General features: G+C 41.6%; 7 protein-coding genes and 2 long non-coding RNA genes across 13 annotated transcripts in view; 2 read left to right on the top strand and 7 right to left on the bottom strand.

Annotated features, from left to right (window-relative positions):
* Positions 1-2,685, bottom strand: part of LOC147269631 (uncharacterized) — a 20,682-nt gene extending 17,997 nt beyond the window's left edge. For both annotated transcript variants that reach the window (XR_015110468.1, XR_015110469.1), the window contains exons 1-2: positions 2,510-2,685; positions 2,300-2,397 (exon numbers count right to left, since the gene is read on the bottom strand). This is a non-coding gene — a long non-coding RNA (uncharacterized LOC147269631). The remainder of the gene's footprint in view (positions 1-2,299; positions 2,398-2,509) is intronic.
* On the top strand, positions 2,044-6,768 carry bcl2l10 (BCL2 like 10). Of its 2 annotated transcripts, none has more exons than XM_086188143.1 (3): positions 2,044-2,204; positions 3,399-3,845; positions 5,841-6,768. In XM_086188143.1, the coding sequence occupies exons 1-3, from the start codon at positions 2,172-2,174 to the stop codon at positions 5,955-5,957; spliced, it is 597 nt and encodes a 198-aa protein (XP_086044269.1). In that variant the 5' UTR covers positions 2,044-2,171; the 3' UTR covers positions 5,958-6,768. The 2 variants fall into 2 exon arrangements, with proteins under 2 accessions (XP_086044269.1, XP_086044281.1); XM_086188155.1 differs by lacking the exon at positions 2,044-2,204 and adding an exon at positions 2,515-2,764.
* Positions 6,769-9,881: 3,113 nt separating this feature from the next.
* On the bottom strand, positions 9,882-12,731 carry LOC147269629 (uncharacterized). The gene is made up of 4 exons (XR_015111509.1): positions 12,591-12,731; positions 12,028-12,122; positions 11,205-11,281; positions 9,882-11,008 (listed from the first exon to the last, which is right to left on the bottom strand). It is a non-coding gene; the product is annotated as an uncharacterized LOC147269629 (long non-coding RNA).
* Positions 12,732-13,205: 474 nt separating this feature from the next.
* Positions 13,206-50,215, bottom strand: trpm7 (transient receptor potential cation channel, subfamily M, member 7; the record flags this gene model as incomplete). The annotated part of the gene is made up of 40 exons (XM_086196326.1): positions 13,206-14,269; positions 15,076-15,182; positions 15,288-15,339; positions 15,579-15,784; positions 16,168-16,250; positions 16,353-16,636; positions 17,566-17,631; positions 17,802-17,846; positions 18,534-18,584; positions 19,000-19,028; positions 19,835-19,872; positions 19,971-20,047; positions 20,200-20,296; positions 20,957-21,045; positions 22,085-22,887; positions 23,025-23,157; positions 23,310-23,488; positions 23,674-23,806; positions 26,041-26,251; positions 29,651-29,902; positions 30,016-30,144; positions 32,301-32,444; positions 32,871-33,026; positions 33,799-34,027; positions 34,114-34,391; positions 34,614-34,748; positions 35,027-35,167; positions 35,258-35,311; positions 35,406-35,540; positions 36,384-36,484; positions 37,722-37,794; positions 38,083-38,206; positions 39,189-39,363; positions 39,803-39,974; positions 40,142-40,266; positions 41,038-41,251; positions 41,488-41,695; positions 42,423-42,461; positions 43,507-43,586; positions 50,150-50,215. Coding segments are annotated over 40 exons (5,829 nt in total), but the record flags the coding sequence as incomplete, so codon positions are not given.
* A 2,784-nt stretch (positions 50,216-52,999) lies between these two features.
* On the bottom strand, positions 53,000-66,268 carry sppl2a (signal peptide peptidase like 2A). Of its 2 annotated transcripts, XM_086188084.1 has the most exons (17): positions 66,069-66,268; positions 64,745-64,855; positions 64,270-64,452; positions 63,843-63,932; positions 63,517-63,650; positions 62,408-62,562; positions 62,211-62,307; positions 61,053-61,154; positions 60,677-60,758; positions 60,248-60,322; positions 60,021-60,077; positions 58,846-58,899; positions 57,983-58,082; positions 57,723-57,803; positions 56,555-56,715; positions 53,792-53,825; positions 53,000-53,103 (listed from the first exon to the last, which is right to left on the bottom strand). In XM_086188084.1, exons 1-17 carry the CDS (start codon positions 66,117-66,119, stop codon positions 53,063-53,065), a joined length of 1,608 nt encoding a protein of 535 aa, XP_086044210.1. In that variant the 5' UTR covers positions 66,120-66,268; the 3' UTR covers positions 53,000-53,062. The 2 variants fall into 2 exon arrangements, with proteins under 2 accessions (XP_086044210.1, XP_086044219.1); XM_086188093.1 differs by lacking the exon at positions 53,792-53,825.
* Positions 66,269-66,635: 367 nt separating this feature from the next.
* ddias (DNA damage-induced apoptosis suppressor) lies at positions 66,636-73,300 on the bottom strand. The gene is made up of 6 exons (XM_086188072.1): positions 73,225-73,300; positions 72,950-73,133; positions 72,586-72,747; positions 71,787-71,895; positions 71,048-71,346; positions 66,636-70,555 (listed from the first exon to the last, which is right to left on the bottom strand). The coding sequence occupies exons 1-6, from the start codon at positions 73,241-73,243 to the stop codon at positions 68,833-68,835; spliced, it is 2,496 nt and encodes an 831-aa protein (XP_086044198.1). The 5' UTR covers positions 73,244-73,300; the 3' UTR covers positions 66,636-68,832.
* A 7,999-nt stretch (positions 73,301-81,299) lies between these two features.
* Positions 81,300-86,609, top strand: LOC147269625 (putative gonadotropin-releasing hormone II receptor). The gene is made up of 4 exons (XM_086188058.1): positions 81,300-81,397; positions 82,806-83,406; positions 84,799-85,003; positions 85,569-86,609. Exons 2-4 carry the CDS (start codon positions 82,861-82,863, stop codon positions 86,090-86,092), a joined length of 1,275 nt encoding a protein of 424 aa, XP_086044184.1. The 5' UTR covers positions 81,300-81,397; positions 82,806-82,860; the 3' UTR covers positions 86,093-86,609.
* Positions 86,610-87,567: 958 nt separating this feature from the next.
* On the bottom strand, positions 87,568-95,551 carry wdr93 (WD repeat domain 93). Of its 2 annotated transcripts, none has more exons than XM_086188038.1 (15): positions 95,476-95,551; positions 94,276-94,477; positions 92,435-92,499; positions 92,239-92,317; positions 92,062-92,126; positions 91,804-91,882; positions 91,557-91,641; positions 91,413-91,477; positions 91,111-91,200; positions 90,868-90,981; positions 90,164-90,368; positions 89,942-90,002; positions 89,676-89,832; positions 89,370-89,556; positions 87,568-89,174 (listed from the first exon to the last, which is right to left on the bottom strand). In XM_086188038.1, exons 1-15 carry the CDS (start codon positions 95,515-95,517, stop codon positions 89,054-89,056), a joined length of 1,617 nt encoding a protein of 538 aa, XP_086044164.1. In that variant the 5' UTR covers positions 95,518-95,551; the 3' UTR covers positions 87,568-89,053. The 2 variants fall into 2 exon arrangements, with proteins under 2 accessions (XP_086044164.1, XP_086044172.1); XM_086188046.1 differs by having other exon boundaries at positions 91,111-91,197.
* Positions 95,552-96,711: 1,160 nt separating this feature from the next.
* Positions 96,712-127,589, bottom strand: LOC147269623 (RNA polymerase II elongation factor ELL2-like). The gene is made up of 13 exons (XM_086188002.1): positions 126,770-127,589; positions 125,244-125,493; positions 124,679-124,726; positions 112,426-112,553; positions 110,948-111,111; positions 106,758-106,996; positions 103,751-103,875; positions 102,953-103,067; positions 102,317-102,782; positions 101,660-101,711; positions 100,767-100,938; positions 100,599-100,643; positions 96,712-99,399 (listed from the first exon to the last, which is right to left on the bottom strand). The coding sequence occupies exons 2-13, from the start codon at positions 125,379-125,381 to the stop codon at positions 99,289-99,291; spliced, it is 1,803 nt and encodes a 600-aa protein (XP_086044128.1). The 5' UTR covers positions 125,382-125,493; positions 126,770-127,589; the 3' UTR covers positions 96,712-99,288.
* Between the last annotated feature and the right edge of the window lie 486 nt (positions 127,590-128,075).

Here is a 128,075-nt window from a genome sequence, read left to right as displayed (position 1 = left end):
GTCTGACTGACACGTCTTCATTTTCCACAAAGAAGTCAAAGGTCCAATGTTCTCTATGTCATTTCAATCATGAACTTTTCCCTGTTATTGCTGCATTGTGGCAAAAGACCGACTGCAGCAGTAATCAAGTTTCAAGGTATACAGAGGAACTTTATAATACTGTCCGCTGTACCTGGTTGGACTTACATAGGAACTATAGATCAAGCTTGTTGTGTTCAACCATTAAAAACCCTCCTTTTTCATTTCCTTTAGGGGTGATTGTGATTGCTATCATAATCATGATATTCATTTAACCCTTTGATAAAGAAACAGGTTTAATTTTAATTTAATTACACTTGATTTGGGGCTGCCGGGAGGGCTGTTAGCACTGTGGCCTCACAGCAAGAAGGTTCCAGGTTCAAGTCCCGGCTCAGGCACGGGATCTTTCTGTGTGAGTCTCCATGTTCTCCCTGTTCCTGTGTGGGTTCTCTCTGGTACTCCAGCTTCCTCCCACAGTCCAAAGACATCAAGAGGGGACGAGGCTGATTGATACTCTAAATTGACCGTAGGTGTGACTGTGAGTGTGAATGGTTGTCTGTCTCTGTATGTCGGTCCTGCGATGGACTGGTGACCTGTCCAGGGTGAACCCCGCCTCTCGCCTGTTGACGCTGGGATAGGCTCCAGCCCCCCCCCCCCCCCCCCCGCGACCCTTAATGTAGGAATAAGCGGAAGACAATGGATGGACTCTTTTTTTAAAATTTCTTATTACATTTTTTTTCACATTGGTCATTTAAAAATACCCTAATTCCAAACAATTTACTTTTTTACTAATTTCTTGTTTGTCATGGTATGTCCTCCCATGTTTATAAAGAATCCAGGTACGTTTGGCAAAGGAGAAGCGAGTATCTGAGAAGTTCCAAATCACTTTGAAAATTTAAAAAAACAACATAAAATTTACAACACAGTTGTATTTATTACACAGACTTGTTGGCAACAGACGTCTGAACACAAATTAGAATTCTCAATGTGGGCCCCCGGGACATGAAAACATTTGAAAACCCTGACCTACACAGCGAGGCCACAGACTGAACTGAGGGCAGAGAGGGAATCCCCCAAATTTACACCAGATGCGTGGAAGTACCTCATCTTTTACTATAAATGCGTGTTCTCTTCACTTCCTCGTGCTGAAGTTGTGGAGCTGATCGTGAGACTGATGGTGGTGAACGAACCTGTAAACCCTTTGACCCCAGGGCTTCAAGCCAGATCTACGTACATGTAAATAATGAAGGCACGACCGACATTCACACACAAAGCAGTTTCTTTAGCTGAAATGCAAACTGAAGTGATTTCAGCTACTGTTCAGGGAAAATGAACACAAAATAGCCGATAGATGATTCTTTCATCACCCCCCCCCCCCATTCATGCTTCAACTTGGATTAATGTGCGTCCTGTGTTCTTGAATAATTGCTTGTTTCATTCATAAAACGTAGTGAAGCGTCTCCATCAGAGCTTTTTCTGAATTGTCATAAACATTAAATTAGTAAATAAAGTTAAAGGTTTGTTTTCTAGCTGCTTCATAAATATTGAAAAACAAATGTATAAATTTGTTTATTCTTTTAACTTATCAACTTATGACCACTAATATTTTTTTCACTGATTAAACTCAGTATTTTTTCACTAAACAATCTGGACTGTGCACTAAAGAATGACATGACATTTTCAGTGCAATAACCCAGAATTTCTTTTGCAAGAATTAATCTTTTCACTAACTACTGTACATAATAATGTGCAATAATTCAGCTAAAAATTCATAGTGTTACTATTCATATTTAAACTTGTAGATGTATTAACATTGTTTTATGTGTATTTCTAAACATAGCCCTTAATTGTAAAGCACCTATCGTATTTTATTTTTCTATTCCGATTCCATGTTTCTTTCTTACATTGAATCAGAAGGCACTTGTGTTTCCATGCTTCTGGTTCTTTATTACGTCTTTATTATTATTTTTAACTGAATTCATGGGTTTCATTCATTTCCATCGCGATACTTTTCTACTTCTATGCGCATATGAAAATATCCGGGTGTTGACGGGAATCTTGCGGGTTTTTTTACGGGCAGCAGGCGGGGGCGGAGTCAGCAGCTAAATGTTGAGCCAGTCCCAGCGACGGGAGGTTCTCCTTCTGCCTTCCGTATGTGCAGAGAGCAGGCTGATATCGCTGGGAGGGTGAGTCCTTCATTCATATACGCACGGAATACTATAGTACCTGTATGTATTTGTATCTCCAAAATATCTGCGGCCAAGTAGAGAGGTTTCCTTACCGGTTTTAAACGGTGGTAAAGCGCTGACGAGGCCCCGGCAGCAGAGCCGGGAGTCAGCTCAGCCTTGGTGAAGGCAATCCTTTGTGTCCTCCATTGCTCTGGTGACAGAGCAAAGGCAGCCGGTTAGCTAGCTAGCTAGCTAGCAAGGTGTAATTTCAACAATTAAGACAACAAAATATAATAATTGACGTTATGAAAAGCTCGGAATACTCTGGTGCTGCTGTCGGTGTGCTATGTTATTAAATTAGCCGTATTTAGCCTCTCCGGTATCCCTCCCCGGGGTGCTCTGACGGGCGCCAGTTGCAATTTTCGTTCTGAATGCTAAAATTAGCAGAAGCTCCGAACCAGTAACGTTGGCCTCAAACCAGCGTTACCCTTTAAATTAGCAGTTCGGCACCTTGTTTGAAAAAAAACGGCCGAATGTGACCGTTACACCTACCTCCGCAAAAACAGAAGCTGCATATTGTAAGTATTCAATGAATAAATCAACGAAATGATTCTGTGGCGAAAAGGAAGCAGGATATGAACATATTAGATGATCCTCGGAAAATGACTGGTCACACATTAACCAAATAACAGAGTTTTTAGGGTTGCATGATGATGTTGTATTTTTTGACTTTTCTTTTTCTGAATACGGAAAAAAAAACCATGCAAACGTTATTATTGTAAAATTGGCATTTTTTTTTTCATTCCAAAGTATTCGGTAAGACTGGTCGTATGTGTGTTGATTCCTCATCATTGATGATGAACAAAGAAGACTAGAGCGAAACTGGGTTGGTTTAAAATATCAATTAGTAGAGGGATTATATTTTTTTTTTAAATGAAAGACCAATACATGGTGACATGATTGTTCATAGCCGAAAGTAGCATTTTCAAACATGACCCATGTGCAATACATTTGGTGTTTTTGATTCTGGGTATAATGTACTGTTTGAAGATTCTAATACAGATTAATTAGTAGATAAATCTTAAATGAATAGTTAGTTCCTGTCCCCTCCACACTCAATGTCTTCTGTTCTCCACAGCAGCTTTACTCCTACCAGTCAACCAGCCTCTACCGTGTCTATAAATGATTTTCAGTGTTTTTCTCCTCCAATAGAAAATGTCGTGTGGGCTGTGGAAAGACACCCGGGCTCTGGCTAAGGACTACCTGTCCCTGTGTTGCACAAGCCCCCGACCAGCCCCTCCACCTCCCAGCGAGTCAGCTGCTGCCATGAGGCGTCTCGCCCAGGACATGGAGACGCAGCACCAGGCTCGGTTCCACTCTCTTGCTCAGACCTTCCTCAGGCAGTGCGGGGCGGACCCCTGTTCCAGTCTCAGGAAGGTGATGGAAGAGCTGGTGGGAGATGGACACTTGAACTGGGGGAGGGTTGTGTCCCTTTTTACCTTTACTGGGGTGCTGGCCAGACTCCTGATGGAACAGAAAGTGGTGAGGCCGGGGCTGGACCTCGGGCAGGGGCCTGGAAACTGCTGGGGATTGGCAGAGACCATTGCTGATTACCTGGGAGGAGAGAAGAAAGACTGGCTGCTGGCGAATGATGGCTGGGTAGGTGGATATTCTGATCCAGAATTGTTCTGGCGCGACTGCGGAGGTGGTTGACAGACACGCTGACTGAAGATAAGAGAAGAGTTTTGATTGTATCTAAGGTGTCGAGTCAGTTTGAAGTGTTAGAAAAATTCCCAGTCGCATGAAAATGAAAGTGATGTTTTGGAAGCCGCAAGTTGTGGAGGCAGCCTAGTGTAATAGGTTCTGCTCTGGTTTAGGGTCAGATTTATGTGTTTAGCCGCAAATGAACTGCAGATTATGATGTTTGTTCTCTCCGGGGGAAACAAACCTCGTCAGTGTAAATTCAGGGTCTGATAAAATAATCCTGAGATTAGATTATCATGATTGATGTGCGGATTAATGCTGAGTTTAAAAGAAAAACTATCCTTGTGGCTTTTTTAAAACTGGAAATTGTGTGAAGGGTTACTCGCTGAAGTTCCTCCTAAATGAGCAGTTGAACGTCTGCTTCTGTGAATGGCTTTGCCCCGTCCCCCTCCCAAACCCCACACAAACACACACCCCTCCTTTCTTCAGCCGGCAGCTGGTCTCAACACACACGAAAACCAGCTCGGCCAGATGGACTTTGTAGTAACAGTCAAAGCCCCAGTGTATTGAACTTGGCATTGGCCATATTGAAAGTCAGTGTGGTGTGTTGAGAAAAACAAGCAGCTGTAAAGCAGCAAACACCTGGAGCGGAGAGCAGGTGCGCTCACTAGGACAGCGCTTAAAAACGTGATGAAGAATTACAGCCACAGAGGAGGGGGGTCTGACTCCTATCTGGACTCCCCGCAACCGGTAAATAATGGAGGTTCCTGTCAACTAGAAAATTGGCACAAATTTTCAAGTGATTGTTGATTATTGTATGAATCTTTACTTAAAATGTCAAGAAATCTTGAAAATTGCTCATGGTCATTCCTCACTGCCCCAAAAAGATGTTTAATTTGCTTTTGTCCGTCCCAAAGTCAAAAACCCTCAAACGTTTCACCACAATTGACAAAACAAAAACCAGCAAATCTACGGGTTTAATAGTCAGGAACCTGCAAATGTTGGTTTGCATGTAGCTAACGTGAGCAAGTAATCCAATCAGTCCAGTCAATTATTTATTTTCTTAATGAGCAGCGCCTACAACCCTGAGTGACATTTCTTCAGCTTTATCATTCTTTTCTTATTACATTTTTTAGAAACCTGCAGGACAATTGTTGAGCTTCAGGTACTGGCAACACCACCTGACTGAAAAATATTTGTCCCTGGGGAATCCTGAAACCCGAAATGTGCCAAGAATAAAAGATGTTGGTTCCACTCTCAGGATTCTCAAATCCCACGGAGCTGCCATAAACAAGTGGCAGATTAAGCTGCACCATACGCCTTCCACCACACTGACGCAACACTTGATGTGCAAATTCCCTGCAACGTGCCTGTTCCTCGGTCCAAACACAGCATTCCCAGCGTTTTCCCATGAACGCTACCAGGTCTTTAGGTGGGAAATTTTAAGTGTAGGTTTGCCAGAAAATCGACTCTGGTTCTCATTCACACATGACATCTTCCTGGAAAAATGCTGGAACATTCATGGGAAAGACTTCATGTGTGAAATGAGGCTTCATCGCCACCAGCAGGGTTTGGATGATAGCGACATCTTCAGATTTGTTTATTTAATCAAGCAAAAATCTGACTGAACAGTATAATTTTCCTTGTTAGATATTGTAGTTGTCTTTGTCAGCAGCCGCTCAGGAGTTTAAGACAAAAGACTGTGATCGGCACATCTCCAGTCCACTAGATGGCGTCAGACACTTGTTTTTATTCTTCACAATAACATTGTAATAGTCCGGAGCAGCTTTTGGTGACAGTGTCTTTTTTTTTTTAATTATTGTTTTGGCAAACCAGTAAACTCAAGCAAAGCCACGGGTCGCTGGAAGTCATGTGTTTGTATTCTAAACCCTGCAAACTGCATTTTCCTGCTGACAACGCTAACTATTCTACCCCTCTTGTGTTTTGCAGGAGGGCTTCTGTAAGTTCTACAGAACCCGGGAGGTCAGTCGTGACTCGTGTATGAAGACGGCGCTGTTTGCAGTCGCCGGAGTGGGCCTCGCTGGACTCACCTTCCTGCTGCGCTAGTTAGCCTTTTACCTTCTTAAATACGTCCTTATCCAAGTTTTCATTCTCATTGGGCACAATTTAGTTGAGAGTTCGTCCATTCTTACGTCAATGCTGCAAAAACAGGCTTCATCTGTAGTAAATTCAGGGCTGAATGTTTACACACACTCTGGACCCCCACCCCCCTCACACACATACACACACACACACACACACACACACTTGCTCCTTAAGATTGTAAAAATGATCTCAATGCCTTCAGAAATTTTGGAGTAAGTGACACCAGTTTGTGTGACAGGAACGTTACAGAAGCACAGGTCGCGTTTGGAGTTTGTATTTTCAACTGTGCAGCTAAACAAATGATTCATGGCAATTTTTCCCTCCACGTTTGATTTTTGATTTGAAAACTGTCGGCTGCCTTTACTTCACGTGTTTACCTGAGTTGTGTATGTGGTATAGAGCCATTCTAGTGTACAATGTATAAATTAATATATTATATTTATATGAAATGAAACTGTAAGCAGTGGCCCTTTTTTCTAACCGACCCACAGCTACTTCAGTTGAGTCATTGTTTTGGAGTCTGTCCTATTTTCATGTGAAATGTCTGTGACTTACACGGTCGGCAGCGCTGACGACCGACGACGGTGCTATATGTTGTGAAATGTTTCTCTTGTTGATCTACAAACCAGGGACCAATCTAATTTGAAACTTATTAGATCAAACCGTTGCGATGACCCCCCCCCCCCTCCCAGATCTCTTAAAACATTATATTTTTACATTGTTTTGTTCTATTTATTTCACTGTTTTTGTAATAAAAAGATCATATAAGTTGTGAGTCTCGTGTTTGAACGTAACTGGCGAAGCGCCTCTCCCTCCCTGGCGTCATTCAGACATATTGTCATTAATAAGAGATGTTGCGGCGTCTGTCCTGAGGCTCCGCCGACTGTTGCGGTGCTCCGGTTACACAACAAGCTTCTTTAAATGACTTCCTCCGGACCGAAGCTGCTTACAGTAAACATTACCAGTAGAAGCAGTGAGGCTCCTGGAGAAGATTGCATTTTTAACATTGTATTCAGAGGTGAAATCCTCTACGAGTTGCTTCAGAAGGTTGGTAGTAGTTGTGTATCTTACACAGGTAGAAGTACAGACATTGATGGAAAGAACGTGTAGTTTCAGGCTCGGAAATGTACAAAAAGTTGCCCCCTTGAAGGACTGCTCTAACTGCTGTGTCAGTGCCAGGCTAATCAGCCTAAAAGCTTACATGTCAGTAGAGGAGTCATTGTACACGATATGGAACAACATACTGAAAATACCTTGCATCCATATTAGAACTTTGATTCGAATGCAACCTTTAAACGGTGTAGATTGTTCTGTCCCACCACACCCAAATCTGCAATTACTACAAAAACAAAACAACAGATATGTATTACAATATACCGAACTCTGACAACTCTACTTTTAATGAAGTATCTGTACTTTGTCACTCAAGGTTCATTGGAAAAAAGTTAAGGATTCATTTTACATTCAGATACTTATATAGAATAGAATAAACAAAATGCAATGAAAAGTGATCATATTTTTCTATTGTGGTAAATCACCTGGCACTGATTCAGAGTCATTAGGTCACAGTTTTTTGTTTTAAAAAAAAAATGAAAATCTATAGGTCATAACGCAAAGACCGGAGGGGCCGTTAGCTGCTTGAACTGGTTTTAAACTCCATCTGAAGAGTTTAAAGGATGCAAATGTCACAGCCAAACCTAAATTCACTGACTGAATCATATTTGTCCCTCTAAAACATATTTTGATCCTTCAGTTTACTTGGAAAAACAAAAATGAGTACGGTGGTGCAGTGGTCAGTACTGTGGCCTCACAGCAAGAAGGTTCCAGGTTCGAATCCCAGCTCGATCACGGGATCTTTCTGTGTGGAGTCTGCATGTTCTCCCTGTTCCTGTGTGGGTTCTCTCTGGTACTCCAGCTTCCTCCCACAGTCCAAAGACACCAAGAGGGGACGAGGCTGATTGATACTCTAAATTGACCGTAGGTGTGACTGTGAGTGTGAATGGTTGTCTGTCTCTATGTGTTGGCCCTGCGATGGACTGGCGACCTGTCCAGGGTGAACCCCGCCTCTCACCTGAAGGCTGCTGGGATAGGCTCCAGCCCCCCTTTGACCCTTAACAAGATAAGTGGAAGAAAATGGATGTATGTATGTGCATATATTTGTATGTATATGTACGTACATACATATTTGTGTCTATATGTACTAACATATTTTTGTATCTATGTACATAAATATGTGTTTATAGACGTACATATATACATATATTTGTGAATATATATACATACATATTTTGTGTGTATACATGTACATACATATGTACATATTTATTTTTGTGTATATATGTACATACATACATGCATAAATGTTCTGTATGTATGTCAATACATCCATCCTTTTGGGCGAGAGGAGGGGTTCACCCTGGATGGGTTTCCAGGTCATAAATAGATACATTTATACATGTACATATATAAACATATACATAAATACATTTTTGTACATATGTAGATACATATATACATACACATGTATATGTTTATATATGTATGAACAAAAACATAAATACACAAACTTACAATACATTTGTCTCAACATATATATATATATATATATATATGACCGATATATATTACTTTTTTTATATTTTTCACATTAAAAAATAAAAAACACCTGCTTTCGATGGCTTAGTTATAGTTCCAAACACTTGTTAGGAGGAGTTAAATATAAGAGCAATACGCACTATCATCTCAGTAAACATAAAGCAGTCTCTCCGACAGTGCCAACATTTACACAGAAATACATTTATAGAGGTAGAATTCCTTATAGGGTTGTTATTGGTGTTCATTACGCAGCACAGCGTCTAATCAAGAGGTCAGTCAGCATGTCTCTGTCGGTAAGAGGCAGGTGAGTAAGCAGCGTCATAAATCTGATTCGAAACGCGCCTCTCGGATGTCCTCGGGACGTGCGTTCACGTCTTCTTTCCGCCATGAAGTTAAAACTTCGACCAGTAACGCCTTTTCCTCCTCAATGCCGTCAGCTGAAAACACAGTCCGCGCGCTGCTGAACATAGACGCCGCCCTCAACGGTTTTTGCTAAGCGACGAAGCGTTTACCCCAATTTGGCCCGGTCTTATCTCGTCTGCTAGCATGCAGCTGCCTGGGCGACCCTAGCATTACTTTGAGGTACTGTAACGTTACCGTTACTTCATTCATGGTGCCGTGAGTGACTCGGAGAAACAGTTTAGCAAGCTAGCTAATATTTATGCTAGGTTATCCTAACTCTCTTTAGCTTGGTAACATATCATGTCACGCGCCACCAATAATATCAATGAAGCGTGACAGACACAACGAGACACGCCATGGAAAACGTATTAAGTTATTTGTGATTATTATCATAATTATTATAAGTTATATTAATTTCACAAACTATTGAGGCAGACTGCTCGGTTTTAGTACGCATGCGCTGTTGGCATTACGTATTCGATGTGTATATACATAAAACATTTACATTTATTTACATATATACATATATAAGTGTCTTTGTATCATACATATATGCACACACCATCATATAGACATAAATATATACATATACACATACATATGTGTATATATATACACATATACATATAAATATATGCATACCTATATATATCCACACTTATAAACATATATGTATATATACATACACTTATATGTATAGACATATATACATACACACAATATATACATCTATATACATAAATATATACACATATATGTATATATATATACACATACATATGCATATATTCATATATTTATATGTGTACATATATATATATATATACACACACACACACACTAGACATCACATTATAGATAAAAGATCCAAAGTGTTTATGTTCTTTTGAAAGTATTTATTTATGTAGCAGACACAAATATAGAAATACAGACTTGTGGTGCACTGAGCTCCCAGGGCCACCACAGATTCCTGTCTATCACCTGCACTGTAAATATAAAGCTGGCTAATTTAGCTTCTACCATGAAGACTGGAAACAGAGAAGGTAGTTCACCTGAATGAAGCAACAAAACCCCTAATTAAAGTTCATTAATTAACACTTTGGATCTGTTTTTGTTTGTCCATAATTGTCTGAGTTATAATAATTATTTATTTTATTTATTTGTCACGTTCCTTTAAAATTTCACAAAATTATTTCAAATCTCCCTCCTATTTCTGGCTAATTCACTTGGAAAAAAAGTTTCTGATTTAAATAAGGACTTGTCAACAACAACATAAATGTCTGGCAAAAATTTTGTCCAGAACGACTTAGAACGTGTTGATGAATGAATGAACAGGTCCCCAGGATGTGTCTGAGTCCATGGTAAAGAGACAAGCGAGACACAACTCTCACCTCACCAGTAAATACACGTACATTCACCTGTGCACGATGCACACAAACATTTTGGAGACATCTTGAAAAGAAATATACACCATATGTGGGTTAATATAGAGCCCGTTACCCTTTAAATGCAGTTCTATAGTTTTACCACTGTATCTGCATGCGGCAGACAAACATGATGAGAGCAGCCTTCAGGCTCCAAATCAGCTGAAACGCTTCTGGAACTGCATCATGCACACACCTCAGGATTTCAGTGTGTACATTCATGAACAGAAGAACAGATCAGAGCTGGAACCTCCGAGTGGCTCTCATCATCACTTTGTCTGGATTCACAGTGAAGATCATCAAAGGTCCGTCTTCTTCTTCTTCTTCTTCTTCGTCTTCTTCTGCATGCCCCGCGGTGGTCCTTTAGCCTTTGGTTTGGGTTGTCAATCATGTTTCATACTTTAACGTCTGACTTAATTTGGTTTCTAAATAATCGGGCCATTTACTGATCTTTCACTGTGAATGCAGCTCTTAACGGTTACAGGGTCTCCACTGTTGACAGGATCCCCACTGTTGACAGTATCCCTGTTGGTGATAGGGTGTCTGCTGTTGCTGCCCCCCAGGGACAAGCTTCCTCACCTTCTCCATTATCTGTTTACATCAAACACAGTCAGATGCGATGTTTAATATTTCGTTTGGGGGTGTTTTTTTTTTTTTTTAATCTGCGTCTTACTGAGAATCAAGAGTCGATGAGCAAATTATCAGCAGTCCATTAAAATATGGCATCTTAATGCAATATTATGAATGATATGTGACTTCGTAAATACAGCGCGTGTGTTGCACTCACGTTTGCTGCATCAGGAAAATTTCCCTCATTCAACTTGGAGTAGATCACTGTATTACCCGCTTTCACCTCGAAGCTGTCTGTGGGGCGAAAAGGAAAAATTCTAATCAATAGAAGTTGGAAACGGTTTATATTTATTTACACCGTTTGTTTTTTCGTCATCAGTACAAGTCTTTCAGGGAAAAATATGAGTTAAAAGGCCTCGAATTAACTATCATTTTACATCCATTGTAATAAAAATGTTTCTGTATCTTTAAAAAAAAAAAAAAAAAATCAAATTTAGCCATGCAGCAAAAGCAATATTTCAGATGGAAAGAGTAAAAGGCAGCTGTAACCATCACTACCTGCAGAGGGCGCAATTGTTGATGTTGCAACAGCAGTAATACTTTAAGGGGGGGGGGGGGGGTTCTTTTCCAAAACTAACGCCGACACATGACCTCAGCTCACCACCTACTGAGCCAGGAAAGCTGCCGCCAAAGCCCAACAAGTGCCAACATGTCAGACCCATCGTAATCACGGATCCAGACACTGGGTCACAGGTCTGACTCGCAATCTGGTTTCAGAACGTTTACACCGGCCTCAACATGATGACAGCCAGGTTTTATTTCAGACTGTAGGGCGTCTGATAGCTCACAGCCAGCAGGGGTCAAGTAAGGAGATGGTAAACAACTAAATTAAAATGATGAGATGAGATTCATAATTTGCCATAAGAACTTTTTTTTTTTACATTGCTATTGTTGAAGCATTTTTTTTCCTTTTCTATGCTGAAATATAAAAACAAAAAAAAAACAACAAAAAAACTGTACAGTAGGTGAGAGAAACCTACTTGGCCGCCCTTGAAATCCCGATACCTGCACACCAGGAATGGTCATCAGGGCGTTGGCCAGCTGCTGGTAGCGGGCTGCGTAGCCTCATCCTCGGCTGCAGTGAGAGACAAACACCTTCTTTTTTTTTTTTTTTTAATTACGCTCTAAAACCCTGGAACAAGCCTCCAGAGGGTCCAACTGAAAAAGTTGATGTTTTCAAGCAAAACTTCAATTCAACCATCATTTCAATTTTTTGCTGTATTTCATGATTTATTGTAGTTTTTTTTGGTTTTAATTAGTTTTCTTATTCAGGTCATATTCTAATTACATTCTCTCTTCTTTGACTCTTCAGGGTGCGTTCACCTCTCGGTCTTAGTTTCGTTTGCTCAGTTGCTTGTACAGCACTTCTTTCAATTGATTTGTCTGAAATGTGCTTTTTAATTATAAACTGATTGACAGCAGAAAGGGAAAAACACACTCAGCACTGTCATCTTTGAATCCTTTACGTCTGCAGAAATCCTTCGCTTGCATACACATCGATGGCCACCTGAAGCTGAATCGGTTTTAAAAACCACACACTTACCAGTATTCAATGGTGATGTTCGTCATGGTTATGTAGTGGATGTGTCCGGTCCAGGAGACTGTGGAGCTGTAAACATTCACACTGAAGCTGAACCGAATGAAAGATTCGTTGTCATCATGACTTTAATAATGAGAATCAGTCACACCCAGTGGGGGAGGGGGAAGGGGGCACTTACTTGGCTCAGGCATGCTTCCTGCATGTTTCAGCTGGTGGTTATGGGTGCCATTTTGGTTCACCTGTTGTTGTTTGCTAGGAATTTCACTGCAGGCTACAACTGGCAAGAAATGCAGCCAGGTAAGAAATTAAACACATGTATCAAAATGTTGCGGAAAACAGATGTGTCGCCTTCCAGTGGGAGTCATGACGGGCTGATCTGACAGCTGAGTGAAGCGTGTTGCTGAGAGGAGCGGCGATGCCTTTCCAGACTGGTTTAGCTGGACCAGGTCAACGCCAGTCAGTTTCCTTTCACACTCAACTTGTTTCAGTACAGAAGTTAACATGCAAACCACAACCTGACCACTTCCATCAGAAAAATGATTCATCTAAATGTCTGAAAACTGAAATCTGTGACGGAAGGAAGAAGTTAGATACTAAAGTAAAAGTATTTCAGCTTTATTTACGACCCAAAGTAATGAGGAAAAAGTACCATCGGCTCAAAGCTCAGGCATGAGCAGCAGGAAGTGACATCACTTGAACTGAAATCCGGATACAATCACGACACATGCACTGCCTGAGCCATGTTGCTGAAGCTTTTATAACATTTTATTTGTTTAAAATGATACCCAGTACAAAATGTATACAGTAATACCCCCAAGTTTGTCAGTTCCCCTGAATAAAATACTTGAATCTGTTCAGCTCATGCCAGATAACAGTATCTATAAGATACACGAGATTGTAATTTGCTCAAACAATAGTTGATGACAAAGATATAGCAATAGTACCTTTGTAACAATAAAAACTATCAGCAATATTTTGGTGGACACACTTTCAATACAATAAAATTACATACATTGTTCTGTAAAAGTTGCATTGCAATCTGCCCATATTTTACAAGATTTTCAAATTCATGTTTGTCTTTTCATTAACCAAGATAAAAAGTTGTGATACAAGTCTTTACACGTTTATAAAAACCATGTGGTGGCAAACTGTTGCAGTGACTGATGTCAGCAAGCTGTCGGCTCTCAAGCTGCTGTAACAGATATACAATGCACTTAAGAGTTCTCTTTTTTTGTTGATAAAACAAGGCAACTTCTCAAACTTCAAACAATATTAAACCCTCTGCAATAATAATGTACCTTTCCATATATCCAGTTCATATATATATATATATATATATATATATATATCATTAACTTGTACAAAATATGTTTAAAACTCTCACCAGTTATGAAGAAAACAAAAGGTTAAGATGGTTGAATTGTACTAGCCACAGTATTTTGGCAGAAACCAACATGGGGACACAGTCTGCATGCACCGGTTTCCACGGAAACACAAGTGTGATTCTTCCAGTTGATTGGATGCGTCTTATGCTCCTTGGCTTTGACTAAATCCTCCCTTAATGCTTCACAGCATCAGCCTCATTGACTGGCGGGCCTCCTTAGCCCCGCCTCCCCCAGGGTTGGGCGGGTCCTCTTGTGGGAACGTCACCTTGTCAGGTGTGTATTCGTTTCTCTTCAGGTCTGGGCAAAACAAAGAAGGGAACTATAATTATAGCTGGAGAAGATTTAATCAATGGGCAGTAAACACTTCCTTTCATACGTTGGCATAGTTGGAGGATAATTCTGTTCAGGATGAATCAGCCTAATTTTTGAAAAAGGTCAGAAGAGACATCTGACACCGCAAAACTGTTTGTGTGTCCTTAAGATAATGATGAACCCTGTTGTCCTCGTGACGCTTGAAACAGTTCTCTCTTTCTAATGAGCGTAACTGCCCTGCTAATTCCCTTGAAAGGGTGTGAGACTGCAAGGTGTGGGTTCTGTACACACACACACACACACACACACACACACACACACACACACACACACACACACATACTTAAGAACAGATGAGTCACAAAGTCAAATTAAAACCTACAGACTGAGGAGCAGCAGACTCTCTGGAGGACACCTCTGGTGGAGCTGTCAGGTTTCTATGACGACGACATCTTAACAGGTGTGATGGACCAGCGTGACCCTTTTGCTTGTACGTTACTGCTGATCATGTGACCCGAGGGAGAAGCTGGTTGGGGTGCTTATTAGAAAAACTTTTCTGGGACTCAGACCTGGACCTCGAGTCAATTATTGTAACCTTCATCTGACAAGTCCATGATTGCTTTGTAAAAACATGAATGAGGAAAATATCCTAACTTCATACAACTGCAGAATGGAGGGCAACAAGATAGACTTATTTGGGTGTATGGAGATCCTGTTACTGAGTGTCAAGAGTTTTCAGAACTCCAATATCAAGATACTATTTGACCAGCAGCTGAAGAAAAATCTCTCACCAGGAAGTTTAAGTTTCCGACAGCAGGAGTTGCAGTGGTGTTTAGCACGGAAGTTCCTGATGGCGTCATCTCCCAGGTTGGCCGGTCCGAATATCATATCATAAGACCTGCAGGAGGCAGGCACAAGTCCCTCAGTGCAAGATCGCTTTGATAGCAGGGTGTGAGTGATGAAGCATGTCAGAGACAGAGGATGTGTGATGAAGTGCTCTTACCCCTTCTCACCGCTCTTTATCACGGATGGATCTGTCAGAATCTCTCCGACCCCTAAAGACAAACACACCAACTTCATGATCAATACACAACACCTTACAATGCAGTTTAATGGTTTAGCATCAATTTAACTGTGTAGCGGAAGCAAAGAAGAAGAGACGTGGAGCTACTTCTCACTTGCATCTCATAAATACAACAATAAAAAAGTCTTTTGTTTGGCTTTGACCATCCCTCTGCTGACAGTGAAGGTGTGGAGACAAACGGGCGGCTAGCGGCGTGTGTGTCGGTGTTACCCTGCAGGTCCAGCACTAGTAGCTCTCCGCGGGTGTACTCGTAGGTCCAGTGGCTGAAGGCCAGCATGGTTTCCTCCAGGAGGTTGGTGGGAATGATTTCATCCCCGTTGTTATTGTTGAACTTCCTGAACTCTCCTGTGATGCACTCCTCTATAGCGAACCACTGCCCCGCAGAGTGACAGTAGAGCAGAAACACCTCCAGAAACCTGCGAACGCAGGGTGACAGGGGCAGTGAAGACCTCGGCTGTGAGGTTACACGTTACAAACAAAGAGCAAAATCCGCTCTAAAAATGCCTAAATTTGGAAAAAACACATGATTGTAAACTTGACACATATCAGCTCTTAATTTTTACAAGGTAAAAGGTGCTTGATCCCCCAACTCTTCAGGAACAGTCGAATATTTTAGGGTTATTTGGCCTATTATCTGACCAGGGTTAGGCTGCGCTGTGTGCTGTTAATTGTGTCTGTAAATATTAGCTGTTATCATCCTGCAGTTGCGTCAGCCAGGATTCTGCTGCCAGGATTCTGCTGCCCGGAGCTGAGCTGGGTGTGTAAATAGACATGCGAGCTCTCCTGCAGGTGCTCTTACCTCGGTGAATAAGGAATCGTCTTGGGCCTGATTTGGTTGAAAGCAAATGTCAGCTTCTGAGCAGCTCGCTGTTGTTGGATTTCCTGGATCATCACAGGGGAAATAGCACTTTGATGTTTCACTCCTGTTTAACCAGTTTGTACATTTGCATCAAGTCAGCTGTGCGGCATGTCGGCCTTCCTCACCCTGAGACAAAGATGCAGCACAGTCTCCTCCTTGTAGATGGTCTGCCAGGTCTGAACCACCTCAGGAAGGAAGGACTTGACTATATACAGGTGTCCTGGTTTCAGGATGTCGTACTCAGACCAGGTGCAGAGAACTTTGAGGGCCCGTCTCAAGCCTCCGCCCATCTCCTCCTTGCTGAGAAACTCTATTTTGGCACAGAGGCCACGCTGGGCCCAGGAAGACATGCTGTTGTTGATGGTGTTGGGGGAGCTCTCCTCCAGCCGGTACACCGTCACTGGTTCCCCTGAAATAACGCAAGGCCGCAGGTGACACCGAGATCACAGCAGTGGTGCGTTTCATAAAAATTAACTCCACGATTGACATGGTTCTTCTGCTTCCTTCTTTGTCTCAGAACAGAATCACAAATAAAGTTAGACTGCAGTTAAAAAAAACTTCCCAGTGGGAGTTAAAGGAAGATTCCAAAGAGGAACACTGATATACTTGTGCTTGTTTCAGGGTGACAGCAAATATTTTGTACACCTGAAATGTAACTAGTGTTCCAGTAAAGATGGCAATGCTCAGACTTTAAAGTCCTCCGATCGTCTTCTCTCCTGATGGACATCAGAGCTTTCGCCTGAGCAGTGAGGACTGAGCGGTAGATGATATGGAACCCGGATGTGTTGAAAGTTGGGTTTGAGGAATGTGTGGGGCTTGGTGACATGAGGAAAAACTCATTTTCTTTTTGTATTTGTCCATTTGTCAAAAGTGACCTAAACATTGTTCAAGACTTAAGTTTAAAAACAGTAAGAGGAGTATGCAGGACCAAATGGAGGTCATGTTAGCTGTGAGTATACAACCACGCCTAACTGCACTATGATGAAATGGCCAGAAATTCAAAATGAATTGAAAGATTCACAACCGTTTCTGCTGAAAGGTGTTCAGCTGGTTAAGTTTCTTTTCCATCAGTGGTTTATTCATGACAAAGACACATCTGAATTGTAAAGACCTTACAATTTGCAGCTCTCACATAAAAGACGACCCTGCGCTTTGTCTTCTGGTAGCTTTGGGGCGACTGAAACAGCTGCAGGTGTGGGAGGAGGGCCCATGTACAAACACTCTTATCTGGTTTCATTCTTCCTCATTCTCTAACTGCCTGCTCTCCAGCATTTTAATCATCTGCTGAGTTTTGACCTCACCTGACTTGTCAGGGAATGTGCAGTAATCCCCTCTTACCTCTGGGGGGCACAGGTGTGAAGGGGATACTCTGAGACAGCCTCATCAAGTTGTTGCGCTCAACAGCTGCAGGAGGGAAGTGAACTCAGGTTAAGACAAATGTGGCAGAAATACTAATCAGGAATAAAACTGCAGTCATTCACACTTCAACACTCTGAGACAGACTTGTTACTTAAATGGAGTGAAAATATAAGATTTGAACTTAACAAACTCTCAAAAATACAACGATATCCTACCTGAGTACTGGTAGTTCTCAATGGGCTTGAAAGGTGAACCAATAGCTACAGAGACAAAAGGGAAGTTGAATATTATTCTTACTGGGAACAAGAATCCAACAAAAAAAAAACCACAACTTGAGCAGTTCACGCACACCACTAGATGTCTCTGTAGTGGCACAGAAACAAACCTGCTGTCCAAGCTTCTGGATCAAGTCACACGTTTATCATTTTATTATTTTCATTATCCTTAGTAGTAGTAGTAACCTGGGTTGTGTCACTTGCATGTCATTCCTATATAATTTTAAGTCAGAGGATCACATCATCGATAAATCACAGAAACAATCAATTGAGACTGAAAATACTTTAAGCATAAACGCAATCATACCAGTACATAACTAATGACTTGTTCTGTTCTTAGGATGAAGATGTTTAATGTCTGCAAGCACATGTTGTCTCGTTTAGTCACTTGATGGCAACAAACTTCTAACAGACACATAAGTGCTTTGAAATTCCCAGGTTTGGTGTGCTCTGGTGGATTCCATGCCATGGAACAAATCATTCAAGTATCTTCAGCTTTTCTTCCCTGCTGTCCCCACTGAGGCAATGATTGTGAACCCGTTGAAAACCCTTGTGGCGAGGGAACTGAATGTTCAACAACGTTAACTTATTTCTGGGTTGAAGGACTCATTCCTTTTTCTTTTTTGGGTGTAAAACATTGTGCTGATCATTCTGCCAGAGCAGGTAACTCACAGTCTTTTCTGGCTCCGAGGGTGTGGCGAGGTGGGTAGAAAGGAACGGCAGCTAGAGCCACAAAATGAGAAAGGCAAGTTGAAGCTTTCCTTTGTGAAACATGAATAAAACTACGTCAAGAATATCATGTCCTTCAGCACGACTCAAGCACACCAGAGGACTCTTGTACGATCCTCCATCAACGCCGCCAGGATCAGAGTGGGTGACGTCACTCTATATGTAATAGAGTTGTAATAAAGCTTAACCACACTTTCACTAACACCTCTCCTCTACTTCATCTTGGATTGGTTGGGATGCATCTAACTTACAACATACAAAATACACTCAACGTTTAAGGGGAGAAGTCAAGGGTCAGTTAAATCATCTTTTCCATGTAATGCTGCTGAACTGGCCGATCGAGACAGAACCAGCCTGATCCTATTGAGCTATTCAGAGGGGGGCAGAGCAGTGAAGCCACAGATCTTACCTGTTAGCGTATCTTCCCCGGGGGTTTGGCTGACAGGAGAGAAAACAAAACAGAGATGACGTGCATAGCCGCCGACAAATTTACATGCAGGAGTCTCATGCATTTACATGTGTGTACATCCTTATGTGCCAGCTTTAACGAAGACAAAAAGAAACTTCAATGAGACGTAAACTGGTCTGATTTTCACTTTTTATGTGTGTATTAATACATTTAAGTATCCACAACAGCAAAAATCAGGAGTTTGTAGGCTTTCTCTTGCTGTGCCAGACGAATGGTTTTTTTTCTTCCTAATTATGCAGTCCCTGTCAAAACGTATCAATTAGTTTGTCACTCTATACAAAGTTAAAGCTTTCATTTTTCTGAGCAGTGGTTTTGCCCTCATAATTAGATACAGCAGTTTTGTCTCCTTATGGTCAGAATAAAGATCATCGCATGTCCGTCTGAGAGTGTCTTCAGGTGAAGGTTTCCCATAAGGCCCGCGACTCTCATGAAAAAGGCAAATACATGAATGGAGTCATTGCTTGTATGTGTTCAGGGAGATATTTACCTCTGGTTATGTTTTTCCTAACAGGATTTAGGGTTGTATTAGTAGTAAAATATCTTCAATTTCAATTGCGTGGATGATGATGGTGGCAGATTTTATTTGTCGAGCTCAGAAGAAAACAGAATATTGTGTTTAAGAGCAAGCTGTAAAACGACGTGTAATTTTGTAATAAAATTAAACAATTAAGTGTCTGACCCCTGTACTTACTACTTACATCTGTACTACATCTGCGAGAGTTGTGCACGACAAGAAAAGTAAACTAATAAGCAGAGAAACAAAAGGGATACTCACAGGCTGCTTGCTTGGGCTGATTTGACCTGAACTCTTTCCTGGTAGAGAAATAACGACAGTTTGATAAAGTTAACAAGAATGGATCTATACAGGATTTGTGTTTTTCATACTTTGGCATGTTGTGCACACATCTTACCAGCACTGCAGCCCTGGGATCCTCATGGATGAGGATGTCCTCAGCTGACACTCTGTTCCTGTCCCTCTTTGTCAGAGCTACAGAGGCACAATGAGCAATCTTGTGTTAACAGGAATTCTGAGTATTTCACAATCACGTCAATCATAAAACTTTTAATCACAAAATTGTCTAGAGTTTCTCGGCTGACTGGATCTTGTCAGTGTTTGTAATTCATCCATTATAAGCTCACTGGAGTCAGGATGGAGAAAAGCTGGATTCCGATCGAACTCGGTGAAGCCAGCGTAGGAGTTGACTGCTCTGATGTTACCGTGGCCTTCAAGATGACCCTGTGAACATAAAACCAAATAGAGAAAAAAGAAATGAAAGACTGCGGCATTACAGGGATTTTCTGGTCATCAAACTTTATGCTCAACTATCAGCCTGAGCAAAAATACAACTGCACACAAAATAGTGACGGAAGAGAGCAAAAATGGTCAACGCCTATCAAAATAAATGTAGTATTGATATTATTTCTTATGTTGTTCAGCTAGTTTGAGCTGATGTTTCTAAAAGAAGCACAATTCTTCAAATGACAAACACCCATCACCCGTCTTTCAAGCTGAATGATAGAATTTGGCTGTAATAGACGAGACTGTACAAAGCTAACATACGCTCAACTTCACCCTTCATTCACATCTGACAAGAGCAACCGAAAAGCCCGGCGGCTTGAGGCAAATTGATACCTGAACATCAAAAAAAAAAAAAATCTACTTTCAGGACCTTTGAACAAGAATGCTCTCAAGCATACCATCCTTTTTTATCCACATCTTCTTTATCCAGCTGTATGCTTAAAATTCCACAAACGTTTGATTTACACTAAACCTTTCCAATTGGCTGCTACAGCGAGTGCAAACAAGCTTGTGGAATCAGCTGCAATCATTCACACTTGTTTATAGACCTAAAATCTGAACTGGTAGTGTTCCAGTTTGTTTGTCTCTAGCACACACCTGTAGTCTGGTCTGCGTGGCTGGGCTGGGCTGTGTGCTGGAGGTCTCTTTGGGTGTCGAGTGCTGGAGGTCAAAGCTGTCTTTATGCCCTGGAAACAAGAAAAATAAGTGAGCTCACCAGAGAGAGAGCCTGTGCCAAAATAATAAAAACTATTATGGGTAGAAAGGTAAAAATAGCAAGTGAGGATGAAATTTAAGAAAAATTACAACTAAAAAGTGAAAAAGTACAGTTCTGTGTTGTCGTAATCTTTGCCTATTCCAATAAAATTTAGTAAAATAATGTACTGCAAATGCATTGCTACCACAACTGTGGTATCTGCAGGATTGTTGTGTAACATTCAGAGCGAGGAAGGCAAACACTTGATCTGCTGGCATCGACACCCCGGTGTTTGACAAATCAATAGAAAGAAAAACCTCCCACACCTTCACCTGACAAATGTGTCCTTCATTAGTGCAGAAAACCTCAACCTGTTGACCAATCATTCATGCTTCAGTCACATCACACTTGAAAAGCCTTAGAACCACCCAGGAGAGAGGAAACAAGGACCACACAGAGCAGAGCAAGGAGAGCCAAAGCAGCAGAAGGTCAACTGGGATTCCAATCTGGAGTTGGACAGGCCCGAATACCCGGCAGATGGAGTCCTGGATTCAAACCTCTCATTGGCACGTTGCCCTCATCTGGAGGCACCTGGGACACACTTTGACACTCATAGCAGAGGAGAAGACGAGCTGGTGGTCCAGTAACATTCCATTCTTTGTGGGGTCTCCTGGTTGCCACTTCAGAGGAACAAGCACAACATGGCAGGCTGCTGTGTTGGCAGGTGTCAGTCGCTGGTGATGATGTCATCTGTCTCGCAGCATCAGGACTCAGTGGAGCTTGAGAGTCTGTTTCTTGTCTACTCAGACAGCCCTCGTCATCGCAAAAAGCTTTGTTCACGTACCCACAATGCACCTCCCCCTCTCTCACTGCCCTGCCTAACCCCGCAGTGAAAGCAGGCAAGCAAGCAGGCTGAGCAGAGCCCGAAGTCTTAGATACTATGACAACAGTAGGATACACACACACAAAGTTTTCATCCTCCTCTCTGATAATCTGACTGACTTCAGAGTCACCCTCATTCTCATACTCACCAACAAACGCTCCAAACTCTACAGTGGTGCTGTCTGGCTGGAGCGGCTGCTGGTAAGGCCCAACCAGGGAGAGCTCAGGGTGGCTGGAGCCACTAGGATGGGAAGGGGTGCTGCTGATGTGGAACAGAGCCCCACGGGAGGGCACATTCGGCAGGCTGGAAGGGGAGTCGGAGTAGCCCGGCTCATGTGGACGGGTCAGTTTACTCTGGGTGAGAGAGTGGCCTCGGAGACGCAGCTCCGGAGGGGAAATGGCCACAGCACTTTGGACAAAGGCACTGGAGGTGGCACTGCCAGAGGAGCCAGCCTCTGCAGCAAGGTGCCCTAGCCCAAACAACCCCCTCCTCTCTGGACTCAATGCTGGGCTCAGGTTGGGGTCCAGCCCCAGACCTGATCCGGGGCTGGGCCCACCTCTCCGGCTATTTTCAGCCCCAGCCCCTCCCACCACACCACTCCCAAAAAGAGAATCTGCTATGTTGACTCCTGCCTGTGGGAAAGCAGAGCCAAAGTAGGCCCCCACACTACGTTTGCCTATCACAGAGGATTTGGACTGCGGGCCAGTGTCTGTCGCCACAGGCGCGATGCTGGGGACCACGTTCTTCGAGAGGCTGAGCTCCCTCGTGATCTGGTTGTGGACCTTGCTGGCCTCCGACGCCCTCTGCGCTGCCAGGGTCTTCAGAGTGTCCACAGTGAGAGCTGAGAGGTCTTGGAGGTGGCCGATCTGAGAGTCCAGTGTATGCAAAGAGCGTTTTATGAAGGTGACCTTGTTTCCGACTTCCTTCAGCTGCATACACATGGTCTCAACCCTAGAAGGGACAAGAAGTTAATTTTTGTAATCGTATCTACTAGGTCATGTTACCCTTTTTTTTTATCCGCTGCATCTTTTTTGAACCTTTTGAAACCTTTATATCTTGCATCTGCAAAGGCAAAAAAGAAGCTGCACCTTTCTGAGGTCAGACGTATGCGCTCCTCGCTCCCCGAGTGAAACTGGTCATCCTTCTCATGAAAGTACGTCTCAACACACTGCTCCTCAAAATCATGTAGCTTTTTTTGGTCTTCCTCAGTGAGAAACAGCTCTTTAAAGAGGGAGAATCCATTATGAGTTGCAAATACAAAATACAAAACATCTTCATGGGGGGCAAGAATTCATACTGACCCTTTCAATTCAATGGAAATTGATTTTGATCATTAAAAACATCATGTAAAGAGCAACAACTGTGGCACGTACTTGGTCCATAGGTGTTCTCCTTCTTTCTCTTTCTGCACATACAGAAGAGTGAGTAGATATGGCACAGGAGGATGAAGGGGGGCGGGAGGACAGGCTTTTCGTGGTAAGCCATAATGAAATGGTAGCGCTGGTACTTCCACACCAGATTCGAGATCGACTTCACTTGGAGATACACGTTGCTGAAAAACAGTACAGATATGGAAATGAGGATGATGTTGGGAGGAAGGCCACGTAAAAGGCCAACCAGAAGAGATGCTGATAAAACATTTGATCCTTTGTGTTTTCTTGGTATTTTTCCAATATTACCATCATAACTAATGTGAAAGTGCTGTGACGGCTGGCTGTGAAGTAGTTCGGCACTTACTTGAAGAAGGCGATGAGGAGGTTGACCATGAGTATATACTGTACAAAGAGGTAGACTGCTTGGAGGAGAGGAGTCAGCCACACTCCTGCTGCACACAGGTTCTTTACATATGTTTCACTGTTATTGGCACAAACTGCGAAGAGAAGTAAGTTGGTATAAAAAAAAATACAACACACAATCTCAAAAAAATGTAAGTGATCTCCTCCCCCCTCCCCCCAGCACAGCGACGTCAAAGTTTCTTTCAAAAATACAACTAAAGATAAAAATGAAAAAATAAAATAAAATACTGTGTTCAGCAGAGACGGCCATTGTCTAGTCTTTTCAAATGTTATCTACCATAGAAAAAGTGACTGTAAAAAGTTGTATTTAAAAATGAATGGCATATTTCTAAAATAGTTATATAAGATATCTATATTTATGTATATAGGATTTTACTTTATGTATCTATTAGGATTTTAACCCATTAATGACCAAAACTATATTTAGCATGTAAAATAAAAATGCTACATTTGTTATGACTGACGATGACATTTGGTATGGACTTCCAAAAACAACGATCCCATCTTTTGAAGAGGGGCAATAATTAGATTTGATTTTGGTTCAAGGGGTACATACATGTACATACAAACTATGAAATGGGTAGGTTATTAAAAAATTAGTGATTTATGATCTTTCACTTCTTTTCAAAAGTGTTCAACAAGTTGTGTTTCACAATTTCCTTTGCTTCATGCATTCCAGTGTAAATAGTATTACTTATTATTATTCATTTAGTTACTGTCATTATGATTTTATCATTTCCTGTCCTGCCTTTTCTTGCGGTTTACATATGCAAATAAACATTTTCATCGATGGGAAATTCATTTCAATTAGTAAAACGTCAAGATTGTGTTAACTGCATGTCCTTCATACGAGTATTCTCACATAACTAGTGTTAATCCCAAAATATACGAAAGACTTGAATGTGCTGCTTGTAGATCTGGAGTTAAAGCCATTTTGTACAACACGCTATAGTCAGTCGTTGATGACAGAGTTGTTGATTTTGATGGTAGAAAATGGCCTAGAATAAGCACTACAAATTAAGTTATTCATAAAGTTTCAGTACACACAGGTCCAACAAAACCTTTAATCCTGACGTACTCTACATATGGACAGCCAAGAGATTCTACGGTTCATAGATCGTTGAAAGCAGGTGAAAAACTGAGTTATTCCCCTGTACTTTCAACATATTTTAGAACATTTGTCTTTCTGCCTCTGTCAAACATTAGAAGTGATTTTTTTTTTTTTGAGAAACCGTGTGACTCTCTGAAGGCTTTTCCACACAGGACTTGAATTTTTGCTCCACTCACTGTGGGAAACGGTGCATCATGCTACACCCAAGGTAAACATTTATCAACTTTGTAAATCTAGAAGGTATTTGAATGTTGTGCCATTATTCTACATGCATGGTCATTTATATAACCGGACCGCTCACAACTTGAAGGCTCGATAGCTCAGCTCGTCTCATCATGCTCTCCGCCACAACACGGACATCATCAACTTAAAAACAAAATCCTTTCATGACTGATGGCTGTGATGGAATGATGGATAAACACAATCACTAAATATAACCGATGTCTGCCAACACGTATTGGACGGAGCCCTCGCTGTAGCTACAAAGAAAATCACAAAAATCCCATGTTTCACTACTTTTTCAGAGTATTTCCTACTATCCCTTCTGTGCCCAAAGACTATAGCACGCTAAGAAATGCTTTCTTCCCCTGGAAAAACCAACGATGAATTTGTCTTTGTACCCCGGTGATCCCGGAGGTCACTTCAAAAGACATAAAAAAAAAAAAACGTGGCCATTAATGGGTTAAACTGGCTATTTTAAAATTTTGTACAGATTAAAGCTGGATCATTCCATCATTTTTGGTCTCATTTTCTAACTAGTCCAACATTAATAAAAGCTTCCATCTATTCACCGCATCCTGCCTTAAAAAGGGTTGTAATCACTGAAATACACCAAGTGATAGATTTTGACTGTGTGTGAAACCTTGGGATGCCAACTCAGGTTGTGGAGCACAGCCAGGTGTTTTGTTCCACCAAAGCTTCAAATGCACCCAGCTCAAGTGATGATCACTTAATTGTTGCCTTTTATCCCGACCATTCACCGCTGAGGCGAGGCAGTCAATGCTGTGGTGAAGCAAAAAGCCCTGCCCTCCCCAAAGAGGCCGGCGTTGGCTGCTTCTTCGTGTGAACCATGTTGTGTGAACGAGGCCGTGATGGGAGCAATGATTACGCCTTGGTGGGTTTGATTTCTAGTGCTTGTTTTTGTGACAAATCAGCCATCATGCTGTGGTGAGAAGCTTTAAAAAAAACTATTCTTACCCTCATAGTCTCCCCTACCAGCCTCATCGTCCTTACCATCGATTTCATAGGCATACACTTCTCCGTACATCATCCAGTACGGTTGGAACACCACATCTTTGGCCAGCGTCCAGCTTGGCTCTTCATGTGGGTACAGAATGGCTTTCCTGGGGACACCATAGCTCAGCAGAACTATAGCCATTATTACCACAATGTAAAACATGTTGGCCACCTGGAAGAAAGTCACACATGCTGAATGGAACATATGACTGGAGTGCTAATAAAGTTGTTTGTATGTTTCAGTGGAGATATTTTTATACATACGTTTGTTCAAGGAACCCCAACCAGCAATACTTAAAAAGTTAAATTCACTTTATATTGAACAACTTCTTTTATACAAAGCAATGTCATTTTTCTTTATTTGTAGATATTTTTTTCTAAATTCCTGCTTCTGGGAATAAACAGTATTTTTGCTGTTCTGATATCCCCAGGACAGATTCCATAATGGGGGCCTTTCAACTACTTAACAGCTACAGTATTAAGTTCCAGTCATCCTGGTTCTCCAAACATCCGGCCAGCTCATCGGTGCTTTGCGTTCCCAAGTCCTTCTTGAGTACATCCACGTATGTTAATGTTGGACAGCCGGGTGACCGGCGCCCATGTGTTGGGTCCCACAGTACCAATTTGTCGGCTGGCAGTTCTTGATGTCTTTGACAGTGCCCTGCTAGTCTCATTCTCCTGACTGCTATTTTCTCACTCACCCTTGGTGTTCCTTCGTACAGAGTCTTGTTGGGAACATGTTCCTCTTGCTGATGTTAAGTACACTATGCAACATCCTGGTGTAGCACCCATCTAGAGACTTCGGTAAGGTTGTTTTCAGGCTACAGCATTCGCTGCCATATAGGAGAACAGACTCTATAATTGCATAGAAAAAGCTGAGTTATATTTGTCTGGGGAGGTTGGTGTTCCATACACCGGCCACGCTTTCCATACTTTAAGATCTAGCTCATTTGAGTAGACCCGTGAGCCCAGGTGCTTGAAGTCCTTGACTTCCTTCAGAGCAGCACCTCCTGTTGCTGTGAGAGGTGGATGTTCTGATGGGATGTCATAGGTGATAACCTTGGTTTTCTTGGCATTTAGCCAAAGGCCAACTTTGGCACACTCTGACGCCACTCTGTTCAGGAGCACCTGTGCTTCTTCCACATGGTCACAGAGCAGGCACATGTTGCCAGCAAAGTCCAGGTCTGTCAGGACTACTTTAGGGAATCTGCTCAACCTCCTTGGTGTTAGGGTGAGGCCAAGATCCAGCCTGTCCACTGATGGCCTTCCTGAATGCATAGTCCAGGACTATGATGAAGACGAAGGGGGCCAGGGTGTCACCTTGCATTATCCCAGCCAGGACGTCCAACTCCTCACTGTTGCCATCTGGGATCACCACTCTGGCCCTTGTGCTTGTGTACATGGTCTCTATTGCTTTTCTCTATTGCTAAGTTGGGAGGGACACCATAGAACCTATCTACTATTATTTATTTGCTTCCTTGCCATGAATTAGATGAGAAAATTGATACCTGTTATGTCTGTACAGAAAATATTAAAATACAAACAGCAGGTGTTTAGCTCAGCTTAGCATAAATAACAAAAATGGAGCGGTTCACTATTTAGGTACCAGTAATTAAAAAAAAAAAGCCTTCACAATATCCCTTGTAAACATAAATTACTGATTTTAAGTAGCTGCTTGATTTAATAAACAAGATCAGAGGCGTTACTTAAGTTTCAAATTCAAAGTTGCTAGCAGGTGCTATTTTCATTGTTTCACAGCAGCAAGCTAGCTGTTCTCAGTACTTTTGAAAAGCTTAGTATACTGGGTAGCATCAGTTTTCTCATCCAACTGATTTTACAAGCACTATAAGGATTAATCTATCTAGTGTGTTATTAGAATTCAGCAATCACTTCACAGTTTATAGACATACTTTGTTAAAGCCACACTGTGAAGCACAGAACAAACAGTGTCCTAGTGGGATGGGTAAGGATCTGCTCTAAAACCGATGCTCGGGATTACACTGTACATTAAAATACCTGTTAACATCACGTAGATGAATGATGAGGTCTAAATTTTTAAATTGAACAGACAAAAACACGATTATTGATAGGAGATATTCTATATTCTTTACAAAAGTTTAGACTGTTAGCGAGCTAGAGCAAGTTGTCTAGAAAATATTGTCAATATTGACCCTATGTGCCATAAATATTACTATGAAGCATTAGGTTTTATTTCTTACTGACTGTATGCTGACAATGTAGAGTTTCAACTGCATCGGGATACTAAATGGTGCAGTACAGTGGTCTTAGGAGCCAAACAATCAAACACTGATCTATAAAAGAAAAAAAGTCATCAAACAATGCCAATTAATGAATTAAAGGGTTTGTCTCCCAATAATAATAATCATAATTATAATACTAATAATTATAATATTAATTATTATATATTTTTTTTACAATGGGCATGATTTGGAACAATATGGCCGAAACAGCACAGCTCTAGTGTCTGAGGTGCGCTACAAAGTACCATATTGTTCCTCTATTATTGCGGTGTGTGACCATGAAGCAGGAGGCGTTTAATTGGACATCCACACCAGGCGGTGCAGGTCCAGGGCAAATCAGATCATTAAGTACATTCACCAACCCGACCACAAACTGTTTGAGCGGCTGCCCTCTGGCAAGCGACTCCGCACCATCATGGCCAGGACTGAGAGGCTGAGAAGGAGCTTCTTCCCTCAGGCCATACGGACCATAAACACTAAATGACACTCAAATCACATACATCACATTCTGCATCTTTTGCACTCTGCATCTTGCAGCCCAGCACCTTATTACTCACCTGTTGTATCTGTTTTTTTTGCCTGCGGTCCCCCTACACACTGCAAATTGTTTATAACTTGCCACTTATTTTGAACAGTTCTTCTTCTTCTTATTATATTATTTTCTCTCTCTTTACCTTTCTATTATGTACATATAGATTTTCGTGAATATGTTTGCATTTCTTTTTTTTTATTATTATATTTTTGAGGTTGGTCAGCTCTTGAATCCCAGTTCCGGGCGTCAGGGGCTGCCAGATGTTTATTTAGTTTTAAATAATTTTAATAATTGCAATTAGCTGTTTGCTACTTGCACAGTTGCCGGAGTGTTGCAATTGTCATTTCACTGCTGTTGTACATGTACAATTATGCACATCACGAATAAATCTCTTGAATCTAATAGATTCATTATGTTAGTATGAGAGCGCCCTCAGAAACTAGTGAGATAGTAGTGAGAGCTTTTACAAGGTGTAGGAAAACGATTGAACATCTGCCTACATCACATTACGGTGGGACTTTTAGCAAGTGGTTGTGTGTCTTGGGCTTCTTTCAGTAAATGAGCTGCTCTTCAGTCAGGTTCAAGACTAAAATGAAATATGAAACTGACCTGAAAAGCACTCCACATGTCTGTTATATATTCCAAGAAAGCAGAAGTACTGATTGCATTATTACTGGAGCACTGAAATTAAGTGGAAGCTTTTTCACCAAGTCCACAAATACAGGCCTCGTTACCACAAAGATACACTCCTTTGATAATTCAGACCACATGGACTTACCATTTTAGCAATCATCATGACGTAGGGTCCAGCCTGCTGGTTGACAGCCAGGATATCTAGGAGTCGCACGTACCAGAAGATGATATTGAGACAGTAGACTGTCCTGCCAGGGACAAAGGTATCTTCTCCACCCAACCTCAAGCCAAAGCCGATAAAGAAGGTCACAATGGCCAGAAAGTCGGACACATTGAAATAGTCACTGAACCACACCTTTATCTTCTGGCTTATTTTGCCTGCTTCAGACATAAACATCTGGGGGGGGTGGAGGAAATATGTCGGTCATTTCACAGACTTTGGAAAAAGGAGTGATACCAGTTAGTAACTCTTATCATGCATCTGGAAAAATGACTGAAACCTCCACGTACTTCTCGAATCTTCTCAATGGCAGAGGTGAAGATGTAAAGGATGACAACCCACTCTTGAGGAGAAGGCCAGTCAGGCATTTTCACCAGGACCACGTATGAGTAGAACATCAAGAAACCCAAATAGAAGAGCTGATCACAAAAGAAAAAGACAAGAATACACCGATCACAACCAATAAAACATGAGACATGAGAAGAAAACACTTTATCACATGTAAGTAAAGTTCCACATCTTAAGAATACAACTGTGTTAACAAAAAGCCTCTAAATTTGGTTTTGGAGAGAAACTTCCTCTCTGAAATATTTTAAGATGAAGTCATCAGAGGCCCTCTGAAGGGTTGCAACCACATCATGGCATCGAAGGTCTGGAGCAAATAGTTGTCACTGGGCTTCTGAGGCCTGAGCACTCAGCTGGCAGTAACTGCTGGGATGAAGGCTGTGTGAGAGAAACTCTCTTCTGTCTGAAGCAAATTAACTGTAAATAATCAAGTCTGTCCTTACAGGGAAAGGATGCAAGGTGTATCAGATACAAACAACCTATTATAACCTTTGTGACCTTGCGGAACTGAAAAATTATGGTTTTTGCATGTGGAAAATGAACCTAGGGTTGTGTATTGACAGTCCAGTCTAACATCCCTCAGACGGTGTGAACTCTTTCATTTGTTTCCACACAAATCACAGGTTGGTCTCCAATATGAAACTGCTGCTGGTGCATGAAACTCCAGTGTAAGTTAGTACTTGAGATGTTCATTACACGCTGTTCAAAGTGCGGGGATTGCATACTACTGACTGTGGGAAAGTAAGAAAATTACCATACAAGTAGGTAAGCTGTGTACTTGAGTCCAGCTCACGGATGCGACTTGGATTAAGTCAACCGTTTTAAGAAACTGAACCATGACGTTAAACGAGTCAAGTGTTGGAAAATCAGACATTAAGACAACAATCTGACGGGTAAGTCACTGACGTCAGGATGGAGGCAGGTACAACAGATGTAGATAAGCTCAGGTGCCAGCTATATTACATTAATTAGCATGTCCTGTGATGGTATCAGCACGTTTAAGACTTGAGCAGCCTGAAAAAACTCTGACTACTCCTACGTTCCTGAGAACCAGCCTCAGGCTAGCCCAAGTGAGATGACTGATAGTCCTGTACACGAGTGGAAAGGTGACAGTGTAATGTGTACTCCAAAGGATGTTTTGAAGCCTAAAGTACTACCATCACTGTGATCGAGATCTATATCATATTATTATATGTTGCGCTATCTGCAGAAGGATTCCTCAGGCTGAAGACATTGGCAGCGTCAGAGTCACTCCATCCTACGCATGAAACATAATTAAGCCATTGTGCCGGTGCCACATGCAGGCACGCCGGCCGTCTATTGTCTGATTGTATCTTAAACACTGCTAATACACATGCATTGTGTTCACTTACTTGTTTTCTGTTTCACAAGCAAAAGGTTTATGGTGGAACTCAAGGGAATTTACACTTCCTGTCAATGCTGATGAGTGAAGACAGAAGGTAATTGGATATTTTCAGTAAATTATCATTTAGCAGCCAACTATTAAATGGATCGTATTATTTCAATGACATTATATTGTGATAAATCTGATTTTTGCGCATATATGTAATGTTTAAATAGAGGAGGAGAGAAGGAGAGCAGACGGTCTGACAGAGTCTTGACCTTACAAGGGGAGGCACATATGCAGTCATTAGAATAAAACAAACACAATCCACAAGCAGATAAGAGGCCGTGTTCCCTCAGCTTTCCTGTGGGGGGTGCTGTGACAATATTGGGCCACCATGGAAATGATCACGTGGCTATTCACACACCACTAGAACTCAGTTTCCATGAATAGTAGCACTGCTATTTTCTTTGTGGGTGACTGATAAGACAAGGTGACAGTTTGTCCCTTCCCCTGCTGATGGTATTCATGGACGGATTATCAAGTGCAGCCAAGCTGTAAAGTGTCGAGTTTGGTGACATTCATTTGGCATCTCATGAGCATCTGAGAGCCTCATTTGTAGTTAGGTCTGAGACTGATCAAACACTAATTACTGCTGCAGTGAAGGAGGATTTGTATCAAAGAAATTCAGTGAAGAGAAACCTGAGACATTAAGAATATCTCTTGGTTTTCCTCTAAGAAAATATCAGTATTCCCTACAGAGAAGTTGATGTGAAAGTTCTTTACAGAGCAAAATATTAATCAATCTGGCTGGATCTTTATGGGTCCTGTTAACCAAAGTCCTGCTAAGTTAAACCATCAATGATTGTGTGCTGTTCTGCCTACCGTGTTGGCCCAGAATTTGACAATGGGAGCATGGTAGAAGGCATATATTTTCCTTGTTAAGGGCAGCTTCCTGGAACGAACGTGCGTCTCCATTTCAGTCTTCGCCTCCACATGGTCGTGGGATCTGGCCTCCTTGAACACATCCTGTAGAAAGGATAAAAGCACCAAATTAGACAATAAGATAAATTACATAGAGAGAAAGCGAAGAAGGGAAAGTAAAACAAACAAGAGAAAAAGGGCTTTAAGAGACTTAAATTGTAAAAAAAAAAAAAAAAAAAAAAGCATAGTAAATGTGCCAACACTGTATTGAGGCCTTTTTTTCAAACCACCAGTGATGCAACAGTTGGCAGCTCACTGACACTGCTAGAATGGTAACGAAGTGACGACTGATGATGATGTGATATTATATAAGGAATATCTGGACTGCTGTGTTGTTTTGATGGAAAAGAAAGTAGTATATATCAAAAGGTCTCCTTAGAACAAATTAAAAAAAAGATGAGGAAAACTAAAAAAAAAAGAAAGAGGATTGATCAACTGATCAGAAATTTTGAAGAAAAAGAGAAATCCAACCATTTGAATGTCCTCAGCAATATTCTGGAAGTTGTGTTCGCTGTCCTCCATTGTCATCTGGTGGTCATCCTGGCTCTGAGGAATATGAGCCATCTCAGCCTTGGATTTGTACTCCAACAGTAGGATGGCAGGAGGCACCAAGATACTGAGAATCACCTGGAGAGAAACGCACACACGCCCATGTGACTATGTGCTGTCGTTAGAATTGAAATATAATTGTTGTCATGCCTAACAGAAATGAAATTTGAAACCGTTTTCAAGCATTCATATAGACTCTTGTGGTATTATGAGTAAGTTCAGGGAACAACGCTGTACCCTTCAGTCAGATCATCTAATAGTGGTCACCAACCTGCCCATCACCATGATGAATTCAGCTCAATGCACCTCCATATACTGTAGGTAGATACGTGTTTTTTTGAGTTTCTTACAGTCATCAAACATGACTGCAACACCTGTATTCCTGCCCTGTACCAGCGGAAGTCCTGCCTTACTAAATATTGTTGTGTCCTTATCTGTAACACCGTCAGCAGGAAGTTCAAATGATGAAAGTGAAGGGAAGTGAGCAGCAGTGAAGATGACGAGAGGCACACGCATCCCTGAAGGACCAACGATTTAATCTTGGATTTTGCTCCGAATGAATTCCCATGAACAAAATCAAAATAATCCAGATGTTATGACATGGTAATGCTAATTTCACATAAGTATGAGCTCGTTAATTTTTACATCTTTCCACAAGCTGACAGGCAAACAACTTTAAAAAGTGCTTGTTTTCTAAATGGAGTTCTGATTGGATTAATTAAAGTAAGTCTGACAGGTTGAGTTACATCTTGATCTAAGAGTCAGACGATACGAAAGCACAGTAGTGAACATCTGAGCGCCTTTGCACAGCCTCTTTGTTACAAAAAAATATTATAAAGGGAACATGAACCTTGTACCAGGAGTTCTTGCGCATGTTTAGCCGTCCCATCCACATGTCTGACAGCAGCATCTGGGTGCAGGTGTGAGCCACAAAGGGCCGTAGATGAGAGGAGACGGCCAACTTTAAACATGTGGAGTTGCTCCAGTTCTTCAGCTCGTACGTCAGCAGCTTCATGGCCATGGTCTCATCCTGCCTGAACGACTGTTCCAGGAGGTCCACTGCCAACGTCCCAAACTCACTAAAAAAAACATCAACACTGTTCTTGAGGAATTTCAGAAATATTAAACATTTCTGTTTTTAAGGATCAAAAGAAAAAAAACATACTTTGAGTACTCCTTCAGCTCCTCGGATGTGTCGTCCACCACGTCGCTCTTCTTGGCCTCGTAGCCCATAGACCGACACAGCTTACAGGCCACTAGAGCCTTAGCCATGTTTTCCTCTCCATGCTGCCAGAAAAACAATGACATCTTCTGTCTCTTCATTAACACAGCCCACACCAGCAGCTCATTGAAAGGGTAGGGAAACCGCCGTGTCTCTGGGTCATCTATGTCCACAATCTCTTCTTTGCTTCGCTTTTTGTTCTGCTCAGCGGAAGACTCCAGCTGGGATGAGAAGCCAGACACAGTAAGAGGGTTAGAGCTCAGCAGATGTCGTTTTTGGCATCATCTTTATTTTACACATTTATAATTACCTCCTTAGATGTAAAATCTAATTTATCTCAAGATGTTTTCAGTGAACAACACAGAACCATGAGAGCAAATACACTAAACAATATAACACACAACATTTCAAGGGTACTCCCGTCAAAATAACATTTTCTTTACCTTGGGTTTGTATGGCTGTGCTGTTTTGATGAAATGGTTGTGCCGGGTCTTCTCCTTTTTGTCCGCCTGCATGCTGAAAGACTCATGACTTTTCCTCAGATGAGAACCAGGACCTGTTGTGTGGCGTCCGGACCTCTGTGCAGGACATGAAAACATTCATATTCACCTCATTTGCCTTCAGTTATTTTACACTGCATTTCATAACACAGGACACCGCATACAGAATTTTTTTTTTTTCCTGTTTACAGTTGTATCACCAAATATCAGTGCTGACTTAACATCATGATGTCTATCAGCAGTAGTAAAGACATTGTCCCACAGTCCAACTGTACATCTCATGAGCGTGAGACACAAGCACCTCCTTGAGCCACCAATAAAAAAATACTCTGGACAATTGAAAATCTTCCACTCACCCTGCTGTTGCCATGGAGATTGTTGTAAATGATTCGAAAACGCTTCCTGGTGTAGTTGCACCTGTAAGTCCCGCCCATCAGGTACTCAATAACCAGGCCTACATCAATCAAAGTGATCTTATAGTTCGGAGGCAGATGACTCTGTAAAAAGCAGCAACAACAAAATGTTCTTCAGACTTAATAGACTCTGGTTAACATCACAGGATGAGAACAATCAGTTCTGACACTTACCTGTTTCACATCTCTGACCAGGTGGAGGAGAGTAGGATTGTTGGGAGGTTGTTTCTGGAAGGATACAAAAAGTTTTAACTTATTTACTCTTTTTTTTTTGTTTACACCAAACATCCTGTCTCTTTAGTTTATTGTGGTGTGATCTTACCATGTTGTAAAGCTCCTCAAGCCTACTGATTGTCAGGAAACGGTGCATGCTCACACCATTTTCTATGAGCAGCTTCACAAAGTCCACCCTGTCCATCACAAGAGCATCGAGCATCGCTTGCTCCAAAGAGCTAACCTACATACATAGAAAGATGTTAGAGCCATTTTGTTTGTGTATTTTTGTGTTAATCATGTTCTTGCAATTTACAAATATTTTGGATATGATGGATATGATGTAAAGACCTTTCTTTATCATATGAACTCATATCAATTTTGTTTCAGGTCAAATCACCAATGCAATGCAGCTGTTCATCCCATCCTTCTCATGAAGGATGGGATGGGACTGTTTGCCGTTTGCCTCTTCAGCTGTTGTGCAGTCTTTCACCACGTGAGATGTTTGTTTCATACTACCGAGAATGAAATCCGCTAAATGTATCTGCAACTTAAATGTTAGGATTCTGGAGCGTCTAATGTGTGCGTCAAGAAGCTCTGTTACACATGGCACAGTTTAAACCAATTAAAAGACCAGGGCAGCTTGAGACCAATGCTGTTATGGAGAATATTTTTATAGCAAATCCCAATTTATAAACACAAACATGAATAAGGGAGTAGACCAAAAATATGGCCAAATTACTAAAAGCCCCCAAGAAAACAAAATAAATAAAAAAATTAAATAAATATAATCTGTCCTCGCTGACACAGGCCAGAAGTCCCCAAGTTTGAAAATAAACAAAACCAATGGGAGCAGCTTATGATGACAACTGTAATATGATTCAAGTTACAGTCAAGGCAAGCTGCTCGGGGCAGCCTGACTGACTCCAGTCCCCTGGCTCTTCAGGCTGCTGATTGTGGTCAGCACATTTGGGACCATTTTGACCAAGTCCAAATGTTTAAAGATAATGCTGAGCTAAGCAAACATCCCTGTAAGCTGTGGCTCTTACACACAAACACATACACACACACACACACACCAACATACCAAGAGCTGCTGTCCGTACACAAACACATGATTCTTGGCAATGTCCACACGGTCCCAGGCCAGAGTCAGGACCAGCTGATCGAAGGCGGATGCATTTGTGCCTGAAATATGGAGGTACAGTCACTTGTAAACACACTTAAAACAGATATTAACCGCCAGGTAACTAAAGCCTTAATAACTATGCACTTCCTGTTAGCCAGCCAGCAGGATTAGAGGGGTTAGTAGAGCAGGACTAGGGCTGTAACACAGTCAATTACACCCCAATGCAGCAGCAGAGCAGCTTAAACTACAAAGTAAATCTCAGTTGAGTGTACTTCTCCCTTCCACAGCAGTTCACCTTATTGACCTCAAGGAGCTGTGCATGCCATATAAAATACATAAATGATCATCCATATGTCAAAACAGCAATCCCAGAAGAATTTTAGAAACAAGTGATTCCAGTCATGTGTCATGCAGTTTGATCCTTCCAAATAAATATGAAAATGTTAATATGCTCTATATTCTGGTTTTAACAGTGATGTCATTTTAGCTTCTTCAAACTTCCCGCACACTGAATGGTGAAATACATACTGCTTTCCAAGTGATGGATGGATTTAATCGAAGTGGAAAAGAGATAGCAGCTCTCCACCTATCAAGCAGCAGCCACTATTCTTTCAAAATGCCTGAGAGCCTTTGAATCCCAGAGTCCTTTAGAGGATGAGTTACTGTTTCACCAAGATGAACACACCTTAGTCTGACAAATATTTGTCTGAGTGGGCATTTCAGTCAAAATCATTCTAACAGTTGAATGCTAGAATGCATTTCTCAATAGAATCAATCATGTGCAGTCGCCTACAAATTCTTGTCTAAATAAACTGTGGGTGAACCACCAGTCACCTACCAGGACTATCACCCTTCTTTCAGGTGAAAGGTTAAATCCGTACATTATATCAAAAACAGCCGTGTGTAACCAACAGCCTATCAACCAAATCATTTAGAGCAACAGTCTTCTTTCTAAAATTCTTTCCAGATTGTTCCACATGCAGACTGCAGCAGAGAGGAAGAGTTAAGATGAAGAAATACAGCTCAGCGAGTGACAGCGATAGAATGAGGAGGCCCTGTGAACGCAAGCAACCTGATCTCCTCAGAAACACAAAGAGAAGGGCAAACAGGGCGAACTGTTCTCAAAGCATATCTATGACAGAATGAAAACATCACAAAGTCTTGAAATCTTACAGCCCTCCCAATGCCAACAACCTCATCATATGAACGGACCGAATCAACTTTTGACTCTCAGACAAATGTTGCTTTATTAAAGTTGCTGTATAACTTTGCTGATGTGACTTAACATTTACCAACCTTGGAGTAAAGCCCTCAGAATGGCGACATCAATGTCCTGGTGCTCCTCGGAGCTGATGTGAAACACAGTGATCTGTTTTCCAAGAAATAAGATCGCTCTTATTATCATATTCCCACGGACATTTGCCAGATGTATAATGAGTTTGTTATGTGGCAACAATCTAAGAAAACTAACAGTGGAACCCTTAGTTGAAGTTTCTGATTTGCAAAAAAAACCCCAAAAAACAACCCAGACAACAGATAACAATTGTCTGTGTGGTAACAAGGACCTCTTATTGCATCTATTAAATTATTAAAGGTTTCATTTGCAACTTTACTCCCCTGTTGCAACGTGTCAAGAAATGAACGTGTGCAGGTTTACCAGTTCTTTACTCTTCATACACTCCATTAGAGTCTGGAACAGATGGATGGCATCACTCTGGCTGAAGTTGAAGGTTTTCTTGATGGTTGCAATGATGTCAGCCTCCACTCCATCAGGGAGTCCGCTGTAAAAGAATTACAATAAAACAGTCTTATTCCCTTTACTGTCCGAGGAGGGAGATTCGGTTTAATTCCATGTTTCCATTTCCGTATGATCCAAGAGCTCTGGCTCAACAGCACATGCATTCAGTTCTATAGAGTCAATGGCATCAGGCTACTTTGTGTCACAGTGTCTTTATGGGCAAACACCGCTCACTGTGTTTGTCACTACAGTTCAGCTTGAACTCAGCCACCATGTTTCATGAAGAGCAAGCTTCACACTGAGGCTCAACCAGGACATGTTGATATTTGGGTCGGCAAGAGAACACACACACACACACACACACACACACACACACACACACACACACACACACACACACACACACACAGATGTTATGTGATGCTCATTAATCTGCTATTCTTTAAACATCTTTTAAAAAAGGATTAAACACTCATGAACCTATTAGGTATGCTAGAAAAAAACTAATGCAGTATAATCCTGAAATACACACTCCCTTCATGAGGACTGTTAAATTCATGTCAATTTTGAGGCAGTAATGAGTGTGTCTGAAAAAACTAAACCAGCACTGCCAGCTGAGGCTGTCTGACAATAAGTTGAGATCATATTTTACATTTACTGACATAACAACATTAGACACACACCTTTTTTTTTTTTTTGTAAAACTGTCTCACATTTAACAGAAGTTAATAAAAATTGAATTTGCTGAATGAGCCTATCATCAGATTATTTCAGTAAACAAGTTCAGCTATTTTAAACTCTGGACTGTGGTCGGGACAGAAATAGATCAGAGACACCCTTATCCTCATACAACCACTTGCTGAAACTTTCAAATTGCTCCATTGTTTTCAAATCTCTCTGGGATATCTCTTGCTTGATGATTTAAATTAATCTCATTACATTAGTTCTTTCTTTTGCTTTTGGCCATGGCACACACAAAACAGACATAATCTTCTGTTCCCTGTCCATGCTTGTTTTTGTCCTACCCTCCCTCCTCGGTCTGCTTGTGGACGTAGGCCAGTATGTCAGCAGCTCGGCCAGTCCCCTCACACACCACCACTGGGACAGGAGGGCTCTCCTGGAGGTACTCCAGCACGTTTAAGATCACATTGGGACCTCCTTCAAAGACCAGGGCCACAACAGGAACACCCTGACCAATACCTACAAGACAGACACAATAACTAGCTCGTTCAGATTATATCCTGTTACCTTTGGCTGCCCAATACCTCTCCACCCAAGTAACACTTTGTAAGAGGTTGAGATGATTATGGAATACGTGAATGACTCAGATGGTTCAGTTGGACACAAGAACATTTATAGAATAAAAACCAGAATCAAGGAATTTCTCTGTGGATCAATGTTTTGTTTTTGTTTTTTTTAATTCTGTTCTGAGTAACTAGTTGAGGAAAGTCAGAGAAATATGATCATGTGAATGACTGCTGGCCACCGTCGGCTCTCCTAAGGGAGGGGAAAGGTGAGGGTTAGGAGTCTGCAACTTCACTACATCTTACACAGTTACTCACGTTTCTCCGGGAAAAAAAAAATCCCCAAAAAACAGCTGTTGTAGTGAAAGATAACGTTACATTGCTGGTTTCCTTACGTGCGTGTATTCTTTGGAGGTTGATGTGCTTCTCCAGGTCCCGGCGCAGTTGGACCTCAGCACCGTACTTGCCCACGGTCCCATCATCCACCAGGAGGAAATGGGAATGGAGATTATTGAGAACGTTTAGTTTGCTGAGAGGGTTCAGTAGGGTCTGATATGGAGCAATGATCTGTAGTGGGAAAAGACAGATAATACAGGGGAAAAATTACTTTTGTATCTTAAATTAAGATAAACTTAAGAGTCAAATGTGAATAGTTATGCCATCTGGCTTAAGACGTTTGGTGATGTTTTGTGATATTCATGAAATACTGACAAGAGCAGCTTGAAATGTCTTACGTCTCTGCCGATAAGATCATTCCTGTTTTCGATGACTCCCCAGGGTGCGATACCAATAGTGCAAATTTTCTTTGATGATCTGGAACAGTGCTCTTTCAGAGCATCACCTACATGCTTTGCCACACCTTTGGGAAGAATACAAGAATGAATCTATTTGCTGGTAAGCTATTTGGTGTTGCGGTCAGGGTACAGGTCTGTGCATGTCCCCATGGACCTGGGTTTCAGATTCCGGTTGGGGTAACTACACCTCCAGACTTGCATATAATGGTACAAGCCCTGAAATCTGCTAACAGTGTACTAAAACTGTAGAGGCTCCTTAACACACCAGAGATTCTGCAACCAAAAAAATACTCCAGTTGGACAAGTTCACAACAAGCCCATTAGTCGTGGGGTTGTTTGTGAACCACAATGGGTCTGCTAATTGTCCTCCTGGATTCAGCAGTAATTTGTGAGCCAGAGGACCTCCTCAGCTGAGTCGGGCGGCACACAGGCATTAAAAGTAATCACTGGTCTCAGTAATTGACCCCGTGAGTAACAATTTAAACACTATCATCAGACCACACCATTTTAAGAACGTGGAGTGAATGCAGACACACAGTCAAATGACATGCTCAAAGCCCAGCATTACAACTTCTGCGACATCAGCGGACCACATGGATGGTGGTTGCGCAGGTTGTGTATAGTAAATGTGTGTGGGCCAGTTCTGAATTTTCAAATGATATCAGCAAAAGAGTGCAAATTAACTGAAACAAAATTTGATTGCAGTTTTCTCATAGGCTCTGTAAACTACATTCCTGTCAAAAAAACATCTTTGAACTGAAGGAATATCAGGAGACTTTACAAAACATTTTTGTGGCCACAGAAATAAAACAACCAGTGGAATGATTTTCCTTTACCTGTGTTGACCCCTCCAGTGAGAATCCAGGCCCCTGTGGTAACTGCAGCTTTGATAAGGCCTTTGCCCAGCACCTGCTTGATGCGTGGGTGCAGCTCAAAGTTCTGAACTCCTCCATGGACAGAGATGAGGATCTTGGGTAGCTCCATATGCCATTCCTTCATCATCAGCCGCAGGATGCTCTCTGGTCGGGAGTCGTATGACAAACGCACATACTGCCCACGTTTGCACAGATACAAGAAAAAGCCCACACATTGATAGAGGATTTAGAGTTTGGGATCATTAATGACGTTCATATTATATTGCCTTTTTGCATTCACCAAATCAAGGTTGAAGAGTTTGTCTGGTTTCTATGTTTTTGGCAAAGAATATTTCATCATGCACGGAATAAAGCATCACTCCATGTCACATTTACAAGCCATCATTTAAATAGAGGAATGTACTTCCCTACCTTGGCCCTGTACGAGTGAGACCCTCCCTGGAAGTTAACAACACCGTAGGCGTCAGTGGGGCTCGCCTCTGTGTGTTTTTCCACCGACCACTCCTCTAGCTCGGGCAGGGATAGGTTGGGGTTTTCACCCAGCTTCACATCCGAGTACTTGGTGGCCAAGCTGGCTGTGAAGCCAACATGCTGCCGCACCAGTCGCCCACAGCAGCACCTTCATAATCACAACACTCACTTTATTGGCAAGCCCTCAACGCTATTCATCATATGATTTATCTTAAGTAACTTTGCACAACCCCAGAACAATGCAGATGATACAACAGTGGCGGTGTAAATTATAACAGAGTTGAAAGGCAGGATTATGATATGGACAGAAGGGTGTGGAACAGGAATCTAAGCCACACCTGAGGAAATGCTTTTGTATGATTTGGGTCACTTGAGGGAACTTTTCCATAATGATGTCAGTTAGTGAACTTTTATTTGGCAAAACATCAACCCACCCCCCACCCCCCAAGACTGATGAAACAAATGCTACTGGTTCATCCCTGCCGATTGAACATGAACAGTATTTTCTAAAACAGACGGAATGGAAAGAATATAAAATATAATTCAAATTTCATTGCTTCCGTACTGTGTAACTGAGCAACAGGGAATAAAATGATAAAACTAACCTCAATAAGCCATGATGACAAGGCCAATGCAATTTAATTACCATAAGAATTAACCACCAGCTTGAGCTTGCCATTTTTTCTTGCTTCAGTCAATTATCTCATATGAGATTGTGTATCCTGACACACAAAGCCTGGAAGTTAATTGTTTCCTGTGGAGGGTCACTGCTCAGTGAATTCACACTGCAACAGAATTTGCCTGCAGGCCATTTCTCTCAGGTTGGTCCTATCTGCTAATAGAAAGAAGAGAACAAAAACCAAACAAATACTCACCGGACTAGCTGTTGGCAAATCTGGCATCCTGGAAGGCATCTGGATGGACATCAACATATTCAATCATTCATTTAAGTTAAACACAGGCCACCAAAATGTAAAGTAGACTTGCAGGAACATTTAAAGCACAGCCCCAGTGTAAGGGCCGTTCTCTCCTTGCTAGCAGTTAGAGGACTTCAAGTAAGTTTATCTGTCAAGTGGGCAGGAAGCCCAGTTAGTCTGCCCTCAAACAAAGACAGAGTTATGAAGCCTGCCAAGGAGGCTCATGCAGGCTTTTAACTGCATGTTTGATTGGTTCACCAACACCTCCCTGTCATGCGGTAGCAGCTGGTTCGGTAGTTAGTGAAGAAAAGACAAAGGCAAATAATTGATGTAAAAGAAAACAGAAGGAAAACAGTAACTCTGCATAACTGTTTGTTTACAGAGAGCAAGGAATGCCTGCTCTCTGGCTTGAACACAAATAATGGCGTTACACAGTAAATGTGTTTAATTGTCGGGAAACTACTGCAAATAAAATTCCACAGAACTTTGAAAGTGTTTTTTTCCCCATTTTTTTCACAACTGGACACATTGTTTATTCTAAATGCTGTACCTTTAATAAAGCCTGACAACAACCTGGTACAGAGACTGAGAAGCTCGCATGCAAAGCCAGCTAACGCTGCCTTGTCTGATTCCAGTAAATCTACAGAAGAACCTGCCTGCACAACAGAAGAACACCAACACACAAGCTTCCTACACAGTCAAAAACAACATTACAAATAAAAACAGCACTATTGGGAAAGTCAAGTGATTTACGGAATTCTGACTTATTTAATCAACTGTACAAAACATAAAACTGATAAAGTGAAATCAGAAATCTTGAACACAGGAAGATAATGACACACATCACTGGCCCTCCCTCTCACTTAACACTGTAATTACAGTGACAGACGCAGACATTAGAATTATGTGGAAACAGACTCATTTACCCACTGGAGAGTAGTGGTTAAGGTTTGGGCCTTCCATGACACACACACACACCATACAATTACACCGTTTCCATGGTTATCACCACAAGGTTCACCAGTGGAGCATAAGCACATACCTGTGGGGGTCCTTTGACACTGGTAGTATGTACACACATTCCCTCTTGGTGAAAGTGCTTTCTATCCAGGGTTTCTGGGACTGGGGAGAAAACAAACACCAGATTTAAACTGTGAGCAGGTGAAGGCAGCTGATGATCCACATATTTGAGTATGTGACTTTGAATACGTTCAAGCTGCTGCCCAAATTATCCTCTGGGGAAGTTCAACAACAGTGCTGGTTCAGTAATGGTGTTTACAATCATCGTACTTCCACAAAGAAAGGTTCAACAAGTGAGACCAAAGCAGGTTTTACCCCAGAAACTGCAATAATGAACCTCCAAACATCCAAAAAGGGTGCTTGGAACCACTTAATCCCAGATTTAGTCAATGGAAATCAAAAGGAATTAGAAGGACTATAAATAAAATAATAAAAATTAAACCAGGAACCGTATTACTGTAGCTGGCCGTTTCTGCAAGTGACTATGAGCTAAAACAAAAAACTCATATTATTTTTCACAAGGATTTATGTGAGAGGAATTTTCAATTAATGCGTCATGCTTTACTTTGATTCCAGTAAAGCCCCCCTGAGTGACTAGCCCTGTTAATCCTTCTCAGCATAAAGAAGCAAACCTGTCACCTGCTTTAAACCAAAGCACTTCAACTATTCCTAAAACTCAAAACAATGGAATTACAACTAACAGGGATGAAATGTCGTGAGCCAGGCTGGTACCAACTAGTTGTTTTCTGTTAGAAGCTGCGAACGATCTGAAATGCATGAAGAACATCTCTAATTTTCATGTTCTGTGTTTCTTAAAGCACCAGTGGAGCAGCACTCTTAGGAGCATTATAGGTGATGTATAAAGATAATAAAGCTTTCTCTTCCATTCCATCAATGTGGTGACGATGCAGATTCCCATCTCTGATTTCAACAACTGGTGCAGGTTCAATCCTACATATAACAAGATGGCTGTTTGGAAACAGGTAAAAACAAACTAACTAAAAAAACAACACACTAACACTCACACACACTCGCACACAAATACACAGGTCATCCCACCACTTGACCAGTGACATCGAACCACTGTTTGTACCTGAACGTCCTCCTCTTCATCTCTGTGTTTAAGGGCTTTGTACAGGAACATGCCAGTGCTCCCTCATGCATCTCCTGGATAAACCACAGTCGCCTCAGACTCCCTTCAGCACTGGATCACCAGCAACAAATTACTATACTCTCTTGGTCTCTGAAGATGCGCATGCAATTTGCATACAGGTCTCAAAGTCTACGGTGATGCTGTGACTATACAGATCCGGCCTGAGTTAAAAGCTGAGCGATCAGCGAGAGGTTGCAGCCTCCTGACTCCATCTACAGTTAATCTGTAAGAAGCCACTCAGGGGGCAGATGAATGTGTCTGAGACAAACTAGATATTACACTTAAGCAAGGGAGAAAGAGACGAGGGAGGCGGGGGTGTGGGAGAGGATTAGCGGATGGGCAGAGGCCTCAATGATATATACCTGTGTCTACCGAAGACACGGCACCAACTGTGATTCATGCAGTACACACACACGCACACACGCACGCACAAACAACCTCCCAACAATTCAAGCACCACACTCATCACACACTTCTAGAGGCCTCTATCTTTTTAAAACTCCCTGTCATGTTATAATGAGGCTGACTTTAGTTACACTGGTGGTGCGGTTATAAGACAGAGGAGTGACAGCAGAGCCTGGTGATAACAAATTGGAAGTCGCTTTAAAAGCTACAGTCTGATCCCAGCTAGTACAATTTTTTCTTGGTACAAAATGTTTAAGAAAATTGTGTGGTATACAAGCAATACAGTTGGAGATCACGATAACAACATCACTGAAGAAGGATGAAATATCCATTAAAAAGCAGGAAATGTGTTTTTATTCACTTGCTGCATTGACGTATCAGTGTCACAGAATTTGACAGCTGAGTTAAAACAATGTAACAAAGTCATAGTTTTGTCAAAATGGCAACAGAGCATTGGTTAATAACACCAACAGTGTACATAAAAACATCAATACTTGGTACCAAGTGTATCAATAATGCATTGCGAGAGGAAGTACAGAAAAATAAGGTAGTATCAATATTGCTTTTAACATCCCAACAAGTAACAGATGTGAATCAGATGTGCTGCATAGTTGAGGATCACCGTCAACTAAACGCTGGTGTCATTTTGATGAAACGAGGCTATACACAGTGTTAATAAGGCAGATAAAACAGGATTGTGCTTTGCTAACCTGTTACCATGGCACCTGAGAATGTCAGCCAACAAAAGACCTGAGCTCTTAAGAGACCCTGCCAAACACACACACACACACACACACACACACACACACACACACACACACGCACGCACGCACGCACACTTTCTCGCGCTTCCATTTCCTCACTCCCTCCCTCTTCCTCTTTGGCTTCGTTTTCCGAGCTCCCACTTGCCAGTTTTATGATCCTTTAGTTACTGTAGGAAATATAACAGCATCTTTCCCTCTCTCTCTCTCTCTCTCTCTCTCTCTCTCTCTCTCCCTCTCCTCCCTAATGAAGATGTAGTGAGTTTTGTTTGTGCATGTATTTGTGTTTGTGTTCATGTTCATCGTGTTTGTGCAAACAAATGTGTTTGACAGGTGATACTTCTGATCACATGGTCTTCCACAACCCTAACACACCCTTGTAGAACTTGCCAACTGAACTCTTCCTTCCCCCTCCTCCTTTTTTCCCCAACAATGTAACAAATCTGACTGGTCAACCCATGATTCCTCTGACCCCATCTGACGTAATTCATGGTGAGATAACATCTGGCTTGGCAATGCTATTAGCCATTAGAAAGAGAGGAGGCTAGGGGGGTCAGCAATTCAGTGCAAGTGGTAGTCAAATAGAGGACTGGTTCTCAAAGACTTCAGGAACTGACCAGATGAACAACATGGAGTTGCTGTTTTTTTTTTCATTTTCTATTTGCTCTGAGAAATGCATCAAAGTGTGGCTTGTGATAAGGAGTTCATGGTTATGGAGGAGAGATTAAAAGGTTTGGGTTTGATGAGGCAAGATTGTATGCAAAAAAAACATAAAACAAAATTGTGCAATTTCTGCATATTTGTAGACAGTAAATAATCACAATACTTTTCTATTACAAGATTTACGAATGAAACCATGGTATAAGGCTTCAGTAATAAGCATGGAGAAGAACTGGGGCATCCTGCATGGTCCAGTGAGTTATGGCACTTATCATGAATTTTTCCAAGCCATCATAACCTTTATTCTTCACTAGTGTTTCTCTTTGGATCAAGTCACATCACAAGAGGAACTGGAGTCGCACTGCACATACCTCATAAAAAAAAGGAACCCAGAATCTGTGTGGAAACAGACATCATTCATTTAGTGACTGCAATCACAGCTGAAAAGATGTCTCACTTCAGAGATCAAGAGAAAATTAAATATGCAAAAAATACTTTCGTTTAAGAATTTCAATGGAGAATTTCTGGTGATGGACCACTCAAACTGATGAGGAAGTGAGCCAAGGATGAATGCTTTACACATGAGATGTGACTCAATAAGCTCTAACAACTGTTCATACCCCGATCCCCCCTTCTAAATTTAAACTAACATAGGTGTGGCCAATACTGCCAAATTCTTCCATGTAGATATATAAAAACCCAAAGTGAATGTCTCCAAATTCAATGAAGAAGTCATAATGATTTCTTACAATTAGCTCTCAAACATAATTGAACATGCATTTGGGCTTTGAAGACACAAATAATATGGGCGTAGATTTACATTTCGAGCATAGGGGTGAGACCCGATCACAAATGGTCATTGAAGACACGTTCAACAGCCAAGTGGGAACTCACGTACATACAGCTGTCCACTTGTGATCGCATCACTCAGGGTGTCAAATGTCAGATGTGAACGGCGCCTTATTGCTCAACTGCCAGAGGTAGGATGTTAGTGTGTGCTTCTCTGCAGTGCTTATGTACTTAAATTAGTAAATGTCACTTGCGGCCTTGAGTTAGTATTTAAATACTAAATTAATTTAGACAAACTCAAAGTAATCCCTCTGCCACAGCATATCTGAGGATTTCCTCAATAAGCTGAAATCATGACTCAAGACTCCCCTGTTTCTGATTGATAACATACATATCAATAATGGCAGCTGGAAACTCCTGACATTAAACAGCATGCTAAAAAATATTTCTATCAAGACAGAGTCAAAGCAAGTTCAAAATAGACATTTATATAGGCTTCAAGAGAAAATAGTTTATAACCCATGAAGAAACATATTAACACTGACAGGCCGAATCAAATGCAAAATCCTCGCAACATCTGAGTAGCTCCCAAGATCTGGTCTATAAAAGAATGCTAAATGAAGGGAAATAGTTAATTATTGCCTTCAGAGGAGATTCCTGGAAGGCTGCACACAGAAGTAAAGTTAGTTCAAACAGTCATGAGACCAAAGTGTGATGCTTCTGCAGCTCTCACGCTTGTGCCTCCTGGGTATAACTCTGAAAGAGTGCACAACATGGGCTGATAACAAGCTGGCATGCCACTCCAAGTTCCACCCTCAAGCAGCTATATAAACTGGTGAAGTAAAGCACGTGATGCCCTTTTCTTGACAACATCTGGTAGTCATGGCTATATGAGCTCTCCCAAATCCAGGTTAAGGAAATGGCACGAAGAGAAGAGCAATTATACAGACTCGCTGCTTACAGGAAGACACTACAACAACATTAACATGCACATTACATCCTATCTTTACACATACACATCAGCTCAGAGCCGGAGGAAGTACAGGATATAACATCCAGAGCAGTCAGATTTTTACTACAGGATTATCATGGCCAAAAGGATTTCACCTATCAATATTACTCAAATATCTATCATAAAATGAGTGTAAAAGAATAAAATCTTTAAATGTGTTTTTTATTTTTTTGTCTCATTTTTTTTGGCAAATGGGTAAGACTCCAATTACAAGAGTAGTGCGCCAGAGAGTCTGGATCCACAGAATTAGACAGTGTCTGCAAAATTTTTCAATATTATCTCCAATGACACAAAACAAATCGGGACCCTAAAACTGTGATACAAACCAGTAGCTGCTGAAACCAATCATGTGACAAGACTATCGTTAACAGGGAGCAAGACAACCGCCTCTACTGGCCAAGTGAACCGCACAGTTACTGGCACGGAATTATCTATATTATCATATATTAACACAATATGGACAATCAGTTTTTACATATCAGGGTGATCATCAATACTATCAATCAATTATGACAACCCTTCTTAAGGATGTGTGTGTCTGAGTGTGTGTGTGTTGCGCTCCATTTGTAAGATCAGCAAATTGTGACTGTATCTAAACTGCCTGTCTAAGGCCACTGGAGAAAATGTTATCAATCATCATCAAATGGGCTTGCATATGCGTGTGTGTGTGTGTGCGTGTGAGTGTGTGTGTGTGCTGCAATTGGATTAAAGTGTGAGATAACAGTGCTCAGAACCATGCAAGCAATCCCACACAGTCAAACCCTTATAAAGAGTTTAAATTAAAACACTCAAAAAACCCAACATTTTACCAGCTCACTAACTGCTAAAGCGCGAGCTGATGACCAGTCCAACCACCCACCGTGATGTGACAAACTGCAGCTTGCAATGATGAAGCTCTGTTCCTGACTACTCTGATGAACCAGCGGTAGTTCAAGACACACAGTTACCGGCCAACCCTGGTAAGCTGGTTCATGTGATCGGCTCAGACCAGCACTGTGGGGAAGTGAGAGTTTTACAGCACGCGAGAGGCCCCGGCTGCTGTGGAGCCTCTATCAGTAAGCGGTGTATCATATAATATCGGTACCATGATGCAAGATTAGCGTTAATCAGAGCAGCAAAGTTGGACTCCTTGTAGTCCACAACACACTTAAATGTGACTTATTGTCATGGTCACATCATCAATTATTTATCCCGACATACAAGTTGCAGTAGATTAGGTTGTTTATGTGCAATCTTGCTTTTATGACTTTGACGGACTATTTATACCGCTTTTTATTCTAGGGGATTAGCTGCAGTGATTTATAGCAATATTGAATTGTAGGATGACTTGAGAGCCACATTTTTTTTTCAGCTCCGATTTGGTTTCAATGCACATCTGCTGATGCTGATACCAGAGCTGACTGTTTGGGATTATCATCAATATTATTGTTTTTGGCATTATGCTTATGGTTACATCATGAGGCTGTAGTAAACCACAGAGCTTAATATTTAAAAAAAAGGGGGGGGGGGTATACATAAATGTCTTGAATCCGATGTGTCTCCTGCTACACAACACTGTGGAATGGAACCTGGATCAGTACATGGACTGGAACCATCATTCCAATATCCAATCGATGAAAGATGAAGCCAGCCATCTGTGAATAACCACATATTCTGGCCACATATTCTCAGAACAATGTCCCATCTCTCGGTATTTACAGTAACTCACAAGGTTTGCCAAAAAACACCCATGCATAGACATTTGATTATATAGTTCCAATTTTGCTGTCCAAAAAAGAGAGGTGCTAAAGTGTAATAAATCCGTGGATATAACCATGGTTATATCTACCATAATAGAGTTGATACCGTGGATCCGAACCAGCTCCGGTGTGGTCAACTGACTCACCAGGCTGGTTACATAGCATCTCCTCTTTCCATTCGCCCTGAGCTCTTCCACCGAACAGACCAGAGAGGGTTAGACATTCTTGGAAAAAGAAGAGGCGGTGTTTTTGTCACGCAAGGGAGGAATAAAAACACACGTCAAACAAACAAAATGTTGAGGGCAGTCCTCGGCTTAATGTCTGCGACAGGCCCGGAACGCTCAACTCTCACTTAACAGCCAAAGGGCGCGCGCGCGCGCGTACACGGCTCAAACTGCCGTTTGAAATTATATAGACCCAAAATTCAGGAACTTTTTTCACCCACCATCACCACCACCCGGCCTGAACAGCAAACATTCAAGTGAAACTGGCGAGGCATCCACTCAAGGTGCCATTGACATCTTACTGGCAATGACAGCATGTCTTGTCCGACACATCTGCGACAGCTGTCGGGAATAGACGAGTGCGAGCGACCGTCAACCGCACTCTTCTTCCCAATAAGCGTCCCAGGGACTGACTGGAGACCACAAGTGCCGCAGCTCCTCTCTGTTACACAGAAAACACTGCTAGCATCGGGAAGCTACCGTAGCTAGTTAGCATGGTTTAAGCACCTAGCATCTAGCGCTAGCCAGCTAGCTAGCTATTTAGCCAGCTAACGTTACACCCGAGTGTGATTAGGGTTTTTTATGTTTTGTTTTGTTTTTGCTAGACACCGTCCCGCCTTTCCCCTCTTGGGTCTGAGTCACTGGTGTGTTAGCGAACCAGCCAGACAGTCAGCAAACAGAGAATACCACCCGGGTCGTGGCTGGGTGCCTGACAGGTAGGAGGCAGCATGCACAGGGAGGAGGAGGAGAAGGAGGGGGTAGACCTGCCACTCAAAGCCCCCCGATCAGTCACGACGACCCTGAGCGCCAATTTGACAAGACCATAAAATCCAGAGTGACTACTTAAAAAGGCGTCGCATACCATTCTCTTCACCGTTGAGACTCAGGAAGAGCTGCGTCGTGGCTTTTATCCATCTATCGGCGGTGCTCTCTGTTAGCCTTGGAAGGAAAGCCCGGTGGACGTTGGAGAGATCCGCTTCGGCTGCAGCTCCAACGGAAGGTTGCTTTTTCATAATTGTGCGACTCCAGACTGACGCTGCGTGACGAGCCGGCTGACTCAGCCAGCCCAGTGCGCTGTCACATGGCCAGGGAGGAGCCAGCAGCAGCATGTGCCTTTGTTTTAGTTCCCCATTTACTCAAACAACTGGCGGTGGGCTTCTCCTCGCTCTCTCTCTCTCTCTGTACCTACCTTGTCCAGCCTGTGGTCCTCGCTTTGGTGGGTCTGTTCGGGGTAAGAAGCTGGTGAGCTGTAAACACCCCCCAGTCAAACACCGGGTATGTGTATATACACTTGGCCTGTAAAGTGAGTGTCCCACTTCTTTCCCTCCTGTATATGTTATGTTACAATTGTCAATTTAACAGCAACCCTGCACTAAGTTATAACACTCTTTTTTTTAACCAGAGGTGGAAATGAACTAATTATGATACTTGAGTCCAGTGTGGAGGTATCTGCCATTTACCAGTGTTATGTTATGTTAGCAGACCTTGTTCGTTTAATCTGTAGCCATCAGTCACCTGTTGGCATGGAAAACAAATCTGAAGAGGGTGATTTTACTTTCAATTTTGAATCCCGCAAATCCAAAGAGGACACAACCAGAGCAGCTTAACGGAAACTCAAACCACTGAGGCATGAACTTTAGAAATCGGTGGTTTGAGCGCCCTAGGGCACTGGAGTACAAAAACATCAGCTAGGATGATTACTTTTGTTTTTGATACAAGCCAACTCCATATCACCCACTTCTCTACTTTTACTGAACTTGAATTTTACACAAACAATTTAACCAGAGCATGATTTTTTTTCTGAGTAGTTACAGTTTTACTTGAGAAAAGGAACCATTTTTCCATTGATTTTTTTTTTTTTTTGCTGAATGTTTGAGTGACGTGTGGATTTATTTTAATTTTACTTTTAGAAGTAATGAGTGTTTCAGTTCAACTGTGCTATACTGACCTCGTCCGATTCACATAATGGGATCAGGCCGTGTTGCTGCTGTTCTAATCCTCATGTCAAATTGACTATTAAGGCAAACAGACAATTTATTAGACACTCATTTAACCATTTAAGGTGTGGCATCGTGCCAGCTTGACTTAATGCTCCACAATTTCCTTAATTGCGGAATCTATCTTAAGAGGTTACTGATTAACCCTTTTTTTTTGGGGGGGGGGTCTGTCTGGCCACCAAACAGAACACTATGATTACAAGCCCTTAAACCCTCTGGTCAGAAAATTATTGAAAATAAAAACAGTTTTGTTTTCCAAACATAACAACTGTGCTAAACCGCTGTCCCCACCCCACCCCCCCCCCCTAAAAAAAAAAAAAAATCACAAATACAACATTACGTAGAAGTCGTTAATTTATTGTAAGGCAACGAAAGAAATCACATCATACAAACACTGTTACAGAAACCCCAACAGTTATCAAAAATGTATCACATGTGGCTATAGTTTAAACCCCAACCCTTCCACTGATGAAACAACTGCCAAGCTAAATATAAAGTGCTTTCTTTTCTTTTGTGTGTGTGTTTGTGCGTAAGCAATCATCGCCAAGGCAGGATGTATAGGCAAAGTCATTATAGTTTTCTGAACATGAACCTTACAGACCTCAGAGGCACTGACACGCCTCACAATCACTTGAAACATATCTTGTTCCACCTCCACTCTCTTCCTCACAGCAGTCAAAATCAACTCATACCCTATTTAAGAATCTCTTCATCAATAATTTTTTTCCCTTGGTTTGTAAATTTTATATTAAAATGTAAAAAAAAAAAAAAAAAAAAAAAAAAAAATTAAACAAAAAAAAAAGCTTCCAGCAGTTGGTTCCACACTCGACATTGTAGGTCAGCATCTTTCTGCTTCTAAGCAGTTGTCAGTTCTTCCCTCTGAAGTGGAAAGAAGGAAACATGAATCATTCTTTCATTTTTTTTTTTTAAATTTCAATTCAAATCTGGTGTAAGGGAACATAAGGGATATTGATTTGTAATGTAGAACACATGTACAACAACAGATAAATGGTTTGTTCAAAAAATACAAAAAACAAAAATAAACAAACAATCAAAATCCATGCCTCAGTTCACCTGGGTTAACCACTAGCAACAGCATGCAGAGGACAACATAAACATGTTGGTAACTGCATGAAGGATGGAGTGATGCAAGTTATCATTCCTGTTTATTGGAAGAGAAAGAGAGCGAGAGGGACAAAACAAACTGCAGAATGAAGAGATGATGTTATTGGTATTCCAGGGCCACAGCTTTAACACTTAGTCCACTTAGGAGCAAGGCTGAAAAATTCTACAAGCAGAGGACATCATTTTAGTTACATGGGGACACCTAGTGGTCAGTTAATGCCAAATACCGCACTGCCAAACTTCAGGTCCATCATGTTCATCTAGTGTCTTTGAATATTACACTGACCCTGGAAAACAGTGGTTAAAATGCAAAAGAAAAAAAAAGAAAAAAAAGAAAAGGGGATTAAAAAAAGAAGCCGCTAGGAAGATAAGGCACTGCAGTAAGCAACGCGGTAAGATGGCGGGAGTGATGCGGGGAGGTCTGGTTATGAGGGAAGCACACCTGGCAGCAAAGGTTCCCTTGATGAGTCCAAGACCTGGTGAAGATGAAGCACAATTTCATCTTTTTACTGCACTTAAAAAAAAAAAAAAGTTTTTTTTGTTGTTGTTGGTTTTTTTTTTTTACTCTCACTAATTTTCTCCCAACTTAGACGTTTTGAAATATTTTTGAACCTGCATTGACTCCTAGATGCAAGAGGAGCAGGACACACCACAAACATTGGTTGACTAGCGGGCAGCCTTGGATTCAATCCATACCCATTAATCGTTTGTTTGTTTGTTTTTTAATGTATGTAATTGAAACTCAACAAATAAAACATCATGGTTTGGTGCGTTCAAAAATTGGCTCATACTGTAGACACATAACTTTGAAAAGTTCACTAGTTTCTGAACAGCGTAAAACACGGTAGCAAATGCTGAGTTTCTGGTCCGATGTGCTGACTGAGTTCCTGGTCTCAACCATATTGGAATATTTTTTTAATCTCTTTGGTTACTGTCAATTATAAACTTAAAAAAAAAAACTTTTTATATAAACATTTCTGTAAAGTTATTTGATTTTTGCTCTTCTGTCTGATTCATTTAAGATTAACATTCCAAAAAAAATATGAGAGATGAAGCAGGTTTTTTTGAAGGAGATGCTGCCGACATTATGCAATACATATTTTATGATGTTATACACCAGCAACTTGTCACTGTAGGATGTCTGGGGCAAATTGTAACCCAGATACTATGCATATACATGACTAGGCGTTACCAGTGAGGCATCCTTCCACATGTCGCTTTAATATTCATGTTACTAATTATCTAGGAATTTTATTCTTTGGCAACCTTCTTTTCCAAAGTCCTATTCCAATCAATTCATTTGAATTGAATGCGTGCCTCTTACATATTAGTAATGTAAATATTAGGGGTGTAACGATTCACTTATTTACCCGTCTGTATCACAGCAAAGCTGAAGAGAATTTGTGCATCTATACATCTCCATACGATGTTCGTATGTTTTATTCTTTATGTCCCCTAACTACCTTTGTAGTTATGTTCACATTCTATCTGTTGATGGCTCCATAAAACCTATCTAGATGCACTGCATCTTTAAAAATATATCAAGATGTAGATCAGATTGTCTCAGTGGGTGACATGCACATCTGCAGTAAATTCAAAAGTGCCCTTCTTGTCTCGGGCAAAGAGGGACTATTATGAGGGACTTTCCATACAAAAATTCAAGAGCATGGTGTTTTCATTTGAAAGCACGATTTCATTTTCAGATTGTGCAGTGTTTTCCTTTCAATTTCTCTGCTCCAGCTTCACACAGTACGCGGGCACTCAGGTTTTCTGAGCCTCAGCATTTCTCCATGAGGAGCTGAAGTTGCTTCAGTGTAAGTCAAGGCTGAAACATCTAAACATCCGCTTTCATCCCTCATTCCTGTGCTTGCTCTCGTGCTTGGTTTGATTTGCCCTGTCCAATCTTCCCCAAGCAATGCAAAGCCACATATGGAGCTGATCGATCTGACTAATGCTGCCACCTGGCCGGTACGTTTGCTACATACTTCTTTCTATGCCCCTTCTACAAAGTTTCTTCCCCTGTGACCATCCAATCCGGCCATCCGGGTATTTATTCAGAACAAATGAGCAGTTGATATACATATACCAGTTCCTTGATTACTTTTTCCTTTTTTCAAGTAAAAGCTAAATATAGTAATCTTAACCGTTAAATTACTGCAGGTTCCTGTCGCCTTTATAACATCAGGCGGATGGATGCTCGGGGGTGGGAGCCTTGTGGGTCGACAATGGAATGCAGGTCAAAGGTCTCCCGTATTTTTCTATAATGTATTTCTGACTTCAAACGGAAACACGGACGCTGCCTTGTTTCTTCTTTAACTATAGTTCAGGGTTATATTCATCATGGAATTAAAAAAAAAAAAAAAGCAACTAATGACAACTAATAGAAGACAACTGACCACCGAAAACATCTCGTTTTAATCAGATTGATTAGAACACTTGAAATCCAGACTGATGAATGCCCGCGCTCGTTTGACCCGCGACTGAAAGCATATTAAACTCTTTCCCACAGCAGACAAAGCCAGAGGTTAGAAGGTTATTTAGCAAGAGGAAAGGGGGCACCAGAGATAAATAATGTATGACCCGCTGCCCTCAACCAGCACTTATTCCCACCTAAACCATCAACCCATCTCCAGGACCCCCTCCCCCTTCTACTATGCTGCTTATGGACATTCCACTGCCTTTTCAATTAACATTGTAAAAATTCCTGTCATCAAAAGATGCTGAAAAACTAGTCCACGAATTTGTGTCTTCCTGGCTATGTTACTACAAAATCCTAATTATCAGGTTGCGAAAGCAAGTCGCTAAAATTCCCTCCACCTTCTAGAATGCTACTGCATGTGTACTGACAGGAAGTATCAAAAGAGATCGTATCTTGCCCGTATTCTCTGTTCTGGTTCCACGTAAAATCAAGAACCCGAGCCCCTTGAGCTCAAAGGAACATTTATGTGTCTAAGCGTGAGGGAAGGCTTTAGAGAAGACAGAGCAAAATCTGAGCATAAAATCAGTAACATCTGCTCTCAAATTAAGACCATGGTCCTGAATAGAGATAGGGAAAAACTGAGTTGACATGAATTCTTGAATCCTGAATCAACTGCTGCTGACAAACCAGTGTCACTGATACAAGAGATGAAGCACAGCTATGAGGTGCCACTCTTGAACCAAACCTGTACAGAACTGCTTTGAATCCTCTCAGAGATCCTCTCACCTCATACGTGGTTCCCGTCCAGAACTGCTTCATTTCTCCCCTGCAACCAGCCACCATGGCAGAGGTTACCAGGGTGAAGGGCACCAGGTAGAGTAAAGCAGGCTGGCCCATTCCTGACAGCAGCATCACCGCAAACGTAGTTATCATTCCCAGCAGATAGGCTACAAGGGGAAAAAAAGAAGAACAAAAGACAGGCAATCATAAGGATGAACAAAAATAAATCAGTCTTTTACTGCAAAAAAGACAAATTATGAGGATTTTTGGGGAGGACACCATAGTACAATTTATAAAAAGAACATCTTCATTTCTATCTTCAGAACATTCTCTGATGATTTTGAGCAGGAGTACTGCAGAGACAAAGGAAAGAGCGTTTGCATGTTCTGAACAGGCCCGTTCATGTTCGAGGATGCATCAGAGAATGAGTCAGCCATTCTTCCATGGGCCAAGTAGTGTTACTGATGAGACAGCTGATAGCTGCTGAACATATTCTTGAGGACAACTTCCCATTGGGCACTCAACCCATCCATCGTGCTCCTCTCCAGTTACACCAGGCATCCTTGAAATCCCTAGGGGGGGGCCCTCATATTCTGAGCTTTATGGTGGACGCAGTGAAACAGCCATGAGAGCATGTAGCTACAAATGATAGTCTCTAAGATAGCCGCTGAAGGTCTGTTAGTCGTAGCTTGTATGAGAAGCCCCTGAAATTTCTGGAGTGACCCGGATGCTGAATTCTGTGGTAAAACAGGCCTGAGAGCCAGCAAAACATGAAAACTACGTATCCACATGACTTCAAACCCAACAATGCACTTTTTTGTAACCCAGTAACACAGCCAGCGAAGTGTAAAGTAGAACAGATGAGTGTCTGTTAAGAACAGCTTGCAGAATGAAAACCAGGCTTTATGTGACGCTTAAGAAGAAAACTAACATAACAGGGACATCGGGAATAAATCAGAAATATTGTAGAACTGCAACATGAAACATGTAGTTCAAAATATGAAACAAATAATAACATTCTCACAGTGACTTGGATCAGATGTACACTTCGCTTTGTATATTCTGTATTTTTCCTTGAGATGCAGTTGCAATTCAAATGACTGTGAACCAGGTATCATGTTAACATGAAGTAGCCAAAGGTTACAAGATACGAATCGCAAGAGCTGTGACGTACCTGTGCAGCAGCTGAGGAAGTAGATCTTCCTTCTGCTGTTGACCCAGACATCAAACCGGCTGCAGTACGCCACCAGGAGACCTTTCAACGAGGATGCAGACAAGGATGAAGATGCACCACAATAAAAATTCTTGCACTTTTTTTTTTTTTGTCTGATAATGATTTTATTTCCTCCTCTGGGACTTTTAATGCAAAAATGAAAGCAACAAAAGCTAAAAAGCTATTTCCAAGCACAATAACAGATCCAAAAATCACCTCACCTGGAACAATTATATCTCCATACCCAAGAATGGAGAACTGCATTCCACACAGGTTCTGAGCCCAAGCAGAGAACCGTGGGACGCGCATCACGACTGGCAGCTGTGGAGATCAAACGTTTTAGAGGTTTTAAGCAGCCAAACACAGTTGCTGCACGAGGTGTGACACTGATTTAAACTCATTTATTTAAGTCACAGCAAAAAAAGGCACTATCCTGCCTTTGACGGTCCCCAAACGATTTCCACCAAAACTTTACACTGACTGTCCTTCACCTTATGACTGAGACCAAACAGTCTGTGTGGTCAGTAACGGCGAGTTAACACCAATGGTTCTGAGAGGACAGGGATTCATGAAGACACCTTTACAAAGCTGGCCAGCTGAGGCGAAGCTCGCAAGCATCGGGGAGGAAATGATGACTCTCATCAGGCTGTTATTTTTGGTGTTGAGTCTTGACAAATACGGATTACAAACCGATGTTTTAATCAACTGGCCTGCTCGTACGTGTTATCATCTCCTTCGGTTTCACAGCTAGTCAATCATTTTTACATCTTACAGTTACAGTTCACTCCACAATAAAACCAAACTGTGTCATTTTGTCATGTTGTTTGTGCGTTGTTTTTCTTGTTTGTTTCTTTTGCCAAATTTGAGAATGGGTCATTTAGGTTTGGATGAACTAGGGGAACCCATGCAAGGTACACTATGTTAGATAATAGCACGAACAAAAGAATTTCATCTGGGTGCGAATGAACAAACTTCATGCGCGCAAGATTCTTTCAAACCATCACATCTACACCCAAGCCCTCGACAAAGAGAAGAAAAACGAAGCATTTCATCAAGGACAGATGGATATAAAGGCGAGCCTTACTTTCTCAGAGGGAGGCTGGGGTTCAGCCGGGATCTCCACAGCATTACCCTGCGCCTATGACAAAGCCCAGCAAACATTAATCAAGCAGTTTATCTTTCCACAGACAGGCAGCGTAATCAACCAAGATTTTAATAAAAACAACAAACTTGATGAGGAATTCCAACAAGATTAGGTTGCTTTTGTTTGGGACAAGAGGATAAAAATGTAACTGAAGGAAAGCCCGCTTGTTCTGCTTCACTCATGAATAAGTAGGTAAAACACAACAGATCGAATCTGTTCATTTGAGAATCAGCAGAGCACCACTCCATTTTATCCTGATTTGAAACTAAGCAACTGATTCTGACAGTATGTTTGAATGTAGTTTTAACATGACTTAAGAAGACTTTTGGTTCTACATCCTTCATGCTAATGATTGATTTCTTGACCATGACCTTTGATCTGGACCCATAGCAGGTGTGTGTGTGTGTGTGTGTGTGTGTACTGCAAGGTAGTTGCTACCTTTTAATGTTGTAGGAAGGGTTTTCTATTTTCCTTCTTTACATCTTCAATAAACATCCTGTGTTGTTTTGTGGTCGGCTCCACCTTGTAGTCGTTAAAAAGCAGCTCTACAAACTAGCGTGAGATTTGTGCCAGGTCAACTGATCATTCTGCGCTTGGAGGAGGAATGAAAGCGGCATTATTCTGATTCACAACTCCCTGTACCATCAAAATGATGCTGAGACAGATAGTTGGAGCTAAAAATGTTTTAAGGTTATGTTCCCCCTGCCTTCCTAATACTGCATGTACTGATCTCTGTGAATTTGCTCTTTGATGTCCCTTTAGTATTCATCATCATGTTAATCATGATGTTTCATCATAATGTTTTATAGTCTTGTTTGCTTCGTACTGGACTCCCTTGAAAATGAAATGGTTCATCCTGTTATTAGTTATTAATATTATTATTACTTTTTGCTACGGAGTTCACATTGTGATAGTAAAGCTAAACTAGAAAAGTAAAAAGTAAAAGTAAAGCTAAACTAAGCTAGATAAATGACTTCCGATCAAATAATCTTTCAACCAGCTAAATTTAAACAGTGAAAGGAATGAATATGGAAATACATCTTTCAGGCAAATTTCTAGGAATAAAAATGTGATGGAGTTCTCTTTGAAGTAGGAAGCAACGCAGGGTGACTTACCCTCTCTCCAGATGCATCGGGGCCCAGAGCAACCTGCACCATAATGCTAACGCCATTCTGTTGAGAGACGCCGAGGATTCATGTTACACTTTGTAAAAACTCATGTTGCAGACATAGAAATGATATCAGGTTTTAGGTGCGATTGTGAGGACTCAGCGTGTGTTTAAAAGAGTAATATATAAGCGGTCAAAATTGATAAAATAATTGATAATTAGTGCATCTCATACCTGAGTGAAGAAAGGAGTGATGAAGACAAAAAAGACATCATACACTAGCAGGAGGCTCAAGAGGATCACACAGATCTATGAAAAAGAGGAAAACAGACGTGCTTTGTTTCAAGAACCGAGCAAATACAACTCCACACTTGTTCAGCGATATTAACTTTCTTAAATTGTAGAAGTTACATTCATTGAAAATGGTGGTAATTGTGAGGGTGTGTGTCGTATCAGTACAAAGAAAATGAAATGTGAGACAGAGTAAGATGAATGGCAACAAAGGTCAAAATAAAGTGTGTACAATAAATCAAATTGCACCATCAAACTAGTCCTAGATAATGATCCAAACAACTGAGTCATGCTGATTCCTAACACAGCACAAGGGACGACCAAAGAATGAATAATAAATGGAGCAAAGCAAAGAGGGTTGTGAAGAGGCACCTTGAAGTTGGACAGTGAAATGGTCTTCATGAAGTTGAGGCAGAAGGCGATGCCAAGGAGATCCTGCAAGATCCAGATCCATCTACAATGAAGAAATGACAGTCTGTTTGCTTCTGTGCGTTCCACGTGAACAGGAATAAAAAAATTTAAAAAAAAAGACACATTCTGGACAACTTCAGAATACACAACTCTCAAAATACACAGTGCAGTGCTGAAGAAAGCTGGTAATGAAGCAGTAGGTGAAGCATGGAAGGTACTGTGCTGTGATGCATTTACAGGCGGTTAAGCTGTAAATAAAAACAGTTGTTGTTTAAATAACAACATAAAACATAAAAACAGTGGAGTGTTGGCACAGGTATCGATACATAAACATTACCTGTCTTCATTCCTGTACACTCCCCAGACCACCGCTATGCTGATGCACACAGCTGCCAGTATGAGAGACCTCACTGAGAAGTTCGAATTTCGAATAGAGAAGCTGGGACAAAATAAACAAACAAAACCACAACAACACAATAGTCAATAAACAAAAAGTTTCAGGAGTTGAAGGCTGTGTGTGTGTCCCAAGTGTTGCGCAGAGACACACGTGGTAGGTTAGGGGAAGTTTCACATCTTCTAAATGTAACCGCCGTGCCTTTTTTATCTGACCACTTCCTGTAGAACCCGAGAAAATAATGCAAGCATGACATTTACACATATTCATCACACAGTCTTTTCTTTTTTGAAGTGATAACACTGGGAGTATAACGGCACAATTTTTTCTTTGACACCAATTGAAAAAGTGGAAAAAACCCTATATGTGTGTGTTGCCTGGCATCTTGAACTAATTTGCGGGGTCAAAAACCAGGGGGGCCACTGTACCTGCAGAGACATGGTTGTTTGCTGGTTAAAGTGATATTTTGCAGGCTTTTTGGCTCATATCAGAAATCTAAACTTCATTTTGAAGGTGCAGTGACTTGGACGATGGTATCCCTTTCACTTCCCCAGGAACTCTGAATGTGTGATCCTGCTGTACGTAGGCTGGATGTACAGTGAGCACAAAAGTCCTGTTAGCTTGCAGTGCTGATTTAAGGTGCTAGAAGTTAGCTTGCAATTCATATCACAGAACAATACGGGGTGTTTATGAAGAATGCTAGGAAAACGCTTACTTACAACTTGTTTCTCAGATAAACTAGTTATGTGTATGACTTTTTTTTTTTTTTAAAAATCACAACCACTGGGAGTCCAAATGTTTCCTTAATGTCTGACCTGATCTTGCTAATTCTCAAAGTAACAGATTTGAATGAATTCTATATTTTTTCCCTTGGTATCAGTTGTTGCGCTGTCTCTCAGGAATACTACATAATGCTGCTTTAAGGCTTGACTCTGGTACAGAATTAAGCTCAGGGTCAAGCATTCCATTGTGTTGTTTAAGGAGAAGTAAGAATAAGAGGATTGCATGTGAATCAATGTCAATGACAGGTCCCCACAAATATAGTAACGTCAAGTCTATGTGTGCGTGTTTGTTAATATTTTTTTCGAGTCATGCTCCTACCTCCCTGTGGCACAACCCAGTTTTTCCAGCACTGCATCTATACAGCTGAACAATGCGGTCGCAGACGCCAGGCAGAAAATAGCGATGATGATGTATACTGGGGACAAAAGGAACACATCACATTAACAAAATACCGGACAAGTTCTTCAGAATGTATTCCTTTGGAAGGCATATTTTGGTTTTTTTGTCCTACTCACCTAAGATGTTGTAGAAGAAATACATGAGGACAAGCATCCCACACATCAGAGCAACGAAGACAACCACTTTTAGAGGAGAGTAGAGAGAAAGCTCTCCACTTTCTGCTTTGCTCTCTCCAGTTCCTCCCCCCGATCCAGCTGTATTCAAACGGTCCCTGCCATAAAGATGGAAAACACATTGATATGTTTCTGCATGCTTGTCATGCACAAGCAGTCTCAGCCACTATGCTGACACAAAGCTGGGATCAAAGCCATTTAAAATGAAGCAGAGTGGCACAAAAAACTTGAACCAGAGTCAACTTTCTGGACGAATCGTGACCTGACGTCAGATTGTGACAGCCAATTATATCCAGTTTTTTTTTTCCCCTCTCCTGCATTACTTCTCTGTGACACAAGAATAAAAGGAACAGCCAACCTCATATATTTGACCTGCTAAGAGGGACCGACAAAAGCAACACCAACAAAGCAAGAGCAAAACAAACAACAACAAATTCTTTTTTTCCAGCTGAATGCTCAGTAATCCAAGGGCACATTCATTTAGGCTAAGAACAAACAAACCATGACTCTTCCAGTTCAAGAATGTGGCCAGCTGGTGCTTTCAACACAACCAACTCCCTCATCAACTTGATTGTTCTCAGTAGTGTTGCAGTTTGTTTGTTTGTTTGTTTGTTTTCTGTTCCAGCCATCCATTTCCTTTAGCATCAAGCTAAATTTATTTGGGCGGCTCTTTCTACATTCTGGAGTAAAAGAAGTGATGCAGGAGGGATAAAACGTCTTTGGAAGTACCTGAAAGGCAAAAACACCATCTAGGTGACGTGTTGCTGGTGAACTGCTTCTCAGTCGTGGGGGGTTACAGTTACATCACACACAGGGACCACATAGTGATGCACCCACATGGGCCAAACTGCTGCAGTGCCTGATTTGGTTTGAAACTAGCCTGAATCTGCAAGTACCACAAATAGCACCCATCTCCACAACGATGTTACATAATCGGCATTCACGCAGCAATTTCAAACTTGTTTTCTTCCTGTCATCTTAAATTTTGCTTGACTGTAAAAAAATTGCAGACGTCAGCTTGTGGTTGTTAAGGTGCAACAGGAATATCTCACCTCTCACAGGCTCCGCTCCAGTAACCACCTAAGGCAACCGTGACAATGGATATAAGAAGCATGACTGCTATGCTCACATCAACCTTTGAGTGTGGAGGAGCATAAAGCTTCACCTGGATTCCTTCACCAAACACCTGCCAATACATAAAGACATAATTACAGTCAATGACCCCATCTGCTAATTAGGTTAATGACACAAACTACAACAGGTGAGCAAAACAGGAACAGTAGTTAGGTGTGGAAATTGGCAGGGCTGCTTTAACTACTGTAGTGCGTGTAATAATGTATGTCGCATCAAAATAGAGGTAAAGCCATAGTCGTCTTACCCGTTGTGCTTCCAATAAGTCTCTGTACTTCATGAATGCGATAGGAATTTGGACCTTTGCGTACTCCGACTCATTGGCTGATGGAGTGATCTGAAGAGCAGATGAAAAAAAGACTGTTACTTAACAAAAGAAAACAAAACTGTGTTCAGCCTTTAGAGAGATTCCCTGCTCAAACAAGTATTCATAAACAAATCATGACAGTAGAAATCCCCTGTTCCAACCGCTGACGTGGCACTTCCTTATTTCCAAACTGCTTCAGCAATTCTTGGCTACTACACTGGTTAAGGCTAACAGATGTTAAGATTAGTTTCCTACAAAAAAACAACAAAAAAAGGAGTCAACAATTCCAACATATTCGAAACGTGCAAAAAAATGTAAAATCACCTCCCTTAGTGCTTGAGGGAAAAAACACAAAGTGATGTCCTACCAAAGATGTGTTGGTGGCAATGAGCAAAGTGGTAGCACCAAGGCTCTGAGCAATCTGGGCACTTTGGCGGAGGTCACAGCCCCCCCTCATCACCACCACTGCTTTGCCCTGCACGAGCTCTGGACTGACCGCCGACCCCTCACACAGAAAAGTGGACGTCAAATTCACCAGTGGATACTGCACCTGGAAAAGTGGAGTCAATCAGTGATGAAACAACTGGGATGTACGGAAAAAAGTCCCGTCAGCGTCATAACTTTGGGAAACAAAGAAGAAATCACACTGAAATGGTCCATCCAACAAAACAACATAAGGTTATCCACGATACAATGCAGTCACCCGCTTATCCAAACAACCAATAAGTTTGAAATACTTAGATTAGTTAAGTTTATTTAAATTAGCCCCTGGTAGGCAACCACTTATTATTCATTTTTATCAAAAAATATCATACACTAAAAAAAAGGCTGGAGAAACTTACAGCAGCATCAAGTGTTTGTGACAGGGGGGTCCAGGATTGATTGTAAACAATACAGTATTCCCGATATGTGCTTTCCTTTGAAACGTGCAAGATCGCCTCCTGGCAATATATCTGTTGAGAAGAGAACATTACATTTCTAAAAATTTCACAAAGCCTTTCAATTGTTTGGTGGACATAAGTGATACATTCAATGTGACCAAATTTCAGCTCCGGTCCAGGCTGGGTTATGGAACGTTTTAAGATGGGTTTTATTGAGATTGTGTGTTCTTGCCATTTATATGAGGACTTTTTGTAACCGATGTCAAAAAGATTTCTCATTTCATTTTTATTGATGGATCATTTGACCTTATTTCCATTTTATTTTAAGACATGTTATCGCCCCCTTTATCTTATTGTATTCTACCCATCCAGGTTACTTAACCTTGTTTCTTTTTTGTATTGTGTTAAGTAACACCTTACTCAATTGTTTAAATGTCTAGTATGTCACAATAAAATCATTTCAGAAAACAAATGTATTCAACCTGTTAATTAAAAGATGAGTCACACTTGTGAATTGCGCTGACATAAGAGTTCAGCAGAAATCGGCTGATGAATTTGTTGTCTTAAGTAATAGAGATCTTTATTAAAATAAATCTGAACCTATTTAAATCATCTAACAGTTTATTCTTCTCCAACGTGTATTTGATTACACAATTCTGTTATTTCAACATCACCTCAACGACTAAATACTGAGGGCAGGTTGTAAAGTGAGTCGATTAAGCGCAGTTGTGTACTGTTTGTACTTTGAGATGTTCTCAAAATAATAATTAAAAACAACAACTTAAAACCAACTCTTAGTGACAACAGTCTCAACAGCAAGAAGTTACAGTGAGCTGATAACTGACACAATGAACGTGAGATCATCGTTCTATTCTAAATCCGCACGTCTTCGCTTCTCGGAGCGGAAGGTCTGGATGTCGCCTCCACTCGAGTCACTGCGACGAAGTTTCACAGCCCGAGAGCGCGGTGTCACTTTACGTTCTGAAACTTTTATCTAATTTCCAATAAAGCCTTGCCCTTGCGGGTAAGCAGCGTTTCGCAGTCGTCTTACTAGCTTAAACAGATGGAACAGCCGAGTTATCAGCTCAGAGACGACAGTTAGCGGCGGCTTCCCCGTTTGAACGCAACAAAACGGCGCTTCTGGTGGTTCAGTCACGGATACAGACTGAATGGTTATGGTGGGATCTCCACAGTTGCCAGCGGCGATAGTTAACACGTTTGAGTCTGGCTATCGGGCCCGTCGATAGCTAACTTTCACTTCACTCTTTATTATCCGTCCACTTACCTGCGATGTCAAGAAAGTAACCAAAGAAACGATTACGACAGCTCTCTCCATTGTAGCAACATTCGCGTTTTTACACAATCCTGAGGCATCCACATCAATTCGTTAAGGCTCTGGGACACGTATAACGTACTATAATCCTAGTACTTTCATTGCAGTTTGTTTAGCTCGCCAGTAGCTGCCAGGCACTTCCGGTTTTGTCTCATATCACATGACCCGCTAGTTTCCTATGGGCTCGCCTGTTTGACCCCGCCCACAAGTTACGTAAAACACTGAAAATACAAGTTTATTTTTGCTCAAGTAAAACCGAGGACAATTTAAGAATACATGTTCTGTCACGAGAATAGTAGCTTAGGCACTTATTCATACACAAACAGGTTAAGTTTTGGAATTGAGGACATTTTGTATGATTACGGCACCGAAACATGGGCTGTGTGCTGATGTTGGTCGCTGCGCTCACCACCATCGGCAAATAAGACGATATTCACAGATACTCGTAGCCAGTTGAAAAGGGTTGATCAGTAATATGTAGACTTTATTTTTCCTCAAAGAAGATGTGATAAAGGTCAAGACTTTTACATTTTCGTGTGTTTCCCTGGCACAAAGGGGGAATAAAGATTTAAAACAAGCTAAGCAAGTACAAATGTGTTGAAGTGTATGATGTCATGGCCTGGAGCGCTGTGATACAAAGCTATGTGGGAGGTTACACTTAGAGAGTGTCATGACTTTGAGACAGAATATTTTTGAAATAACAAAAAACATCCACCCAACCATTTTCTACCACTTAACCTTTTAAGTGTCGCGGGGCAAGAGGCAGGGTTCAATCACAGGACCAAAACATATAGAAAGACAACCATTCACAGCTACGGTCAATTTAGAGTATCAATCAGCCTCGTCCTCTCTTGATGTCTTTGGACAGTACCAGAGAGAACCCACACAGGAACAGGGAGAACGTGGAGACTCCACACAGGAAGATCCTGTGCTGGGGCCGGGACTTGAACTCTGAACCTTCTTGCTGTGAGGCAACAGTGCGAACCACTGCTCCACCGTGCCACTGAACAATGTACAAATAATACCATGTAATAAATAAGTTTAATTCTTTCATTGGGAAACAGACTTGGCAGGATAACTCACAAATACCACAAAATGCATACAACAAATGTTACACATACAAAAGAACTACAGCTTTTGAAGTGCAGAATGTGCTGCTATTTCACTCTCAACTCTCTCTCATACCTATCTAAGGTATGTAGTCAATCAGGTATCGTTATTCAGCAATGAGGTTCTCATCTGCTGTTGAGAGCCTTCACTTTGTCTTAAGGCCTTTGTTAAGATTTACAATTAGTTCTCGCTGAAGCACAATATACAATTATGTCTTCAGCTTTTATGTGGCAAAGACATTTCAGGCGCGGCTGAAACCTGAATAAGATGCCTGTATCACCAATAACTTCATGTTGGCGTTTCCCTGTCAACGCGGCTACATTCACCAAACATGGTAGGCCAGTATAGAATGAGCCGAAGGAAAAACCCAATACATTTTGAGAAGGTTTAGTCATAACATCGCCTGGTAACATCAGGAAATGAGTTTAAAAAAAACAAACACAAAAACTTTGATGTACAGTGGGTAGAAAAGATCTATTTCAATTTGAGTCAGAAACACATTATGATAGTGATAGGTTATTCAATGGTGTGACCGTGGTTGGGTTCATTCTGATAGTGTCATAGAAGAAGTAACGGTAACTGGACTCCACACGGCCAGATCTTGTCCAAACTTCATGTTTGATGAGAGCCTGAACACATCTACATGTGTAGTTGGTACATAATCCAATTATCAGGTTTCATCCGCCTCTTGCAGCCACACAACCTGGCACGCACGGGGGCGTCATGACCCGGAGGGATGTGTTCTCTGAGAGCTCTCCAGTCTTAAAAGATGCAACAGTAAACAGGACAAAGCTTCTTCTGTAGTCCTACGCCTTTACGATCTTTACTGTTTCATGTGAAATCTTTTCCTGGATTCTTCAGCCCTACTTGTCATTAAAGCGGCCACTGGAAGAAAAAAAAAAAAGTACTTTGAACAGATCTCTAATGCAGTATTTTTACGCTGAGTGGACGTTGGAAAAGTTCCAGTGCACCCTCATGTTACAGATCTTCAATCCCAAATTTTAACCTGCTCATCACTGAAAAACCCACTGAAATCTGCAGATGAAACCAAAGTAGGAAAGGAAGAAAAAAAAAATTAAAACAGTCAGCCTGGTTGTTGCACGCTAGACTTTTTTGCAAGGAAAGGGACTGATTCAGCCCCTCCCACACCCTGCTGTTGTTCTCTCTATCCACTCTATGTGCTCTGGGACCTGGATTCCTTGATACTTTATGTCAGGGGTGGGCAATCATGTGCCATGGAGGGCCGTGTGTATGCAGGTTTTCCTTCCAACCGAACACTTTAACGGGTGATTCCACTGAATAACTCTCTTCTGTGGCTCAAGGTGTGTTAATCAGTGGAATCGCCTGTTAAAGGGTTTGGTTAGAAGGAAAACCTGCATACACACAGCCCTCCATGGCCTTTTGCCCACCCCTGCTTTATGTATTTTTTTTAACATTCATTCACTTCTTCATTTATTAAATCTATAGAGTATCAGCGCGTATATTTGCTGTAGCCCAAATATAATTACAGCACCAAAACATCCACTAATGATTGGGTGACATTAAACACAATAGCAGGTCTATAGCTCTTTGGTTCTTGGGGCAGTCGGTATGGTGACAGAACCTCTCAGACCGAGTCAGAGAACAGGTCTCTGGACCAATCACAGCTCTCGTTCTCATCAAGCGGGTAGCAAACAGACCCATCCAAACTCCTCTCAGCAGCTGTTGCTGTGGCCTCACTGTTACGCGGTGGACTAAAGACGCCATACCCTGTTTGTTCCAGACGTGTCTGTGATGAAACAAGAACAGGAGACGACAAAGTCCTTTTACAATGAACAGCCTGGGGCTCTTCCCCAGTAGAACACGCACCAAAGCTGCTGCTACCACTCACTCTCCTGTCTCGCAGCTGCACACTTAGGGACGTTTCCGCAACAGGAGTAGGAGGAACAATGACATCACTGTCCTCACTATCACCCCAAGTCACATCAGAAACATGTGAGTCACATCTGAGGCTTGTGTTCACTTTTGACTCCATGTTTAGAGTTCCTCTCTGGATCGTGAGGTGCTTCCGGTTCTCATCTGGTTTCCAGAACCTCCTTTTTAAGATGTTTCTGTTTCTCCATCTCCTGGATGTCACACCGCACACCTTGTTCTCTTTGGCAGACTCTCTTACATACCTGACTAACTGAGGCATATTTCTGTAAAAGGCACTCGAATCTTGCTGGTCAGGTTGTGAGCTAAACTCAGGGATTCTGTGTGAGGCAGAAATTTTGACAACTGGGGTAGACTGAGAGGAGGGGATGAAGTCAAGGGACTGTGAATTATCACACCGGATCATGTGTGCAGAATCTTCTTGATGCTGGTTCTGATCTTGAGTGCTTTGTGGAGTTAAACTGTTGCCTCTATTAATACACAGTTTGTTTTCCCAGTCGAGTTCAGCTGATGCTGAAGGTGGAGCTTCAGCCTTTTCGCTGCTCACCGTGTCAGTTTGTCCATGTGTGTTGTGCACATTGGTGTTCACATCAACCATTAGTGAGCTACTGAACAAGTCTGCTGAACAATTGTAAAGATCCCCCTCCAGCTGCACTTCTTTCTCGTTTTCAAAAGGAAGAGAAATGACAATCTCACCCCGATTACACTCATCAGAAAAGTCTTTGGCTTGGTTCTTGTTCATCCATCCAGCAGGGTCCTTCAATGCCTGGTCAGATAAATTGTGTCTGTCAGTAGCATGGTTAGCTGAATTAGTGATGTCCAGTAATTTTTGTGCAGGTCTTCCTGTCATGTCTGAGTAACTCTGACAAACAGAAGAAGAGTCATGTGTTAAGTGCTTGTCTTGTGAAATGACTCCCATGTGATTTCTTGCCTTTTCTTCCCCAATTTGAACACTCGCATGTGAATTTGTTTCAGCGACTCTGTCAAAATCTTTGTTTTCTTCACACAAAAACTCTGTGAGACTCTCAGAGAAAGGAAAATCCTCCCAGGCCATGGAACCTGGCAGACATGTTTCGGTGAGTCGTCTGGTGGAACGTGCCTCGGAGCAGAGCGGTAGGTCATGTGTGTGGCGAGGTGGAGAGGGACTGGGGATGTTGCCAATAGTTGGTTCAACAGACGAGCAAGGACATTTGACAAATGAGTAAGAAGTGTTTTCTGAAGACAGAAGGAATGACGGCACCCTCTTCTCTCCTCTCTGTGCGCAGTGTGGGGTTTTTGTGTCATCTGCCTTCCTGCTGTCCTCATCTCTGCTTTCCTGTGTGCTGCAGTCTTCCTGCTGCTCTGCTGATGAAGTAATGAGTCCCAGAGAATGACCCCACGGTGGGGTGGGAGTGAGGCTGCTGTCTTGGTGCTGCGATCTAAATTGAAACCAAAGGACATTCATGAAATCTCACAACACTGAACAGTCAATTACGCTGTTTGGAAGGATTTGGTCACCAATTTGATCACCAGCACGTGTTTGTTAGCAGCATATCTCATAAACAAACGGACAGGTTTTGATGAAATCTGGTGTAAAAGTAGATAACATTAACAAAGAGCAAGTCATGAACTTGTGGAGGCGATCTGGATCAAAATGTAGATCCTGGATCCTGAAGTATGTTTTAAGTCATTAGCAGGACATACAGTAGCAATAAGGAGATACAACAATGACCTTGATAATAGTCTTCAATATAAATACTTTTATGAATGAATTTTGATGATGCTATGTTTTTTTATTCTGGATACATGCAGCTTTCCATGGCAGAGATATGTGCTCTGTGGGTACGGCTCCTTTAGATTCTGCCCTTGAAATAAATGATTGTAAACTCAGACCGAGGTCGTGCCCATTGAAATGTTCTTAAACTCATTACCTTTGCAGTAGCTGGGAAAGAGAACCAGAGAAAGAGCGTGTGGTGTTATTGAAGCTGCTGGCTGGAGACTGATGAGGAATCAGCAGCAGGGTTGTTGGTGGGGGGCGGGGGGGTTCGCTGGGGTCAGTGCATCCCAGCTCATATTCTGCAGCTCTCTGAAGAAGGATCCGGTAATAACTGATCACTGAGCAGCCTCTCAGGCCTGGAACTTTAGGGAGGATCATCTGACTGGCAACGAAGTGGCCGGTGTTTGCATCACAGGAGCCATTCAGAAGAGGATGGCTTTCTGAATCGGGTATCTGATGGGCACAAACAAAACCCAGGAGGGTTGAGATCAAGCAGCATTTATACAAGAAAAGATTCATAGAACAGCATTGTGAATATGTTCAAAGGCTAACGGCTATTCCACTGTTCCTGTCTTTATAGAACATTAATGTCAGGCACACATACACAAACGACACCAACCATGCTTCCTTAGAAGTATAATTGTACTATGGGTACAACTAAGTTGGCTTATCTGGCCTGGTTACAACTGCTTAGGAAGCTACAAGTTCAACATGGAACAAAATATAACCATCATATTTCAACAACTCAGCGAGGCCAAAGATCACATCAAATGACTAGAAAAGCTGATGTTGTTTGCCAGGTTTTAAGTTGTTTTTTTTTAAGATTTGTTGAGAGGTCATACAGTGCTCAAATAAAGCAAATTAATGAATCCAAAGCCCTGACACAATAGTACCTTTAACCCAAAGATAAAATGCCTGCCGATGAAACAGTCCTCGACGGCCCTTGCCAACAATGTCGCTCTTGTCGATGCTCCAGCTGGTCCATCAGAGTTCTCCACCAACCTACCAAAAGCAGTCAAAACCAGCTTGTGAATAAAACACAAGGTGATTCCTTCAGTGTTTCACCGCAGACATGCTCGCTCACCAAAAAAAAACAAAAAACAAAACTATTACGAAATAAGACGTTGACGTTCATGGGTAAGAAGAGCTGGCAGACATTTGTTTTCATTGTTGTTTAGGCCGCTGTCCATTGACAAAATTGATCGTGAGGTTGTTTTAGAAAACAAAAATCTTTATGGCGTTTACATAGCAATTACTGCATTGCATTACTCTCTACACATGATGAAAGATGTACCCAAAAACATATAGAAAATAATGTCACATAAGATTAAGATAAACTTACAACAAAAATGGTTTTTCTTTATCAAACACTTTCACAGACATCAGAAATATGTTTGACTGATTATACCCTCACATTTATATTGTGTGTTTGTTTAGTCAATGACAGGAAGGGCGGAGAACAAAGGAAGAATTTCATGGCAAACTTCTAATTGTGGAAGTGACAGTAAAAGCTTTGGATTTTCCTCAGACAACAACATGGACTGACTGCTGCTTAAGATATATTAATGTTTCTTACAATGAAATAAAGCTTTTGGTTGTCTAAAGTTCATTACGATACAAACATGAAACTGAAGACTTTCATTCTGGACGGAGGTGTAACACTGGTGGAATTAGAGCGCCCCCGAGGCTCACCTTTGTAAACCACTTGCATGAATGCCAAAGAATGAGTTCAAGCAAGTGCCGAAGACCGTGACTCCAATCACCGTCCTGTCCCGGGCCACCTTCAGGGACAGACGGTACCTGTAGTCGACCTGCTCCCTCGGACAGCTGTAACCACACCTGGAGCATCTGCATCTGGGATGGGTGGACAGAAAAGGATGGCGAAGATTCACAAACAGATAGTTTGCATGTCCTGGTGGCTCAATTGAGGAGTTGATCCAAAGCTAGCACAGATGCAGCTGAGCTAACGCCTGGGCGTTAACTACAGTCAGCACATTTCTGGTAAGCGGTAACACCGTTTTGTGTGCATTTAGCTAATGGTCAGTGTTTGTTTCACCTCGTCGTGTCCTGCGAGTCCTCATCGATCCTGGAGAAGCAGCCGTTACAGCAGGGATAAAACACACGGGCATCATGGAGGGACAGCACGGCGCACTCCACCAGAGCACGCCGTACAGACATCTCCCCCGCCGTGAGAAAAAGACATCTGAGAGACCTGGCAGGCTCACCCACGGGCTGAAAAACTGCAATTTCAGAGCCAAGAAATGCTTAAAAGGCTAGAACAGAGGGAGGTTTCAGAGTTAAAATCTCTTAAGGTCATTTTCGGATTCATACCGCCACCACCACTTCTCATTCGCCGCCTACGTCTTCTTCAGGCGGCTCGTTCCCAGAGTGAAGAGGCGCTATCGCCTCCTACTGGAAGGAGGCAGTACTTTCAACAGCTTCACATCAATGAGATACTAAAGTTTATTTATGACTTCTGCCTTCAAATCTATCTTGCTTTCAGGTTCAGAAACCTTTAAAGTATCGACATTTTGTAACATTTAAAGACACTGTCTGTTTTCACTTTTCTGATGGCTATCTTTTAAGAGTTTGAAAATATTTTTTTCTTCTTCTTCTTTGTGTCCAGTGGAAGATGAGAGAAAATCTACACACACTCCTCTTTGAATCCCCGTAAGCTCCGCACACTTTCATCAAAAGACTTCATTTAAGCTTTAAATGGTACGCCAGGAATCCTTTCTACCAGAAGGCCTTCCTTTCTGCTCATCGGTCTCAATCTACTGTAAAATCTCTGTAATGAGAACACTTATTAATCCAGGAACTGATAAAAAAGACAGGAGCTGTGAGTTGCCTTTTCTTCTTCGGCTTTGTTACAAAGTACCCATGTGAAATCACATTCAGATCAAACTATCAGCCATAAAATTCAGGCAGGATTGTGAAACAACAGAAATGATAAGGTGCATTATTTCTCTCTTCTCTCACACGTTTTTATTTAACACACACACACACATATATACATATATATACACATATACTGTATATATACACACACACACATACATATATATATATATATATATATATATACATACATATTCTGAACTGTGTTTCTTCATTCAAATATCATTTAACAATTATTAATGATGGAATTATCTTTTTAGTCATGGGTCTAGTGATTTCATATTGGTGGGACTTGTTTTTCATGCTTATGATCTCTCGCTCAATCCTCATTTTCCGCCCGACATCCTCTTTGCTTTGCTCAAGTGGCTCTGCTAATCTATGAGTGAATCTATGTAATCCGAGGTAACATGACACCAAGGTGAGGATGTGACGTTACATGTATAGTCCTCGATGTCAATTAGCTAATAGGCAGGGTTGGTCAAGATGTTGCCAGCAGGGCTGTTGAACCTGATATTTCACTGAATTACTCTCATGGCGGTCTTTTCCATGACGAATTGAAAGTGTAAAAACATGACCAGGGCTCGGATGGACAATTAGCTCCATTGCTCATCGTTTTTGAAATGTTTCTGCGTGACGCTCGGTCAGGATGTCCTCGTGGGAGGGAGCGGTGGGCTCAGTGGCAGCCCTAGTAGGAGGGAGTGTTGTGGGGATCTTATGTATGCTGAAGGTTCTTTGAAGGTAAAAAATGTACACGATTTCTACCGAACATTGGGGGCGTTCTTACACATCATCTTTTGTTCATGAAAACCCTACAGCTCAAAGGTCTCTGTCGCCTTAAAAGAATCTTCAGTTTTGTTGTTATTTCATAGTCACATTGTAATATTACAAAAAGGACTTTTGGTATGTAAATAAAATGTTCCCCTGTGGTTGCCCAGGGATCAAATGGAAATATTGCCTTTAAGACTTTATGAGAGGGGAAAAAGTTCCCTGGTAGCACATTGTACTATCCCAGAATATTCCATGAATGTCTCCTGCAGAAGGTAGGGGGGTAGATGGAATAGTAGAGAATCCTCAGAATGTCCTGAGGATGTTCAGGGGGTCATTACGATTGAAGGTTCCCTCGAGGTCTTTATATGAGGTTCTCAGAAAGCACTCAAGACCCATCTATCCATCCATCCATCTATTCATCCATCCATCCGTCCATTTTCTTCTCCTTGTCCTGTTAAGGGTGGCTGGGGGGCTAGAGCCTATTCCAGCAGCCTTCAGGCGAGAGGCAGGGTTCACCCTGGACAGGTCGCCAGTCCATCACAGGGCCAACACATAGAGACAGACAACCATTCACACTCACAGTCACACCTACGGTCAGTTTAGAGTATCAATCAGCCTCGTCCCCTCTTGATGTCTTTGGACTGTGGGAGGAAGCTGGAGTACCAGAGAGAACCCACACAGGAACAGGGAGAACATGCAGACTCCACACAGAAAGATCCTATCCCCGAGCTGTGCCTTGAACCCTCTCTTGCTGCGTGGCAACAGTGCGAACCACTGCACCACCGTGCTGCCACTCAAGATCCTGAGAACTTTTTTTTTTTTTTTTTTTAACCTGTCCTGTTCAGTAGCTGAGGCAAGCAGCATCAGTGTTCCTGGTGCCTTGTTGTACTGAAGCAGTTTTATTCTGCATAGGAGGAGTCTGATAAACTCCTCCTATTGCCATTTATGTTTAACTTTATTAGGAATGGTGTTGGTTCATTGATGAAGCTACCGGACTGAGGCTCAGGAGTGGACAGGAAGAGAGTACAGGGACAGGACAGTGAAGACAAGTGGGAGGGGGGAGACAAAAAAACAACAACAGCAATAGCAGAAAACAACAACAACAACAACAAAAACACAAAAACAAACAAAGACAAACAAAAAACAAACAAATACACAAACAAAGAAAAAGTAACAACAACAAAAGAAAAAGAAAGAAAAAAACAAAACAATGGTTGCAGAATTCCCGGTGCAGGCTTACCATTTGGTTTAATATAATTTTAAGATAAATGTCTGAGTGTGTGTTTATGGGTCAGTTGTGTGCTCCATGCGTGTATGTGTGTATACGCGTGTGTATGTGTATGTGCTACGGTTTGTCTTGGATGCTGTGCGTAGCTGGCTGTAGCTGATGTGGGGGGCCAGGACATCGCACCCCCAGTCCAGGATGGCAGGTAGGTCAGGACCAGGTCACCAGAGCACCCCGAAACCCCCAGGACACGGGGAGCCCCAGGCCACCCCTCCCCCAGGAAACAGCCACAGGCCCAACCCATGCCAGGACCCATAGGAAAGCATAGGAGCAGCAACCCCCACCTGGAAGCAACCCACAGAGAGACGGGGCAGAGATGACCCCGGTCCTGAGAACTTTAAAGTGCAGTGGTATAATTTAACGAATGTTCAAGGAACACTCCCGATATTCTGGGAAGATTTAGGGGGCCCTTTACTGGAGCGTGTATACAAGAGGATGTCCCATCTGTATTCACTGAACATCACTCTTACATTGTCTTTATCTGAAGCTTCAGGGGACAAATGAATAATTCACTTTTTTGTCCTATTTGGTTCTTCCGCTCTGAGGAAGATGACACAATCAATCTTACTTAGATGGAACTTCTATTTGTGTGATATGTATATGTATATATATATGTGTATGTATATGTGTATGTGTATGTGTATGTGTATGTATATGTGTATGTGTATTTATATGTGTATTTATATGTGTATGTGTATGTATATGTGTATGTATATGTGTATGTATATGCGTATGTTTTTGTATATGTATATGTACATGTACATGTGTATGTACATGTTTATGTGTATGTATATGTACATGTGTATGTGTATGTATTTGTACATGTGTATGTGTATGTATATGTGTATGTACTGTATATGTATATGTGTATGTATATGTATATGTGTATGTATATGTATATGTACATGTGTATGTACTGTATATGTGTATGTATATGTATATGTATATGCACATGTGTATGTGTATGTATATGTGTATGTGTATGTATATGTGTATGTGTATGTATGTTTCCCTAAAACATTCTAAGAACATCCTGAATCTTCTCTGGAAGTCCGTCAGACAAAGTCTCACTAAACTGTCAGGAATACCACACTGAGACCATTTGGGAATGTTCTAGAAATGTTACAAGACAACATCCTTCACATCATTGGAAATTTTAACAGAACATCCTCAGAATTTCTGAATCATTTTGTGTTGGATACCACAACCTGTGACATTTTTATGACTGACGAAAATGACCGAAATGAACCGATACTTCATGATGAACAAAACATAGATTTCCCCCTTTTTTAATTTTCCCTCATGATTATTTGAAGTAGTGAGTAAAAAGTCATTTACTGCACTCATGGTATCAGGCCAGCTCTCACTTTGAGGTCGACCCAAGCTAAAATGAACCATATGTTGATGGATTTTCTAATGTTCATGGAGACGTTCTTGCCCCTGCAGCTCAGCGTAAGCGAAGATAAACACAGCAGCTGCTGTTCCTTGTGCGACCCAAGCGTGTGACTGCTGCAGCTCTGGCTTGAGGTTTTTGAATTACAGCATTCGATTCTGCAGTGTTATTACATCAGATGCACGGCTCCTACTTTTGATTACAAAGCGCGTGCTGCTTGGAATGCTTTTTGATGAAAGTGGCTGTTACGTGATGGTCAATGAACACGTAGTATTTCACTGGAATGTAAATGTATGAGGGGTATTCATTTCTATGCAAGCGTGATGCTACAAATGAAGATGCTACATTTAAGACAGGAGTATGTGTTGTACAGAGATTATTACACCAGTGATACATACAACCAATGCAAAGACAAACAAGTTGTAGCCCTCATTTCAAGATAAAACCCAACCAAAATTCCCTCAAATGGAAATAAATCCTGGCAAAGACAGGTGTTAATCTAGCCCTCTACCTTTAGGAAACACTGTCCTGAATAAAGTCCTTACCATGTACATAATAAAGTGTATTCAGGAGAGAGTTGGACAGGAGCCTAAACAAATTACTCTTCCTTCGTTTAAAAAAGTAATTTTTAAATAGTTCAAATGCTTTCCTGAAGCTCAAACAAGTGATTGAGTATTTGGTTGTGTGACACAACTTCCCTTCGAGTGTCTGTGGTAAATGAAGCCGAAAGTCTATGATGACAAATAACAGTGTGTGACGGGTCAACATGTTCTCTTCCTTTCTGGCTTTGAGTTGAACACCAATCAACCAGCACTTCTAAATGCAACCAGGGAAGTTAATCCATCCGAACCAACCAAGACAAATCCTGCAATGCACATACGAGGACATCCCAGGAGAAGCAAAGTATTACTTTGCTTATCACCTGCTGGCATCAAAAGCCAAGAAAAGTCTGGAGTTCCTTAAAATCAAGAATAAATATTTCATAAAACGTCGAGACATTTAACCTGTTTTTTTTTCCTGTGCTGTGACTCATTGCTTGATTAACTCCTCTTCACTTGATAGACTGTTGATTAATGATATCACAAGAGGAAATCATTTCCTCTAATCAGAAGCCTGAGAGTGATTCAGTTCTTTTTAACTGTTAACTTAGAAATCAGAACTTTAAAACCACCAAAAGGCCTCTTCTGCTCTTGAAGGAAAATTGAGGTCCGTGGTAAAGGAGGTCAGGGCCACGCGGACCACATACTCCACCATGAATTGAGTATGGGGGAGAGAGCATTTACCATCTGAACGAAGAGAACCAGTCCTTGCTTTTATCTGGACTATGCCACCTCAACAGATTTTTTTTTTTTTAAAGGCAAAGGAAAAGGGGCGGCACGGTGGTGCAGTGGTCAGCACTGTTGCCTCACAGCAAGAAGGTTCCAGATTCAAGCCCTGGCTCCAGAACGGGATCTTTCTGTGTGGAGTCTCCATGTTCTCCTGTTCCTGTGTGGGTTCTCTCTGGTACTCCGGCTTCCTCCCACAGTCCAAAGACATCAAGAGGGGACGAGGCTGATTGATACTCTAAATTGACCGTAGGTGTGGCTGTGAGTGTGAATGGTTGTCTGTCTCTATGTGTTGGTCCGGTGATGGACTGGTGACCTGTCCAGGGTGAACCCCACCTCTCGCCTGAAGGCTGCTGGGATAGGATCCAGCCCCCCCCCCCCGACCTGTAAGGGGATAACCAGTAGAAAATGGATGGATGGATGGATGGACGGACTATTCATCTGGTCGGTGGACATTTCCAGCTTATCCTCAATATACAGTCTCACAGATGACGTCTGATTTAAATTGCACCAGACCAGAGCAGTCCAGGTTTGTTACCTCTGTAACTGTGCTGTTGGACTGTGAAAGCGTGAGGTTGATTCCCTGAGTGGAGGGTGTAGCATTTGTCAACCCATGACATTTTGGGGCAGATCTTTGTAACATAGCAAAAAATAGATTTTTTTTTTTACACTGTGTTTGGCTGAGTTTGTCATAGCAGAAGTGAAAAAACATTATAGTTTCCACTGGGCTGCTCCTCGTTGGTCTATTGAGTAATGAACCAATCAATTCTTCAATCAAAGAAAGAGCTGATTCTGGCGAAAGGAGGTCTATGACTGCCAACGCCGCCAACGCACACTCCTCCAAGCGATTGGGGGGCCTGTGGTGACACTGGGGCAGGAGCATGTAAGGCTGGATGCGTCACTCCACATGCCATGGTACTTCCCCTCGCTGTCTGTCCAGAGGCAACATTGCTTGTGATGTCGATGAATGTATGCACCAAATGTTTACTCATTAATTTATCAAATAGGATGAATCCAGATTAGAGCTGCAAGCTGAATGAGTCAAGATAATGAGTAAGACTTCAAGACTTTGTCATCCCAGACTATTGTAGCGAGTAAAACAGACACGCGTGGGGAGCAGACCAACATTTCATGAACTCACAATCCTGCAACAACTTCTTATATTTACACAAAAGAAAAAAGAAAAATTTGACAACAACTAGATTCAAAGAAACGGTTTAGATTGTAAAGAAAAGGTGCAAACATTTTGGAAAAGCTTCTTTACAACATTTTTTTTTTACCATGTAGAGTAAATCATCCAACAACACAAGACCAAAGCCACAAAGTGATGCAACGGTTTATCCTCACGCTAAACTCGTGCCTTCAGTTTCTCATGTGTTGGTTTGTTATAAGAGCCTGAGATTATGTAATAATAGGTGGACCTCACTTGCTCTTTTTGTATTTTTGCATTTCTCAGACTGGAATGGATAAAAAGGATTGTGCCACGAGAAGTTGAAAGAGTGCTTTAATTAATCCCTGTCACCTCTCCTCCTTGTGTGGACCTGGGTTCCATGGAAACCGAGCCTAGTCCGTAGTACTGTGACATATTTATTAAATGTCTGTTGCTATTCTATCAAACAGAGGAGATGCCTGTCAGAGAGTAAATGCATCTGTAAAGTTACGCCACATCCACATGGAAGTGACATATTCAGTTACTTGGTCATGTTATTTAGTTAAAAAAGGTGACATTTCCCCCATGAGCATGCAGGACAGTGGGGGCAGAGGAGTGGACCCGGATTGAGGTGGGTGGCCATCTGCCTGGATCACTGGGGTGAGAGAGAGAGAGAGAGAGAGAGAGAGAGAGAGAGAGAGAGAGAGAGAGAGAGAGAGAGAGAGAGAGAGAGACTTGTATGCCTCCAGGTTATTTGTTTGTGTCCAAGCATCATTTGAGGAGATAAGGATGTCATCAAGTCTGAATACAAGGAGAGGCGACTGTTTATACAACACGACAATGGCGACTGATAAGGTTTGACCCCTTTGCTGTTGACATCTGCTTCCAGATGCAGAGATGCATGATGGTTCCTGAATTGGAAGATGTTCCCTGCTCAAAACCCTGGTCATTCTGTGGCGTCATGGCTACCAACAGTCGAGCTCACACGCCCAAACATTGTTACAACATCCCCTCGCAGTTTAGGTGACAGCTTGATTTCTGTGGACAGAGCGTTCTCACGTTTAAAGCAACTACGAGGCTACGCTGCAGCAGCTGATTCACCGAGCGTAGCATCGCTGGTTGTGTTGAGCTCAAGGGTGAAGCGTGTTGAAAGTGTCAGCACCATTAACTTTTGAAATACTCACCAAAACTTGAATAATACACGTACTGCAACATTTACAAGCCTTAGTTGGAGTTACTTTTACGTGTTGCGCACATGGTTAAAATGCACCACGAGCCACAATTCTCACGTCTCTGCAGCTGCCTGCTCAGATTTTCACGTTTCTCAGGCTTAAAGAGAACATTTTCCATCTCCCAAGTCATGTCTTACAGTGTTGCTTTTCCTCACAGCAGAGGCAACATCCCAACTGTGACTCTCTCTCCTTCTCTCTTTGACAAACGTTTTCCCCACCGGCATATCTGACAGGATCTATTTCTCCCTGACCGATAGAAAAACACGACTATATGTTTGTATTCAGTCAGACCACACCTTGCGCGCCTGTGATTGGCACTTGGCTCAAAGCGGAGCGCACAAGCGCGCAGTCTGGACGGAGTGGATCTAACTGGAGCAGCTTCAGGTGCAGCGAAGCTTTTCTGCCGCAGTTTTAAATGAATGACGGATTAATCTTCCTGCACTGCGCGTAAACGTAAGTTGTTGTTGTTCTTCTTCTCCCGGATTCATTCCCTGTAGTTTTAATGTTGTAAAAAAAGAGAAGTGACACAGCATTGATCCGGTTTGTGGGGCAGAAGTGGATACGAGCGCACACCTTGTTAGTGTGTTTTTTGTTGTTGTTGCAGATGTGGAGGACAAACGTTAGTTAAACTGAGGAAATACCGAGAATAACATGCGACAAGTGGAGCAGGTTAACAGTTTGCAGGAATGAACGCTTGATTCCGTCAGTTGATCCTGTTTCTCCTGCCAGACGGCCTCCGTCAGCAGCGACACAAGCCCAGACGCTCCGGACAGCTTCAGCACAACCTGACATGCTGTTTAACGAGTTGACAACGATGTGTCATTATAGAATTGGAATAACTGTCAAAATTATACACACAATTCGTTATAAAACACACAAAAGGAGTAAATAGCCTAGTTTTCATCACATAGACGAACTACGAGGATTACTCAGACCAGACTGATGCAGCTGCCCTCGAATGAATCGGCGGCTGACATTTGTAGCACAGCAGGATGACCAAACATCAGGAACAACTCAGTGGAGTAAACTGTCAAATAAGTGGACGGTCTGCGTGACGTCACTCTCTTTGAAGCCTCGAGTTGTACGTACAGTTTTGTTTGTTTGTTTGTTGCCATCTTAATAGCCCCCCCCCCCCCAATATATTTGACCATATTTGGACAAGAGGGTGCCCGCAGGGGTCACATGACATGAAAGCGTTAAGCTAAAATATTTTCTGCTGATAGAATTCTTTAATAACTTACATTTTAGACATTTTAAAATTTACAGTTAATCCAATCAAATCTGCTGTTTGGTTGGTGTGTATTTTTGTTTAAAATGTAATGAATCTATTTAGTGAAATATTCATCTTTTTCAAAATTCGCTCTTGCTTTCCTGCTAAGTGTTTCAGGTTTCCACATGAAACTTTTGTAGGTTGCTAGCGGGTCGTAAGTGACCTCACACCGTCGGATTAAAAAAAAAAGAAGAAAAAAAAGAGCAGAAACTTATAAACTGCACATCATCCTGCACAGTGACGGATGAAGGAAACACGTTTGAGTGATGGGGGCTTTTAACACACACGCTGCTTAGTTTAGTCCATTTTGGTTGAGAACAGCATCATTTGTAGGTTGTCAAATATGAGGTACAACAGCGTCAGGAAAACATGATTAATAAAAAATGTTTTATAGGGTTTTCCCATGTTCTTCTTTTGACCTCCATGAACTTTGACATCATTAAGGCTTCCATACATGCGCTTTACTTCCTCTTGTTGAGCTTCTTTATGACTCATTCATGAGATGTTTGTGGTTCTGTTCTAACACAAATGTGTTTCGAAGTCCTCTTCAGTCTCATCCATCTTTGATGTCTTCTTTCCTCTGGTTACCAGCTCACAGGTCCAGGACAGACCAGCAGAATGTTTCTGCCTCTGCCAGCTTCAGAAGATGAATTCAACGTTCTTTGATTCTACGGCGATTATGTATCACCTGACAGACCGCCCGCTTAACGCTAGCTGTAACTGCTCCTCGCCCCCTTACAATTGCACAGTCGGGGGCGACACCCTGACACTTCCCACCTTCACCACAGCAGCCAAAGTCAGAGTGGTCATTACCTTCATTCTCTGTGGTGTCTCGGCCTTCTGCAACCTGGCGGTGCTGTGGGCGGCTCACGGCGACGGGAAGCGTAAATCCCACGTCAGAGTGCTGATAATCAACCTGACGGTGGCGGACCTGCTGGTGACCTTCATCGTGATGCCTGTGGACGCTGTGTGGAATATCACAGTCCAGTGGCTCACTGGGGACTTCGCCTGCAGGCTGCTGATGTTTCTCAAGCTGCAGGCGATGTACTCCTGTGCCTTTGTCACCGTGGTGATCAGTCTGGACAGACAGTCGGCCATCCTCAACCCTCTGGCCATCAGTGAAGCGGGAAAGAGGAACAGGGTGATGCTGATGGCGGCGTGGAGCATGAGCGCGTTGCTGTCAGTCCCTCAGGTAAAATATCTCAGGTGGGGTCCATGGATCATCTCTGATTCTCCCTGGAACATCCTATAAACTGGTTTCATCACAAATCATAGAAGACTTCACTGGCGCGCCTCTGATGACTTACCTTCGAATGAAAATTTGACTTCAGTTGAAGCGATTAATCTAAAATATTTTCTGCTGATAAAATTCTTTAAACACTTACATTTTAGACATTTTAAAATTTACAGTTAATATAATCACATCTGCTGCAACTAATATTTCATACCCCACAAATGATCAGTTACATATATGTGCTCATCAAATAAAACAACCTGACATAATAAGGTTCGTAATCTGAGTCTGAAATAAATCACGACCCCGCCAGGAAAGTACTCAGAGAACTCATACGTCTGCCGTGGAGGTTACATGGATCCATGCAGGGGGCATCAGAAATATACTACGTCACTCAGCAGGGGGTGTTGCATACATTTGTTACTCCATGTTGTCTTCACGATAAACCCAAAGACATTGAACATAGTATAATATAGGACTTTATTCATACAGGTTTCCCATGACTGCGTTCAGTGATATCAACGAGAAACCTCTAGAAGACAAAATGATCCGAATTTGATTCATATGATGTAGTGACTGAAATCCAGCAACCAGTCAATTACAAGCAATTTAACGCCAGAGTGAAACGTCGTCATTAACTGCTGCCAATGGCTTTGAACTGCTTTCAAGATACAATTGGACCCAGATCACTCGTTCCCTGGAATATTACATATTTTCCCAGCAAGTTCAATCAAAAACTGCATGAATTTTTGAGGAATCCTGCAGACAAGCCACATGTCAAAGATCACTTTGCTTCCTTGCCGGACATGTTCACTATGACCGCAACGAACTCTAGAAACGATCAAGCTGCAACAAAATGATAGAACGATTGCCAACGTGTATGCTAGAAACTGCTTCTTCACTTAGTGATCAATAAAGTTGTACTGAATTTACTTAAAGGGAGCATCTGTGGGCATGCAGTTCCATCGCCCCCTGACAGGATGAGAGGAAAATTGTAATTTCTATCTATCTATCTATCTATCTATCTATCTATCTGTCTATCTATCGATCCCCAGCATGAACTAACATGTTAGGAACATGCAGACAATTTTGGTTTTGCACTTTTGATTTTGCAAAAGAGATGGTCCCAATTAAGATTTGTGCTCTGTGAAATGTGTTGATTAGTCACACATTACTGGGAAGGCTGTTGCTGGATTTTCCCACATATAATTTTAGTGTTTTATAATTGTAACTGAACATAAACCAGGGAAGAAGCTGTGTGATGGTCCATTGCCCGTGGAGTCAAGAGAACACGGCCAGAGCCTCTTACCTGAAAATGCCTTTATGAATGTTCTTGATCTTCATCCTCAGATGTTCCTTTTCCACAATGTGACCATCATCCATCCTGAAGACTTCACCCAGTGCACCACGCGAGGAAGTTTTGAGACTCGCTGGCAGGAAACGGCATATAACATGTTCACCTTCACCTGCCTGTTCTTGCTGCCGCTCTTCATCATGATCACCTGTTACACGAGAATCTTCTTCGAGATCTCCAAGCGTCTAAAAAAAGACAACCGTGAGTTCGAGCTGATACGTTTAAATCTGTTTATGATCACACGGAGGAACAGAATCCAAAAGGTGCAGGCGAAGACATGGCAAAGTGAGTCTGAAACTAAAACTCACAAGCCCAGACAGACCTGTGACAGAAGTTGTTGCATTTTAGTTTTTATGTTTGTTTGTTTGTTTGTTTTAATCATGGAGGCTCTAAAATCTCAGAGACAAGTACCTCAGAACCTGCCTGATTAAAAACAACACTCTAATAATATGAATTAACCAGCTTGCTTCCTTTCTGCCTCTGTGCCAAATATATGCTTTATAATACTTGTCACAACATTTCACCATAAAACAAATTTTCTCCAAACTGGTTCATCAATAATAATCATATGGGTTTCCTTGAAGTTTGGGGGACATTCGTCCAGCAATATTTGGCTCAGGTGTGGCCCACATCTGTTCTGTTACTTATTCTAGTCGCATTTAATAGCCAGTTGGAGCAGGAGACAGAAAGGTTAACAAATTCATCTCTATGAATGAGATTAACAGCCAAGTCTCTTCAGATATGTTGGGTTGTGTTTTGCTGCCAGGATCCACCAATGAAGTGCATCTGCGCTGCTCAAAGAACAACATTCCCAGAGCTCGCATGCGGACTCTGAAAATGAGCATCATCATCGTTGTGTCCTTCATCATCTGCTGGACTCCGTACTACCTGCTGGGCCTGTGGTACTGGTTCTTCCCTGATGACCTGGAAGGGAAGGTCTCCCACTCGCTGACCCACATCCTGTTCATCTTTGGGCTCGTCAACGCCTGCCTGGACCCAATCATCTATGGCCTTTTCACCACTCACTTTCAAAAGAGGCTCCTGAGTTATTACTGCTGCACTGCCACAGCCTCGGACCCGGGTAACAACGTGGGTCCGACTGGATCTTTCACCTGTGCAACCAGCTCCTTTCAACTGAGAAGGGAGGTGAGCCCCGGCAGCCAGGAGAGGTTCACGTACCAAGAATCAGCTTTTAACAGAAATGAGGTAGACGGAAACCTTATCAGTCCAGGCCAGAGTGTCTCATCTGAGGGGAAAACAGGGCAGAGGCTCCCTGGAAAGTTTGACTAGTGCTATTTAACTCTATTTATTCTCTGACTGATGTGTGAGGTCTTGTACCTCTTAGATATGGCAACTTTGCCTCTGTACAAAACTTGTATTTCCACGAAGGGGAAATACAGAGATTGTACGATGTTGATATGAGGATTTGTGTGTCTAGAAACTATAACGTAGGGCCATCTTAAATAAATATGTTCATCGTGGCTCGTTTGATATGTCGCCACTTTTATGAGGGCAAAGACATCAACTAACTGCACTTGCAACCGCACTGGTGCTCAGTCACTGCGCAGCTCTCCTGAGCATCCGTCCATCCTGATGTCTGCAGCCTCCTTGAAGGGACAGCGGCCTGATCAGCGATGAATCAGTGTCCAAATGACCCCCCCACCCGCCAGCTGGAATTGTGAATGAGACGCAACACCGACAGTTAATGACTTCAAAATTGCTGTTAGCTTTACACAAACAAGAGAGGTTCCTCCAGTGGTTCAGGACACAATCGAGATCAATTTCAGTTGCTATCTAATCTCATCCAGTCATTCAAAATGGCGGAGGAACATCAGATCCAGATGATGCCAATGAAGCATTTTTAGAAAGAAGAGTCTGAGGTGAATCATTGTAAGGACTGGAGAAATGTGTGGTTCTTTTGTTTTGCACACAAAGTGCATCTCGAACTCATGTTGTGGCATGTGACTTACTGATGTAATTACAGTGGTATTTTTACCCTCCGGAACGATTTAGGGCTGTCAGGATTACTTCTAAATTAAAACAACTCCATCACCACGCCAATATTCATTAAATCCAACTGTATGTGATGAAATACTTACAGAATGTCAGTTAAGAATGATGAATGCTTTCTCACCCTCTTCATTCTGGCCCTTGGTCAGCTTGTTCACCTATTCAATAGTTTATATCAAAGTCAAACAATATGAAAATTCGATAGTTTTCTTCCTGTAAATGTAAATATGATGCATGCTTACATAGCCTGCATAACCAATGTCATCACATCCGCCTGTCAATCAATCATCATTTGTTAGGAGCATGTATATACAGTATGTGTACAAGCAAAGATGCAGTGGTTAGCTGGCCAAAGTGTGCGTAACTGGTCACCACCTCAAACCTCGTCTTGAGGTGCCCATGAAAAAGTCCTGATTTAAAACACCATCATTGACATTCTCAAGTTTCTGTGCAAATAACTTCTATTTTCATCATTGACCTCTTGACTATCAACAGACTATGGAAGTTTGCAGTTTTTAGATGTTTTATTCCACAGTCCAAAATCTCAAATATTAAGTTTAGTATCAGAAATGAGGAAATGATGAAAAAAGATGAACTATGCACACGTGAAGCTGAGAAAACAGCAACAAACAACATCAAAGATAAAGAGAGAAGATGTTTTTCCCTCAAATTGTTTTCATTCATCAACACTTCAGTGAACCTTAATAATTAATATTTATGTAACAAAAATGAAAGTTCCACTCTTCAGCTGCTGATAGATTCATATTTTCCTTTAATGTGAAGAAAGACTAAATAGGAAATAGCCTGAATATAATTTGCACCTCAATTTGCATTGATGAGTAGCTGTTTAACCTTAGGAAAAAAAACACGACACTAAACAACAGTAACATAAATACTTTTTCCCAGGAAAATACAACAAGGAAACATGTTGACAGATGTCATGTATCCTGCTTGAGAAAAAGATGATGCAACAATGTCACAAGTAACTCACAAAAGCAAAGAAAGGAACGAGGTGGAATTAACAAGAGTGAAAGCAAAACCACTGACAAGACTTCCTCTCAGCCTGGCCTGGTTCTAGGTGAAGAGTTTAATTAAGGAGGACATTGCTGCGCTGTTTCACTGAACGGTCCTTTCTTCTAGAACAAAAGTGATGTGGAAGGGAAAACAAACAGGTGCTTTGATTACAGCACCTGTGCTTTCAAGACACCCGCAGTGTTGTGAGGATCTTTGGTATCACTCCTCATTAGGCTTCTCAAAGATTCAAATGAGGTTTCTGAGAAACAAATTAAAAACGATATCAGTTCCCTTTCAGGCGAGACGCGTCAAAGTGCGGCCTGATATGACCTGAGCTGATGAAATGTGAATTCTGAATTCATGTAGATAAATGTTTCTGTGCCAATAAAAGCAGAGACGCAACACAGAGAAAGACGCTGAGCTCCTTGACTATATTCTGGCTCAAGAAAAGGCATCATTGTTCTGCCGAAAATCCAAGCTCAACCAATCGGGAATCATTCCACAGCCGCATGATGCTGACAGATTACAGATTGACTATTTACCTTCAGACAGATGCAGCTCACCCAACTCGGTGGTCATGTCAGACTACAGACACATCCATGCAGGCTGCTATCTGACATTCAAAATAGGAGATAAAACCTGAAGGCAGGATTTCTGTCCTCCATCTAGTGGAGAAAAATGCTATTAAAACTGAAACTAGGCTGGAAGGGAGACCTAGCGCTAAACAAGAACATTAAAAGTACACATGGTATTTTTTGAATAACGTTATGTTTTTAAGACATTTAAAATCTGAGTCATGTTCCTGCACTCAGTCCGTCTTTTTTGGTCCTCTGACATTAAAAAGATGACTTATGAAACACTGAAGGACCCCGAAGGCAACTAAACGTTAATGTACCATGGATGAGTCTGGCCCTCTCTTAATCAACATGAATACACTCATCTTTTTACGATACATTTTACAAGAAGCCTTTGACATACAAGAAAACTTTGCCAGTAGCCAAATGCAAAATCCATCGCTTATCTGCGGTGACAATGTCAACACAACACCACATTGAATCGTAACTTCTGGTTCATTTTCAGTTTCATGAAGTTGGGATACAGTGGGATACATCACCATGGTAACTCATGTTGTAGATCTACCGATGGATCAATTCTCACGGAAAATCATACTCAACAAATGATCAAAATGTCCTGATATTGTTACGGCACTACCTCTGATGGCATTCTTCAGGATCTGTTTCCACCTGCTGCAGTCCTCTCATGTCTCTGTTGTGCCATCACTGCAGAGTCCTGTAGTTGCTTCCATGTCTCCTTTATAGCTTTGTTCCTTCCATCTGCTGACAGAGCTCTACACACACACAACACACACACACACACACACACACACACACACACACACACACACACACACACACACACACACACACGAGTCTGCTTTTACAAAGAAACATACATTATTTCAGCTGTGCTACTGGGACTGCAAAAATAAAAGGACCCACATATTCAAATAAGATATAGGCACTGAGACACAGACGACGCACACCTTTGCTGAAGGTAGAGGTTGCAGGTTTCCTCTAGAGCAACAAAGTTCAAGGTTTTTTGCTGCTGTGGACAGTTTGGAGGAAAAACAATATATTGCTTAAAAATAAAAGAGTCTCCAAAGCGGAAGATGAAAAGCTGACTCTGGCTGTCTCCTTCAGAGGAGCCTCCGCAGCTGGGGTCTGGGTCACCTGGGGGAGACAGGAAAGCCTTAAGTTACAGGCTTTAGTTTAGGTCATGATTTCTCACCTGAAGCGTCAAAAAGTGCAACGACAGAACGATGAGAAACTCCATTTGACACTGGGTTTACCTCGTACGAACAGAATCTGCTGTTTGATATTCAGAGCATAAACAGGACTGCAAGGAGTAGTGAGCAGATGAGTTGTGGGAGGAACCAAAAAGCACAGGGTGGTTTTGTTGATGGCATCTTTGAGGAACATTTTTCCATTTCTTTGCACCACAAGTGACTATTCAGCCAACCAGCAAGAAAAAAAAAAAGCAAAAAAGTGTTAATTATAACGTGAGTTAACTAAATTGCATTTTTGCATCCTTTTGTTATCAGTGTCATCTGCCTACCAAGCCCTGCAGAAATGGCACTGATGCACTGATAGTTGGCAGGTCCCCGCTGTCTTTTGGCCTGTAAATCATGGTATTTATTAGAGATATGGCGAATTATACATGAAAATGCTTTATGTGATAGAGTGCATCACTTATTAGGAATACAACATGACACATAAACAATCTATTTGAATGAAGAAAGTTACATGCATACAATGGTGATGGAAACATTCAGGTAACCTTTTAGAGAGTTGAGCAGAGCAGGATTTGGTTCCTCGCCCTGTGGTGACTGTGTGAATGGCTCCACTCTTGCAAACCACCATGAGGTGGATTGCTGCTGCCGTTAATGTCCAGGAATCATCAGCAGATGCAGGCCAGTGAGCTACAAATAGCAGCCTGGAGAAAGTGCTGTCTGTTGGTACCACTGAAACAGGCAAAGGAGATCCTGCAGTACAGACGTGAGATTGACAGAGAAAGAGAAACAAATAGTCCATAATCACTATTCGCATCCGTCGCTCACACACACACACACACAACGTCTATGCTGCTGACTCAGCATCTTTAGTGTGTAGGGTGAGTTTCTCTCAGGGAAATGCTAAATATAACTGACAACTAAGTGACACGAGGAGCTCTGCAGAGTTCACTGGATCATGTTTAATGTGTGCAGCTGTTTGTGTGTTGAGGGTTACAGATGTCAGTGCAGCCAGCTTTCAAGATGAAGGTCTTTTTTTGTTTGTTTGTATTCGTTCCGAGGGGGACAGCGAGAGGTTAATTTGTAATTGATGACGTCTTGGTCGATATCGGTGCGTGCAAGTATGTGAATATAAACTAGATATTACATTGTCCAAGTTTTCTGTATAAACGTCTGTTACCTGTATCATTAGCTAGCTCACAGGCAGTGAAATTGTAAGTGTTAAAAAAAATACCTCACAAGCTTTACTCACCAGAGAACCTGTCCCAGACACACACCAGAGACTTAGTGAGACCAAGAGCAATGAAACGGGTGCATCCACTAACAGCAGAGCAGAGGATTTCTTCTGTGTTTGGCCACAGTACATCTGATATGCGATGTTATTGGGGGGAAAAAAATAATACAAAATTAGTCTATTTTGTAAGAGTCACAGAACGCCGGGGCTATCAAGATGCTGTTGATTGGTGCCAGATAACATTGAGGATTTGATTGCGACCTGGTTTTGTCTTTGGTGCTTTCTGCAGCAAATACTGAAGGAGATTTCGGCTGCCACTCCACCATAGGCAGACAGCAACCGGCAGATCTGCTAAGAAACATTTAAAGACATTAATAGGAGTGGGTACATCCATAAACATAACTTAAATACAAGGCTGAATAAATATGAGGGATCAAATTTATTGGAATGTAAAAGTCCCAAGTCCCATCAAACAGGAACACTCTGCATGTGATCCCTTGTTCATTATGATAGTGAAGGAAATGAAATATTAGCGAACACCTTCACCTCTCACTGTAACAAACCTGATTTTTCTTTACTGTCTCCAGCAAACGGACCACAGGGCAGAAGAAAGTGTGGCGTGCAGCGTCTGAAAAAGATTCCAGGAACTATTATGAGAAGGGCAACTCTGCCACGAAATGGTATTTTTGTAAAGTTTAATATCGTACCTTGGAGCGTCATTTCCTTCATCCAAAGCTAAACAAGACTGAGTCAAAATGTCTGAGATCTCAAGTGTGCTCTGAAGTGCCGTCCCTGCAAAACAGCAGGAACACATTAAGATATTTACTTGGCTGAACTCTCTGGTCCCTGCTGCATCTTTGTGTACACACATTCATACTAGCAACCACATCATCAGTTCCGTTATACAACAAATAAGTGGAATTCAGCGACGTTCTATTTTAAGTGACATTCTACCAGCTGGATTTCTGGGTGGTTTGGCTTTAATTGGCATTCCAAGTGGAGACCATTTTCCCTTTCCAGATAAGTTTGGACCCTGAGGATTTAAAAACAAAAAAAAGAAAGAAAAAAAAATGTCAAAAATATATAAGATATTGAACCTTCAGTTCCACAGAATATGACAGTTAACTCCAGATATGCAATTTAAAAGTTTGAAATGAAAAAAAATTAACTTGTCACGCATTTGAATTCCAGTGAAACAACTGTTTATATCACCTGTAACTCTTTCAGCCATGCTTCTAACGGGAGGTGATAGACTTCTAGCCAAACAACACTATTACCTAAATGAGATGTGAAAGTCCAGCATTTACGTTGTTGGATATGAGGTCTAAAATATGAATTTACAATTACAATCAAACAATGAAAAGAACATCAAGGAATGACTCTACTTACAACTGATTGATGCAGCACCATAATTACCACCTTTAGATAGTTCAAATGTCAAGCAAATGCTCCTCTTGTTGACGTCTTCCTGAAATAAATTGTGTACATAAAGTACTGACGTTATCCATTGAAAGTGGATATACAATATAAGGCCCTGATGTAAAATGAAAAATATGAATGAAACAGGCAGAATAATAGCACTCACCATGGTGTTAATAACACTGAGGAGGTGAAGAGCTTCGGCGTGAAATGCAAAGACTCGGGCAACACCTGAAGTTGAAAGCAACGCCAGCTTATATAAATATGCTAAGACATTTTTAACAAGGAACCAATTTTTCTACAAAACCCAATACCAGTGAAGTTGGCACGTTGTGTAAATGGTAAATAAAAACAGAACACAATTATTTGCAAATCCCTTTCAACTTATATTCAATTGAATACACTGCAAAGACGAGATATGTAATGTTCGAACTGAGAAACTTTATTTTCTTTTGCAAATAATCATCAACTTAGAATTTAATGGCAGCAACACATTGCAAAAAAATTGGCACAGGGGCATTTTTACCACTGTGTTACATCGCCTTTCCTTTTAACAACACTCAGTCAACGTTTGGGAACTGAGGAGACTAATTTTTGAAGCTTTTCGGATGGAATTCTTTCCCATTCTTGCTTGATGTACAGCTTAAGGTGTTCAACAGTCCGGGGTCTCCGTTGTTGTATTTTACGCTTCATAATGCGCCACACATTTTCAATGGGGGACAGGTCTGGACTACAGGCAGGGCAGTCTAGTACCGGCACTCTTTTACTACGAAGCCACGCTGTTGTAACACGTGCAGAATGTGGCTTGGCATTGTCTTGCTGAAATAAGCAGGGGCGTCCATGAAAACGACGTCGCTTGGATGGCCACATATGTTGCTCCAAAACCTGCATGTACCTTTCAGCATGAATGGTGCCTTCACAGATGCGTAAGTTACCCATGCCTTGGGCACTTATACGCCCCCATACCATCACAGATGCTGGCTTTTGAACTTCGCGCCTATAACAGTCCAGATGGTTCTTTTCCTCTTTGGTCCGAAGGACACGACGACCACATTTTCCAAAAACAATTTGAAATGTGGACTCGTCAGACCACTTTTCCACTTTGCATCAGTCCATCTTAGATGAGCTCGGGCCCAGCGAAGCCGGCGGCGTTTCTGGGTGTTGTTGATAAATGGCGTTCGCTTTGCATAGTAGAGTTTTAACTTGCACTTACAGATGTAGCGACGAACTGTAGTTACTGACAGTGGTTTTCTGAAGTGTTCCTGAGCCCATGTGGTGATATCCTTTACACAGTGATGCCGGTTTTTGATGCAGTACCGCCTGAGGGATCGAAGGTCACAGGCATTTAATGTTGGTTTTCGGCCTTGCCGCTTATGTGCAGTAATTTCTCCAGATTCTCTGAACCTTTTGATGATATTACAGACCGTAGATGATGAAATCCCTAAATTCCTTGCAATAGGTCATTGAGAAATGTTGTCCTTAAACTGTTCGACAAGTTTCTCGCCCCATCCTTGTTTGGGAATGACTGAGCATTTCAGGGAAGCTGCTTTTATACCCAAACATGGCACCCACCTGTTCCCAATTAGCCTGTTCCCCTGTGGGATGTTCCAAATAAGTATTTGATGAGCATTCCTCAACTTTCTCAGTCTTTTTTGCCACTTGTGCCAGCTTTTTTGAAACATGTTGCTGGCATCAAATTCCAAATGAGCTAATATTTGCAAAAAATAACAAAGTTTACCAGTTCGAACGTGAAGTATCTTGTTTTTGCTGTGTATTCAATTGAATATAGGTTGAAAGGGATTTGCAAATCATTGTATTCTGTTTTTATTTACGATTCACAAAACGTGCCAACTTCACTGGTTTGGGGTTTTGGACTTCATGATGAACCTCTCGGGGTTTTTCCAGTGTTTACTCTTCTTCCCTCTGGTTGACAAGTGTTTAACAGTGCATGAGTTCAGGACTTAAGGTGTACAGATTACAAACAGAAGCTGATCACAAGCCACCCACCCATATCATCGATACTGCCAAGCAAGTAGGCTGTCTCAGTCATGTTGGTCATTTGAAGAGATGTAATCTCCAGTCTGTCTTGCAGCCACTCTGTCACACACACCAGAGGAGATGCACACCACACTGACAAGCCCCTGGAGTGACCCAGACCCAGGTACTGGCCATCGTCTGAACACGCCAGGCAGTTGGTGCTCTCTGGAAGCTAAACAGCAGGAGACAGTCAAATACAAGAAGCAGATGGGTTGTAAAATCCTTATAAACATTTTATGTTCAAGGGCAAATAAACAAATTATATGACCCAAAAGCCTGCAATAACACATTGGCGTAGTGGTGAACATAGTTTTGGATTAGACCATGAACAATATAATAAACAGTATTTTATTTTGGGGCAGTGGGAGAAATTAATTTGGAATTGCAAGGGAACACAGCATGGAAGCTATTGAAAAAAAAAGACAAACATTAAAATATTCATAGAAACAAGAGGAGGCAGTAAAATGCAAGAAAAGAAGGCACTTCTATCAGTCAAGCAATATCTGGTTTAGACCTGGAGTCACTGAGTCACATGGCATGGGAGCTATTGAAGACAAACCAACATGAATTTTCCATTAAAATATTCATATAAAGCAGGAGAAGCAGTAAAATTGCATGCGTCTTATTTGTCCAGTCACATAATCATGTCTGGGTTTGATTTGACGCTGTTGGGTCACATGACATAGAAACTACTGGGAAAAAAAAAAAACTTCCATCAAAATATTCATGTAAAACACGGGAGGCAATAAACTGCAATAAAATGAGGTGCCTTATATTTCCAGTCTACATAATAATAATAACAACATACTAATAATATTATCTGGTAGTGATTGAGATTGGAATCTACTGGGAAAAAAACAACAAATTTGCTTAAACATATTTACGATAAAACATAATTGTATTCAACAAGTGTTTTATTTTTTCTGGTCTAGAATTAATATTTTGTATATATTTATAGTCTCCAAATCACAATTTTTCTATGTTCAAAATAGGTGTGCACCATGTGGACGATTTATCCAAACATTTAAACGTATTATTCCTGTCACATCCACGATCACCGCGTATTGTTTCAATTCACATGTATTCTTAACGCAGCATTTAACTTTTGTTACTATGTTACGTCATTAAAAACCTGATAACTTCCGTTGTGTCAGGGCTACAGTGTCTTACCTCCGTCGTACTTGACAGTTCTAATGTAGGCGTCTCCTCCATGGATCTCTCCGCCCGGTATGGAAGCGTCCTTTCTGGTATTCAAGAATATGGTATTCATCTCAAGAGTAGAAGTTGTGGTGATAGTCCACCAACAAAATCTAAAAGTACTCCATCAAGAACCTGCATTGAGTGTGCTCATTAAACATCTGCTAAAAAACAAACAAAAAACGTTAATGTCATTATAAAATCACAGCCAACCTGACACTCAAAATTGCGGGTGTATTGAATACAAAGCAAATTGTGTGGACAGTGGTTCGTTGCCTACAACAAACCGCTAGCTAGCTAGCAGCTAGTTAACGGTTAGCCGGTGATCAACTAAGCAGACCCTCCACGAACGCGGTGGTAAACACACTTGAGGGGAAAATAAAGCAAGTCGAACAAAAACGACGTGCCACTACGTTTTTTGTTTTGTTTTATTTACCGTAATTTGACCACACTTTAAACACCTGCAGGCACGAGGGCTTGGAGCGAGTTCGCCGTCTCCATAACAACAGCGTCTCTATGGACACGGGAATGGCGAGTCGCTACCTTGAAGTTCCAAAGGCAGCGAGCACAATACATTTCTTCAAACTTGAATTTCATTTTCATTTCTGCGATTGCAAATTAAATGGCGGCGCCTACTTCCATTGATTTTTTTTTAAATATATTTTTTTCCTTAAACCACCGGAACATCAAGTGTAGGATAAGGACCCGCTTACCTGGATCTCCAGACCTGTGCATGGTAGAAAGTGTGTAGAGGTCCTACATTACCTACAATTAAGAAAATTAAAAAAAAAAAAAAATCAAGCATAACAACACAATCTCTGAGTAACTTTTGTGTTTATTCTTTTTGAAGTTTACACAATGTGACTGGAGGATGTTGCCTATACATTTGTAAAATAAATGCATTTCATGATGCATACTCCTCTCTAAAACCTCTGGGAATATACAAGCCCCCCCCCCCCCCCATACATACTGCACAGTCCGAAACTCACTGACACTTTGTGATTATGACCTTCACAGATAAATAAAAAATAATTTGGTGATTTTGAAAGAGGTGTTCCATCTTTAAGACCAGCGATTCTGTCATCAATACCAGTAAGCTCGTCTTCAATTGACCTTTTGTAACTATTTCACATTTTCCACCAAAAAGCTATTTTGTGATCATGACCCACTGCCTGAATGTGATTATTATTATATTATTAATATAGAAAAAAAAAAACACTTGCTGAGTGCTGTTCTTGTCATGTGCTCAGAATTGTAGAGAGTTGATAAGTGTATGAAGAAACAGGATAAAATATGAGAACAACCCCTCAGTACAACCCAGCACAATTCAACAGCCTTTAATCAAATTGTATCTATTGCAGGGCTGCTGCATCACACTACTAGGTGTATCACATAAATTGGCAAGTGAGTGTATATGAGCATATGCCTCAGTGTTGAGAATGCTACTGACTGGTTAATCAAACTGCACTAAATAATGTATGAACTACATAATCTTACCCGACATGACAGTATTTTCTCCAGTTGTTTCACAGTGAGAAAGCCCCTGTTGGCATTACTTAGACAGTTTGAAATGTAACAGCTAACAGTAATATAAGGCAGGTAACAGGTGTGTGTGTGTGTGTGTGTGTGTGTGGATTATGACTCCTTGTTGATTTTTGGCTGTTTTTGTTCAATAAAAATTCATTCTTAAGGCTTCTACATCACCACCCGTGTGATAACATTCAGTATAAAATATGTAACAATGGCTTGAATTAAATTTTCACTAGCCTGCTGCCCCTTTTATTAAAAACAACAACAAAAGCGGGGGGAAAAAAAACAACAGAACGGGCACCGATTATAAGCTGGAAATTGAAGAATACAAACTCATCCAAGCAAAAAAATTCCCAAGTAAAATAACTGGTTATTGTGCTGAAAATGCACACTTTTCTTTGTAACCAATATGGCTCCATATTTCCAAGAAAACTCATGTTCCTCAGGCTGAAATCATCCACGAAGCATCGGTTAAAACCTCACTAGTGTTTTTTTTTTAAACGTATTTTATAGAACTTTCTCGTTAGAATAGATGACAATGCAATACAATATTAATTATCATCTACTGTACCATCATGGATTTCAGCTTCCCTAAAAAGTTTTTCATACAGCTTTTCAAAAACCTTTTCAGTTAATGATCAAACAGCTGTAGTGTTGTAGACGCTGCGTCTGATTTTATCATCATTGTTGTGATCCAGTGACTCTCAACGACAGCGTCAGGTCAAGACAAAGGTAGAATACACATTAAATTACGTGACTGGAATGTGGTCGCACCCTCTCCCTCCTTCACCTGCAATGGATTCCGACAACAGAAGGAAAAAGAAGGTGGTGTAAAATAAATACATCAGTAGTTCTAAGCTTTAAAAACAAAAAAAAAGTGATGTGTCCCAGTGGGATAAAATACTTGAAAGTAGATTCTGTGCCATATTAAGAACTTAATTTGAGGGGAAAACTCCTCTTTCGACCCCGAATTGTAGGAACCTTCATCAAGGATAAGTGTTTTATTTTCTGTTAAATTATAAAAAGAAAAGTTGGGTGAATTAATACTTTCGAGCAACTCAAGTGCCTTTGGGATGCAGCTTGTAACTGCAACATGTCCAACCTGCTACATACATCACTTGTTCACTGGATTCAGCTGCATCCTGACTGCACTACGAGAACTGAGTGTTTAATGTCTGACGACAACGACGGAGAACCTGTTATAACTTCACTTCATATATTTGTGACTCTTTCTGTCAAGACTGTCAATCACAAAATCAACTTAAGATTTTGTTGAGATGCTGCTGCAGTGCCTGCTGTAAACTAGTCCTGGTAACCTGGAGTAACACCAGACACACTCAGGGAAACTTCGCAGGGATCGAGTGGCGTGTGTTCACTCTGGATGCATATTAAGATAAGAAGGCTTTTCCTTGCAGAGGGCAGCTTCAACTATGGCCCATGAACCATAAAATGAACTCTGATGCGCTGCATATTAAAATAATTAGGATCATATGAACTTGCCTGAGTCATTGTTTGACTTAGCATGCAAATGAATGAAAGTCTGCAACCTTGTACACATTTCAAACTAAACAGCGTGCACCGACATTGGCAGCAACAAAGCTGGAAAAGACCACAAGGACATTGTCAAGGCGATGAGATGTGAAGAGGTGCTTTCTAAGATGATGTTGGATGTAAAATCTCATGAATGCAGAGTATGACAGTATTTCCCTCTCTCCTTGGACCACTCACATCAAACTCACCATGAGACGTGTATTTTGCCTTTCAACTACTCAAAAAGGTGTCTTGAGCTCACAAAGATGTTTTCTCATCGCTGCACAAAGCAAAAATGGTAACCTGTCCTCTTACAAACACACACTCAAGTGCTGGGCGCAATGTAATCAAAGTCACAAACAAGCAGTTCAATTGGGAAGAAACATGTTTGTGAGCTTCAGATGCCTATTTGTGAGTACTTGAAAGACAAAATACACTTTGTGGGTGAAGTATCACTTATACCTAATATAAAAAAATAAAATAACTTGAAAACATTTAGAAATACCATAGTGAATCTGCTCTCAACTTGTGATCTTTAGCGTTCACAGAGTCCTCCGCGGTCCCAGCAGATGCAGCTTGATGGCTGCAGTTTCATCCAAAGTCTTTGATATCACCCTCAAGTGACAAAAAAAGCAAAACAAAAACAAAAAAATTTTGACACTTTATCTATATTGTTTATGTAAAATGAACAAGATCTGATGTTAAAAAGTGAAGGGGGAGCTGATGCTACGAAGAAGCCTGAGAGACATCATAGTCTATGATGAGCTGTTTGATGTAGGACAGTTTCTCATGAAGATACTCGCAGTGCTTCTTCTCTTCCCGGTAACCTGGGAACTTCTGTGGAGAGAGGAGGACGCATTTTAATGAAACGCTCACCCTGGCTGTCCCTTCAAGTGGTGAAATGGTAGAAACCATCCCTCCTTGTTGCTGCAGAGAAAATCGAATTTTTCCGGGAAGGTGATGGGGAATACCTGGTGATGAGGATATTTCTGATCTGAAGATGCAGAGGTACTAGAAAAAAAACACTAAGAGGAAGTGCTTAACAGCTGCGATGAAGAATCTATAGTGAGATGGAACGTGTACTTCAAATGTCTCTACATTCTTGTGCCAAAAACATCTAAAATATGTTTACATCTTCAAATATTTGTTCTCCAGAGCATCTGTCACCTGACCTAGCATGCACACAGCTGGTCCAGGATCTGCATCTTGAGGAGTACTGCTTTCAATCTTAGATTTTGCTTTAATTTTGTTGCATCAATGTATCAGAATAATGGTGAAGTTTTATCATTGATCATGTTAACCTTTGCATAGTATAAACTTTCAAAAAGGCCTCTTTTCTGAATGCTATTTGGATTTGATCAGCTGCAGCAAGTTTGACATGATGTAACTCCAATGTTCTATTAAAGTGGTTCCACCCTACATGTGAACTTTATATACTGTATGTATAATCAGATTATGTGAAAGGATCTAGCTCTTCTCTGCTGACATCATAGGTCATCTTGAGTTGAGGAAGGGTGGTGACCATTGCTATACAGCTTTCCGATATTTTACTTTACATGAAAATAACTTTCACTGGCCTTGGTCTCTTCAGAGTAACTCTAAGCACCACTTCCTGGTATCGTGCACTGTGAGTGTTGATGATGATAGCTGATCAATTTCTGGCCTCTCCAATCAGATCTGTGTCCACGCAGGCCATCGTGTATCTTTATTTTGGCAGAATTTTGTGTGTTTATGTGGAATGCACCAACCTAGTACCATACAAACATTACTTCAGAATGGCTCTATTTGTCTCTGAGCAATGCACAGCGTTTTGAGTACCTGATGAGCACTGACTACAAGGATGAGTTCTGTTCTCACAGCAACAAAACGTGTTACATGTTGGTGTGGCGCGCCAAGAATTGGATGAATTTGGCTCATGAGCAAATTTATGTTTTATTTGGACGAACTGCATTAAAAAAGAAAAAGACTCCAATATTATTCCTTTTATGACATTAAACAATCAATAAAAAGGCAGTAAATTAAACAAACTATCTTACCTTTCGATACTTGTTGTACTTTTCTAATATTTGGTCTTCCATGATCTAAATGATACAAAACAGAGTGTAAATATTAACATGGGTGTATCACATTGTACCTTAGCATCTACTGTAATGAACATTGAGCATCAATAAACAGTGTTTCTTCCTTGACACACTCCAACGTACCTTATATTCTTGTGTGCCGGGGGACAAACTCTTGATCTTGGATCCTAGCTGAACAAACATGTGAGTGATGGTGGCGATCCTGGTGTGCAGGTCTTTGTACTCATCATACTCCGCGCAGAAATCTTCCAGGTACCTTTGTCGTTGCTCCAAACATGTGATCCTTCCATAAGTGCTACAAGTGGACACACAGAGGCAACATTATTGATAATCTCCTATCCATTGCTGACATATTCATAACAAAAGGGAAAACACAGAAACCAAAACACCTTGTCCTCCTCAACTTACATCCTGCACACAGAGTACAGCCTGTATCTGGAAATTTTCAGATTCAATTATCTATCTTTATTATTACTATTATTATGTGTTATTGTGTCATTTTTACAAGAGGCAATTAGTAACATTTCTTTCATTTCCATTTGCGTTTCTATTTCAGGCTCAACCCCTATCAGACACAAGATGGCAGCATGTGGCCACCTTCTTCCTATGGTGCTCAGTCAAAAGCAGCCAGTCCTTTCTTGAATATCCACGAGAACCACCTTCATATATTCAGTGGTGATGTCTGTCTAGTAATGTGAAACAATCGTGAAAAAATATGTGAATTTTGAATGACAGAAGAGGGTAAGACTAGCAAATTTGGAGGTAAAAATGCAATGGTAATGCATCTTTATCTATCTATCTATATGTATATACATATATAGACACACACACTATCAATCACAATCACAATCACACTGTGATTTTATAATGACATTAACGTTTTTTGTTTGTTTTTTAGCAGATGTTATACAGTGGAGATTGTGTGTGTGTAATTCCATTGAATAAAAATCTTTACTGCAGCAGTATTGCAATGACTTTATACATAACAATCACATCTAAATGATGGAAAGACTCACAGCACATAATCTGGCTTCCCCTCAGAGGCCACGTCATTCGTGATGTCAGGATCTGCAAGAAAACAAAGAGTCTGAATCATTAAACTCATCTGCATGACACTTGGATCTTTTCTGAGGTTTTTTTGTTTTGCTAAAAGCCACATCGTGACTGCATGTGCCGGCCTGTCCGTGCAGACACGCTAAGAGCTTGTGGGTATCGGGAGACGTGTCACCTTAGAGACCCAAAGCACTGATCAAGCTGTTGTTCAACCAGTCAGGCGCATAACATACTGAGGACTCCAGAGAGGGGCTAGCGGGAGCAAAAGCAGACCTGCTCAGGAGATAATGCTGCATAAATGTACCAGTGGGCTTCCAAACAAACGCCACACTGCTGGCCATCACTTAAGAGCGTGTGTGGTTAACCAGCTGGTGCTGAACAGATGGAACATTCACAAAAACACTTGGACAAATATAGTAATGGAAAAAAAGATATTTGTGTTAAAATGTAGGGCATAAACACATACTCATGTAAAGCACAGATACTTGAAAAATGTACTTAAGTACAGTATTCAAGTAAAATTACTTGGGTACTGTCAATCGGTGCAGAAAACTGCCTTATGAACTCAGATAACAAAAACAGGAATATTGTCAATGCCAGGATGTAAAAGGGGGCCTTACTATCAAGCTTGTCCGGGTTCTGCTTTAGATCGGGACTTGTCTCAAGCCATTCACAGCCCTGGTTGTCTTTTAACCTCTCCCGCTCCTTCTCTTTGTGCTTTTTAGACTTTTTCTTTCTGTGCTGGCTGTTGGTGAGCTGCTGGTGAGAGAAGTCAGAGTCACCCTGTGGTGGCTCGTGGCCGTTTACTTTGGGCTTTTGCTCATTGCTTTCTGAAGCAGGTGTGTCAGAAGTCATTTTGTGTATTAGAGAAGAGCCACCGAGGCTTCCTGGTAATCCATTTGGGTTCCCGGGATGGTTACTTGTCCTTTGAATGTCAATCTTTGTGTGGAAAGTGGGGTTGAGGGTAGGAGTTGTGTTATTGTTCAAGAGTCCGTTAATAATTGGCTGCTGTTGCACCCTCAGATCAGATAGCTTTTGCCTCTTAACAGCTAGTCTTTCCAGTGAGTCCAAAGGCACGGGGCGTTTCTGGGGGATTAAGAAGACAGAGATAGAATTAAATCAAATAAATCATAAATTAACATTCTCAGAAACACAGATACTGAACTTGGATTCCAACTTGTCAATCAGATGTCAAACACAGATAAGAAATACACCATTTCAATTGTGGGCATGGGATAATTTTGCCGTTTATTTACCACTGCAGGGTTCTTTGCAGTGCTGGGATGTAGCGTTGTGTCCTCTGATGACTTGGGCATCAATCCGTTTGCTTGAGGATTCCTTGACGGGTTGCTCATGTGAGGCTGCAGCTTTCTGTGAAACAGAAAGAATGAACAAGGCAAACTGAAAACAAGACAAGAGGATGTGTGGAATTGGAGAAACACTTCATTTTAACTGGTGTCACTGCACAACCTAAGGGAATTTAGAGGCAGACTTAGCATAAAAATGCAACACAGATTCTTTGTGTTGCAGGTACAGGCAGGCTCGGGGTGTTGATTAGCACCTGGGAAAAGTTGTGGGGGGCTAAAAGAAGACGACGTGGTAGAGAGAAGAAAAGACTGCAATGAGTGAGAAACAACTGAATCCTGTGAAAAGGTTTCCACATCCAAGTACTAAATTTATTAACCAGAGGCCTGTTTCATCATCAAGGCATTCTCAAGTTTGTTTTATCTATAGAATGGCAAGACACAGGTTTCAGTTCAGAGAAGATTACCCCCCCCCCAACCTTTTAAGAAAAAGAAAGGACACAAGCTTGGCTATGAAGTAGACAATAGTGGCAGTAAAATGTGCAAATCTGTGTGCAAATATATTACATTACTGCCTTCTAATAACTCTGCATAGTCTCTGCAGTTAGTTTTGTGCATTTTTCCTCGGCTCCTGTTGCTTTTTCTCTTTATTGTCATCTCCCCTCCCACCTCATCTCTCCTTCACCCTCAACGCATCTGCTCAAGGCAAATGGCTGCCCAGCCTGAGTCCGGTTCTTGTCTCAAACGAACCTGGCCAACAGCCTGCTGATCAGCTGCCTCTCCTCCTCACTGTAGCCCGGCCAGTCCCTTCGCACATGCTTGTAGAAATCGTCCTTCAACAGGTAGCCGCTGTCTTTGGGATTCACTTTTGCCACCTAAAATACAAAATATGGAACTCATCTTTAATTTCTGTCTGTACTCACGTCAGTAAACAACCACATTGCAGTTATCTAACAACTTCTACTCTGAAACAACCAATTATGCTGAAAAAACACAATATAAAAGTGATATTCTGTAACTTTAAACAGCAGAGTTACATAAAAAAAAACAGTACCAGAGAACAGACAAAACATATTCATTAAACTGGGAATGTGTTGGACCACAACAGCTCTATAATCACAGCACTGTTTACTTATTATGACCTTCTTGTGATTCTGATGTGTCTTCCCTTTAGGTGCTTCAGCACACAAGCATACAATCACTTTAAGAACCCGACAAAAACATCCATCCATCCATCGTCTTCTGCTTATTCCAACATTTAGGGTCGTGGGGGGGCCGGAGCCTATCCCAGCGTCAACGGGCGAGAGGCGGGGTTCACCCTGGACAGGTTGCCAGTCCATCACAGGGCCAACATAGAGAGACGAACAACCATTCACACTCACAGTCACACCTACGGTCAATTTAGAGTATCAATCAGCCTCGTCCCCTCTTGATGTCTTTGGACTGTGGGAGGAAGACGAATCTGGAACCTTCTTGCTGTTAGGCAACAGTGCTAACCACTGCACCACCGTGCAGCCCCCCCCAATAAAAACAGTCACATTAATTTTTCAGATAATAGAACCGTGTGTCTTTTTCTAATTTTTATTACACCCCAAAATAATTAAATCATAATTAAAAAAAATCTTTGAGTGGTTGTGTTGTTAAGTAAAAAGACAGAGGAAACACATTTTCTGGCACAGTTTGTATTATAACATGCCAAATATCCAACCTGTCTAAACTTTGACCACTGATAGTTGTTATTTTATTTACAAAGTATTTCCAAACACTGGTCAAAGTAACTTTAACATCTAACACTACAAAAACAATCCCTCTCCCAATTCATTACGATTTAACTTGTCATCAAATACACCGTGAAATCACCAAGAGTCATTACGGGGTCCAGGACACATCCACCTTCATGAGAAATCAATGACCCGTTTCTTAAATCTTCTTCCCATGTGAGAGTCTCCAGGTTTCTTTCTCACAGAGACTTTCTTAACCTCCTCTTTAATCTAGTTGGACTGTCTTTCTCCAAGGAGATCTATCTTTCTTAGGCCTCCTGACAGAACAGCCTGTCCCACAGCAAACATAATCTCTGCAGAGACAATTACAGCATCGACATAATTGCACACACACATACACACACACACACACACACAAACACACACACAGACATACACACAGACACAAAAAAGCCTGCATGCACCAGAATGCCACCAGAATACACACACACACACACACACACACACACACACACACACACACACACACACACCATTAAGAAATAACCCACAACTGTTCACATCAGAGTCATAAAGTCAATGTTTTTAAATTACATCAAAACTTCAACAGGACATTGGTTTCTCTTGATATAAGATTATATATTTACAAGCTGGAAAGAAGATCTCTGTTTTTCAGAACCTGGGCCATGTGAGCTTTAAACAGACGATCATTAACAGTCCAGTGAAAATAAAGCATTTGCTCTTTATCTAATGGAAAGGGCGAAGCAAATCATCGGCTCTACAGTTGCTGCTATTTCAGGATTCAGGCAGAATGGAAGCAGCTCTGTACATCAACAGGGAACATCAAAGGCAATGATTTACGTTCCTCTTCTTGTTAAATGCATTCTATAATTTTAAAAGACGCTGGGAACATGGTCGTCTTCATAGAAGTTACTGCCCAAATGAGTTTTCACCCTGAATACACACACTAAAGTGTACGTGCACACATCAGTACAATCTTATTTGTGCCAGTGCAGACAAAGAGGTTGGATACGCATGAGCGTGCAGTGCTTTTTTTCTAAATGTATAAATATCTATTTCCATATTACAGTAATGTACGATGAGGGCGGCATGGAGGTAGAGTGGCCATCTAGCAACCAAAGGGTCGCTGGTTCCATCCTCACTTCCTCCAGAGACCATGTCCAAGTATGCTTGAGCAAGATACTGAGCCCCTGATGGCCCCTGATGGCCCTGCGATGGACTGGTGACCCGTCCAGGGTGAACCCCGCTTCTCACCCAGTGTCAGCTGGGATAGGCTCCAGCCCCCCAGCAACCCTTAACAGATAAGCAGTATAGAAAATGGATGGATGGACAGTATGTACAATGCATATACTTGTAGAAAGCAGTATGATCTATGTGTCGAGTGATGCGTCCAGTTAACATGCATGCATGTATTTAGATGAGTTAACGTGTGGATTTATATGACCAGAGCAATGCAAGTTGTCATCATAATGACATCATGGGTATTTGAGGGTGGGGTTGCATCATATCACAAAGCCTAAAACTATCCAGAATCCTGACAACCAACTCTGTCCATCATCCTACCTGAAAATAATGAATTCAGTCAATCCCAATGAGACCAAACAGAAAAGAAAACAAACAAACCAAATTACCGTATGATACAAAGAAGTCTGGTTTCACCAGAGAAGGGCATGAATGCAATTAAAAACTAGGGCACTCATCATCAGACCAAAGTTAAAATGCCTCTAGTCACACCGGCAGGTCCTGTAGAAAAGGTTAAAAAAAAAACAAAAAAAACTGTTAATTCAAGTTTTGGCATCAAGCCTTTTTTCCAGAAAAGGAAAAAAAAAAGCAAACTTTTGGTGGCCAAAAATTAGAACTGCTTATCTAAATGACTTAAAATTCGACACTGCACTTTTTTGAGACATCTAAAACGCACGTACAGTTTGATGTTGATCGAATAAACGGTTATTGAGATATTTAAAGAAACCAAACACAGATTCCTCGCTACATGAGAGAAATAGATTTCCATGTACCTCCTCCAGTATGGCTCCCAGCTCGGCTTTATCCTTTGGCCCAGCTCGTTCTCTTTCCAGCCACAGCAGCAGCTCTGGTTTCCTGTAGGCTTTGAGAGCCAGCAGGTGAATGATGCGCTCCCTCAGGGGCTTCTGGGTTGGCGAGGATGTGTTGCCATTCCACCGGTTGTTGGCCGGTTGCTTGTAGAAGCTGCTGTCAGACAGAGGAGCTGGCCTCTTTTGGAACTTGACACATTTACCTGAACACATAAATAAGATAATAGCAAGAGAAATTCATCACGAGGAGTTTTAGAACCGGTTCTAGAGAAGGCCTGGGCGACATCACCTCAAATCAACATTGTGATTATTTCAAACCATTTCCCTGATCATGATCTATAAACAAATATTAGATCACATATTTTTCACTCCATACTGTAAATGAACCATTAAAGCTATGAGCAGTGCACACCTCATCCTTGTGCTTTTAAAATAATTCTACAATAAATACAAAGATAAACTATATATTTATTGAACATTTCAAACAGTCTAAATCAAAGAACATATTGTGCGAAGTGAAAATGTCTTGAGAAAAACTTATAGTTCAGTTATTAAAATTAAAAAGCAAGGTCCCCAAAACATGCTTTGCAAATAAATAATGAATGCACACGCTGGGGGAAAGTAGTGACCAAATTAATGGACATGACCTATAAGACATTTTGCATCCAATAGACATTTTCCAACTCCAAATATGCCTCAGTAGTCGCAAGAAATCCAATCTTCAGGGTTTCTTGACATCCAGACACTTTAAACTTGGGCTCACTGGGACTCATTTGTAAGACAACTGGAACATAATAAATGAGTCATGCAGAAATGAATTGCGAAGCATTTCACATTTTCATGTAAGTGGTCAAATAAAGGCAGTAAAATGTGTCAGACAAGCGTTAAAGCCAGAGGGAAGTCTGGAAGCCCGACTCTCACCGCCTACATGCTCTCTGGGCTGCACTGCTTGTCACCTGCTTGGCTAATGAGAAAACATTCATCAAAATGTTGCCTAATAATCTCCAAGTCTCACACACACACACACACACACACACACACACACACACACAGGACTGTCATTATTGGTCTTCAGGTGTGTACACCCCATTGATCGTTACATTCCTGATGCAGATGGATGGGGCATGTTAGACCAGTGAAGGCTACACGCTAATCTCATAGCAGGTCAATCTGCACATTAAAGGCCGGGGATTTATTTCAACCAAACAAGTATGCCCTGCAAAGACGATAACTCACACTCTACTACCATCAATAATGATAAATAAACAATGATAATGGAAAGGAATGTACTTGTCACATGCATGTTTTATAGGTTTTGACATGCCTGATAATATACACTGGGTTTTTGAGCTCCTCCTGAGGCTGAAAGGGGAATTTCCCTACAGGCATATATGTTGCAGAGTCATGTTCACCTGATGAACTGATGTTATACAATTCACAGTGTCTAAATTTGGTCTGCAGTATGCATAGTATTAGCTTCACTGGAGCTCCAGCACAGACACAGAGGCCTATCACCACGCCAAGAAGGAATACTGCATAAAGGTTGGAGAAAAGAAAAAAGACAGCAGTGGCAGCAGCTGCTCATGAGATTGTCATACAGTAAAGTACTCTTAATGAGCAGAATGTGATGTCACACACAGGCAAAAGCTGTTAAGAATTTGTAGAAAAGTCACTTGGAAATCAACGCTGAAGCAACAACTCATCACCTGTCAATTTCTACATGCGTCTAGAAAAATATTTTTGAGGCTTGTGGCACTATATCATATCAAAATTATATATTTTGGCAAAAAATTTAACTCCTTAAAAGCACTGTTTAGCTTTTAATTTAAATGTCATTTCAAAAGCCACATTTGGAGCTGTGCCCCATCACTTTTATCTAAAATTATGCATTTCAGTCGTATAAATAGGAAAGGGTTGGCTTTGCATCTCATTTTGGCCTTCAAACTCTAAAATGATAGTTCAAAGATGTTTGTGAAATACCAATTTGGCCAAAATCATTTTCCCAAGCCAAATGTGAAGAGGAAGTCAAAATAGGATGCAACGACCCTGTGAAAAGAAATCTAGAGTGCTATTTGTTTGCATAGAAATGAGGGACTCGAACTTGATTGATGTTTCTGTTAGCCAATAGCCCTTCATTTGCATAACACCCCCTGCATGAGAGAGCATGCACACCAGACACTTACGCTGGCCAAGCCGGCTACCTCCGGTTAGCTCTCTGCTAGCAAATGAGGATAAATAATTCAATTATCGCCCCCTTTAGAGTGTCTAACTGTCATTAGACCAAATGGACAGCCTGATGGTCGGGAAATGAATCATTTCACAGAGTTAGATTTTTTTTTTAAAGCCGCTTCTTTTACAATGTAAATTCACAAGGAGGTATAATGATATAATGTTCTTCTTCTCTTTTCTTGATATATTCTAATTGCTGTGTCTTCTTCTTCTTCTTCTTGAAATTGAGCTGTGGTAACACACAAATTTCCCCGTTGTGGGATCAATAAAGTTGTATCTATCTATTTATCGAGACTTTTTTTTTTTGTCCCACAGTGAATTACATGGGTGCAGGAGGGGCATACAAAACTGAGAAAAACATTTCTAATTTGACAGAAAATAAGTAAGGAGGAGTTGTCAAATATGGATTGAAAAGAGATTTTTATTTACAAACTCTGAAACAAATTTTGGACATATTTGGTGTTTGTTAAGAGATAAATGGAGACTGAGAATAATGTAATTTTCATTTCATGGGATCTCGGGGGGGGGGGGGGGGACAGAAATGAAAAAAAACGAAAGACAGGTTTGATTGGAACAGGGGTGGTAAAAGGACTGTTTTTATATAGTCAGGGCTTAAAGGGAAGAACATTTCTTTCCCTGAAAGGTATCCAGGGATTAGAAGACAGTTTTGTAACCTAGCAACAATAAAAGCTTGAGAGAGGCACTCTGCGAATGAGATTGTCGGCGCTTTCAGATCAAAAAACGCATGTTGTCGAATTGTCCCATTTGCAGGGCTTTTTCAGAATATCATGGCCAGATGCAGTGTTGAGCTGACACTTAGCAGACACTTAGCAAATTAAATGTGTGACCTACTTTAGTGATACAAAACACCGTTCCTTTTGGCTTTATACATACAAATACTTGTTAGATGACAATATTTTCCAAAGACATATCAGTATTTCATTTTTAATTAAAGGATAAGCGACACCAGGGGTCAGAACCTCATGGGGTTCAATAGCTTCTAATAAGTAAAGGCTGCATTTTATAGGATTTTACTGAAATTGATCCCAAGACACGATGTCAAGGCTCCACATAACATTTGCCAATTTATACGACCTCCATTTCTGGCTGATGATTTTCAAGTGACAGTCTACAGCATCTCTGCAAGAATGGATGCGTAACTTTGCTGATGCGGTTCACAAAAGCATCACTTGTCCCCACAGGGAGTAGGCAGCGCTTCCAGATGTTACACGGCTGACAGCGGGGAGTTGGGCAGCTCATCAGGAGTTTTATAGTTGGAGGCTAGTGTTTGGTGAAATATGGATGGTAATTTCTGACTAGCAGAAGCGGACAGGATTGCGAGGACAGGCCCTATCCTCTCCCGCTATAAATCTAATAGGCCCTCAGGTAGTGGTAGCTACTTGTGTAAGGGGACTAAAAACAACCCTACACCAGAATTCTGCCACAGTATTCTGAGAATTTCAAGCCATGTTAGTGGCATTGTATCTTCACACTACTCAAAACATATTAAAATATCTCCTCTAATTCACACACCGATGGCAAGAGCACTGATATGGAAGGTGCTAGCTTGCCCACCAAGAACAACCCAGGCTCAGACTCTTGTTAAAGGACACTAAAGGCAGAGAGAGAAGGAGATGAACCTCCAATCTAGGGATTCTCCTTCTCTTCAGCCACCCACTGTAAAACACTACCTGCATGGTTTCATCATATGACAGGAACTTTTCAAATAAAAGCAATGAATGGAGTTATATTTTTTCCGGGGATAATAATGTTTGAGTTGTTTGTTTTTTTTAACTGTTGCATGTCTCTTTGTTTGTACTATATCCCCCTCATTGTATCACTAACACTTTTCTTACACCATGGAAATGAGAGACATCAACCTATGCCTTAGCTCTGGTACATGGGGACCTCGAGTAAGTTCTTACTTGGATGTGAGGCTCCAGGTTTGATCTCAATGGCAGAGCGGCTCCAGCTATCCTTCTCCACCTGAGACATCCTCTCACGAGTCATCTGGTAGGAGTCCTCGGTGGCACACACGGTGATCTTGTCCTGGATGATACCTTGACCTTCCAGCTGCTCGCGGCCGTCACTGCAAAACAAAAAACAAAGCGCAGTTGAACTGCAGGGCTTTCAGCTGGCTGTGCTGTCAACACCGTACAGACAAAAGGCCCATAAGCTACCTCAGAGCAGCATACCCACACAGACTCCACACAGCATAGTGTGGCTTTGTGGTGCAAGCTGGCTACGACAGGTCTATGGTTACTCTATGTTATGTCACAGTCTAGATATAGCCGTGCAGGCCGCTACATGTGGGAAAGCCAGATATTCTGGTTCAAAGCAGGATAAAGCCTGTGGAAAACCTCCAGGATTAGCTTGGCTCCTGCCAGTACACTTACAAAACACGGATCATCTAAGACAAAAGTAAAAAGTTCAATGCACCAACCTGGACTGCATCAAAGCTGTAAATAAATCAGAGTTTGACTGCATTGCCAAAGTCTGTTTTATACTTACAGAAAAATGAGCCATTTCCTCCAACTCACACAACTCTTATGTTGTGTGTGCCTACTAATCATTTCTCATCCGTCTCCTCCAAATATCATTACAAATGTAGTGAGAGAGACCAAGTTCTTGCCCTTTACCAGGTCTACTGTTGCTTTTGGCTCCAGCAACTGACTGGAACCAGAACTAGTTAGATTTCAGACCGCAGCCATCTGGCAGCAGGAGGCTGTAACAGAGCATAACCCTCAGTTTCCATGCAAATGCGCTCCATAAACAATGTATCACAGGTCTTTGTAATGAAAGGGTCCAGACGAAAATAAACAGAAAATTACAATTGCCCCATCCTGTGTATAGCGAGCAGTGAGCTGACTGTCTCTTATGATGCTTTTAGAGATGTGAGCGTGCAGGAATGTTGAAAGAAAAATGGTGAAGGGCTGCTGACCGATGCACAAGGTCAGGAATCACATATGCCACAACCAGTGGATCACATCACGTCACATCACATCAGATCAAAAAAGGCTGGAACAGCCAGATCTAGAGTCTTAGCTAACCTTTGATAAAGTCATTTTTTTGCAGGGCACATTTGCCAAAGTTCTCTCTTGATCCATGTGGAAAAGAAAGTTTTCTGGATAGTTTTCACTGAGGCTCAATCCAGGATCTTGGCTAACAAAAGGAAAGAGGAAGTTGCTGTAAAATATTGAGAAAAATAGGTCAAAGAGAACGTCACGTGTTCTTTATCGTGGACACATGAAGGTAAAAGCTTTTACTGTTGAATGTAATATAGTGGAATTTAAAGTGCATTTCAAAACTCATAAATTGGAGAAGAGGGGGGAAAAAAACTATTTGCAAGCATTTAAAAGGCAAAAAACTTTTTTTTGGGTGAAGCATTGCTTTAACGTGGTACCTTGAAACATATTGATGGATGCAGTCGAAGCTGGCCTGAGGTTGGTCTTTGCTGTCACTGGACAAGTAGAAGGAGAAGACACGGAGAGCAGAGGGGGACTCTGATGTGGGAGCTGGGATCTTAATGTGCTAGAAAGACAACAGAAAGACAAAGAATGTCAGATTTACAAAAAGATAAATATTTGCCATTTCTGGTTAGACTTTGGGATATGTGTAAACAGATTGCATGTCACCAAACCATCTGTATTCGCATAAACCCATAAAGTGAAATAATGTTTATTTTGTTTTACAGGTCAGGTTCCCTTAACATGTCAAAAGTTTCCTGAGACTTTTTTTTTTTCCCAATTTCATGCTTCTTTTATTACTTTTCAAACTTATTGCTTGGAAAAGAAGTTTTCTACTCAGCAGCAAGAAATTCTGATGCCAAAACCATTGTAGCCAAGGGCTGAACTGGCCAAAATCATGGTTTTTGCAATCATCATAAATCAATGGAGTTTATTTCTTCACAAATGTTATTTCAATACAAGGACCAGACCCTGGCAAATGTTGTGAAGGCCTGAAAAGAATATTTAACCCCAAAATCACAACACTTATAGCCTGCTGATAGCTCTTTGTGGCTGTGCGGTTGATGACACACAATAACACAGAGGTGCTGGATGGAATAAACAACTTTGTGACGTATTGGAAATGTGCAAATACAGTTATGTGGAAAACAAGGAAAATCTTCTCAACCGAAAATGCATAGTAACTGATTTGTCCTCTTGAGAGCACAAATGTGTTCCAAACATTTGGCTGATACCCCAGTAGATTGGGGGCTGTCTTGAAAATATGTGAGAAGTTGACATTTTGGCCTGAAGATGCTGCAACAGGAAAGCTCACAAATGCTTAAATCCTGCACTTTGTATTGACATGCCAAATATACATATATATATATATGTTTTCATTTTTTTTTGTGGCAATTTACTCAGAAATTTCTTGGGAGAAGAGTTTGGCCGGATCGTAAAACAACAGAAGTTAGGAGAGTACGTTCAGATGGCCAGCAACTGCTTTCCCATTGCCAGTTGGTAAATTTGAATTGCAAAAGTGATTCCTGAAATGTGAAAAAGGACAGTTTCAATAGATGTTATCACACATCACCATGCAGGACCAAAATGATGAACATGGACTGGACTATCTATACACTTTGATGTGATTATTCACACTCAGCTAAAATCTAAACATAGATATCAAACGAAAGTACTTGTTATTGTTTTTGCTACACCTCAGCAATTAGTTAAAAAAAAAAAAAAAAAACCTGTTCAGTTCATCACTGAAACCTGTGGACATTTGAGCCAAATCCAAAAAAATGTCCTCTTGTGTGAGGGACCCTGCATTAATGAGATTGGGACAGATGTCGAGCACATGTGAGGTCAGAGTGAACTTAACCTTTGCCCACCAAAACTTTTAAGGGTCGTATGGACGGATGGAAAAAACAACCAGAAAGCTAAAACCTCCTGCCTATGACTTTTACTAGTGCTGAGGCATAAAAGTGGGCCCCTGACCATCATAGTATAACCCCCCCCCACACACACACACACACACACGCACACATATATTGCCCAACCTGGAGATTCCATGGAAGATTCCTCTATCAATAAACAAGGAAAACAGCTTGTGTTTAGACTAATGCTGTTTAAACTACTGCAGAGGTTACAAGTGTATTTAGAGTTTGCACACAGGCGGAGCGTCCGAGTCGGAAAAAAGGGGCACAAATGTCCATCTGGGTGTCGTGTTTCCATCGTTGCCACTCAGAGCTGGAGCTGATAAATACCTGTGACTACTGCTGAGTCATTTCACTGTGCAGTTAATGCCAATTGTAACTTTTCCACTGAAGAGAGAAAGAGAGAAAAAAAATCCCCAGATGTTCATGGGATTTTTATCCAGTGTGAAAGAGGTATATCTCTCCTCCGAGGACCCTGAACATCCACAGTGCTTTTCCTGAACTGGTTTCCACCCACAGGATTAAACATTTTTACCCGTATTTTTTTTTTTTTTTTAACAAAACCTGCATTTTCCTACTGTTATGTGATAAATGGAGTTTGTTGTTTGGAACTTTACCCTACTTGTTGGTCCTTGTTAAACCTGCACTTACACCACAGATACCAGGAATGCTGTAATTTAAAAATATATGATGGGGTTTCAGGAGTTTCAGGGGGCACATTCATGAGAGTAAAGAGCGAGAGGCTTAGGGCTGGTTTATGCAGTCTATAAAGTAAGCAAGGTAAATCTCAGAGTCAGTGCAGAAGAGATCCACACTGTCATGACAAGTATTTTTCACTGCTGACCACCCCCCCCACCCCCGGTCAGGCAATCACATTCTTCATGCTGCAGGCAGCTGTGCCTTATTGTGGATTTTTCAGCTTTAAGCGTCAAGGTATCATGAGGATTTCCTCTCCTTGTGTCCCTGTGCTCCCACGTGGTTCTGGTCTCCTATTTTTCAAAGAGACTTGGCCGACCATGCCCAATCCAGGCTGCTGAGATTTTTCCCACCTGTATGTGTGGATATGAGGCATCTGCAGACACTACGGTCTAGTTGTTGAGGAGTATCTCTTGCATATCTCATGTGTAAGATATGCAGAACAGCACAAGTAAAAAGACGGACCAGAAGAATTATTTCCTCATACAGACTTTAAGTTCCTGTCTGTCTGATTTAATCGTGTCTCATCTCATGCTGTCCGTTCTCTGGACACTGGGTTTCTGTGTGTCCCCAGGGCTGCAGAGCCTTTTTCTATCGTGCTCACTTCCTGTGGAATAACCCCCCTAATGACATTAGACACTCTGGCTCTGTTAAGGCCTTAAAATATAAACTTGAAATAAAGTCAGTCATAGAAATAAAAATTCTTATCATGGACCAGAATCCCTTACACAAAAATGCATGACAATTAACACTCCAAACCAGCTGTGGGCAGCAGATTATCAGAAGGTTAGGGTTTCCATCTCTATTGTAAAATACAAGGAAATGCAAACTTCTAAGACAGTGATGGGGAAAATGCTGCTCATGTACGCATGTCATTTAGAAGTTCCAAGGTGTTTGTTTGGCGTTCCCCCTTCCATGGAAATCCAACTTACACATGAAGCGTGATTAAAATTTCCAGGTAGAGAACCAGTATGACTGGGAAAATCTCACCTTCATAGAAAGATAAGAGTTATAAAACTACGCTGGGCTTGTTTAAACACAACCTCTCTCTCAGCGTTTACACTAGCTGAAAGCACAAGGTTGCACTTGCTCTTGCTTTGTCTTGAAAAAGCTTGTGAGTTTACTCACCAGGATGCCTGGAAAAGGTGCAGATGCCAAGCACATTCATGGGAATGAGCTGTGTGCCATCACAGGATTCCAGCTGTTATGAATACTCAGTCATACAGTTCACTTGCTGCCATCTAGCCAGCGATGGCTGCTCGTTCGACCACCACTCGAAGACTTTAAGACCCCCCGCGGTGCAAACTACATCAAGCACTCTCATTCCCAGCCGCACCACAGCCCAGCACATTCTCCCAGTAATTCTCCACGGCAATTCAATCCCAGAGAGGCGCTCTTACAAAGGACCTGGCTCTTAAAGAATTCAGCTGACCATGAATAATGAAATATTTATCGTCTTCCTTTCAAGTCAAATCTTCAGAGAATCTGTGGGTTGCTTCTGATCTTTGCCATTATTGACTCACACATCAGGCATAGATAAAGCTAGCTTAAAGCATGAAAATATTTACCAGCAAGGCTTCATCTTAATAAGTTAATTAATATTCAGAAAAAAACGCTTGGGATTGATTTATGCCCTCAGTACAGCTCAGTGACACCCCAGACACCAACAGGCGACGAGGAGAACCAAGCGGAGCCTGAGTCCGACAAGTGTTCAAACATATAATTCATTCTTTTAAAACGAACACTGGCCCCCCCAGACACTATGGGGCAAGACAGAGATGCACACTTGTAGCTCATGCAGTTTGTTGTCCAGAGACTACATAATGGCCAGTAACATACTGGGGGGTGGAGTTCAGCAAGCTCGCCACCTCAGTCTGAACGGAAGCCCTGCTAACCTGCCTCTTAATCTCCACTGGGTCCTCTTTGAGAAGTTGTGAGAGGGGAACTGATGTGATGAGATCTCAGAAAGGGATGCACCAATCTACCCTTTTTGGTCCTGAAAAAGATATCATTTGGGCTGATACCAAGTACCGATCCACCACCGAGGTGTAATTAATAAGCTCTGTGCCTCATTGTGCTTGCGTGGAGGAGCCTGGATCATTCTGATATCTTTGAAGCTAATCAAACACGTTAAGTTTGGAAAAGATCTGACCATGTGGAGTCCACTTGAAACAGTTTTGTGTTCTATGGCGAAATGTCAAACTTGGCCACCTCACCACGGTAACAGTACAACAAAAACTCACAGTCTCCAAGGTAACTCATCACTGAATTCTTAAGTACTTTGATGAGATTTGAGATGGATGTTGTTGAACCACTATGACGAATATCCCATTAATCCATCTTCTAACGCTTATCCGTTAAGGGTCGTGGGAGGTGGGGGGCTGGAGCCTATCCCAGCTGACATTGGGCGAGAGGCGGTGCTCACCCTGGACGGGTCACCAGTCCATCATAGGGCCATCAGGAAGAAATCAGGGGTTCAGTATCTTGCTCAAGGATAATTGGACATGGTCCATGGGGGGAAGTGAGGATTGAACCTGAGACCCTTGCTAGACTGCCACTCTGCCCCTGAGCCATGCTGCCCCCATGACAAATATCAAAATGTAAAAAAAAAAAGTCAAAAATTTAATGAGTTCTTCCTTGGCTCATTCTACACTGTTCCACATGGCTGCTGACAAGTTTTTGGGTTGTCCTGCTGACCGACACACAAACTCCAGCAGAAACCTTCTTGCCAGAGGTAATGAACTGGAACTGAAGTTCAAAAATAGAAAACAAGTATGCACACGTAGACACAGAAAAGTATGAAGCATGAAATAGAACACACCAGTCCCGATACCCAATCCAGCTATCTGAGTCAGTATGAGATCAATACGCCAGTGCTGGACTGGTGCATCTCTTCCTGTGGTGTGTGATCACATTCTGGTCAATTTTTCAGCAGTTATTCATGTTGTTGTTATTGTACAATGCGGCGTGTGATTCTGAGGTTGTTGTGGCAATTAAAATAATTGTATATCAAGTTGTCAAGGTTATATAGCTCTTGTCATAGAGGTATTCAAACAAAAATCAGATCAGACTAAGACAAACTAGTCCCCCTTTACAGGGCAAAGGCTGCGTAAAGATTACTAGTTTTTTTTTTTTTTACAAGCACGCATGCACACACAGCTAGCAGACAGACACCACTAAAACATCTTTGTCAACATGTTGGTGACACTATCTTAATGAGCCACAGTTTCACTCTGAGCCGTCATAAATGTCTCCCTGCACTGTAAACATGAGCGGGAAAGGCTCATTTTCCTGGCTTTATCAAACTATAAAGTCAATTGAACAAAAACTGTGAGAAACTGCTGTCGGTGCACAGGGCTTATGTTTCCTGCTAGCTTTTGGTTGAATGTGGGGTCTGGGTGTAGATCTCATGCAGCCTATTGTTTCCACATCCTCTGCAGTCTGAGTAATGGCCTTCTGAAAACAGGCCGTCTTTTGTTCTGGCCTCCTCGGCTCCAGAGTGGGATGCCATGGTACTGCTTCCCCTCTCTGGTTGATAGGAGGAGAGGGAGGAGGTGCAGGAGGAGATGGAAGAGGAGGAGGAGGGAGTGAAACCTGTCGCCACCACCGCTGTCTGTTACCAGCAGGAGGCAAGACACTCATGGCTGGGCGCTAATGCAAACTCTGTGCATGTGTGTGTGTGTGTGTGTGTGTGTTAATCCAGCGTGAGCAAAGGGAGGCTCAGCTCCAGCTCCTCTCACCAGGGTGTAATCAGCATTACTGCCACTCATAAGGCTGAAGAGGGAGAGAGGCCAAAGTCGAGCTATAAGCCAAAACATCTCTGCCAATGGCTTTGAGACACATACACATACAAAGAGACACACACACATACATACACACACAAAGAGACACGTACACATACATACACACACAAAGAGACACATACATACACACACAAACACACACACACACACACAAAGACAGACACAAACACAAACACGCTCAGACAGCCATCCAGCCAGCCACCACCCTCATCATCATCCTCACCACACTTAAGTACACACTACTTCTCATCATAGCATCACAAACAAAAGAGTTGAATTGTTCCAGGGCCACAAGTCGATACACGCCATTTAAGACAAGCACCTTTCTCCATGGAGGATGCACACAACAGCCAGTTTTGAAAGCTCCTTGTGCGGGATCTTTAGGAGCCTGAACAGCATCTAATGTGACCCCCTGTAACACAGACGTACGTTTGGCTCTGTAAGTGCCAACCTGCCGATGTCACAGCAGAAAAATACCTCCCCGTCCCACGTTTGTAGGTTTAAACACAGAGAAAGAATGAGACTTAAATAACGTCTTGTTTTATTTCATGTAAATTTTGAAGCTTTTAGGAGTCTTAAAAATGGTGCGTGTTAACTAGTGGATACACAAGACAACAGAGGTTTTTGTTGACAATTAAAACATAAACAAACACAAAAAAACTTGTGACGTTTAAATGCATTTGATGCATCTGTGTGGTAGCTCGTTCATATCCAAGTGTCAGCTTTGTACTTTTAACGATCACACTTGAAAACTTGAACTTGCTGAAAAAAATGATAGTATAAGTATTATAGTACATTATTTTAAACAATAATCCAAATCCAAAATAGAAAACCTGCACCTTTAGCTAATTTAAGGGTCGATCCGATGTTTTGTCCCTTTTACACAAATGCAGATTCTGTGCTGTTACCATCTCTACTGAGAGCTCAGTGGTGAAACGATGTGCTACCCCCCCAATCCGTCTCTGGGTACTTTTATACAGACAGTGAGGTGTAATAGCGGCATAACATTCCCACATTAAAGTGTCTGTGTAAACGGGCCCTATGTGTCTAGACGAATGGAAGATGTGGGATGGATGTAGGGCAGGAGAGAAAGAGAAGAAGTGGCAGAGAAACTAGTTTTTATTATCTCACAGTCAATCAGTCAACACTTTGGGCTGTGTGGTGTCTTCTCTTTCTCGCTGAGCTTCACCGGCTAGCACTGTGTGATTAATGTGGCTGCTTCGAGTGGGAGACAGCGCATGTAATCAAGTCCGAGCCTGTAATCACCTTCCATTCCTTTTCATTTGCAATTTCACAGAGGGACAGAGCTGCTGTGCGAGCTCCATTCCTGGGAGAGAGGAAGCTGGGCACGGAGCAGGCGGAGGATAGGGGTGCTGTACCACAATCATCCCTGAGGTTTCCCCAACCAGTGCCAAGAACGATACATCTCTGGCAGGTGCCTGAGGCCAAACTGTCAACTTCAACAAATTGTGGGTTACTGTGGTCCAACACAAGCCCCTCCTTATACGCCCAAAGCTAGGTAGGCGCTTCAACAGAATGCTATGTTTCTAGGCATGCAGGACCATACCGTAACACATGTGTGTAGGGGAACAAGGGTCCCTTTATGCCTCATTAGTTTATGGTGTGGATTTTCAAAAGCGGGAATTAATCAGGACACGTTCTTCAGCCAAATAAGATGTGCTCCATATCTCCAAGCTGCTTGATCAGACCGAGAAAGTGTTTTCCAGTGATGCGGCAGGATTTCTGAGGCCACTCACACGTTCGCTAAATAAATATGTAATCCGTTCAGTGCACAAGATTTTCATTCCTCGCTTTTCAGAAAAACTAGCAAGCTATAACCACAAGAGTTTCATAATCCCTTGACAATTTTCCCTTTGTATGCACACACAGATTAGTGTGATCTGAGAGAAAATAAAGCATTTATCACAAGTGACACACACACACACACACACTAACACACACACAACATACACGGTACCCCGAGAAGATTACTGACATGCAATGAAAGGTCTTAAGCAAAGTGCACAAATGCATGTGATCGCTTAATTGCGCTACATCGTTTCACAAGTTCTTAATGGTCCAAAAAGAAGACCTTAAGGCAGAATATTGGCGGGAATTGAATGTAATATTCATAGCTGTGTTTTCATTATCATTGAAATCACCTGAAATTTAAAATGAGACCTTCATATCTAAATGCGGAGTGGGTTTCCACTGAAGATGTCTGCACATTAGCCCAGAATGGACAACATTAACATTTTTTGCGCTACACCATTTGGTTCAGCTCGTCCTCTGGATCATACTTGATTAAGTTTTCGCTGAAGTACCTTATTTTAATTGCAAGCATAAAAAACTAGTGTTCTGCTTTACATTTTCTACTCTTGATTTACTTGTAGCATTCACTTACATTTGCATTTACGCAGTGACTCCATGTTTGTATGGACTAGCTCATCACGCTAAGCTGACCAGCTGTCATGGTGACTACACCAGTGGACAGATGAGATTTAAAACATATTTCCCTTTTTTATGATGGGAAATCGGAGATCCACAATGGAAGTGGAGATTGTGAGGAATCTGAGGAACGTCCATGAGTGAAGAGTTATGTATTTCACAAGGACATGGCTACAGGAGGCTCACTCAGGGCGCCATCGCCATGATTGTTTACATCAAACCTTGTGTGACGTGATCCACTCTGTTAGTGCAGAACTCCAGACTCAGATCTTCTTCATAATCTTCAATCTCATGACTCACAACAGAAATATCATTTTCTCTTTCCGACCTGCGTTTTAAGCAGTTTTAGACTTACAAAGGAATTTCCCAGTAGGGGATCTTTGAAGTTTTTCTAATTTGGAATAAAATTTGAGAACTGTAGTATAATATGGAACAATCCTGCAGGCCAGCACACGGTCTCTCAATCTGCAACTCCAGCGTAAGATACTACTGAATCCTACACACTGGTTCTTTAATTTTGTGTATCAAAATGTTTTCTCCTTAAATGATTACATTGTTTCATGTTGCTATCTGCAAGTACGCTTTGTTTGTACTTTAGCAAGACATCAGTTATCTTAAAATGAAAAAAAGAAAAGTCTAGACGCTCAACTTTGGTCAAGGTTAAATAACTCTGTGTACAGGAGAAGTTGCTTCCAGTGTTCTGCCCTTTATTCTCCACTCCATTAGATGCACGGCAGGGATGTTTCTATCATGTGGGGCACAAACTCACCCTTGGGGCAGACCACAACACATCTGGACTGACTGTAATACATTAAGGCTGAAAAACTCAATTCATTCAGGGTGATCCAAGCAGGGTGACAAAACACAGTCTGCATTCCCTCGCTTATTGTTATTCAAATCAGCAGCGACAACACACAATCAGGGGGGACTCTGGGGATTGGAGCATGGGCAGTCTAAACACACACAGACAAAAAGCCACTAGCTACACACTCACACAGGCTCAAAAGCAACTGCCAAGTCTTCGCTCATTCTGTCTGTCGCTCTCATATGTGCAGGCAAACTAAATAAACAAACACACAGACAGAAACAGTCCTCAGGGGATCTCCTACGTATGGTCCTGCCAGGCTGCTGCACAATGAGCAGGGGGGTCAGGACAGGAGAAAGGGCTGGGACATGAATAAATCATGCCTTTAGGTCCACATGGGACTCAGCCTAAACATATACTACTGCAAAACCAAACAAACAAACAAATAAACAAACAAACAAACAGATACACACCCTTGTCATATAACATGCAGATACCGTTTCACACGTGTATAAATGCACTGAATGTAGTATATCATTCACCCACCACAGAGAAAATGAGCAGTTCAGAGTTCATGTCATCTGCCTAGCTATTACTGCAGCTACAATGTGCCAAAGTCTCACGCGCACACAAACACACACATGCGCGCACACATACATTCATGAATGTCTGAGGCTCTGTTACAACGTGGCACTAACAGGTGCCCTGGGTGATCCAATCAGACGTCCATCCAGAACAGAGCACAAGTTAAGATGCGATCACGCAGACCACATTCAGAGGTGGTGAGGGTCACATGTGGCCACGTTTGTCTAGCAGAGTGAGAGAACTGATGGATTGCTGGCTTGACTGACGTCCTCTGTGTCAGCAGAAGGGCTGGGATCTCATCCTTCTATAGTGTGGCAATACTTGGAATATAAATCAAATCAGAAGCCAGTTCTACGAGAACTGCGAATCATTGTTGCAGTTCATCTCTGGTTTCTATAGGCAGGAAAAGCGTTGCTACATCCAACCGGTTTAAACAACAACGCATGCGGTTTTCACAACAGGAAATAATGAAGGTATTTAATTACTTATAGAGCAAGAAAGTGCGATCTAATCACAAGAGGTCACTCAAGACGCATGCGGAGGCACATTCTGCTGCCAGGTGCGAACTGACACACTTAAGAGTTGTTTACTTGTGATCGCATCACCCATGAAGACGCACATTAATACCCTGCCTAAACACGACCTGAGTCAGACAGACAGGGAAAGCTGATGCAGAGTCATGATGCCTCAAGCAGTAATTAAGAGCATTACAGCTCCTGTAATTACCCCTAAACATCTATTTGGTTAATAACTTGAGCTCTCGGTGACGTGAGTTGTGTGAAATTCTGTGAATTCCCTCAGACAGCAGAGGTCCAGGGAGGCAGCGTCATGATGGAATTCAAGCTACACACCAAGGCCTCACTCACACAAGAAAACAGCTCCACAATAATCAAAATATACACCATAAAATGACACCTGCTTTGCGGGGATGCATGATAAAATTGCTCAACAGACGGATATTAAAAAAGTTTGATATGATATACTGTGGAACATCCCAATGACTTGTGAACGTCAAATTTAAACTGCAATTTCGCCTGACATTTCAAACATTTAAGAAATCCTTTTGTGAGAAATATGACTTTCTAACTTTTGTCTGGCTTCTTGTTTTGAAAAAAAAATCACAATACAATATCACAGTTGGACAATATTCAATTTGTATCAATCCTTTTTTTTTTTTAGTAATATCCATAAAAACTGTTGATGCAAATTTCAGCAACGTATTTTTTTTTTCAGATAAAGACTTCCATGTGGTCAAAGTAATTCCAAGTCATTAAATGCACTCCATTTTAACAGTTGCTTTGTGAAGTAGACGATGTCAGCAATAAACTGCTTCTGTTTTAAACACCGAGCATCCAGCCTGGTTTTATGACCAACTAACTACCCCTCCAATTCAGCACCGCACTTTAGTGTGTAAAAACCTGAAGCTGTGCTTTAGATTTGCAGATTTTCCTTCAATTTACTGCCAGGCTTTCTCCTCTCAGTACACTTGGAATTGCCAACACTGAAGACCTAAACACAAGATGAACTTGCAGAGCCCCGAACAACAAAAATATTATCACAATATCGTTAACTATTAACAAGAGAGAAATCAAAACACTGAATCAGTGTAAACTCACATTCAGACAAGCTAGGAGGAACAACACAAGGCCCTTCACACCACCTCTCAGCTCATTTTGTCAAGACAGGAAGGTGGTTGCCACTTATTCCAACCAGCCCACGCAACACGCATCGACAAAAAAAAAAAAAAAAAAAAAAAAAATCAAATATTCCCCAAGGACACAGCTGTTCCTGACTTTAGTCTAAACACACATAGTTTAGGCTACAAGCTGTAGATTATAGTTTCCAAAGTCCATGTACACTATGAATACTCGAGCTACTGAGTCATTACAAACAGTAAATACACATAATATTACAGTTTATTTTCTCAAGTCAGAACAAGGCGCACAAGATTAATCTGCTTCACTTAAAGGCTCCTCATTTGACGCAAGAGGTCTCCTCTCAAGTCAACACTGTTGACTCTGGCTTCAGTCACTGTGTGTGTTTGTGTTTGTGTGTGTGTGTGTGTGTGTCTGTCCCTCCCTCTACCTTCCCAGTGCCACTTGCAGACCTAACAGTGCTTCTCCACAGTCACCAGGCTGACCCAGTAACCTGCATGCCTCCTAGCTGCTGGATACCACCAGCTATAAGAGGTCCCGCTGCTGCAGTATGGAGTAAACAGCTAGAAGCTTCTTATCTGCAAAATAAAACAGGTATACCTTCCCCTTTTAAATACCAAAGGTGATGAGCTGCCTTCTTTACAGAACCTCCATTTAATCACCTGATAATGGCTTAATCCACTCAAACAGGATTTGAGAGATGCAGGAGAGTGAAAATCACTCGGTTCGTTAACTAATACAACGACACGTCCTTAAAATAAAAAACAAAAAAATCATCTTACCCCTTGGTTTCCTTTGAAACAAATCGATGGCTCGCTTTGTAATGATGCCTGAGGTGAGAGAGAGAGAGAAGAAAGGATTGTGTCATAATTACACAGATTTGTCATCTACATAAGTCTCGTAAACACAACCATTAACGGCTGAGTGTGTGCGGTAACTGCTCTCCCAGACTGGAGCTCATTACGGGGGAAAAAAAGAAAGAAAAACTAGTCGGCTTGTCCGTTAGATAACCAGCCAGCTCTCCGCTTTACTTTGAAGCAGCCGGTAGGTTTCCCGGCATAAAGCTGACGGGTTCATCTTTCCCGACAACCACAGGGTTCGGGTCCTGGTATGCCGGGCAGCGGTGAAGCCAGCGGAACTAACGCAGTGTCAAGTCCTGAACTGTAAACTTGCTCTTGTTTACTGACAGGGCAGCCTCGGCGCTGAGGTGAACCCGTTACCAACATTTCCCCAACAGAAAAGAAGCAAATGCAACAACTTTACTGTGTAGCGACTCATTTCCAAACACACGCACAAGCACACGCACACACACACACAAACGCACACATACACACGTGTAAAAGGTACCTTGAGGTTCTGGAAAGCCTCCAGGGCTTTGATTGCCGTGTCCGTCAGCTTGACATGGTACAGCGTCCTGTTTGGGCTGTTTTTGTTGTTTTTTCCACAGGAGAGCCCATAGTGGTGCTCCTGCCTGAGCGAAGCCATCGCTGGCTTTTCTCTCAGGCTGCAATTAAAGCAGCTTTCCTCTCTCGGCTCAGCGTTCACCCTGCTACGTCACGCGGTGGGCGGGGCCGCGCGCACAAGCGCACCGTCAAGCCTAATGCACAAGACACTTCAACAAAAGGTTTATTCTCATGTGTCATAATATCACATTGCCATCAAAGGGTTTTTAATTAATCCATTTTATTACAGAGTTGTGAAGGGAACATGGGGAGGGGAAATATTTTGTGGCCACAAATTATAATTTGATCCCACAATTTGAGGTGTTTTTTAAATTTATTTTGCATCAAAATGTAGTCTGTTCCCACAACCTGATTTATTAGTTGTCACAGATATAACTGTTCCCGGTACATTTGATTCATTGGTGGCCATATGGTTTGATTTATTCCCTCACACTGATTAACATGTGGTCATGAGATACCATGTTATATCTTGTGGCCACAGAATTCTCTAAGGCTACTTCCGGGTTCTATATTTTATTGTTATTGTTTGGCCTTGGATAAATCATAGCTAACCTAGCAATAATTGTTCAGACAGTGGCATCGTGTCCCTTATTAAAACCATCCACTCAGACCACCTCGGGATTAGAATTGAAAAAAAAAAAGAATACATTTGAAACGTTGACATTTAAGCTAAGATGTCAAGAATTAAGTCAAAATGAGAAGGAAATTATTATTGAATTATGGTTAACATTAAAGATGAGCCTAACTTCACATGTCACCAACTCCAAAGACTCCTAACACAGCAAACATTGTTTGAACGGTGACTTTGAGCATAAATGCATCCGTCCTCAGTTTTTTATTTAAATAAAACAGCTGATTGACTGTTCAGTTTGTTGTGAAATAGTTGTAATTTAACAGCTCTGTTTTAATTAATACTAATAATTGACAAACATAATCTAAATATTATGCTTTATCTGCAATAGATATGCTTTTCTATAATATCTACATGTAATTGATATCAAGACTGTGGAGTTTCTATACAAGACAAATCACATGATACAACATCTGTTTGTCCCGCTTGCACTGGGCAAGAGAACTGTGGGAAAATTGCATAAGTGTGTGAATTTTGTTATTTTGTGAATTTCCACGGATGTTCTGAAGCAGTCGCTGACACAGCAGCTGCACCTCTACATGCAGGAGTTATGATCAAATCTTCAGAGTGTAAAGATTCCAACAAATTTACATTTGCCTACAGTTAGTTAGCAAGCTAATGCTGAGTTAGCAGTGATTTGGTTGACACTGCAATGTCATATAGTCCTGATTTCTGTAAGATTTCTTCATGTAAAGTTAAAAAAAGCCAAGCTATATGTTCGCTCGCCCCACCAGTGTGTTTTCTCAGCTGCTAAAAAGTAGCGGTACTGGTTCACTCACCACTGCGATGGACAACAGCAGCAGGCAAAGTTGAAGGCAGAACCTGGTAGCAGAAGCAGTAGGAAATACACACGATAATAAACATATAAAGTTGAATAAATATCAATTGAGTGCTCACTTTTTTGTTTTTGCTTTTTCACTTTTGTTCCATAAGAACATGTTTATTTTCTCTACATTTGATGCTGTGAGAGGCGATAGAGAGAAATAGATGCAGCCATGTGGGAATGTCTCAAACACGAGAGCTGGGCCAGTGGGCACGGACAAAGGAGCTTGTGGGAAACAAAGTGTGAACTTTGACCAGATTTAAATTTAATGTTGTTGGTAAATTTGTATAAAAAATAAAATGTATTCTTCAGAGCTGTAGGGTAATTTCTTTTTGGTATTATTGCGGAATCTCCTGTTCTGGCACTCTGTTGGGGATGCCGTCACTTGTCTACCACCTAAATTTTTGTGGGGCCTGTAAAAACCTCGTTGTTGGCGACGTGCCCCAAGTTAATGATTCGATCACTGGTGGACGGCTTTTAGTGACACAAATTCACAACTACAATTAGAGAGAGAGAGAGAGAGAGAGACAGAGAGAGAGAGAGAGAGCAAACCAAATGTGGGTCAGTTCATATAATCCTTAACAGCAAAGATGCTTATCCCCAGGAGTTAATAGGTTTAGTAATTGTAATGTTTTGACAGTCTGTCCAACTTTCCCTTGTCTTGTTGGGTGAAGTCCAATAGTGGATACACAGGAGGAGCTAAACCTGATACTAAACCTGCAGCAGGATAGACCCGTTACCAGGTTGGGTCTTTGCATGTACCCCCCCCCCCCAAAAAAAAGCAAACATCACCGAGATGAACGACAGCAGATCCAAGCAACTTAAGCGTTTGCATAACTGAGAAGCGCACGTCTGCCGGCAGAGCCTGAAAAGCAGATGAGTCTGACATGTAAGCCTATTTGTCTAAATTGCTAAGCTACTCCCTGAATGAAAGTACATAATGGAAGGAGGAGGGGTTACCTTGGGTCAGGGGAGAACAGGTGGTGCTGCTTGTCCATGTCATGTTCAGCTCCATCAATCTAAGCTTTTTTTGTCTGATTATGACTTCATTTCATAAAATAGAATAAACCGTTTAGTCAAAACTAAATGTATATCTTTGATTTCATCCCCTGAGATGATGACATACACTATAATTATACTTGAGACCAGCCTTCCCTCCCCCCACCCATGAGTGCATTTTTGTCCTCTCCTTAGGTTTTGAAGTTGCTCCTCAAACAGCGGCGCAGTGGGAGATTAACCCATTTTAGCCCCTCCTTCTACTA

The sequence above is a fragment of the Aulostomus chinensis genome, chromosome 2 (assembly GCF_037954235.1).
Source record: "Aulostomus chinensis isolate RoL2024-O1b breed Wild chromosome 2, RoL_Achi_v1.0, whole genome shotgun sequence".
Taxonomy (NCBI): Eukaryota; Metazoa; Chordata; class Actinopteri; order Syngnathiformes; family Aulostomidae; genus Aulostomus; species Aulostomus chinensis.
The sequence above is the reverse complement of the archived record's forward strand: the minus strand, read 5'-3'. Positions and strand labels throughout refer to the sequence as shown.

What these genes read in the sequence shown, in the direction of transcription:
- wdr93 (XM_086188038.1), bottom strand. Translation starts at nt 95,517, where the DNA reads ATGGAGGAGACGCCTACATTAGAACTGTCAAGTACGACGGAG. An exon ending in CATGGCTGAAAGAGTTACAG is followed by an intron (nt 91,883 to 92,061) that starts GTGATATAAACA and finishes TTAAATCCTCAG; the next exon opens with GGTCCAAACTTATCTGGAAA. An exon ending in GAAGGAAATGACGCTCCAAG is followed by an intron (nt 91,478 to 91,556) that starts GTACGATATTAA and finishes AATCTTTTTCAG; the next exon opens with ACGCTGCACGCCACACTTTC.
- bcl2l10 (XM_086188143.1), top strand. Translation starts at nt 2,172, where the DNA reads ATGTGCAGAGAGCAGGCTGATATCGCTGGGAGG. An exon ending in AGGCTGATATCGCTGGGAGG is followed by an intron (nt 2,205 to 3,398) that starts GTGAGTCCTTCA and finishes CTCCTCCAATAG; the next exon opens with AAAATGTCGTGTGGGCTGTG. An exon ending in TGCTGGCGAATGATGGCTGG is followed by an intron (nt 3,846 to 5,840) that starts GTAGGTGGATAT and finishes TGTGTTTTGCAG; the next exon opens with GAGGGCTTCTGTAAGTTCTA.
- ddias (XM_086188072.1), bottom strand. An exon ending in ATTTTATCTTTGGGTTAAAG is followed by an intron (nt 71,347 to 71,786) that starts GTACTATTGTGT and finishes TGTGCCCATCAG; the next exon opens with ATACCCGATTCAGAAAGCCA. An exon ending in CTTTCCCAGCTACTGCAAAG is followed by an intron (nt 70,556 to 71,047) that starts GTAATGAGTTTA and finishes GTTTCAATTTAG; the next exon opens with ATCGCAGCACCAAGACAGCA.
- LOC147269623 (XM_086188002.1), bottom strand. Translation starts at nt 125,381, where the DNA reads ATGGCTTCGCTCAGGCAGGAGCACCACTATGGGCTCTCCTGTGGAAAA. An exon ending in ACCTGGAGCCTCACATCCAA is followed by an intron (nt 106,997 to 110,947) that starts GTAAGAACTTAC and finishes TTATGTGTTCAG; the next exon opens with GTAAATGTGTCAAGTTCCAA. An exon ending in GAACCCGGACAAGCTTGATA is followed by an intron (nt 101,712 to 102,316) that starts GTAAGGCCCCCT and finishes GTTTTCTTGCAG; the next exon opens with ATCCTGACATCACGAATGAC.
- LOC147269625 (XM_086188058.1), top strand. Translation starts at nt 82,861, where the DNA reads ATGAATTCAACGTTCTTTGATTCTACGGCGATTATGTATCACCTGACA. An exon ending in CGTTGCTGTCAGTCCCTCAG is followed by an intron (nt 83,407 to 84,798) that starts GTAAAATATCTC and finishes CTTCATCCTCAG; the next exon opens with ATGTTCCTTTTCCACAATGT. An exon ending in GCGTCTAAAAAAAGACAACC is followed by an intron (nt 85,004 to 85,568) that starts GTGAGTTCGAGC and finishes TTTTGCTGCCAG; the next exon opens with GATCCACCAATGAAGTGCAT.
- sppl2a (XM_086188084.1), bottom strand. Translation starts at nt 66,119, where the DNA reads ATGGAGAGAGCTGTCGTAATCGTTTCTTTGGTTACTTTCTTGACATCG. An exon ending in CACAAACACTTGATGCTGCT is followed by an intron (nt 64,453 to 64,744) that starts GTAAGTTTCTCC and finishes CCACTTTTCCAG; the next exon opens with GTGCAGTATCCACTGGTGAA. An exon ending in TTTCTTCTACAACATCTTAG is followed by an intron (nt 62,308 to 62,407) that starts GTGAGTAGGACA and finishes TTTTGTCCCCAG; the next exon opens with TATACATCATCATCGCTATT.